The 105,488-nt window shown below is 44.4% G+C and overlaps 1 protein-coding gene across 4 annotated transcripts; it reads left to right on the top strand.

The window, feature by feature from the left end:
- The first annotated feature begins 566 nt into the window (after window positions 1–566).
- On the top strand, window positions 567–89,361 carry TASOR (transcription activation suppressor). Of its 4 annotated transcripts, XM_077278516.1 has the most exons (25): window positions 567–1,088; window positions 5,022–5,164; window positions 5,527–5,619; window positions 10,413–10,485; window positions 12,544–12,635; window positions 12,874–13,032; window positions 13,347–13,474; window positions 14,954–15,028; window positions 22,481–22,512; window positions 24,722–24,827; window positions 24,912–25,015; window positions 25,134–25,237; window positions 27,707–27,779; window positions 28,085–28,159; window positions 29,887–30,531; window positions 48,550–48,950; window positions 56,120–56,243; window positions 62,616–62,675; window positions 68,022–68,875; window positions 70,351–70,473; window positions 70,622–70,781; window positions 71,295–71,403; window positions 79,352–79,530; window positions 79,611–79,769; window positions 88,769–89,361. In XM_077278516.1, the coding sequence occupies exons 1-25, from the start codon at window positions 809–811 to the stop codon at window positions 89,242–89,244; spliced, it is 4,827 nt and encodes a 1,608-aa protein (XP_077134631.1). In that variant the 5' UTR covers window positions 567–808; the 3' UTR covers window positions 89,245–89,361. The 4 variants fall into 4 exon arrangements, with proteins under 4 accessions (XP_077134631.1, XP_077134634.1, XP_077134633.1 ...); XM_077278519.1 differs by lacking the exon at window positions 14,954–15,028; XM_077278518.1 differs by lacking the exon at window positions 62,616–62,675.
- The last annotated feature ends 16,127 nt before the right edge of the window (window positions 89,362–105,488 follow it).

Genomic DNA, 105,488 nt, shown 5'->3' with positions numbered 1-105,488 from the left:
AACAGAGACATCTCGATTCTTTGCGGTCTTGCTGCGTTTCGCCACCTCAAAACACATCCATAATAAATGTACCACAAACACCTTGGCAGGTTAGACATTTTTCTTTTTTGTTGCATTTTTTAACTTCAAACTTCCTTTATATTTTTATTAGGGTGCAACTAACAATAGTTGTTTTTATTTTAACATTTCCTATATTAACGGCGGTACGTTTTACAATAAAACACACCAAAGTTTTACCTATTAAGTACATAATAACGCATCAAAGAAAACCAAAGTTATCATCATGGAAACCCTGTACAAACAGAATATGCACTACTGAGAAAAGCAGATTATAATATATAACGTAAAAAAGACTTTCACAGACAAGGAAAAAGTACAACAAAAGGAAACCGCGCACCTCAGATCTGGAAGGAGACTCGTCTCAGAAAGAGGAAAAAAAAAAAAATAACAAGCTTATAAAATGGCGACCGGTCCTGACAGGAATCCTTCTTCTCGGCTCTCATTGGTCAGTGAAGTCCGATCTCGTTCGTCTATTGGTCAGCTCTCGTTCTCCCGCCTTTCGTGACGTTGCTGGGCAAAGTAGGGGAGGGAGGAGGAAAGGGTTGGTGAAATGCGGGAGCGCGGCACACGCGGGCACAGACGGCAGCGAGATGGCGTCCTGAGGGGAGGCTGAGGAGAATGCGGCGTCCTCTCACTAAGCTTTCCCCTCGCCATTAAGATTTGCGACGGAGCCTGGACGAAGAAAACTTGACGACGCTCCGTGTGTCTACTGTTCAACGGCGTCGGAGAGAAAGAAGCCGCTGAAGCGATGGAAGAAGAGAAGCTCGGTGCTGTTAACATGGACGTCAACGGGGGCGGTGGAAATAACAGACTCGCAGCAGCTGAAGACACAAGACTCTGCGGCTCACAAAATGGCGAAGCTGAAGAGGACGAGGCGGCTGCAGCTGCGGAAAGAACGGGCTGCAAGAGGAGAAACAGTGTTACCAGTGAAGCGGCCAACATGGAGGGCGTTAGAGGGGTTAGCACCCCCACAGAAGAGCCCCCCAGAAAGAGGTTTCAGATTCCTAAGAAGAGCAGAGAAAAGAAAGGTGGTCGTCATCTTCTCCCCCTGTGTAGCTAGCATTCCTTATGTGAATGGTGTCATGTTGCATGCCTATGAAGTATCCATCACCTCGGCGCGATCCCGGGGGCCACACTGTAGGGCCAAGGTAGAGAATGACGTTATTAGCACGGTAACGTCTCTCCACTAGAGGGCGCCCGCGGTCTGAGATCACAGCTCGTTGTAAAGGGGGCGTTGACAGTTGGACGGCCCCGCCCACGCGTTTCATGTGCCACGCCCATGCGTTGTCCAGGGAGCCAGAAATGACGTGATTTTTTTTTTTTTACCCCTCTTTTTTTGAAGAATCCTTTTGGTTAGTTAAGCATTGCTGCTAGTGTGTAATTTTGGGGTTTTACCATTTTTATAACGACTTTTTTTTCTTTTTTTTTTCTAAATGAATCCTATCTCCGGGATGGGATTTTCTTATTTTGAGTAACGAAAATGGGAATTACCTGTATACTTCCAGTATAGTAGGGATTCTGGCTCCTCCCCACTAACGTGTTAGTCTGTAATAGGTTCCGACTTTTCTCCAAGGTTTTTATTTATTTTCTAGTTGAGACCTGTGGTTTAGGGCCACTGATTAGCTTGTTTAGGGAGGAATTTGTTAGATGCAATTCTGGGTTTAGAGTAAATAGGGAGTTGTACTTATAGTTTGAGAATATGTACAATTTTAATTATAGTTAGGCTACGTTCACATTTGCGTTGCGTTGGGCGCAGGTTCGGCGATGCATGCGTCATGCGCCCCTATATTTAACATGGCGCATGGACATGCGTTGTCTTGCATTTTGTGACGCATGCGTCATTTTTGGCACAAGCGTCGGCGCACAGGACGTTGCATGTTGCATTTTTTTTGCGCCAAAAATCAAGCAAAAAAAGGACTCATGCGTCACAACAATGCGTTTTGCTTGCGTTGTGTCCTCGACGCAACGTCCAACAACGCAAATGTGAACGTAGCCTTAGAACTTTTTTTTTGTTGGATCGGTTAACTTTGACATCCTGATACAGTAAGACTGTTCTAGGTTGGGATTCCATAGCTTTTTGGTTTATTAAAATTTCTGGATTGACCGTGTATTAATTTCAAGGTGTAAGAAAATTAAACTCAATTTTTGTTTTCATTGAGGGAAAGCTTCAAACGTGTTAACTATGCTTTTTTTACACTTCCATATTTCAACTCTGTTCCGGATTTCATTTAAAAAAAACAAAAATTGGAAAAAATATGGCATGTACCTTTGTAATATTAATAGAAATCACTTTTCATTCACATCTGTCGCTGTTAGCCATTTGTAGGGTTGTGGTAATGTACACATGGTTATTTCCCAACGGGACCTTACTTTTGTACCTTTATGATCGTGTCTTATGTCATTAACGGTAAATAAAAGAAATCGCAGCTTAATAGTGTAACGTGATACATTTTTCAAGAACCTTTGGGAAACCCCACCTTCAATGGGAATACATTAATTGTATAGGATTGCCTTCTATCAGTTGGTTTAATTTACCCATTGTAATGTAACCTTAAAAAAAAAAAAAAAGCTATAGCCTATATGTTGATTAGAAAAATAAAAGAATTTGAGTTTTTGCCGTTTTCTCAGGGAAAGCTCAGAGTGGTTGATAGTTGGATAGTTCCACCCATGAGGTTCTGTTAAAGTCCATCCCCCAAAACAAATTCTCGTAGAAGCTTGTAAAATGGACACTTCATTGTGAGCATGTACTTTTTAAATAGTATAGATATATTGTTATTGGGATACATTTAATCTCTATCAATAAGTGGCCATAAAAATCAATCTTTTGTTTTTCCTAAAGTGAGAGGCCTGTAATTTACTTTAACCATTTGTAGCTTTCGGTGGGGGAAAAAAAGCATTATTATGACTAATCCTTTGTTCTCAGAGAAAATTAAGCGGTGCCAGAGGTTCCTGGCATTGGTTTAGTTTCCATCCCTCTCATTCAGCACATGTGCATGCTCCTTGGAACTGATAGTACTTGTGTATATGGAGATCAGAAGGAAAGTCTGACTGCAAAACGAGCATTTTGAAAAATATTTAGTCAATGTTTAACCTTTATACTAAATAATCTTTATATAGCGTCAACATATTCCGCAGTGCTTTACAGTTTAACAGTTTCAAACAAAGTCATAAGGAACGTTAACAAAACAATAAAGCAACATAACACGACCCTGCTTGTGAGAGCTTACAATCTACAATGGGGTGGGGGAGATACAAGGTGCAGGTGTATATTTACAATGATGGTCCAGCCATCTTAAGGGGATGGGGGATAGATGGAAGTAGTGAATGGGCTACACACAACATAAAATGACTGATTAGTGAACGTGATAGGCCGCTCTGAACAAATGTGTTTTGTGGGAGCGCCTAAAACTATGCAAATTGTGGATGGTCCTAATTTCTTGGGGTAGAGCATGCCAGAGGATTGGCGCAGCTCGGGAGTAGGAGGTACAGAATAGTGCAGAGGTTAGTCGAAAGTCGTTGGCAGGGCTCAGTGGTCGGTTAGGCCGATAGACTGAAATGAGGGAGGAGATGTAAGGGGTGGGGCGCACTGTGGGTGAGAACAAGTACTTTGAATTGGATCCTATAATGAATGGGCAGCCAGTGTAACGACTGGTGAGGAGCGGACACGTCTGAATACCGATTAGCTAGATTGACAACCCTGGCTATTGCATTAAGGATAGACTGGAGAGAGGAAAGTCGAGTAAGGGGGAGGCCAATTAAGTGTTACAGTAATCCAGGCGGGAGTGGATCAAGGCGACCGTGAGGGTTTTTGTTGTTTCCATGGTGAGAAGAGGGTGGATTCTAGAGATGTTCTTAAGGTGTAAGCGGCACGAGCGGGCAAGAGATTGTATATGGGATGTGAAGTAAAAATGACAGTAAAATGAAAAAAATAGTCCTGCCCTTAACATTTTAGTTGATTTAACTCAACTGTAAATGATGACAATTTATAATTATAACGGTGTACTATGACAATTAATAAAACATACCCTGGTATTTTTCACATCAGACCCAGGGCTGTGGCATTGGTAAGCTAAACTTCCGACGCCTCAATTTCCCCAACTCCTACTGCCTCATACATGCTTCACTACTTAGCATGTACGTAAAGTGTAGAACAGATTAATCTCTACAAGCCTAGCCTAGATCCTTAGATCAGAAATATAACAGACATTTCATAACTACCAAATTTTCATGAGATACATTTTGGGAATCTGTCCATTTGATAGACTCTACCAAAACGGACACCGACTGACTCCACAGCCCTGGTCACACCTATGGATTGCGAGTAGAACAGGGATTTAGACTAGACCAATTCTGTACTAATTAGATTAAAATAAGTGTCTTGTAAAATTTTCTTTACTAAACCTTTTCAATGCATAAATTGATTTGGTTCTTTAAAAAATAATTTGACTAGGTGTCTCTTCTGTTTAGAGCTGAGCATGGAAATTCGATTTCCTCTGTTCACTAATAATTTGCAGACCTGGGTAACCTAAAGCCATGCTTGACAATTGCTGATCTCAGATGGCCTTCTATTGCGTGAAAACGTTACAATTATAAGATTTTCAAGTTTACAATGAGTGTGGTCTCCTGAGGATGCATACCATTCACGTTGGAAGTCGATAAGTTGAAATAATTGTCTGATTGCACAAAACCATTGTCTCTATGCTAATTTTAATCAATTTTGTATAGTTTATATTTTTTGTTTAAAACAGTGTCTTAATTTTAAGTAAATTTGTAATCGTTCTTTTTACAGATTTTCGTGATGTCTCTTAATTCTAAGTAAAGCATAATAAAATTTTTGCACCATTGTTTTGTTTATGCGTTTTTGTTTTAACAAAATCACCATAATTGACCATTCAAAAAGTTGCACAATGTGTCTTGGAAGTAACTTTACAAAAATTTTTTTTTTTTTGTTCATCTTTTAGCTCTTCAGCCAATTAACTCTGGCTCACGGGATTTTGAGGAGGTACTGAGAATTCTACAGTCATCATACTTGGATTCAAATTCAAAGATGCATTTTACGTACCAGTCTGCTCGAATGGTTCACAACGAATTCTTGGAGAAAGAGGTCAGTGAGCATAAATTGGTCATCTGACTGATCACCTGTGCTTTTGTAGAACCTTTTTGTTCTGGCACATTACTCTTTAGTCACTATTCTTCTTTTGGACGATTGCGTTAAAAAAAACAAAACCCTCAAAGGCTTTGGATTTAACCCACTTTAATGAAACCAGTAAAGTACCTCATGGAAAATGAAATTTGTACCCCTTTTTACATCAGACAATGGCATTCTACTTGGCACATAGTAATTTTACTTCGTTTTGTGCGCCTAATTTACTACATAGGATGAGTACAGTCTCATATATATATATTTTTTTTTTTTTACCAGTCCTTTCCCAAATTCCATACATCTTTTGTTTTTTGTTTTTTTAGTTCACTGAAAAACGAAGACAATTGAAATTTGAGGGTCGATCAGATAAAGAACTTGTTGAATCTTACGCTTTTCTTTTGGTTGATGAAGATCAGGTAAGGAAATGCAATGCGGTTGATTGTTCGTGAAGTGCTTTGTTTTAGCAAAGCAGACGCTGAGGAAAAACCTTTTGCTGGTATAGAGGCTTGTCTATACGATTTTCACAGGCTAGTTATATAGTGTTTTTAGTGATTCTCTGATCTACCCCAGGGTTGAGATGCCTGGACAATGTTCCTGCCACTGACTGCTTGCATTTTATGTATTTTTTTTTTTTTTTTTTTTACTTTTTAATTTCTCACTTTCGTAGCATTTTCAGATCTCACGGCATATCATTTGCTACCGGCATTATATTCTTTTCTGGACACTATTTACTTAGTTTTAGTCAGCTTCTGTTTAGTGTTTCGATATGCATGGATGAAAATCTGGTGACACACGCTGAAATTTCTGTATTCACATAAAAGGATGAAGTCCATATCTTGTTTTTGAAGGATTTTAGTGGTTAGAGTAGTAAATATACAGTTTGGACATTCTCTCACCGACGCTAATGGATAGGAACAGTCTCCAAAACCACCAAGGATTCTAGTAAAATGAAGAAAAAAAATGTGGAAAGATGCGTACCTAGGACTCTCTTCGAGAAGTGAAAACGTACTGCAGCTTTTCTTGGAGTCTAGAAATCTGTGAGAAATTCTTTGGAAAGACATCATGCGTCTTTTGGTTTGAATTGTTTAAATTGGCATCAATCCTACAGGAAGTTGCAGCAAGTTAAAAGTACATGCAAGCTTTAAGCTGCTTGCTGACTTGTAAATGATCATTGCACCTCAGCTGAGAACTTTTTGTTCCAATCTGATCTAGTTTACATAGGAATGCAATTCACAGGATGTGGGTTGAACTTCCTTTAGGCTTTCATACTGTTAAGGCCCCGTCACACTTAGCGACGCTAAAGCGATCCCGACAACGATACGACCTGTCAGGGATCGTTGCTGCGTCGCTATGTGGTCGCTGGTGAGATGTCAAACAGTGAGATCTTCCCAACGACGCAGCATCGATGTGGCGACCTGTACAACGATGTCACATGGCAGCTATTATGACGATTCAGATCTCGATGAGGGACGTCCTGTGTGAACGAGGTCATTGGTAAGGTGTCAAACACAGCGATGTGTGCTACCCAGTGGGACCTCAACGATCAAAAAAAGGTCCAGGCCATTCCGACACGACCAGCGATCTCACAGCAGGGGCCTGGTCTCTGCTACGTGTCAAACATAGCGAGATCGCTACTGAGGTCGCTGTTGCGTCACAAAACTTTTGACTCAGCAGCGATCTCGCTAGCGACCTCGCTTAGTGTGACGGGGGCTTTAGAATTGTGTTGGCAAATCTCAGAGTGCTTTGTCCGAACATGTCTTGATAGGAAAAAACAAACTTCATCCCATACAAAATCTGTTACCTGGTCAAGTCTTAGCCATATAGTCAGACATTTGTTGAACAACTTATGGTCGATCTGTAAAAGTAATGATCGATTACAATGCCATAAATTTACTTCCTCTGGGCTTACATAAATGGATTAAAACTCGTTGTTCACCTTGGACAAAGTTCCTGCGACAGCACCTGATGCCTGTTTCACAAAAAAAGGCAAGAGTTTTTGATTCATAGCCAATTTTATTTTTACTAGAAACGTTATTTTGGATGTTGCAGGCGGCTTTTCATAGTGCAGTTTAATGAAACCTACAGATCTATGAACTTGCTTTAGCTGGCTAAGTGCTTAAAATAGCTGTCAGCTATTCCTCCTGCCCCCCCTCATGCACATGTATGCTCAGCTCAAGAGTGACTGCCGGACACCTCTGGTGAAATACATCATGCTTGACCCCTTTCTCAGAGTATCAGGCTAGCCTATGCATACCCGATGGTCTGTCTGTTTAGATGGAATCTGTGAGTTTGGACAAAGTTAATTTATTGGGTATGGCCACATTAAAAAAAAAAAAAAATGTTAAAGCTTTTTCTTTTCGGGACAAGAAATTAAATCAAGCAGTCATCACTAGGGAGTATGTTACTCAAATCATATATCCATACATTGTGCGATAAATGAATACATGAATGCCACTATTCCTACACGTAAAAAAAAAAAAAAAGTGAGGCTCTTGGTTAACTTATTTTATGCAAAAATGTATACGCCATCGACCAGCAAAACAAGGTGATGTCCAATGGATGGACCATGAACTCTTGTATACCCATCAAGACCTCAATATCATCTTAGGAAAGAGGTTAAATAGTTGAGGCAGAACTTGTCTGGGAATAATGAGTTGATAAAGGATGCGTGTGTTACTCAACAATCCAAAGCAATAGAACCAGACGCATACCATCTTTAAAGGGAATCTTTCACCAGTTTTGTGACATAGCTAAAAATATCGCCTTATTCAGCATCTGTTCTGCATTCCCTAAATCCTTGTATAACCCCCTGACTCCCCTTGTATACTCCCGAAAGCCTTTTTTTTTTTTTTTTTAATTTGTCCCCCGCTGTATGGGAATCTTCTCAATCTGGTGTGATGAGCGTGGTTTCGGGCCTCTCCATCCCTCACATCGGCTGTTGCTCACTGTCCCACTTCTTGGATGACTCCTTGTGTCATCCACATCACCGTGCGGCATCTTGCGCCTGCTAAGAAATATTGGGTTTCGCACCTGCGCAGTATGCTTTGCCCAACTAAAAACAGAAGTGTCATGCACCTGCAAACGTACTTCCGGCTCATGTACCGGAACTTTTTTTGCCAGGACATGCGCCCTTCTGTTTTTCAGCTTTGCATGCAGTTGGTGCAAAGCATACTGCACAGGTGCAAAACACGCTATTTCTGAGCAGGCGCGATATGTCGCATGGCGATGTGGATCGTTACCCATGTCAGGAGGACGGCGAGCAGAAACAGGGATGTAGAGGCCTGAAACCACACCCAACGGACCAGACTGAGAAAATTTCCATACATCGTGGGAGAAATTAAAGTTTTTAAGGAGAATAGAAGGGGAGTCATGGGGCTCAATAAGGATTTAAGGAATGCATAGCAGATGTTGAATAAGGTGATATTTTTAGATGCTATCTCACAAAACTTGTGACAGGTTCCCTTTAATCAAAGCATATATCTAAACAAACTGACACTTGAAATTATGTTAGAATAAACGATAGAAAATACAAGATTCTTTTTGGTCAGACTGTTGATCCAAATGCTGAATTTTTTGGAAGTCATATAAGCAACACAAATTTATTGTATACTTTTGAGTCACCTAGACCGCTGTTTCAAGTTGCACCACACACTCCTGAAGATGAACACTTGCTTTATAAAAGTGAAGAGAATACACTCAATAAAGATAAAAACTATATTTGATAGTCAACTGTGCTCTCATTCAACTGGCAACTCTATCCAGAAACAGCAAGTGTTCTTATGTTTTCAACAGGAAGAGGGCTGCTATCTTGCTGAAGAACAAGAGTGGGAGTTTCAAATTCACACTAGTTGAATATTCCTTCTTTTGCCCATTACCTGTTGGTTGAAGAGCTGGAAGGCTGCCACAAACATCATGTAGTCAAACTATTCCACCAAATTGGCTGGCATTATTATTATTATTTATTATAGCGCCATTCCATGTGAAAAGGGGTATACATAATAAAAAAAAAATAAAGTACAGTAATCTTAAACACAAGTCATGACCGGTACAGGAGGAGAGAAGACCCTGCCTGTGAGGGTTCACAATCTACAAGTCAACTTAAATTTGGGTCTTGGATTGGAACTTGTCCTTCAACAGTTTTTGCATTAATATTACAATTGACTGAACTTGTCATGTCTTCAGGGACATGTATATCTTTTTTTCCCATTACATGAGTTGCTTTTTCCCTGCCTCGTGACCACCTCCTTCACTCCAAAAAAGAAAAAAACAAAACAAAACTCAAAACTGCCCAAGGTGAGGTACTGCAAGGACAAGTAGATGTTGAGTTACACACCATGTGGAAATTTATGGGAAGTGAAAGGCAGAGAAAAAGATTGAAGGTTTTGGCAACCTTTTTAAGTGCTGGATTCATATCTGCACAGTTCTAGCTCGGGACTGCTACATAATTTTCTCCACGCTGCTGCTTTTGTCTATTAAGGAAAGAAAAAAAAAAAAATCCCTTGTGTGTCTTTAGTGTATGAGGGACTTCAGAGCAACCCATCTCCTCTTAACCGTTCAGTCATTTGCAGGGTAAAAGTGGTGAAAAAATGCAGTATACAAGTCTTATAGTGACCAGAAATAGGGCTAATCCTCCTGCACATGACTGCTTATTCTGAAAGCTATCTGAAAGTATAGTTCTTTAGGTTACAAATGAATGGAAGTAGTTTTCTGCGAAATTTGCTTCTTTATCCACTTATGACTTATTTTGCTCAGTTCTGCATCCTTACCGGGAAAAAAAAAAAAGAAAAAAAGCTAAAGACTGTCAGCTCTGGAAGGTGGCGCAGAGTGAAGGTAGGGACATACAGAGCTGCTGCTTTCTAGTGTTTTACATTACTCAAGTGTTTGGATTCACAGCTACGCTGCTCAGTATTGTCATAATATCCTCCTTGTTGCTGCCTCTTTTGAACATGTGCTACATAGACACGGGCAAGCAGGAGTCCCTCTGCTACTGTGCAGTATTTAGAAGCTAACGCAGGAATAACTGAATTAGAGCAAAAAAAAAAAGTAAAATTCAAGATGCAATGGGTGAAATGGGTGCTCTTGAAATGACCCATAAAAGTTGGCTGGAGGTCTAACAGCAGTCCGCTTTTGATCTGCGGTTCCCCTTTTCTTTGATTTCATCACTACTGCAATGCCATACTACTTCTGATGGGCATGCTTTTAATTCTAGGTGCAAACCATAAGCGAGAAAGGATTACTAGTGGGAAATTCCAAATTTACAACACTTGGCAAGTCCTCAATGGGTAAGTTTATGGAATTTTTAATGTGTAGTTTTGTTTTTTTTTAAAGGGAGACTTTAGTGAATTGTGAATGTTTCTTGTGTTTTAATTGGTCCCTTTTTATGAAATGTACAAAGTAATTTTTAAACCTTTTTGAATAAATCTTAAGTCAATTTAGGCTTATGCTTATTTGTAAAGTCTTTGTTCCAATTAGCTGTTAATATTTTAAGAAGCGTGTTTGGGGAAAAAACACATTTCATAGGGTCTAAATTTTTCTTTTATTTCTTGCTGAAGTTGTACACTGCTCAAAAAATAAAGGGAACACTAAAATCCCACATCCTGGATATCACTGAATGAAACATTCCAGTTGTAAATCTTTATTTATTACATAGTGGAATGTATTGAGAACAATAAAACCTAAAAATGATCAACGAAAATCACAAATAATATCCCACGGAGGTCTGGAGTTTGGAATGATGCTCAAAATCGAAGTGGAAAATCAAATTGCAGGCTGATCCATCTTCAGTGGAAATGCCTCAAGACAAGGAAAAGATGTTCAGTATTGTGTGTGGCCTCCACGTGCCTGTATGATCTCCCTACAACGCCTGGACATGCTCTTGATGAGGCGGCGGATGTTCTCCTGAGAGAGACGTTGGTGGATAGTGTGAGACATGATGTCCCAGATGTGTTCAATCGGATTCAGGTCTGGGGAACGGGTGGGCCAGTCCATAGCTTCAATGCCTTCAGGAGCTGCTGACACACTCCAGCCACATGAGGTCTGGCATTGTCCTGCATTAGGAGGAACCCAGGGCCAACCGCACCATATTATGGTCTCACAAGGGGTCTGAGGATCTCATCTCTGTACCTAATGGCAGTCAGGCTACCTCTGTCGAGCACATATAGGGCTGTGTGGCCCTCCAAAGAAATTCCACCCCACACCATTATGGACCCACTGCCAAGCCGGTTATCCTGAAGGATGTTGCAGGCAGCAGATCGCTCTCCACGGCATCTCCAGATTGTCACGTCTGTCACATGAGCTCAGTGTGAACCTGCTTTCATCTGTGAAGAGCACAGGGAGCCAGTGGCAAATTTGCCAATCCTGGTGTTCTGTGGCAAATGCCAAGCGTCCTGCACGGTGTTGGGCTGTGAGCACAACCCCCATCTGTGGACGTCGGGCACTCAGACCATCCTCATGGAGTCGGTTTCTAACAGTTTGTGCAGACACATGCACATTTGTGGCCTGCTGGAGGTCATTTTGCAGGGCTCTGGCAGTGCTCCTCCTGTTCCTCCTTGCACAAAGGCAGAGGTAGCGGTCCTGCTGCTGGGTTGTTGCCCTCCTACGGCCTCCTCCACGTCTCCTGGTGTACTGGCCTGTCCCCTGGTAGCGCCTCTGGACACTACGCTGACAGACACAGCAAACCACCTTGCCACAGCTCGCATTGATGTGCCATCCTGGATGAGCTGCACTACCTGAGCCACTTGTGTGGGTTGTGGAGTCCGTCTCATGCTACCACGAGTGTGAAAGCACAACCAACATTCAAGTGACCAAAACATCAGCCAGAAAGCATTGGTACTGAGATGTGGTCTGTGGTCCCCACCTGCAGAACCACTCCTTTATTGAGGGTGTCTTGATAATTGCCAATAATTTCCATCTGTTGTCTATTCCATTTGCACAACAGCATGTGAAGTTGATTGTCAATCAGTGTTGCTTCCTAAGTGGACAGTTTGATTTCACAGAAGTTTGATTTACTTGGAGTTAGATTCTGTTGTTTAAGTGTTCCCTTTATTTTTTTTTTGAGCAGTGTATTTTATAGCATATATGGTACTACGGAATAGATTATTAGTATTAGATTGGGGGTCCAACATCTCCCCACCGCAACCAATCAAACGATTTAAATTTTTTTTAGCGGTGTCCTCCTCTTGAAACAAAACAGTCAAGTAGAAGTGTGGTTTTCAGACTTTATTCAGTAACCTTTGTGGCCAAAGGTTTGCTATTCTTTAAAGCAAATATCTAGGTTTCGAGTAACAGTGGACCCAAATTTTGTGAAATGTTTGACTTTTTTTTTTTTTTTTGTTCCTTAGGTGTGTACCTCTCTAAGTGCGCTGATTTATTGCAGGTTAATCCCTTAGAAGTAGGAACAACAGGATCTATTGCCATATTTAAAGTAATAAAGGTAAAGTTTATTTAATGGCATTAACTTTGTTCCTTTTTATATGTTGTCATTAAAGAGTTAGAACAACCCGGATCTCCACATCACCCTTTAGAAAGAATGAATTGCAATGTTTTGAGAGCTATTTTCCATCTCTTAGCAGTTTTACGTGCAAATTACTCCATTTTTTATATTATAGCAAGGGCTCTTTATTGATGATTGAATCTGGTTACCTGCTTTTATGTTGCATTCTTTTTCATAGGGAAAAATGAAAGCAGTTTATGATAACTTTAGGAATAACCAGGAGTCTTTTTCTGGCGCTACCATTCTGGATCCAGCGCCTAAACATGAGTGTCATGTGTTAAAGAACATGAATGCGGTTACAACCCTGCTATCCTACAGGGCATTCGAGCGTTCCCAGGTAACATTTTGTATGTATTTGTACTTGCAGATTAAAATCCATCAGCCTTTAATACATTTCAATGCATTAGGCTGAGGTATCCTTATAAAGGAAAGATCTGCTTTGCTTTTGTATCTAGTCCATATTAAAGCACCTTTAAAAAAATAAATAAATAAAACTATATAACACATTGAACACAGGTCTTGTCCTGTTATGCTCCATAAATATCAGTCCTAGTCTAAAAAAAAAAAAAAAAAAAAAAAAATCTTTTGTGTATATGTAATGTAAAAATAAAGATGTAATAAGCTTCAATTTCCTAATTTCCCTGTCTTTAGTATTATTTCTATGAGTATGGATTTGATGAAATTCTCAAGAGACCTCGCCACGTGTGTCCATACGCTGTTGTGTCATTTTTATACAAGACCGTTCAGAAACCAAGACGGCCATCTTCACCTCTGCCAGGGTTAGTAGTTTATCTCCATTTTATGTTTTTAATCTACCCTACCATTTAGTAACTAACATGTTGTTCACCGTGAAGGTTGTGTAATGGACAATATGCATCCGGATGCAATGGATCTCGTTCTTTTGACGCAGTAAACCGCATGAAATTAGACCTCTCTTCTTCAGTGTCTTAAGGGGCAGGAAGCAGACCGTGGAATCTGAACACTTCATTTTAGCCATCATCACCTTAAGCGTATGATATGTGAATTCTAGATCACATATTACACCACGTAACCAATCAGGGCATGCATAACATTTGTAACAAAAATGGTTTTCCATAATAAAGGGTGAGAAAATAGGCAGGCTCGACTAGTCACTGCCTTGAGCCAAACCAGGACACTGATCGACTGTGAAGCGGATGTTTTCTATCCCTGAAGATTGTGGATTTAAGTTGCACCAAGCACTTTCACCCAACAAAAACACACTTTAATAAAGATTGTACATTTTACACTATCCCTTATCTCAGTCCACACCAGATCTTCTCCTATGACCGCTTGTTTATTAATACTAGGTACTTCCAGCCCTGCCTTTATTAGTAAATAAATAGATGTGCAATTCAATTTGTTCTGCTCTGGTCTGGCATTGTCTGGTCCTCTTTGGCAGCCGGTCTTCTTCCCCTGCCATGCTGGGTGCCTCTGGTTCTTACTAGGCCCCGCAACTTAATGATGTCCCTGTGCCTAGTTGGCGCCTAAGAAGTGAAGATTCAGCTGCCACAGAGGACCATATGAGATGCCGGACCAGGAAAGTGCAAGTGGAATTGCTCATCTCTAGTGAATACTATTTTCTTCCTTTGGCTCATTCATGTTCCATTTCTTCAACTATGTCCGTACTTACTCGCACGGTCTAGGGTCATGCCCCATTAAAAAGGATAATAATTCTAAGTTGTCAGTTTTATTTCATGTATTGTCTAAGAGGAATAATAGGAACTGTACAACATAGTCAAAAGGTAGATGCTCTATGGTGGCTCACAGAGCTGACTCTTTTCTAACGTTTAGCCTTTTCAGATTAGGTTTTTAGGGATTTTGGGTTACTGAAGTATAGGGGAGGATAAGGAATTCCCGATCACATTTCCCATGTGGTTCTGACGCCATGAATTTGCTACCAGATCCTACGTTAGTCATAAGCTACTTATGAAACGTTGAAAGCACTGCTGGGGACAAAATAGTTGGTTGGTTAGGTACGTCCTCTCCCGCTTAGCTAGACTGACAGGTTTCTCCCTATAAACGCATACGGAGACCTGATAATTTAGCTGGGCTAGAAGAAGCTGGCAAGGACCTGCCAAATGGATTCCCGGCCATGTCTTTACCTATTTTCTTGTACTGGAAAGCCGCACCCTCATTCTTTACATTCTTGCAGTTTTACTAAAAAAAAATAGTTTGTTTTGCTTTTAGAAAACATGTTAGCTTGTGTGATTCACACTATCATTTTTCATATTTGCAAGGGAAAAAAAGATTTTACATTCACGTAAGTTTGACGGATTTGAGGAGGAAGTTGTGTGCAGACGTAGTCATGTGTGGTATGTATGAATTCTGAACATTTTACATATTTACTTAGTGCTGCTAAGGGTTAATAGTAATAAGTATAGAGATACCAAAAAAAAAAAAAAGTTGCAAGCAAATTCAATGATTAATAACCTGATAATCATGTGTGGTGAGTGTGAATCGTTGTGTATCCCTAATCCTTGCCTGTTGTGTTTTTAAAGTGTGAATATTTTTAACAGTTTTTCAAGGAATGAGCACGAGGTCTTGTGAGTGTGATATACACTTATCTAGCATGTCTTGGCCTAATATCTTTACAATGTATTTAGTATGCTAGTTGTAGTCACATGTGACTCTTTTGTCATAAAATTGTATGAGCATGGATATGGTTGTAAATAGCTGCTGTACTTGTCCGGTTATCTGATTTTAATAAGTAGATATATAGGTACTGAAAGTCTACATTTGTTAACCTCTTGAGCATTATTTAAAGGGTTATTCCTATCTTCCAAGATGGATACATTTACGAAATCAACTTTGCAATTTACCATATATACTCGAGTACAAGCCGACCAGAGTATAAGCCGAGACCCCTAATTTTGCCACAAAAAACTGGGAAAACTTATTGACTTGAGTATAAGCCTAGGGTGAGAAATGCAGCAGCTACTGGTAAATTTCAAAAATAATGATGATCCCATAAGATGCTCCATAGATTATACCCCATATGCTGTTGCGATGAAGGAAAAAAAAAATTACATACTCACCTCTCGTCGCTCAGGCCCCTGGCACTTGCGATATTCACCTGTCCCCGTTCCACTGCCGTGCGCCGTCCGTCTTCCAGCTCTGACTGTTCAGGCAGAGGGCGGCACGCACTAACTACATCATCGTGCCCTCTGACCTGCATGTCACAGCCAGACGACGCGGAAGACGGAGCTTGGCGGGTGAACGGGAACAGGTGAATATCGCAGTGCTCACCCTCCCGGCTCATTCCCTGCTTCTCCGTCGTTCCGGGCCGGCAGCTTGTTCCTGTGTTCAGTGGTCACATGGTACCGCTCATTAAAGTAATGAATATGCGGCTCCACCCCTATGCGAGTGGGGTAGCGTCCATATTCATTACTTTAGTGAGCGGTACCACGTGACTGCTGAGTACAGGAAGAGCTGCGGGCGCCGGAGAAGCAGGGACATGCAGAGACGTGTCGGGAGCAGGGGAGTATGATGGACAGCTGCCGCTCCCCCTCCCCCGCCAACCCCCTGGGACAATGACTCGAGTATAAGCCGAGATGCGCACTTTCAGCCTTAAAAAATGGGCTGAAAATCTCGGCTTATAATCGAGTATATACGGTATGTAAAATTTGGCCCCTACTTTCCTTACTGAACTTTAATTTTTAGTTTTGTTTACTGCTTATTGCCAAGGGTCCAGCAGCCACTGGTGTAGTCTGGCAGCGGCTGCATGTGTGCAGTACTCCAAAGATCTTTCATAATGAGCTTCTAAGCACTTCCCTGACTCTAGCTAGGCTCAATGGAAGGCACTCCTCGTTCCTGATCGTGGCCAGCCTCACTGCCACAGCGTCAGTCGTGGCAAACCTTTATCACGACAGTCCATAGGATGGGGAACTGTGCACTCCTGGTTACAAAAAAAACCAAACCTTTAACCCCTTAATGCAATATCAGAAATGTACGTAATCAATAGGGCAAGAACTGAGCTCTCTCCACACACGGAAGAAACTGGTTCTATTAGGCTAGAACCATTCCTAGACTGCGCATGTCCAAGAAATGATGTCACCAACTCCATGCGCATAAATACGCATGCCAAAACGCATGCACACGCGTTTTTTTTTGCATCATGCGTAAGATGATGCGGAGGCGTAAACGTGTTTCGGCATGCAGATGATACGCTGCGCACAAACGCTAATGTGAACCCGGCCTTACATGGCTACATGTCACTAAGGCCACGTTCAGTATTTGTGCCAGTATTTTAGATATAGTATTTGTAAGGCATAACCAGGAATGGGGAAAAAATGTAAAAGTGGTGCACATGCTTTTATTATACTTTTCCTTTGATTGTTCCACTCCTAACTGACCAAATACTGAACATGTAAACGTGGCCTAACATTTGCAGTTGGTGCGAAGCTCTGCCTGCAGCTGATAATCACTTACATGCCCCTGTTAATCTCTGACAGTGGCATTTAAATGAAACATGTGCCAGTGCTAGCATTTGCTGGCTCCCTGTGTTTCCCTGTGACGTGATCGCGGCGGGGTGCTGATTGGTTACAGCTGGGGGCCTGTTAAAGGACCCCTTTGCCACCACCTTGGGCCTCCTCTACAGCTTAGCCTATATACTGGGCTTCAAAGGAGACCGGAATTTACACTACACTGCAATACTGTGGTATTGCAATATATAATATAAGCAAACATGTGGTTTCAAGTTCAAGCCTCCTAATGGAATTGAAAAGAAAAATAGTTTAAAAAAAAAAAAAAAAAACCTATAATTTCATATCATCCCTTTTTTCCTTCATTAAAAGTAAAGAAATCAAGAAAATAAACGTTTAGGATCTCCACATTCTATAAAGATGTATAATTAACTCCTTGGTGACTGGGTCAAATTTTTTAAATCTGACCAGTGTCACTTTATGTGGTAATAACTCTGGAACACTTCAACGTATCCCACTGATTTTAAGATTATTTTTTTTGTGTGACATATTGTACTTTATGATAATGTTAAATTTGTAAATATTTTCTGCATTTGTTTATAAAAAAAATCAGACATTTTACAAAAATTATAAAAATTTGTAATTTTTTTGAACTTTGATTAGCCGTTTATTAATCCAGATACTCATACCACACAAAAACATGAATCAATAACCTTTCCCTCATGTCTGACTTACATCAGCACCATTTGTAAAATGTTGTTTTTCTTCTCCCCTCTGTACCAGTCTGTCATTGTAAATTTGTTTACTGTAAGCGATATCTATAACTCTGCATGTAACCCCTTCTCATGTACAGCACCATGGAATTAATGGTGCTGTATAAATAATAATTTTATTGGAATTTTAGAAGGTTTAAGAATGTAGCAGTCATTTTTCCTTTTTTTTTTTTTTATCAAGGAAATTTACAAAACTTATTTTTTTAGGGACCTATTAAGTTTTGAAGTGACTTTGGGGGTCCTATATATTGTAAACCTCCAAAAGTTATACCATATTCAAAATGGCTTTCAGATAGTTTATTAACCCTTCAGGTGCTTTTCAGGAATTAATGCAAAGTGGCATAACAGGAATGAAGAAGTTAAAGGGAACCTACCACCCCGTTTTTTAAAAATTAGATAAAAATAGTGTGAAATAGGGGCAGAGCTGGGCTTTACATTAGGGCCTTTTCGGTGCCTTTACACCCCCGTTAGGCTGCCCAAATACCTTTGTGAAGTGGCCGTTTTCTGCTGTCACTCAAGTGGGTCAGGTCGGATGGGCGTGGTCACAGCGCTGTTTGTCCCCCAGGATCCTGCTCATCATTACGTTGGTGGCGTAGTGGTGTGCGCATGTCCAAAGAAGATCCACTGCCCAGGAGATGAATAACGGCGCGGTCTTCGCTATTCAGCCGTTTACCGGTGGGCGCGGCCATCTTTCCTGTGGCCGCGCCTGCGCAGATGGAGCGCTCTGCTGCCCGGGACTTCAGGAAAATGGCCGCGGGATTCCGCGCGTGCGCAGATGGAGATCGCGGCGGCCATTTTCCTGAAGTCCCGGGCAGCAGAGCGCTCCATCTGCGCAGGCGCGGCCACAGGAAAGATGGCCGCGCCCACCGGTAAACGGCTGAATAGCGAAGACCGCGCCGTTATTCATCTCCTGGGCAGTGGATCTTCTTTGGACATGCGCACACCACTACGCCACCAACGTAATGATGAGCAGGATCCTGGGGGACAAACAGCGCTGTGACCACGCCCATCCGACCTGACCCACTTGAGTGACAGCAGAAAACGGCCACTTCACAAAGGTATTTGGACAGCCTAACGGGGGTGTAAAGGCACCGAAAAGGCCCTAATGTAAAGCCCAGCTCTGCCCCTATTTCACACTATTTTTATCTAATTTTTAAAAAACGGAGTGGTAGGTTCCCTTTAATTTTTACCATCTAACTGTTGATAACGTCTGAACTAGCCACTGTAGCCAGCAGACTTTAAGGCCATTATTTGGCCATGAATTGCCATGGCCAACGTCAGGACTACAGGATCAAGATCTCAGGGTGCCAGGGGGGGTTAAAGAGGAAGCTTCCACACTGTTAACCATCTAGATGCTGTAGTCATTATTGACAGCAACATTTAAGGGGTTAAACAACTATTGGCTCATTGTAGCTGGTGCAGCAAGTTGTCAGCTAAAGAGTACAGCCGACAGGTGGATTGTCACCCATGGGGGGATGCTAGTCTGTTATATAGAAGGTCAGGTAAAAGACATATTGGTTGTCACTAAGGAGTTAACCTGACCAGTAAACACTGAGGGGAAAAAAATGAAAGTCAGAGCTGTATTTTTTTTTTTTTTTTTGGGTCACTATTCATCTCTTAATAAAAACAAAGAAAAGATTAAACTATACAAGTGTTTGGTATCACTGTAATCATACTGATCTAGAGAATGATTGTTCAAGAGTAATTTTTACTACTTACTACAGAATTGTATGCCGTGAAGACTTTGGAAACCATGAGGGAATTGCATTTTTTTTTCCACTATATGGATTTTTTTCCCCCTTTTTTACGAGCACAATGAATGTTAAAACGAACATTGATGTTTAAAACTCGTTAACTCCTGCAAAAATAAGAAGCTTTCATACAGTTGTCAAAGGGAAAAAAAAATTGGACTCTTGGAAGAGGGGAGAAAAAACCCTAAGGGTCCCGTCTCACAGTGGCACTTTGGTCGCTACGACGGCACGATCCGTGACGCTCCAGCATCGCTCCATTATCGCTCCAGCGTCGTACACTGCGGTCACACTTCACAATGCATGGCGCTGGAGCGATAATTTCATGACGTATTTGCGATGTAGAAGCCGTTGGTTACTATGCGCACATCGTATACAATATCGTGCACACCTTTGTTACACGATGCAATCATGCCGCCACAGCGGGACACTTGACGACGAAAGAAAGTTTCAAACGATCTGCTACGACGTACGATTCTCAGCGGGGTCCCTGATCGCAGTAGCGTGTCAGACACAGCGAGATCGTAAATATATCGCTGGAACGTCCGAATCGTGCCGTCGTAGCGATCAAAATGCCACTGTGTGACGGTACCCTAACAGTGCAACAATGAAAAATTTGGCTGTGTAGAGAAGGGCTAAAAGGAAACTGTCAGGTTCTCTAAGCTTTGGAAACTGCCATTATAGCTATAAATGTATGAAGCTTTTGACTTTACAATCAAACATTGCTCTGGTTTATAAAAACCTTTATTATGGTGTCTGTCAATATGTAAATGAACATTGGAGAATTAAGGGAAATCTTGGTGGATGTGAGTAACTTGCTGTTGGCCCTCTCATGAAGTGGATTGTATAAACGATCTTCTTCATCCCCCACGGCATGACAGGACTGCTGACACGTGGCACGCATTCATAGTCCTGGCTCATTAACATATGACAAATATGAAGCACAGAAACTTTTAAAGTGTAATTTCAGAAGCTTTATTATAATACTTTGTGTATATAATATATACGTTTCTTTGTATGTGTATAAATATATATAATTTCTATTCCATCTGCATCAACTGTAAACTATATAAAAAAAAAAAAAAACACAGGAAAAAGTTGCAATTTGCCGCCAAAATATTTTTTCTTAGTCGTAATATTATTGTTCAGCAGTAGTGATGTGAAAAATGTTCGTATTTATATTCCCAGTAATCCTTTAATGCTATTGCTTTTTTTCTCTTTACGCGTTATGCATGGTATACTCTGAATAGGGTCAACATTAAAATGCAACATTGAAGAAGCACTCCTCCCATCAGTTTTTATCTTGTTAATATATTGTAATAATCATATTCTATAGCACTGTGTACTTAACAATTGCTTATTTTGCCTTTCTATCCAGTACATTTTTTCTCATTTTCTCTTCATATACAAAGTCTCTTTTCCCAGGATTAATCATTCCGCTGTTCAGCTTCTGACCCTACTGCTCTCTCCCTTGCCCCCCTGCCCCTGGACATTTGCAATGACTCATGAGTCATTTCAGGAAAATTGACCTTCTGTTTCTACATAGAGCTTAGAAGGATTCAGCTAGTCTGTTTCTAATCACGTGATATTATAAACCTAATGGAAAAGAGAAGAATTAGCTGGGTAGAAAGGCAAAATGAGCAATTGTAAGTACAGTGCTGTATAATATGATAATGGCAATATATTCAGAGGATAAAAACTTTGATGGGAGTACTAATGAATATATCCTTCTGAAATCTTTATACATGTACGGCGCAAGTCTGGTGTAAGGATTGAGCTGAACTGAGCCTGCACTACTGTATATGCTAGTGTTATACAGGTGATATCCGCCTGGAACAACAGTAATTGAAATTCCAGAATGTTTGTTTTGGTCGGACTTCAGCACAAAAAATGTGAAAACAAAAAATGATCAAAATATCAAATTTACCTCCCAGATCCTATCAATGAAAACATCAGCTTGGCATACAAAAAAAACTCTTACATAGCTCCATCAATGTAAAAATTAGTATCAGACAGTTTCAGTAAAAACAAAACACTATATAGGTTTGGTTTCGCTGTATTTGTACTTGTATTGCCTGGCCTTTTTAACTGCACAGTAACGATAATCCCATTAAAACAAAATGCCAATATTGCATTTGTTCACAATTTTTTATTTTTTTTTCCCTCCCTTTTTTTCCATTGCGGAAAATGGTATCCTTCAAAGCTAAAACTCTTGGACAAGGGAAAAGAGAAAAACAAAAACTGGCGACTATGGGAAGGAATTAAAATAATTATAGGAGCCAGTGCCTGGCAGCAGGCACTAACCAATGTACGGAGCTGTGGCTTTCCTCTCCATTCAGTGTTTACATCGGTCTTCAGCTGATTGGGGTTGTCAAGTGTCAGAAGTCCTTCAATCTATATAGGATAATCAGTGTAAAAGTACTGGAAAAACCCATTACATGTTAAATATTGGCAGCTCCTTTAGTGTCCTTCCTCTCCGCAGCTGGTGAGATCTCACACTGCTCAGTGACAGCTGCAGCATTGTCAGGCTCGGTGGGTGGATATTAAATATACTGAGACTAATGAGCTCTCTCACTTCATAGGTGGACCTCTAAAATCATTATTTTAATATCATAACCTTCTGCTTTGGATTTTTCAACTACATCAACCTCAACCAGTCTACCAAATCTGTATAATAAAGGAGGTTTTTCTCTTCTGTCAGACAGGAGGTTTAAAACACAATTTTCTATCAAATCACATACAGTTGAATAATTTTCTAGTAAAAAATCGATAATGGTCCAATTCTTTCTTAACCTAATGTTTGTTTGCTTTGTTTCAAACAGGCCAGTAAACGTCAGTGTTGAACATTATAATGGTATGTATGTGAAATAAAGCCAATTCCATGTCATATTATGTCTACAATATGCATTATTAAATTTTGTTTCAAGACACACATCTTGAAAGCAGTGGCAGCGATGGGTGAAAGTAGGTTGGGTTGGTTTGTGTTCTCCCGATGGCTGCAGGTGTGTAGTGGCTTGTGCGGGCCTCTTTACAAGCTGTGGGTGACTGTGATGGGATATATGTTAGTTTTCTCATTGGGTCTCTTTAAAGGGCACCTGTCACCCCGTTTTTTCAGTATGAGATAAAAATACTGTTAAATAGGGCCTGAGCTGTGCATTACAACAGTGTATTTTGTGGACCCCGATTCCCCACCTATGCTGCCAAAATACGTTACCAAAGTAGTCGTTTTCGCCTGTCAATCAGGCTGGTCTGGTCAAAAGGGCGTGGTGTCTTCCCCCAGATCTTGCTTAGTTTTCCGTTGGTGGCGTAGTGGTGTGCGCATGTCCAAGGTCCCGAATCCACTGCAAAGGGGAGTTAAAAGAGCGCGATGTGCACTATTTCATTGGCGATCGGTGGGGGCGGCCATCTTCCTTTGGCCGCGCGTGCGCAGAAGCGGCGCTCTGCTGGCCGCGGCTTCAGGAAAATGGCCGCGGCTTCAGGAAAATGGCCGCGGGATGCCGCGCGTGCGCAGATGGAGATCGCGGCGGCCATTTTCCTGAAGCAGAGTTTGCATCTCGGCTTCAGGAAAATGGCCGCCGCGATCTCCATCTGCGCACGCGCGGCATCCCGCGGCCATTTTCCTGACGCCGCGGCCAGCAGAGCGCCGCTTCTGCGCACGCGCGGCCAAAGGAAGATGGCCGCCCCCACCGATCACCAATGAAATAGTGCACATCGCGCTCTTTTAACTCCCCTGTGCAGTGGATTCCGGACCTTGGACATGCGCACACCACTACGCCACCAACGGAAAACTAAGCAAGATCTGGGGGAAGACACCACGCCCATCTGACCAGACCAGCCTGATTGACAGGCGAAAACGACTACTTTGGTAACGTATTTTGGCAGCATAGGTGGGGAATCGGGGTCCACAAAATACACTGTTGTAATGCACAGCTCAGGCCCTATTTTAACAGTATTTTTATCTCATACTGAAAAAACGGGGTGACAGGTGCCCTTTAAGTGGATTGGCCAGACATGGTTTGGATTTCGGTGGGTGTATGGCTTTCTTGTGGGTGATTCCTTTATTTATCCTCTTTCTTTTGGCGAGCATGTCCCATTTAAGAGCGGAAAGAAACCTCTTTGGGTATGTTCCCATGGTCCGTATTAGGCAGCGCTTTGGACGCAGCACATGTCTGCTCTGTCCAAAGCGCTGCCGGCTTTTGAGCGCACCACATGTCTGTCTCCACAGGGAAGACTGAGGCGTCCGTGCACGCATAGTGGACATGGGATTTCTTGAAATCCCATCCACTATGATGTAACATCTGGCCGCTGCTGATGTACGCAGCGTTTACTAACCGTGGGAACATACACTTTCTGCTGTGGTTTATATTCTGACTTCCGGTCAAAAATCAAACTGCAGAAGTTTCCACAATCAGTGATGGTTTGGGGAGCCATGTCATCTGCTGGTGTAGGTCCACTGTGTTTCATCAAGACCAAAGTCAGCGCAGCCGTCTACCAGGAAATTTTAGAGCACTTCATGCTTCCCTCTGCCGACAAGCTTTTTGGAGATGGAAATTTCTCCAGCAGAACTTGGCACCTGTCCACACTGCCAAAAGTACCAATACCTGGTTTATAAGCAACAGTTTCGCTATGCTTGATTGGCAGCAAACTCGCTTGACCTTAACCCCATAGAGAATCTATGGAGTATTGGCAAGAGGAAGATGAGACACCAGACCCAACAATGCAGACGAGCTGAAGGCTCATATCAAAGCAACCTGGGCTTCCTGGGCTTTTTTCAAGCTGGTGTTATAAAGTATTCTAATTTACTGAGATAATGACTTTTGGGTTTTCATTGACTGTAAGCCATAATCATCAACATTGACAGAAATAAACACCTGGAGTCATTACCAACAAAGTAATGTACTTCATCTAATGAGTTTCACTTTTTGTATAGGAGAACTGAAATAAATTAACTTTTTGATGATATTCTAATTTTGTGAGATGCACCTGTATTTGCTAAACAATATGCTGTATAATATAATGGTATTTCTCCAATATTGAACATAATTATTTGGTTACTTTTGTAGACCGTAGCAGTTTTATTTTATGGCGAGGGCAGCTTTTGAGTAAAGGAAGACTTCTGTGCCTTGCTTCTCTGAAATCCACAAGCGGCCCTTTTTTTCCATATAAACTGTGAGTGCCCCAATTATTCTGTTTACTTGTTAGTTGTTCAGTTTTCCTTGCTATGGAATAAATGTAATATGTTTCATACCCCAGGCCTGATAAGCTTGATTTGGACATTGTCATGCGCCTGGAGCAAATTAAAAGAAGAATTCCACCATTGCTGTTCTTTAAGGAAACCCACAGCCGGTGTAAGGAAGGTAAGCATGGTGATGTTAGAATGTGGTACGGTAATTTAAAAAAAACAAAAAACTTCTGCTCTTTTTTTTTTTTATGGATTTTTTTACTTTTTTATTTTTTTTTTACTTTAATTTTTAGTTTTAAAAGGTGGAATTTATAGTCGTCTCTATGAAGTGTCTAACAAGACAAAGACAGGAAAAGAATTGCAGAGTTTATTACAAAAATTGGAGAAAGAAAAACTGGTAAGATTTTGTTTTTTATTTTACTTTTTTAATCAGATACATTTTTGTTGAATATGACAGAATAAAATAAGTATTACTTACTACATTACTTTTTACTGAGGTAACAATTTTTAAAGTAAAGTATCCCTCCCCCTCCCCTATCCCCCACCCCCACCCCCCCTATCTGCACCCTACGGTCTCTTCTGATTTATTCACACTGCGAGGCGGGATCTCGGGCCACGCATACACACAGGTGCGAGAATGAAGACATCATGTGATGTCAGTGGAAGGGCAGCGCTAACTGCGCATGCCCGAGGGAAAAAAATTAGAGCGCAGGCGCCGGGGACATAACTGAACGCTGAGGAGGCGGCGCCCAGGGGAAAGGAGGAAATGACTGATGGCTGTGAGGCGTTTGTGTCCGGGGAGGAAAGACATGCCCCCCTGACAAACTACAGGTATGGCGGGCAAATTATAAAAACGATTCAGTGTCCCTGTCCAGTGGACTTCCATACGACCACCCCCCTGAAGAGAAGACTCTCGTATAATGTCATGATCTGCCAGTGAACAGAAAAGAAAAATGCGGCCAAGGGGAGGGATGGGACAGACTCGCCACCAGACCAGAGACTGCCTGACGGCCGCTGGGAGGAGAACTGAACCAGAATACTAGAATACAGTTTTGTCCCAACAAGAGAAGAGGGCAGAAACCATCTTGTCCAGGACGCTTCTGCTGAAGTGGGGGGAAGTGGCAAGGAAACAAATACCTGTCTTAGCAGCAGATTTCCTGTCCTTTGGGAGAAACTCCCTTCAATGTCCACAGAGGACAGTCTCTTTATTACATGAACAATATCCAGTGATAAATATTCAACATCAGTTAGGTACAATGCCTTTATAACAAGGACATGATCATATTGATCACGGACACTCCCAAATACATATCTCCTACAAAAACTCACGGAGTACTGTCCAAACTTAGTAGATAATAAAAATACATTTTATTAGTCAATATATCAAAAAAGTCAATAATACAGACAAATGACACAACAATAACATTTTAAAAGAAACAGCTTATCGTAGACAGGGCACACGCAAAGGGGGGTCTTTATGCGTTAAGCCACAAGGATACAATCAAACACTGAAATTCTGTAAAGGCTAGCTCACAGGAAAAGATCTATCTGGTAATCACAAAAGTGCATAGTGCATCAAATAAAGTGCCAGTCTTAGGTTTAATTTAATAAACCAAATAGCATACCAAGATACACCCAGAGGACAGCTGGGCGGAGGATAAAGTATTCAAAAAGTCCATGCTATTCAAGACAAACCACCCGCTTGTCAGATCGCATGCCCCAAGGGCTGCAAGTCAAAGAAATGCCTAATCCTGCTTACCCATATAGCCTATCAGTGTGTTACCAGACAGTCCCGACGCGCGTTTCGCGTGGGCTTCCTCGGGGGACTGTGGTTGTACACAGTAGGTATTGCACTCAGTAGGTATTCTCTTCTAGACAGGGATTTTCTCTTCCCTGGCGGTACAATTTAAGTCTGGAGGGTATTGTTCAAGACATATCCTTGAGTAGGTTGATGAATATGAAAAGCCTGTATTTCACATGTCCCGGTCATAAAGCAACCACCCGGTCCGGGACATGTGAAATACAGGCTTTTCATATTCATCAACCTACAGACCACAGCATGTCTTTATCTTGCGAAGACCTGTACAATGTATGGGACGTGGCGATTCCGCACGGTTCAATGAACACATGCGGAGTCACCTGCATTCAAAAGTCGGCATGTGTTGCGTCCAAAGCGCTGCCGATAACTGACGGTGGGAACATCCCCTTACACTCCCTGCCGCTGCTGCCTTCCAGTCATAGGGAGCTGGTGCAGGGAGCAATTAGTCACAGTGAGTATGGCTGTAATCTCTCCCTTGCACTCTGGCAGCGCTGTATACATTCCCTTCAGGGTTTAAGCGCAAATATCCTGTATGTTCACCCTATATCTGCAGGTAAATAGCTTTTTTCAAAGTGAGAGCATAGTATGTGCTTCTGTGTTTTTTTTTTTTTTTTTAAGTTGGTGACGGAATAATGCCGCACATTACACAATTCTAGTGATGAAGACGACAATGAGACCTTATGCTAAAACAGAGTAGTTAACAGCTTCAAGTTCAGTATGGGCCAAATGGAGCCTTCCTTCAGGGGTCCAATGAAAATATTGGGTAAAATATTACATGTTGAGCTTTCAGATGAATTGAGCGGGTTGCCGGAGCAAGATACTGTATGTTCTTTTGAGCAACTCTGGCGTAATAAGGCAAACACTTTGGGTTAATTTATTTTTTCTTATAACTAAATAGTTTAATCATGTAGCGTAATGTCTGAGAACACTTAAGAATTCACTTCCTTTGTTTCCTAAAAACCTTATCATTCAAAAAAAAAAAGAGAAAAAAACATGCAGTTTTTAAATTCCTCTGAAATATTTATTTAGAATTTCCCCACTTTGTAGGCTCTAGTAAAGCCCTTGGCCGATGGAGGATTCTTGCTGTTCTTTTTCCCCACCCCTATGACGGCTTCCTATGGTAAGTGTTTTGTTATTATCAGAATATTATAAGGTTATTTTGTTTAAATGCATTTTTACCTGTGGCATAAATGTTTGACCGGTAGGGGTCCGACCTGTTGATAACTAGAATGGGGTCCCTAGTTTACACAGCCACGACTAGATGGATTTTGAATGAAGCCACGATTGAGCATGTCCCCTGCTGCTTCATTCAAAGTCTGTGGCACTGACCAACAGCTGGGTGGGTAGATGGTAAATGCTTTTATGGCCAGAATAACCATTTTGTAAAGTTTTCACTAAATCTAAAATGGTGTTGTAATATTTCAGGTGCTCAAAGTACAAAGTCGTACCCCCTCCATGCACTTTTTATTTATCCAGAGTCCAAAGAAACTCTACAGCCTGGTGAGTATAATTCTGATGAAAATGCTATGAATCTACAGTTTTGTATGTCAACGGTCTTGTAGAAACCTTGTCTAAAACAACAATTCTTAAAAATAAAACCCTTTCAATTACAACTCTAAATTACAAGTTTATTACTAAAGATAATATGCTCTTGTCCCAGACAGGATATTGATATAAGTAACCATTTTAATTTATTGTCCCAGCTTTTTAAAAACAAATCATCAACAATTTTGGTTGAATTCACCACAGGGCAATAAAAGGGGTTGTCTGGTATTGGTGACAGCAGTCTTGTAGTTTATGTAACTATAGACTTGAGTCTTTCCATCTCGCGCACTGCACCCTGCAGCGATTCTTCAGTGCAAGGGCGGTGGTTACATGACTGCCAGTATGTGATATGCATACTCCCAGCCACAGTTCGACTACACCGTTTGTCCTTTCTCAATACACTTGCATTGAGCGAGGCTGCACCCATCTAGTCGGAATGTGGCTGGGAGTATGCATATCTGAAAATCACCACAGAGCGCAGTGTGTACAATGTGAGGATTCGCAAGTCTGCAGTCTTGTATCTGCAGACTTGTATTTTAAGACTGGACAACCCCTTCTAAGGATATTTAAATTAAGATATATGCTTGTAAAATGGGCACATGTAAAGATCCAGGAGATTTTCAGCCATAGATCCTGTGACCAGAACAGCAGCTCAAGTTACAGCAGGATTTGATAAAGCAAAGTATTTAGGGTACTGTCACACAGTGGCACTTTGGTCGGTACGATCCGTGACGTTCCAGCGATATCCATTCGATATCGCTGTGTCTGACACGCAGCAGCGATCAGGGACCCCGCTGAGAATCGTACGTCATAGCAGATCGTTTGGAACTTTATTTCGTCGCTGGATCTCCCGCTGTCATCGCTGGATCGTTGTGTGTGACAGCGATCCAGCGATGCGTTCGCTTGTAACCAGGGTAAACATCGGGTTACTAAGCGCAGGGCCGCGCTTAGTAACCCGATGTTTACCCTGGTTACCAGCGTAAAAGTAAAAAAAAAAAAACGTACATACTCACATTTCGGTGTCCTTCAGGTCCCTTGCCGTCTGCTTCCCGCTCTGACTGACTGCCGGCCGGAAAGTAAGAGCAGAGCACAGCGGTGACGTCACCGCTGTGATCTGCTTTCACTTTACGGCGGCACTCAGTCAGAGCGGGAGGCAGACGGCAAGGGACCTGAAGGACACCGAAATGTGAGTATGTACGTTTTTTTTTGTTTTTTTTACTTTTACGCTGGTAACCAGGGTAAACATCGGGTTACTAAGCGCGGCCCTGCGCTTAGTAACCCGATGTTTACCCTGGTTACCCGGGACCTCGGCATCGTTGGTCGCTGGAGAGCGGTCTGTGTGACGGCTCTCCAGCGACCACACAACGACTTTCCAACGATCACGGCCAGGTCGTATCGCTGGTCGTGATCGTTGGAAAGTTGCAGAGTGTGACAGTACCCTTAGTGAAGTGCTTATCTATGGCAGTTCACATGAAAGGGACATGTAAAGTAGTGGCCAGCCCCTTTAACTTGATAGCCTCGTATGGGTCTCTAAAACAGCGGAAACAAAGTAACTGAATTAAATGTAGCATTTTTATAGTTTTGTTTCCCAGAAAGTTATTTTACTAACTGAAGTCATTCATATTTTTTTCTTCTTGTTGTAAACTAAATATAACAAAGTTTGTTTTGTGTTTTTTTTGCAGCATCACATTTTAAATCCCCATCTGGTCCCATTCCAGAGAGCCAAGAAATTATACCAGAACGACCAATCTTTGTCCCTGCGTTACACTATGCCATTTTGAAGAGTCAGACTGACACCTCTGATAACTTCAACATTGTTGTGGAGAAACATGTGCGCTTCTATCTAAGACAACGAGCAGAAGGGTCCCATAAGCACAAAGACTATGTTATAAGACCATATGATCAAAGGTTGGATTTGAAAAAAAACCTCTTTGTTGCACCTTATGACCGAACTCAGATATATCCTTCTTTAAATAGTTATATTCATGGGTCAGAAGCCTATATCATCCCTTTCGAAAGGGCAAAAGAGATTATTGCGGAAACTCGAAGGGTTCAGCAGTTCAGCCCAGTATCTGATTATGAACCCATGGAAGATGATCATGACCTCGAAAACACACACAAAGTTGCAGATGAAAGACTGTCCGAACATACAAGTTATGATCAGGACAGACTAAAAAACCTGATTAATCTAATTCAGATGAAGAAAAGTGCTTCCAATAATACGGAAAATAGCATTACTTCAACCAGTGGACTGACAACAAAAAACACCATAGAAAACAGCCCAGAAACAGAATGGAAACATACTCATGAAAACTTCCTTTGTGACAGTAAGTATTCGCTAATGTTTCCATCAAAGTAGTAGGTTTGTATACAGTGCAGTCTTTGCGGTGATATGATGAGGTTAACGCAATTGTTCTCCAGTGGCAATTTTTGTGAGCAAAAGATATTTCTTGTTAATAGCATTGGGAAACTCGGGACCATGGGGGGATACACCTTGGATTTAGGAGGCTGACATTAAGTGAGCAGTGTTGGCTCTGTCTGGTGGACAATACACTTTCCTCCGACATGAGGCAGCCCAGTTTTTAACCTAGTGTATTCTACAGTTTTTCTTTCTAGGTGATGTGAATATCCTCTACCTTTTTCTTCACTCCCATGTAGCACATACCATGCACATCACAGTAGTGTACCTTTGTGGATATTAAATCTCCTCTTCCAGTTGCTTACTGTTGTTGCATCAGTGGAATACTAATGGCCTCCAGATCGTGAGAGGTTATCAAAGGGATTGACCCCGCGGCCATTTAAGATGTTGGAAGGATATAGTCTCTACCACGCAATATAGGGTCTTTCTCTTTGGCTTTTTATTTACCTGATCACTGTTATGATGCTTTTTACGCCACTGTTTATTCAGTCGCCATGACAGCACAACGAGAGAGGGGATCCGCCCTTCAGGGACAGGAAACCTACAGACATAAAAGGGCGGTACCTCTCTCCCGCATCAGTTGGTTTCCTGTCCCTGACAGTGGAACCTCTTCAGGCAGGCCTAGCGAAGAAGGTCGAAGATATCCCACTCCTGACACGCCGATCCAGGTAGCGGGGGTCCCCTACCTCGGCCTGATCAGGGGGCAGGATGCGCCACACGGCAGGGGGACTGCCTGTGTAGGTGTCAGCAGGAGGAAGCAGCCTTAGATTATAGGCTGGCTTCTATGGTGGCCGCAGCTGTACCTGCTGTGTGGGGGCTTGGTGTTGCGTCTGCCGGGTCCTCCGGGTCTGCCCGTGCCCTGCGGTGGGGGCCCATATCGATCCGGGGGGTCTGCTGCCATCCTGGACCGCTTCTCTGCTTGCCGGCCGCTGCGGCGTGCGGAAGGGGCGTGTCCGGATGACGCGGCGGGCGGCGCGACTTGACGCGGCCGGGCATGCGCAGTAGCGCCGTTTTTCCGGCCGATGGCGGCGTCTGGGGCGGGCCTAGCCCCGGGGGGTCCGTCGGTCCAATCGGCGGGCAGCGGCGCCGCAGCACGGAGCAGCGGACCCTAACGATATTCCTATCGTCACCGGCACCTGGAGCTCCCTGCTGACCCCCATCCGGGGCGCGGTACCCTGGGGGCATGGAGGCTATTTAAGGCTGCGCACATGGGCTGCTGAGTGTTCCTGACTCGGTCCATAATGGAGTCGCCAGAAGGAACTCAGAGCAGCCAGCAGCAGCAGCAGCTTCAGTCTGAAAAGCCTCGGAGAAGCTCCCAGCGTCGGTCTAGTGGCAGTAGCCGCGCTGGTGGAGCTAAAGGGGCCCAGAAACCAAGGCCAGAGTCCTCAAGCCGTAAGGAATCATCAGCTACGAAGGACCCCCCGTCTACGGTACCACTCATTTCTGGCTGGGTAAGTGATCTCCGTGAAAGTTCACTTATTGATTGATTGTTCCCCTTATATTCCCTCTCTCCTTACTAGGGGAGGAAGTGTCTAACTAAGGCCAAACATAGGCAGTGTGCCGAGTGTGCAGAGCCGCTTCCGGATGGGCATTTAAAAAGATTATGCAAATCCTGTGTACAACAGTTACTACAGGAAGAGGCTCCTGATCTGACCTCTGCAATTAAGGAGATGGTTAGACAAGAAGTTAGAAGTTCTGTGAGATCCAGGTCTCGTATAACGGAAGTTAAAAAGTCATCCCCTGTATCAGAAGTGTTATCGGACTCGGGGGAGCTAAGCTCTGGGTCCCTTCCATCATCTGCCTCCTCTGAAGAATTGGACTCTAGTCGGGCCTGTCTGTCCCTTGATAGAGTTAACCATCTGGTTAAAATGGTCAACAGTACAATGGGGATAGAGGACACCCAGTCGGAGTGTTCCATTCAGGACGTTATGTTCAGAGGTATAGAGCGAAAATCTCGAAGGGCCTTTCCAGTCGTCGATAAGATTAAGACGCTGATTTCAAAGGAATGGAAGAAGCCCGAGAGGAAGGGGTCACTTCCGCCTGCATATAAAAGAAGATATCCCTTCGAGGAGGAGGCTTCATCCTCGTGGGATAAAGTCCCGAAACTAGATGCGGCAGTCGCCAAAGCGTGCAAAAAGACATCTTTCCCTTTTGATGACCTGGGGAGCCTAAAAGACCCATTAGACAGGAAGGCTGATGGCTTCCTTAAGGGAGCCTGGGAGACTTCGGCTGGATCCTTGAGACCAGCAATAGCAGCCACCTGTACAGCTCGATCCTTGATGGTGTGGTTAGGTCACCTTGAAGATCAGCTCAAGGATAAAGTCCCCAGAGCTGAAATATTAGCCTCTATGCCTATAATCCAAGATGCTGCAGCTTTCCTCTCGGACGCGTCGGCAGACTCGGTCAGATTGGCTGCCAGGTCCTCGGCGTTATCTAACGCAGCCAGAAGAGCGCTATGGATAAAATGCTGGCCAGGGGACTTTCAAGCCAGAACAAAATTGTGTAGCATTCCCTGCGAGGGAGCTCATTTATTCGGACCTGTCCTAGATGAACTGTTAGAAAAAGCGGGAGATAGTAAGAAACGCTTCCCTTTCCTAGGAAGACCCTTCTATAGACGGGACTCCAATAGAGGATGGTCTAACCGCAGAAGACCAAACAGGGATTCTAACAGGGATGCTAACAGATATGACAGTACCAGAAGAAGGGGTAAAGGATTTATGTTTAATCCTTCACGAGATTTTAAGAAACCACAATGATTGGCGGACCAGGTGGGGGGTAGGCTTTTGGCCTTCTACCCGGCCTGGGTACAGATCTCGAACAGTCCATGGATTCTAGGCATTGTGGAAAAGGGCTTAAAATTCGATTTCCACCATATTCCTCGTGACAAGTTTAAGTTGACACCTGTTCGTTCCTCCTCTACAGAGCAGTTGGCGCTGGAGTCAGAGGTCCGGAAACTCCAACAGAAGAAGGTTCTGATTAGAGTCCCTACAGAAGAGGAAGGGAGGGGGTTCTATTCCCCTCTATTCCTGATCAAAAAGCCTGACGGTTCATATCGTACGATTATTAACTTAAAAGGACTGAACAATTTTTTGTTGATTCCATCCTTCAAGATGGAATCAGTTAAAACAACAATAAAGTTACTTTTCAACCATTGTTTTATGGTCGTCTTAGACCTCAAAGATGCCTACTACCATGTTCCAATACATGTAGATCACCAAAAATTCCTTAGGGTGGCGGTTTCACTTGCCGGCACGGTAGAGCATTTCCAATATCAGGCACTTCCCTTCGGAGTCGCTGTTTCACCCCGGGTGTTCACAAAAATCATGGTGGAGGTTATGGCACACCTGCATGAACAAGACATATTAATAATCCCATACCTGGATGATTTGCTGATTGTAGGTCATTCAGAATCACATTGTAAGGACCAGCTAGAGAAGGTAATGGGAGCATTGCACAGGTTAGGCTGGATTATCAACCTTAAAAAATCACGTCTACAGCCCCTAACATCACAAGAGTTTCTGGGGCTTATTATAGACTCTAGTCGGCAGGAATGTCGCCTGCCGGATGCAAAAATAGCTAAGATTCAACGACTAGTCACCAGGGCAATCGGCAATCCCTTAGTGTCTTTGAGAAGTGCAATGTCTCTCTTGGGTTCCCTCACTTCTTGTATCCCGGCGGTTCTCTGGGCGCAGTTCCACACCAGGACACTACAGTGGGATGTCTTACACAATTCCTATCGTCTAGAAGCTCACCTCGACAGTAAATTTTCACTTTCTGCGGAAACTACACATTCACTTGTTTGGTGGACACATGCGTCGAATCTTTGTAGGGGGGTTCCTTGGACAAATCATATATCTAGAGTATTAACTACGGATGCTAGCCCTAAGGGTTGGGGGGCTCACTTAGGGGAGGATTGCGTTCAGGGGCTATGGTCTCAGTCGGAGCAGGACTCATCCTCCAATCTGAAAGAGCTATTGGCTGTACAAAACGCCTTAAAAAGGTTCCTTATACCCCTACAGGGTCGACACGTCAGGCTGTTATCGGACAACCGGGTAACCGTGGCCTACATTAATAGTCAAGGAGGTACGCGATCCAGTTCATTAATGAAGGTCGCAAATCATATTTTTCAGATGGCCGAAGAACATCATCTCTCTCTAACGGCTCTTCATATAAAGGGAAGTCTCAATACCAAAGCCGACTATCTAAGCCGCAACAAGCTCAAACGGAGAGTGGTCGCTGAATCCAGCTATCTTCAAGCAGATCATACAGATGTGGGGTTGTCCAGAAATAGACCTTTTTGCCAGCAGGGAGAACAAAAAATTACAACAATTCTGCTCCCTAGATCCAAGAGACAACTCATATGCAGTAGACGCTTTTCTGATATCATGGCACTTCAGTCTCGCTTATGCCTTCCCCCCTCTAAACCTAATCCCATTAGTTCTGAGGAAGATTCGGGGGGACAGAGCCCGGGTAATCCTAATAGCCCCATTTTGGCCCAAAAGAGCATGGTTCCCTTGGCTGAGAAAGATGTCTGTCTGCCAACCGTGGATTCTTCCAGAATTGCCAGATCTCCTCTCCCAAGGCCCAATCCTTCATCCGCGAGTAGCCAACTTACATCTAGCGGCGTGGAGTTTGAGAGGTTGTTACTAAGGGAGAAGGGATTCTCTCAGGATCTAATAAATACACTCCTTAAGTGTAGAAAACCCACTACGACAAACATCTATGTTAGAGTGTGGAGAAAATTTCTATCAAGTACAGGGGCTCAGATTAACCAAAAACCGTGTATAAATCAGATTCTTGAATTTTTACAGAAAGGTCTAGAGATGGGCCTGGCCACAAATACTCTCAGAGTTCAAGTATCGGCTCTGGGGGCGCTATACAATTTTAACTTAGCCAGCAATCACTGGATTTCTAGGTTTTTCAAAGCAGTGACTAGGTCCAGACCAATCATAAAACAAAAGTTAGTCCCATGGGACCTAAATCTGGTACTCTCAGCCTTAACGCAAGCTCCATTCGAGCCTATTGATACTATCCCTGTAAAAATCCTTTCTATCAAAACAGCCCTTTTGGTCGCACTCACATCTGCAAGAAGGGTTAGTGATCTGCAGGCACTTTCCAGACATCCACCATACATGCAGTTTAGGGAGGATAGAGTAATCATGAAGTCTGATCCCCTCTATCTTCCAAAAGTTGCTTCAAAATTCCATAGATTACAAGAGGTAGTCCTACCTTCGTTTTGCTCTAATCCTTCCAATGATAAGGAACGTAGATTTCATTCCTTAGATGTAAGAAGATGCCTCCTTAAATATATTTGTTTCGAATGATTGGAAAAAAGAGAACTCCTTATTTGTAGCTTCAGGGAGTGAGGAAGGGTCTTAGAGTATCTAAAAACACCTTAGCCAGATGGATCAGGGAGGCGATCTCTCTCGCTTATACGGCAGGTGGCAACAAAGTTCCAGACGGTATAAAGGCACACTCCACGAGGGCCGTAGCATCTTCATGGGCGGAGAGGTCAGAAGTATCGATAGAAGACATATGTAAGGCGGCCACATGGTCTTCTCCATCTACCTTTCTTAAACACTACAGATTAGATCTGGGTAGTTCCTCAGACCTCACGTTTGGGAGAAGGGTACTTGAGGCTGTTATCCCTCCCTAATGTTTCTTATTTCTCTGAAAGTCTCTCGTTGTGCTGTCATGGCGACTGAATAAATACGTACGCTACTTACCTGGTAGCAGTGTTTTTTCAGGAGCCCATGACAGCACCCTTATATTCCCTTCTCTATTCTTTTCTTGGATGATGTGACACTTTTCGTGTTTTTCCTCTTCCATGTTCACTCATATAATAAAATGTACATAATTGTATACTGCATCTGTGTTACTAACCAAGGTGGTCCTCTCATACTCTGGAACTAACTGATGCGGGAGAGAGGTACCGCCCTTTTATGTCTGTAGGTTTCCTGTCTCTGAAGGGCGGATCCCCTCTCTCGATGTGCTGTTATGGGCTCCTGAAAAAACACTGCTACCAGGTAAGTAGCGTACGTATTTTCCTGCTAATGGGGGATTTTCTTTGGCCTCCCATAGCCCTTTCTGTTGGTCTCTAATCTTCCATCCCTCTTGGCGCCTACTGCACTGACCTCTACTTCCATGACAGCGATAACTAATTGAGGCCACGGCTTTACTTGAGGCTAACCTTTACTCTGTCGCCTCATTGGGGGACACAGGACCATGGGTGTTATGCTGCTGTCCACTAGGAGGCGACACTATGCATAATCTGAAAAAGATTAACTGTGCTCCTCCTCTGCAGTATACACCCCTGGACGGCATCAGCCTTCTCCAGTTTTTGCTTAGTGTCGCATAGGAAGCAAACCTAAGATTTTTTTTCTTTTACTCCCGTTTTTTTTCCGATGGATTACAGATGAAGAAAAGAGGGTCTCCTGTGAGACTCCCGGCATGGCTCCTTCCTCGGCCCCCTTTTACGGGGTGCCCGGTTGAAGTAGAGATGGCTATTCCCCATGTTGCTCTTTCCCCAGATACCTCGGGTGCTGGGTCGAGACCCCCCCTCCTTCCCCAATTCCTTTTGGTTTCTGGGTTGAGGTCGAGGCGAGGATAAAGGCCCCTGAAGGTGACAACAGCACCCTCCCTAATCCCCCTCTGGGGGCATTAGGTTGAGATGCCTCAGGTAGGGCCTGTACAGGCAGCACTCTGCAGCTCCCAGCACTGGGCTAGCACACTGCGCCTGCATCCAGGGACCCCAGCTCAGCTGCGGGCTCCTGCTGGGGCCGGGGGGAGTGCAGGCAGGCATGGTACAGACACACAGGGCTCCCTGCACCCGTCTCTGCGGCAGCACCAGCTCTATACTGCCTCAGGGGGGCCCCTCACCGGGCCCCCCTTCCGATTACAGCCCCACCGCTATCTTGCCTTTAAATCCGGAGAGGTCCGGTTCAGATCCGACCCCCTCCCGGACTTTTGCGCCGGCCTGGAGCCCTTCTGGGCATCAGGCATCTAATTTAGGCCCCGGCTTCGGCCTAGCTGAAGCCACCGCCTCCTCTCCACCCCCCGGCCCGCCCCCCGGATGACAAATATGACACTCTACAGTGTCATAGAGGGAGCGGGTCGAGACAGGGTGCGTTTTTACACAGCTTTGCCTCCTTTTTCTCAGCTCTGCGCCCCCTTCTCCCCCTGCCTCTTCTCCTCGGCGGCCATTTCTAATGCAGCAAGGATTAACCCTGCATCTCCCGGTCAGCAGGACCAGGCCAGCCAGTCTCCGGGGGGCACAAGACTATGTGGATCTTCGGCGCTGGACCTAGGGGCATACTGGTGGGGTAAGATCACAGCTGGGTTGTTTTACTCGGCTGTGAATCCATATTACCTATAAGGCTCCCCTATAGGTTTCTCTACCCCTGTAAGATCCTTTGCATAGCAGCCCTTCTGCACTCTGTGCACTATGCCAGGCTCAAGGTCCAGGAGAACCAGGCAGGACTGCTATTATGCATTCTGTACAGCCTCTGGACCGCTCTCCCCAGTGGCAGCATGTAACGCGCTGCCAGGACTGCATCCAGACTACTGCGTCAGAGCCCCAAGAAGCCCCTGCCAATGCCTCGGCGTCTAATGCCACGCCGGAATGGGTCACTCAGAGGTCGCAAGCTATGACGCAGTCTATAGATAACCAAACCTCCACATTGCTTCAGGCTCTGCAGAGTCATGCCTCGGCTATGACTGCTACCCAGCAAAGGGAGAGCTTGACTCAGGAACAGAACGACATGGCACATCCACGTGTAGGTCAGGATGCAAGCGGACCCATATGTAAAGTCCATCTGCGTCATCCCATAGCACACAGTCATCCCCTTCTAGGGAGAGACACCGTAGTTCCAAGTCATCTAGACCGTCCCCTTCCAGGGGCAGACAATGCAGATCTCCGCAGTCCCCGACCAGAGAAGGCCTCCTCCCCAGCTCACCCAGCAGGGGACGCCTCAGTGATACACTGGATTCGGAAGGCATCTGTGACTCACAGGGAAACGGAGGGGTCCCTGATCCCAATCCCCCCCTAGCAATACAGCGCTAGTCGAGGACATAATCTCTACCATCCATCGGGTGCTGGACATTTCTAATCTTCCACCAGAGGATTTCCTTTGAAGGACCTCTGAAGCCGCCTAAGGTTTTCTCTAACCACCCAGAGTTTAAAGCGATCCTTATAGAGCAGCTCTCACAACCTGAGAAAAAATTCACTAATCGCAAATATCTGGAGGCAAGGTACCCTTTCCCACAGAAGGACACAAAGGAATGGACAGATCCACCCGAAGTGGACCCCCCAGTCTGTAGACTAGCAGCACAGACTCTCCTTTCACTGCCAGATAGCTCAACCCTCAAGGACGCAGCAGACCGGCAGTTAGAACGCATGGCTCGTTCAATTTTCGAGGCGGCAGGGGCCTCCTTGGCTCCCGTGTTCGCTTCAGGTTGGGCTGCCAAGGCCATACTGGCTTGGGCCAAAAATTTACAAGCTGGCTTCCAAGCATCTGCTCCTGAGCTGTCGGACCAAGCGGTTCAAATAGCAGTTGTAGCAGATTACATGCTTCATGCAGCTCTGTATTCAGCAAGGGGCGTAGCGGGGATAGCATCAAACGCCATCACGATTCGGCGTATCCTCTGGCTGTGGAATGGAAAGCGGACGCAGCCTCAAAGAAGTCCCTCACGCACCTCCCGTATCTCAGTGGGTGACCTTTCGGTGAAAAGTTGGACACAATGATATCCAACGCCCTACACCACAGGGCAAGTGGTCCCCTGTGGAAGCGACCATGCCCATCCACATCCTGGGAATTCGTGCCATCCTCCTGGCATTGAGGGCCTTCCATCACTTACTGGCAGCCTCTCACATCAGAATACAATCACTACAGGGTTCATACCCAGTCCTCAGCGGACGCGAGCCTGGGTAGATGTGTTCTGCAGGCGGCGGTGCCCTAAGTATAGGGGCCTATCTGCACAATATTCGTCCATTGCTTCCCACCCAGGGACTGCTTTAGGACGTCCCATGGTCCTGTGTCCCCAATGAGGCGACAGAGTAAAGGAGATTTTTGTGTACTCACCGTAAAATCTTTCTCTTAGCCTCTAATTGGGGGACACAGCTCCCACCCTGTTGCCCTTTCCAGGCCGTTGTAACTGTTGAGTTCTCATATTGTTTTCTTGAGCTTGTACATAGTTGCCTTCTTACAGGCATAATTATGTTATTCATGTTACGTTCCTCCTACTGTTTATGCACAAAATTGGAGAAGGCTGATGCCGTCCAGGGGTGTATACTGCAGAGGAGGAGCGACAGTTAATCTTTTTCAGATTATGCATAGTGTCGCCTCCTAGTGGACAGCAGCATAACACCCATTGTCCTGTGTCCCCCAATTAGAGGCTAAGAGAAAGAGATTTTACGGTGAGTACACAAAAATCTCCTTTTTCCTGAACTCCCCTCCTTATTCTGGGAACGGTGGGGTAATGAGATCTTTCATGCCAATCAGCGTTTTGTATATTGTGGGAGCGTTCCTTTTTTCCCAGCCACTGCTCCTCACTTCGATCCCTGGGCTTATTTCTCCCAGCGACTTCTCCGCTACAAAGACCCCCAGTCTACCTCTTCAGCAGTTCATCTGACACTAGCATAACTTGGGTACATGTCCCAGATATGTTCAGTCGGATTCAGGTCTTGGGAACAGGCGGGCCAGTCCATAGCTTCAATGCCTTCATCTTGCAGGAATTGCTGACACTCCAGCCACATGAGGTCTGGCATTGTTCTGCATTAGGAGGAGCCCAGGGCCAACCGCACCAGCATATGATCTCACAAGGGGTCTGAGGATCTCATCTCAGTTCCTAATGGCTATCAGGCTACCTCTGGCGAGCACATGGAGGGCTGTGCGGCCCTCCAAAGAAATGCCACCCCACACAATTACTGACCCACTGCCAAACTGGTCATGCTGAAGGATGTTGCAGGCAGCAGATCACTCTCTACGGCATCTCCAGACTGTCACGTCTGTCACATGTGCTCAGTGTGAACCTGCTTTTATCTGAAGAACACAGGGCGCCAGTGGAGAATTTGCCTATCCTGGTGTTCTGTAGCAAATGCCAAGCGTCCTGCATGGTGTTGGGCTGTGAGCACAAACCCCATCTGTGGACGTTGGGCACTCGGACCATCCTCATGGAGTCTGTTTCTAACAGTTTGTGCAGACACATGCACATTTGTGGCCTGCTGGAAGTTATTTTGAAGGGCTCTGGAAGTGCTCCTCCTGTGTCTCCTTGCACAAAGGCTGAGGTAGCGGCACTGCTGCTGGGTTGTTGCCCTCCTACGGCCCCCTCCACGTCTCTTGGTGTACTGGCCTGTCTCCTGGTAGCGCCTCCAGCCTCTGGACACTATGCTGACAGACACAGCAAACCACCTTGCCACAGCTCGCATTGATGTGCCATCCTGGATGAGCTGCACTACCTGAGCCACTTGTGTGGGTTGTAGAGTCCGTTTCATGCTACTACGAGTGTGAAAGCACAACCAACATTCAAAAGTGACCAAAACATCAGCCAGAAAGCATTGGTACTGAGATGTGTCCCCACCTTCAGAACCACTCCTTTATTGAGGGTGTCTTGATAATTGCCAATAATTTCCATCTGTCGTCTATTCCAGTTGCACAACAGCATGTGAAATTGATTGTCAAACAGTGTGGCTTCCTAAGTGGACAGTTTGATTTTATAGAAGATTGATGCGACTCTGCTTCAGGAAAATGGCCGCCACGATCTCCATCTGCGCATGCGCGGCATCCCGCGGCCATTTTCCTGAAGCCCCGGGCAGCAGAGCACTGCATCTGCGCACACGCGGCCTCAGGAAGATGGCCGCCGCCACGGAAAAGCCGGTGAATAGCGCAGATCGCGCTCTGTCTGCCGCTGCGCAGTGCATTCGGCAGTTGCGCATGCGCAAAACACTACGCCAACGCTGGGAAGATAAGCAAGAGGTGGGGAGAAACAGCCATTTCACCACGCCCTTTTGACCAGACCAGCGTGATTGACAGGCGAAAACGGCGACTTTGGTAAGGTATTTCGGCAGCATAGGTGGGGAATCAGGGGACAGAAAATACACTATTGTAAAGCACAGCTCAGGCCCTATTTAACGGTATTTTTATCTCATACTGAAAAAACGGGGTGACAGGTTCCCTTTAAGTATTCAGACCATTTGCTCAGATACTCATTTAAGTCACATGCTGTCCATTTCCTTGTGATCCTTAGGAATCTTGTGGGTGTCATACCTTTTTAATGGCTAGCAAAGTATAGTGAATGATGTTACAAAGCAAGCTTTCGAGATGGCTTGAGTCTCTTAATCAGGCTGGTATAACAAAGAGAGTGAGAGACCTTTTTCCTTCCGGGCATGCTCAGAGGGGAAAAACTGGATCCGTCGCTACACGTTTTCCCGACGCAGACAAAAGGCGTTACATAGAACGTTTTTTCCTGACGACGGTCTGCCAAAACACGACGGATCCGTCACACGACGGATGCGACGTGTGGCCATCCGTCGTGATCCGTCGCTAAGGCTACTTTCACATTAGCGTCGTTGCGGCACACCGATGCTAGCTGTGAAAGCGCTGCACAACGGGGGCAGCGGATGCAGTTTTCCAACGCATCCGCTGCCCCATTGTGAGGTGCGGGGGGGGCGGAGTTCCGGCCGCGCATGCGCGGACGGAAATGCTGCAGACGACGCACCAAAAAACTTTACAAACAACGTTTTTTGGTGGAGACGGTCCAACGCACCCTTCGCACGACGGTTGCGACGTGTGGCAATGCGTCGCACTGCGTCGCTAATAAAAGTCTATGGAGAAAAAACGCATCCTGCAAGCACTTTTCCAGGATGCGTTTTTTTCTGCAAAACGACGCATAGCGACGTGCAGTGCACGACGCTAGTGTGAAAGTAGCCTTATACAAGTCTATGGGAAAATGCAGGATCCTGCATTCTCAAAAATCGACGGATTGTGATGGGAGCTGAAAGACGGAAGTGTGAAAGTAGCCTCATCGTGCATGTCAGACCAGAGATGCAGTCTCTGTACTTCCCTTTTGTCAGCACAACTTAACAGCCAATTTGGTATCTGTTCAGTGCTCCATTTGGCTCAGATCCTGGTCCACTGACCAAGTGTCCGAAAAGGCCATTATTGCTCTCCCTTCACAGGTTATATGGAAAGGGCTTGGATGAGATAATTAAAGATGCTACAGGGGATCAAGAGTACTCTGCTTCCCCAGAATTGTAGACACTCTAAGGGTATGTGCACACGTCAGGATTTCTTGCAGAAATTTCCTGAAGAAAACCATAAATTTTCTGCAAGAAATCCGCATGCTTTTTGCGTTTTTTTCCCGTTTTTTCCAGGTTTTTTTTTTTTTTTTTTTTTAGCATTTTGCAAGCGTAATTAGCTTGCAGAATGCTAAAGTTTTCCAAGCGATCTGTAGCATCGCTTGGAAAACTGATTGACAGGTTGGTCACACTTGTCAAACATAGTGCGTGACAAGTGTGACCAACTTTTTACTACAGATGCAGCCTATGCAGCATCAATAGTAAAAAGATATAATGTTAAAAATAATAAAAAAATTAAAAAAAAGGTTATACTCACCCTCTGATGGCCCCCGATCTCCTCAGCTGTTGCTTTGTTTGTAGGACCTGCGATGACGTCACGGTCACATGACCGCGACGTCATCGCAGGTCCTTCACACAGAGCATCTATAGGAACGGAAGAGAGAGCATGCACCGATGAGAGGCGGGAAGACTCCCCGGGGCCATCAGAATGTGATTATATCACTATTTTTTATTTTAATTCTTTTTTTTTTTTTTACCAATTATATGGTGCCCAGTCCGTGGAGGAAAGTCTCCTCTCCTCCACCCTGGGTACCAACCGCACATGATCTGCTTACTTCCCGCATGGTGGGCATAGCCCCATGCAGGAAGTAAGCAGATCAATGCATTCCTATGTGTGCGGAATCTTCGCAATTCTGCAAATTAATGAACATGTTGCTTTTTTTTCTGCAATGAGATTTTTTTCGCGGAAAAAAATGCAACATTTGCACAAGATATATGGAATACACTGAAAATAATGGGAGGCATATGTAAGCGTTTTTTTTCGTGTTTTTATAGCGGAAAAAAACGCAAAAAAATCCTGAATATGTGCACCTACCCTTAAAGATTTCACAAGTCCTCTTGTTGCGGCAACAATGTCTTTCCAACCCTCCTAGCAGTCCTTCTTCAAATCTAAACCCTCCAGGCACTGCTGTCCCTAGTCGACAAAACCCTTTACTTCTGGGCCTATTGTATGAAGGTCTTGCCTCCCACTTTGAATCGCTTTCACGGGTGGGTAGACTTGTTCTCTTCAGTGAGATTTGTATGGCTCGTGTGGATGACACCAGGGTCATGGACGTAGTATCTCTGGTTTCAAAATCTTCTTTTTGCTCTGTTTTTTTCCCTTTGTACCCTCCGAAAGCTTGACCTCTCATGTTTGCCATTTATGACCTTTCAGCTCCAAGGGGTTCCAGAAGCAGAATGTTTCCAGGGTACTACAACGCCAACTTGTTTAGTTTCCAAGAACTGTTTGGTCACACCTTTTCTGGGCTTGAAAAGGCTTAGCAAATTTGTACATGTTTAAAGATTTTGAATGATCCATCGTTTCGTCCCTGTAACTAGGAGAATTCGACTTTTCGTAAACTTACACAACTTACATCTTCATAACACATCCCACCAGCAATTGTATTGCTTCTGCCAGTTTTCTTTCCAGTTTGTCACACTCCTTTGGACTATCTACAGCTCTGGGGTTCTTCACCAAGATGCTTGTGCTCTCATTGTGCTCTTTTATGCCAGAGAGGTGGCAGTCATCTCTTATTTTGACAATTTATCTCCATATCACCTTAGACTATTTGGAGCTCATTGGTTGGATTCTCAATCGATAGTGTCTGACTTCAACTCGGCACCTAGAGTTTCTGACCTTTGGCAAAAGGGTGGGTTGGGTTTACTTCCCGCCATAAAGATGCCTCCTTTTTGAGCTCTCTGACAGAACGGTTTTAGTTGTTGAGGCGGTGACAATTGCCCAATTATACACTGGCCCACTATTACATTCCATGCTGTCTCTCTGGAACAAGTCAGTTGACTCCTTGGATCATCATATGTCTTCCTGTTTGAGTCTGCAGACCTCTTCTTTGGTGCCTGACAGCCCCCTGCTCTGCTCTCTGTCAGATACTTCCTTCTCCTTCAATGACAGGTGATGATGACCAATGCCAGTCTCTTGGGAAGTAATGTTTAACAGGGTCTCTGGAGAAATCTCACTTCTAGATTTTGTTTTTTTAATATAACTGTTGGCCCTTTTTTGCTGGCTTTTTTTTCTTCATTTGTCATTCCTTCTCAGAGAGCATCTGCCTTAAGTGCAGACTGGCATCTCAAAAAACGGTGGCCTACCTCACCCACCCAGGAGGAAGGAGGGAGGCCTCTAGGATTCTTCACTGGATGAAGTGTCACATTCTTGCGCAATCTTAGCCAGTTAAGACATTCCTTCAGGGGAGTGGTACATTGCACCTTGGTTCCTTGGTCCTCAACCTTATCTCGTTTGAATTCCAGGTGTCTGTTTGAGCCTCTATGCAGTTCATGGGAGGTAGCATTTTTGGTGGCTTTAGCCTTCGTCCGTAGGGTGTCTTAGTTTGCTGCCAGGCTCTGTTCATTGTTTCACATCAGGACAAAGTGATCATACGCCCAATACCTTCCTTTCTTCCAAAGATGGTCTTGTCTTCTAGATCAATGAGGACATTGTCTTTATCTCTTTTTGCACACCTCCAGTTCATCTTTTAGAGTATTATTTCACTGTCAAGCCCTAATGATCCCACTATTTTTGGCACTAAACTGAGCCATTTAGTGTTTGAGGCAAGGGTGTACCCCACCCGTCTGAGCCAACACTTTTTTTTTTTTCCACTTAATGTCCATTTTCTAGTGGATGGTTCTGTGTACCCCCCACCCCCCATTATATTCAGCTACAAAGGGATTTTATGGTAAGTACAAAAATCCAATTGTGATAATCTTCATTGTCTTGAGTCGTATATTGGTATTTCACCAATGTTTGAACCTATACTTTGGCCAGTGGAAGGGGCAAATTGATGATAAAAGCTCAGTTTAAAGACTTGCTATTAATTGTTCAGACTAGTTCATTTTGTTTTATTTTAAAGCTTGATGGTTTAACTACTATACTGTTTAAAAACTTGAAAAAGGACATGTCCAGTGTCGTAATAATAATAAATTGCTACATGTATATTTAAATATTTAACCCCTTCATGACCTTGGGATTTTCCGTTTTTCCGTGCTTGTTTTTCGCTCCTCTCCTTCCCAGAGCCATAACTTTTTTATTTTTCCGTCAATATGGCCATGTGAGGGCTTATTTTTTGCGGGACAGGTTGTACTTTTGAACGGCATCATTGGTTTTACCATGACGTGTACTAGAAAATGGGGAAAAAATTCCAAGTGCGGTGAAATTGCAAAAAAAAGTGCAATCCCACACTTGTTTTTTGTTTGGCTTTTTTGCTAGGTTCACTAAATGCTAAAACTGACCTGCGATTAAAACATGCCTAGGTTATTTTTTATCTAAGTGGTGAAAAAAAATTCCAAACTTTGCTAAAAAATAAAAAAATTATTTGCACCATTTTCTGATACCCATAGCGTCTCCATTTTTCGTGATCTGGGGTCGGGTGAGGGCTTATTTTTTGCGCGACGAGCTGACTTTTTTAGTGATACCAGATATGTTCTTTTGATCGCCCGTTTTTGCTTTTTAATGCAATGTCGCGGCGACCAAAAAACCGTAATTTTGACGTTTCAAATTTTTTTCTCGCTACGCCGTTTAGCGATCAGGTTAATCCTTTTTATTGATTGGGCGATTCTGAACGCAGCGATACCAAATATGTGTTTGATTTTTATTTTATTTTGAATGGGGCAAAAGGGGGTGATTTAACTTTTATATATTTTTTTTTTTCATATTTTTTTAAACTTTTGCCATGCTTCAATAGCCTCCATGGAGGGCTAGAAGCTGGCATAGCCTGATCGGCTCTGCTATATAGCAGCGATCATCAGATCGCTCCTATGTAGCTTAATTACAGGCTTGCTATGAGCGCCGACCACAGGGTGGTGCTCACAGCAAGCCGGCATCAGCAACCATAGATCCCGTCCGAGGTCAGAAAGAGGTTAATATTGCATCTTTAGTATTAAACATGATTAGGATGAGACTGTACATAGAAAATTAAAGTTAAAAATATGATCCCAAGGAGAGCCCAACTTGAATCATTGTACAAATGTAGCCAAGAACTCAACACGTGCCTTTTTTGAAAATTTTATACATAATGTTTTTTCAAAATTGTGCTTCAAAATTTTGAATTTAACTCCTCAAAAACAGAATTTCAACTAACAATGCTTCTCCCATCTTTCTTATTTCTAACCCGAGATGCTAAAAAAAGTAACCTCGTACAAGGCCAAAATTCAGACTTTTTAAAAAAATCTGTCAAAAATTAATGAAGATAAAAATGCTAAACTTTTTTTTGTAATTCACTAAAGTAAAACCTAATAAAGATCCTAACACATCAGGTAAAAATTATTCAGATTTGGATCACTTGACATGGAATGACTCTATGGTAATTGAATGGTGTCATTCAAAAGTGCATCTCGTCCTGCAAAAAACAAGCCCTAATACGGCTATGTTGGCAGAAAAATAAAAAAGGTATAGTTCTTGAAAGAAGGGGAGGAAAAAGCTAAAAAAAAAAAAAAAAAAAAATGGAATATGGCCTGTGGGTGATGGAGTAAAAGTTGTACCTTACCTAATTCTCAAATCCTAGTGGTCCATCTTCATTAAGTTCTTATTTGCATGTCGGATATATGGGAGTTGCATTTTACCATGATAATCCAGTAGTCCGTGCCATGTTATTCAAGTCCAGTAAGACTAAAGGTACCTTCACACTAAGCGACTTTGCAGCGAGAACGACAACGATCCGTGACGTTGCAGCGTCCTGGATAGTGATCTCGTTGTGTTTGACACGCAGCAGCGATCTGGATCCCGCTGTGATATCGCTGGTTGGAGCTAGAAGTCCAGAACTTTATTTCGTCGCTTGATCACCCGCTGTCATCGCTGTATCGGCGTGTGTGACGCCGATACAGCGATGTGTTCACTTGTAACCAGGGTAAATTATCGGGTTACTAAGTGCAGGGCCGCGCTTTGTAACCCGATATTTACCCTGGTTACCATTGTAAAAAAAAAAAACACTACATACTCACCTGATGTCTGTCACATCCCCCGGCGTCCACAGGGTTACGCGCTGCTGCCAAGAACTTCCTGCACTGAATGTGTCAGCGCCGGCAGTAAAGCAGAGCACAGCGGTGACGTCACAGCTGTGCTCTACTTCACTGCCGGCGCTCAGTCAGTGCAGGAAGCTCTGAGCAGCATCGCGTAACCCTGTGGACGCCGGGGGACGTGACAGACATCAGAAGGTGAGTATGTACTTTTTTTTTTTTTTTTTTTTACTTTTACAATGGTAACCAGGGTAAATATCGGGTTACTAAGCGCGGCCCTGCGCTTAGTAACCCGATATTTACCCTGGTTACCCGGGTGCTGCAGGGGGACTTCGGCATAGTTGAAGACAATTTCAACGATGCCGAAGTCGTTCCCCTGATCGTTGGTCTTTGGAGAGAGCTGTCTGTGTGACAGCTCCCCAGCGACCTAAACAGCGACGCTGCAGCGATCGGCTCCTTGTGTATATCGCTGCAGCATCGCTGAGTGTGACGGTACCTTAAACCAACACCACCTCACTTTCAATCACCCCCCTCCTCGCCCCCACTCCTGCTTCTGCATTGTGATGTAATGACATGCACCAATAACATTGATCTGAAATATACTGAAAGGAAATATTTTGTTTTATAAAGGAGATGACGCAGTGGATTCGGCACATTGTGTTTCCACTTTGATATCTGAGCTTGGTGGACAAGATACAGATCTAAGAGAGGAGAACTCTGAAATGGAGGCTGAACCGACACTACTTGAAAACTACAATGAACTGCTTGAAGAGACTTTAAAATCCAATTTATTAGAATCTATTAGCAAATTGTTTTCGGTTTCTGGTCAAATACAAGCTACACATGAAGAGATCGATAAAATTGAGTTTTCATTGCCATCAAACTCTATTAATACTGAACTTTACGAGCAAAGTACTTATGTACAGGAACAAAATATAGTTCTAACACCTGTGATAGCTCTTCCTGAAGATGACTATGACGAGAAAGACGTGGTGAATGATGACTTATCGGCAAATGAGGAAATTATCCAGGTAATAACACTACTAATATAATTGTATTTGTTACCTGCTTTTACATAAGGCTTCTTTCACACACCAGGTTTTGGCTGTCAGGCTAAATCCGGCCAATGTTGAAAAAAACGGATCCGTCGCAAATTGTGAAAAACTGATGCGATGGATCCGTTTTTCCGCTGGATCCAAGTTTGTTGATCTGCCGGCTATTTTGGGTGAGAGAGAGCGATGTGGATCTGCCGGCTATTTTGGACGAGAGAGATTTGGATCTGCCGGCTATTTTCGATGAGAGAAATTTGGATCTGCCAGCTATTTTGGATGAGAGAGATTTGGATCTTCCGGCTATTTTGGGTGAGAGAGAATTTGGATCTGCCGGCTATTTTGGCTGAGAGAGAGCAAGAGAGATTTGAATCTGCCGGCTATTTTGGATGAGAGAGAGATTTGATTTAAAAAAAAAAAAAAAAAAAAAAAAACGAATCACGTGATTTCATAATTTGACCTCACGTTTCACTCGTTTTTGCTGGATCCATCACTGTCCATTTTTTCGACGGACAAAAAAATGTTCCTATGTCTGTTTTCTCCGGTGGCTGTAAAACGGATTTTCGACGGATCCAGCGAAAAACGAATGAAACGTGTGAGGCCGTCCGTCGCAATCCGGTGCTAATACAAGTCTATGAGAAAAAAATGGATCCGGCGGCAACTTTTGCTGGATCTGTTTTTTTCAAAATTCGCCGGATTGTGCCTGACGACAAAACCCTGATGTGTGAAAGTAGCCTAAGAAAAGATTGCATTTATGTTGGCTATAAACTTTTCTCCTTTAAAAGGGGGTGGTCTGGAATACAAATTAATTTTCACCTTAAATGCTTATCTTTTTGGTACCATAATATAATCTATTTCTAATGTACTTTAATTCAAAATTCCCTATCCTTCCCTATCTACACAAAACTGTTTTGTTTTGTGTTTTTTTTTATAAACTTACTTCTTGATGACTCTTCGTTTGAAAATCCCAGTCTGCATGCTAGGTTAGTCAAACGACACGTCCTCAGGGACAGAGGCTGCAATCACTGTTGCAGCTCCTGCTCCCTCCCTGAAACGAAGCATCATCGGGGACTTTTGCTTAAAGGGCTGGGCTAATCCTTGCTATGTCACTGTGTCATGTGCACAATGACAGTTCACTCTCTCGCGGTCTCAGATCAGTAGTAACGAGCTGGCAACAGAGCAGAGGGTCCGTGCGCGTTGTCAGATGAATACCCAGTTTGCAGAGATCAGCGCCACCCCCGCAGACCCTGCAGTGTCCGCTCTGGACAGGTTGTCTCTTCCTGTCTCTGCAGTCTCTAGTGGATCACAGAACTCACTGACAGTACCTACCAACATGGGCCGTAAGAGATGCAGGCAGGAGCGTCGTTCTAGGTCCTCTTTCGGCTCCATCTCTCCCGACGGTCTGCCTCTACCCGATCCTCTTCTCCTGAGTCAGGCAAGGATGTTTCAGACACCCCACCAGAGGATAACTCAGACCAGGCCTCTAATATGAGAGATGGTCCAGAGCATCGTTGTGGTAGTCTACCAGACCTTTAACATTAAAGATACCTCTACGGAACCTGCAGAACAGGCGGTTTCGTTTAGACGGTCAAAACCAGCTCCAAAGGCCTTTGCCCCACATAGAGATTGAGGAGGTACTCGCCAGGGAAAGGGAGAACCCGACCAGACGCTTCCAAAGAGGGAAGCGCCCCGGAGCTCACCACGAACTGGACCGCTTCTCCACTGTGGACCCTCCAGTTTCCAGACTGTCCACTAAAGGTACCTTCACACATAACGATTTCGTTAACGATATCGTTGCAACGTCACGTTTTTTGTGACGTAGCAACGATCCCGCTAACGATCTCGTTATAGTGTGACAGCGACCAACGATCAGGCCCCTGCTGGGAGATCGTTGGTCGTAGGGAATGATCAGGACCTTTATTTGGTCGCTGATCACCTGCTGTCATCGCTGGATCGGCGTGTGTGACGCTGATCCAGCGATGTGTTCACTTGTAACCAGGGTAAATATCGGGTTACTAAGTGCAGGGCCGCGCTTAGTAACCCGATATTTACCCTGGTTACCATTGTAAAAGTTAAAAAAAAAAAAAAACACTACATACATTCCGATGTCTGTCACGTCCCCCGCCGTCAGCTTCCCGCACTGACTGTCAGCACCGGCCGTAAAGCAGAGCACAGCGGTGACGTCACCGCTGTGCTCTGCTTTACGGCCGGCGCTGACAGTCAGTGCGGGAAGCTGACGGCGGGGGACGTGACAGACATCGGAATGTGAGTATATAGTGTTTTGTTTTTTTTAAGTTTTACAATGGTAACCAGGGTAAATATCGGGTTATTAAGCGCGGCCCTGCACTTAGTAACCCGATGTTTACCCTTGTTACCCGGGGACTTCGGCATCGTTGAAGACAGTTTCAACGATGCCGAAGTCGTTCCCCTGATCGTTGGTTGCTGGAGAGAGCTGTCTGTGTGACAGCTCCCCAGCGACCACACAACGACTTACCAACGATCACGGCCAGGTCGTATCGCTGGTCGTGATCGTTGGTAAGTCGTTTAGTGTAACGGTACCTTAACACTGTCATCCCGCTTACAAATGGAGCATCCCTAAAGGACTCCAGTGATATTATCATAGAACCTTTTGCAAAGTCTGCCTTTGAAATGGCCGCTTCTACATTGTGCCCAGCCTTTGCCACTACTTGGGTGTTAAAGTCCATAGCTGCATGGGCTAAACAACTCTGTCAGGGCATTCTTGCTGGAGCTCGACAAGAGGAATTGGCCAAACTCGTGGACCAGATTTCTCATGCAGGGAAGTATATGGTATCTGCCTCCCTGGATGCCGCTTCATGCACGGCTCAGGCGTCCAGCAATATTGTGGCCATCCGATGGACTATTTGGCTTAAAGGGAACCTGTCACCCCCAAAATTGATGGTGAGGTAAGCTCACCGCCATCAGGGGCTTATCTACAGCATTCTGTAATGCTGTAGATAAGCCGCCGATGTTACATGAAAGAGAAGAAAAAGAGGTTATAATATACTCACCTGGGCGGTCCCGCTGCTGGTCCGCAGTCAAATGGGCGTCTCAGGTCCGCTCCGGCACCTCCTATCTTCATTCCATGACGGCCTCTTCTGGTCTCCGCGCCGCGGCTTCGGAGCAGGCGTACTTTGTCTGCCCTGTTGAGGGCAGAGCAAAGTACTGCAGTGCGCAGACGCCGGGCCTCTCTGACCTTACCGGTGCCTGCGCACTGCAGTGCTTTGCTCTGCCCTCAACAGGGCAGACAAAGTACGCCTGCGCCGGAGCAGCGGCGCGAAGACCAGAAGAGGACGTCATGGAATGAAGATGGGAGGTGCTATACCGGACCTGAGACGCCCATCGGAGCGGGACCGCCCCTGGGTGAGTAACGTCTTTTTCTTCTCTTTCAGGTAACATCGGCGGCTTATCTACAGCATTACAGAATGCTGTAGATAAGCCCCTGATGCTGGTGGGCTTAGCTCATCTTCAGTTTTGGGGGTGACAGGTTCGCTTTAAGGCTTGGCATGCGGACTTATCTTCAAAAAAGTCCCTTACCAACTGCCTTTCCAGGGTTCCTGTCTGGCTTCAAGTTGGACCCAATTATTAAGGAGGCCACTAGAGGGACAAGCTCTCTTCTCCCTCAGTCCAAACCATCAGTTTTGGTCCTTTTGGCCCTTTCGCCGTTTCTCTAAAATGAAGGATTTTTCCCGCCAACAGAGGCCACAGGCTCGCCAGGATGGAAAAGGGGCTTTTTTTTTAAACCAGAGGTCTCAAGCTGCATTCCTCAAGGGCCGCAAACAGGTGATGTTTTCAGGATTTCCTTGTATTGCACAGGTGATAATTTAATCACCTGCACAGATAATGATTCTAGCACCTAGTGCAATGCTTAGGAAATCTTGGAAACACTCACGGTTTTTGGCCCTCAAGGAATGCGGTTTGAGACCCCTGCTTTAAACCCACCCCCTCCTGGCGTCCCCTTAAAATGCGCAGTGTAGATCAGCCAGGCCTAGACCTGGCAGATCTTCTGCATGACTCATCTCAAGATCTCCTCGGTGGAGGACGCATGGATCAAGGAGGTGGTAGCCTCCAGATACAAAATAGATTTCAAGAGATGCTTCTCTGGTTCCAGGTTTCTTTGCGTCCATTGCCTCTCTTCTCAGTTCAGAGGTCAATGATCCCATCCCAGACCGGGAACATTTCACAGGTTTTATTCGAGCATATTTGTGGTTCCGAAAAAGGCACCACAAAAAAAGGCAGCACGGTTCGACCCATCCTGGATCTAAAGTTACCGAACAAGAGGAAAAGGATCTGACTGCGACATTTTAGGATGGAGTCCCTTCATTCAGTAATTGCTTCCATGGAGGCGCAGGAGTTCCTGTGCTTCATAAACATCCAGGACGCCTATCTTCATGTCCCCCTATCTTCTCAAGGCATCAGAGATTCCCGAGTTTTGTGATGCAGCAGGACCATTTTCAGTTTGTCGCCCTGCAGTTTGGGCTCGCAACCGTTCCCAGGGTTTTCACAAAAGTCATGGCAGCGTTAATGGCCATTCTGCGGATCAGAGGCCTAGTGCTCATCCCGTACCTTGACAACATCCTCATCAAGGCTCTGTCCTTTTCTCAGGCCCAGAAAAAGGTTGTCCATCGTTCTCGACACCCTGTCCCGTTTCGGATGGCTAGTCAACAGGGCAGAGTCTTGACTTGTTCCGACTCAGCGCCTCATTTTTCTCTGCATGCTGTTCAACACTCGCCAGTCAAGGATTTTACTTCCCAAAGAGAAAAGAGCAATCCTCCAGCAGGGGGTTCCTTCTCTGCAGGGCCCTCGGCTTCCAACTTTCCAGCCATGACGGTCCTGGTAAGGATGGTGGCAGCGTCTGAAGCAATACCTTTTGCGTGATTCCATTCAAGACCACTTCAGAAGGCCATCCTCTCAGTGGAATAAGTCTGTTCTCTCTGGATCGCCCAATTCCGCTCTCTTCCCGAGTCAAACTCTCTCAATGGGTGGCTGTATTCCCCTCTCATCTGCCACGGTCGGTCCTTTCTTCCGGGCAGGTGGTGATGACAAATGCCAGCCTTCTCGGCTGGGGAGCGTACTTTCCCTACCTTACTGTCCAGGGACGGTGGTCAGCAGAGGAATCCTCTTGTCGATCAACATCCTCAAGATAAGGGCCAATCTTCAGTCCCTCCATCACATCCCGCCTGTCTTTCTCTCCCTTCCACTTTGGCTTTTCTCCAGGCGGATCTTGACGCTGGTCTTGTGCTTAGTTCGCTAAAGAGCCAGGTGTGAGCTCTTTCGATTCTTTTCCAGAAAAATTTGTCCTCCTGTTCTCAGGCCAGAACTTTTCTTCAAGGGGTAGCGCATACAGCTCTCCTGTACTGGACACCCGTGGACCCCGGGGACCTCAATCTAGTCCTGGAGGCCCTTAGTTCTCCCTTTGAACCTCTCTGAGAGGTCTCTGTCCTTTCTGTCTTGGAAGGTGGCGTTTCCTGTGGTCATCACCTCCATTAGGTGTGTTTTGGAATTGGCGGCTCTTTCCTTTCGCCCTCCTTTCTTGGTTCTTCACCAGGACAAGGTGGTTTTGCGGCCTCTTCCTTTCTTCCTTCCTAAGGTGGTGTCCGCTTTTCACCTAAATGAGGATATTGTTCTCCCTTCCTTTTGTCCTGCTTCGACTCATCCTCTGGAGCGTTCACTGAACAGGTTAGACCTGGTCAGGGCGGTGCGGGTCTATCTGGCTAGGTCCGCCCCCTTTAGCAGGGAGGACACCCTCCAAGTTAAAGGGAATCTGTCACCCCCAAAATCGGGAGTGAGGTAAGCCCACCCGCATCAGGGGCTTATCTACAGCATTCTGTAATGCTGTAGATAAGCCCCCGATGTATCCTAAAAGATGAGAAAAAGACGTTAGATTATACTCACCCAGGGGCTGTCCCGCTGCAGGTCCGGGTCCAGCGCCTCCCATCTTCATCAGATGATGTCATCTTCTGTTCTTCACGCTGCGGCTCCTGCGCATGCGTACTTTGGCTGGCTCACAAGGATGATTCCTGTGTCAAGGAGGTAGTATCTGATGGTTACAAGATAGCATTCATGCCCTTGCCTCCATCTTCGAGAATGTACTCTTTGCCAGTTTCAGATTCCACTAAAGCATTACATTGTTTCCTTAGAACAAGCCAGTGGATCATCACATCAGTCTCCTTATTTGAGTCCGCAGAGACCTCCTTTAGTGGTTGACATCCCCTGTTCAGCTCTATGGCAGGTTTTTTCAGTGGAAGGTAATAATGACTGATGCCAGTATATCTGGCTGGAGAGCAGTGTTCAACCATGACACCACTCTCCCACTTGTCCTTCCTTTTTAGTGACCTCCCTCTTGGAGATTAGACAAGTGACTCAAAGACAATGGCCTACTTGACCCCTCAGGGTGACACCAGGAGCCTGTTAGCCATGAGGTAAACCACCACGTTTCTTCTTCTGGCAGAGCTTCACATCTTACTGCTTTCTGTTGTCCACATTCCTGCTATGGAAACTAGAATCTTGGTTTTTCTTGGTTAAGAATCCTGGATCCAGATGCCTCTCCCAGAGGTCTTTAGGGAACTCTGTATTTATTGGGGCACCTCCAATGTGAACCTCTTCTTTTTGTCCTGTCTCAATCACCAAGACTGTCCTAACCTTGGTACTGAGACCCGAGGGCCATTGCAAGGGGCACTCTGGTCGCTTTTTGGGCAGTCTTCTCCCTTACCCTTCTATCCCATGTATTCAAGCTGGTGAAGTCATTTTTTTGCAATCCTGTCTGGCCTCACTAGACTTGGCACTCTGACCTCCGGTTGTTCAGATGCTCCATTGCCCCTTCTTTACCATCCTAATTTTCTTTCACATTGTCCTTTTTCAGAACCTAGGAGGGGGGTGGGAGAGTTGCTCTCCTATTGCTGAGCACTAAACTGAAACTGAGCTGCTTAATGCCTAAGGACAGGGAATAGCCCACGTGGCAGAGCTAACATGTTTTTTTCCCGTTTAGTATCTAATCTTCCAGTGGCTTGTACTTGCGGTCTTTTGACCCGTCATGTATTAATCGAGAAAAGAACTTTAAGTACAGAAATCCTATTTTTCCTAATATACTGTAATACGTTTTTTCATTTATTTTGTTTTCAATTTATTTTTAGGGGCCATACTCGGGATATGCCAGTCCTTGTCCGAGCACACCAACAGAAGAACTTTACTCGCAACAGAATTCTGCTTCAGGCAATATAGATTCTGAAATGCACTGGAAACTGATTCCAATCACAGGTAGTTTATCTGCTTATTTTGAACTTTGGGTTTGCGTGTGTTTGGCGAATGGCTTTCTAGAGCATTCCCAGTAGGCTACATATATAACAAATTAAATCAAAGTTTGTTTCTTTTTTCTTTTCTTATAACTTACACAAACATTAAGGGCTCGTTCACACTTTGCGGATTCTTCTGCGGATTTTTCCGCTGCGGAATTGGAAAATCCGCAGTGCAAAACCGCTGCGGTTTTCACTGCGGATTTTCCTGCGGTTTCTTCTGCGGATTCCTCTGCGGGTTTTCAACAGCACTTTCGTATTGGTGCATGTGGAAAACCGCTGCGGAATCCGCAGAAAGAAGTGACATGCTCCTTCTTTTTTTCCGCAGCAATTCCACGCGTTTTTTACCGGGATTTTCCGCAATGTGGGCACAGCGGTTTTTGTTTTCCATAGGGTAACATTGTACTGTACCCTGCATGGAAAACTGCTGCGGATCCGCAGCGTCAAATCCGCTGCGGATCCGCAGCAAAAACCGCAAAGTGTGAACATAGCCTAAAGGGGATATCCAGGACTTTGTGAGAAACAAAAAATGTGCCTAAGCACTAACAGGCAGGTTACTGCTACCTATCTGCCTATTGTGCCGTTTGTCACTGGAGCAAAACATTCACCGACTATTCAGCTGCCCCTGCTAACGTCACGTCAATAGAGTGGCGGCTTTCCCTCCCTGCTCTGTCGACGGAGCGTGACGTCTAAGTTCATTCTGATTCACAGTCTGCTCCCCCAGTCAGGCAGCGGGCAATATGACCTACTGTTAAAATTCAGTTTTTACTTTTTTATTTTTTTTTTGTCTAAACTTTCCATGTCTTTATCTTTAGCCTTTTCCCACCTCATGATGTACTATGACATGAAGGTGCGGGAGTATGGGCAGCTGTATTATTTAGCCAGCATCTGACTAGCTGCTGTTAACCCTTTAAATACTGCTGTCAATCATTGGCACAAGCATGGTGGGAAGTCTGTTTTGGCACCCACCGTCTCCTATTGGAAGAGGAGGGGAAAAAAATGACAAAAGAAACGAAATGGTGTTATTTAAAAATATCTTCTAGTTTTTACTCTTTTTTTTGCAGGGCCCTATATTAGGCTGACACTTGCTCATCTGTAAAGATCACTACACGTGTCAGCAGTCATCTCATTATTATTATCCCAGACATCTGGAGGCAAATTACACAGAATCACGCTGCTGACAAAACATGATGCTGACTGCTCATATTCTCCTCTACACAGTGACGTCCGCTCGGACACAGGACATTCTTAAAACAATCTTCCCATTAGTCAATGAGCCATCTTCATGCTTCAGCTTTCTTTTCCTGTGGCTGCTGCAAGTCTCTAAATTGCCATTAAGGGCAGAGCAGCAGCTAAGGCAAGATGGCACCCTGAAGGTTGTACCTGTAGTAATGGGTTTAGTTACCTTTTCAGTTAGCCGCATTCTGGAAGCTTGCAATGTATGGGCTCTTAGACTTGAAGTTGTCCGCTACTTGGACAACTTGTCATTCCCCCCGCTTGGCCCCGTAAAAAAATAAAGTTTATACGCGTCTCCCGTGCTGGCACCATTCCCACGGTGTCGGCACTTATCTCTTGTACTGTTGTGACACGTGACTTCAGTGCACAAATATCGCCCGTGTCACTGTCCCCGTGTCCTGACGAATTGAGCATGAAGAGGAAGTGCAAGATCAGCTGCAGCCCGGACTTCCCCTTCATGTTCGATTTGTCTGAAGGCGGGGACAGTAATGCCAGCGTTGATTGGTCACCGGCGTCACGTGTCCCAACAGCGTCATGGGAGCGCAAGTGCCTGCACCGTGGGAACGGCCCCGGCACGGAAAGTGAGTATGATCTGATTTTATGGCTGCCAAACATTTTGATAAAGAAGAGGTTGTCCTAGTAGTGGACAACCCCTTTTAAGAAATTGCTTTTCTGATTGTATGTGAATAGGATTTGACAGCATGCATCTTGTTGCTATTGTAAAAGTATGGCTGAAAGATATAATATTTCAAATGTAAAATAATTTTTTCCATTCAATTGATATGTTATGGTAGTTTTCAAGGAACACACGTGAAACTATACTAACAAATTGCTCGTGTCTACTTATAAATTTGTAGACTTTTCTGTTCACAGTACCTTATTGTGGTATTCTCAATACAACTACTGTTGTACACCACAAATTGTTTAATAATGGTTCAAAATCTGTGACTGTAAAGTAGAAAGCTACAGATGTACAATGTAATTGCCATGTTTACGCTCTATACAACTCAATGGGTTGCACAGAACTGTAACAGCGATGTTCTTGATATCTAAAACCTTACACTATTTTCTATGCCCACGGTCCCCAACCTATAATTTTTGTGAACCACATTCAACTTGTTAAAGGGATTTCCTCATCTTGCTCTTCAGGAGCACACCCTGCCTCCCAGTTTCCTGCTTTCCAGGACACAGATTGTCACAAAACCTGTTAGATTTCCTAGTGCCAGCAAAGTGAATGAGAATCCTGAAGTCTCGTGCAAAAATTTGATTCTTTTTTTCCCTGCAGATTTGCAGCAGATTTAAATCCGCAGCATGTCAATTATTTCAGCACTAGATGGTGGCCCGATTCTAACGCATCGGGTATTCTAGAATATGTTTGTATGTATATAGCAGCCACATAGTAGATAGCACAGGCCATGTAGTATATAGGAGGCATGTAGTATATAGCAGACAAATACTATGTGGCCTGTGCTATATACTATGTGGCTGCTATATACATGCATACATACTCTAGAATACCCGATGCGTTAATACAGGCCACGCAGTACATAACACAGCCCACATACTATATAACAGCCCACGCAGTATATAGCAGCCACGCAGTATATAACACAGGGCATGTAGTATATAGCACAGCCCACGCAGTATAAAACACAGCCCACGCAGTATAAAACACAGCCACGCAGTATATAACACAGGGCATGTAGTATATAGCACAGCCCACGCAGTATAAAACACAGCCCACGCAGTATAAAACACAGCCCACGCAGTATAAAACACTGCCCACGCAGTATAAAACACTGCCCACGCAGTATAAAACACAGCCCATGTTTTATATAGCACAGCCCCCGCAGTATATCACACAGCCCACGTAGTATATAACACTGCCCATGTAGTATATAGCACAGCCCCCGCAGTATATCTCACTGCCCATGTAGTATATAGCTCACTCCCTGAGGAAGCAACGTGAAACGCGGCGTTGGAGTGCGGGATAGCGGCAATACCACGTGGGAAATGAATCCTGGTTAGTTTATAGAGATTGCAATATGCACTAGTCACTTTTCCATTGGGATTTATTATATATGACTTAGCGATGTGCACTTGAAAGATATATCTCCCCTTATTTATTGTAAACGAATTATATTACTTGGACTTATATGTGGAGTTATGAGCACTTTATTTATATTTATATTTATGGAAATGAAATTTGATATTTTTAGATTGGTTTCCCCATTATCGTAGATATATTTAATTGTATACTGTTATTATGAAAAATTCAGGTTACGGGTGGTATTCTGCTCCCTCTGGTTTTTAGAATTGTCATATATGTTTTTTAATTGTATTTCTTGTGTGTTGGTCTGGATTGGTGTTCCTAATGAAATTAAAATAAAATTGTTTATATTTTGAACATTTTTGAGTTTTGGATTATTTATTTTATTTTTTATATTTATGGAAATTTTTCAAGTGGTTCCCTTTTTTATCAATTTCAGTGTCTGCTTGAGATATGTATATATATATTCTTTATGAATAGTGATAGGTTCTATTTTGTGCTCCTATTCTTTCTTTTGGTTTAAAGTATATAGCACAGCCCCTGCAGTATATCACACAGCCCACGTAGTATATAGCACAGCCCCTGCAGTATATCACACAGCCCACGCAGTATATCACACTGCCCATTTAGTATATAGCACAGCCCACGCAGTATATCACACTGCCCATGTAGTATATAGCACAGCCCACGCAGTATATCACACTGCCCATGTAGTATATAGCACAGCCCACGCAGTATATCACTGCCCATGTAGTATATCGCACAGCCCCCGCAGTATATCGCACAGCCCCCGCAGTATATCGCACAGCCCCCGCAGTATATCGCACAGCCCCCGCAGTATATCGCACAGCCCCCGCAGTATATCGCACAGCCCCCGCAGTATTTAGCAGTGTGGGCACCATATCCCTGTTTAAAAAAAAAAATAAATAAATAAAATAAAAAGTAGTGATATACTCACCCACCGGGATCCACCGACGCTCTGGCGATGGCGCGCGGCTGCTGCCACCTTCCGTTCCCAGGATGCATTGCAAAATTACCCAGAAGACTTAGCGGTCTCGCGAGACCGCTAAGTTTTCTGGGTAATTTCGCAATACATCTCTGGGAACGGAAGTTGGCGGCATCCGCATGCGGCTCGGCGGACTACGGAGGGTGAGAATAGCAGGTTTTTTGTTTTTATTATTTTTAACATTACATTTTTTTACTATTGATGCTGCATAGGCAACATCAATAGTAAAAAGTTCGGGACACACAGGGTTAATAGCAGCAATAACTGAGTGTGTTACCCGCGGCATAACTCGGTCTGTTACCGCTGCCATTAACCCTGTGTGAGCACTGACTGGAGAGGACTCGGGAGTATGGAGCGGGCGCCGGGCACTGACTGTGGGGAGTAAGGAGCGGCCATTTTGCCACCAGACTGTGCCCGTTGCTGATAGGTCGCGGCAAAACGGCCACGACCAATCAACGACTTGGATTTCTATGACAGAGGCCGCGACCAATGAATATCTGTGACAGACAGACAGACACACGGAAGTGACCCTTAGATAATTATATAGTAGATTCTTTCTGCTGATTTCACCCATACTGAGTGGGGAAAAATCTGCAATAAAAACGCATGTAAAAAAGTCTTTACGCAGAGGTTTTCCTGCAAAAGATGCAGAAATTGTGCAAAAAAAAAATCTGCAAATACTTAACATGTGCACATACCCTTATAAGTGTTATTCTCTAAATGTCTGAGATGTGTATACCCCCTTACTGTGAACACTGTTGTCCAATAGCAAGCCACACATCGAGAGGTGTGGGAGGAGATCAAAAAGCTAAAAGAATTTTTTTTCCTTGATATATGTCACAATATGACACGTTGGCCCAGAAAACTCAATTCCAAACTATTAATTGTTTTTTTATGAAAGTTTTTTTCCAGGAGATATGTATTCATATGGAGCCATGACTTCTAGAGAATGAGTTTGCCTGGAATATTAGGATATATACAGCTCTAGCAAAAATTAAGAAGGCCACTGCAAAATGTTCAGTTTGTCTGATTTTTCTCTTCATAGGTATATTTTTGAGTAAAATGTAAATTGTTATTTTATTCTATAAACTACTGACATGTCTCCAAATTTCCAAGCAATAAATTTAGGTTTTTTTTCTGACAAAGAAAAATGGTCAAGTTTAAAAAATAAATAAATAAATTAAAAAAAAATAACCAGTGCTTTCAGACGTCAAATAATGCAAAGAAAAAAAGTGCATAATCATTTAGAAACAACAATACTAATGTTTTAACTCAGGAAGAGCTCAGAAATCAATACTTTGTGGAATAACCATGATTTTGAATCACAGCTTTCATGCGTCTTGGCATGCTTTCCACCAGTCTTCCACACTGCTCCTTGCGCAAAAATGTAAGCAGTTCTTCTTTGTTTGATGACTTGTGACTATCCATCATCCTCTTGATTACATTCCAGAGGTGTTCAATGGGGTTCAGGTCTGGAGATTGGGCTGCCCATAACAGGGTTTTGATGTGATGGTCTCTTAATTTTTGCCAGAGCTTTATGATGTAACTTCTTTGTGGTTTGTGTTTTTCTTGTGCGGTCACTTTTTAGCTGCATGTATATGTTAATAATATCCAACACTTCTAGTAATTTGGACATTTCCTTTCCCTATCTTCTCACTACTTTGTTTATACAAGTCTGAGTTCTGAATCTGGGCTTCTAATACTTGGACCCAAAAAATATTTTTTGGGGGAGTTTGAATTTTCTATGCAGATCTGCTTGTTTTCTGATTGCTCCTTCAGGGAAAAACCAGTTCAAGTAAATCAAATCTTAGCACTTTGCTATTTCTGCTATTGTAGAAAATATTAGGAGGTTGCTGTTGTATAATACATCAAAGTTTTTGTGTGTACCTGTATTATTTAGCATCGCCATCAACCATTCTACCACCCCATCAACCGATTATAAATTGTCGTAGTTGGGTTGCCAAACTCCTGTTTATAACCTATTGGATTCTATAGACTAGACCCTAGATAAGAATCCATGATTTCTAACTACTGGTTTCCCCCAGGAGAGGAAGGAAGAATACCTGAGGATCATATTGGAAATCTTAGAGATGAAAAACAACAAGGTGAGGAGAGGAATGTGTGTGCCGTTCAAATTAAAGTTATGTATTAAGCCTTGTTGTAAATGTAGCTTATGTGGAAGCCCTTTTTGTACTTGGCTCTTCCATACTACTTGAGGTACAGCTGTCTGGTATTGCAGAATTTGTACTAAAGAAACAAAATATTTTAATTATGTAACCATTTCGGAGGTTGCTCTAGTATTAACATACCGCTGTGTGGTTGAATAATTGTTGCTCGTTAGCTTTTGAGGTCAGGGGGTTACAGTACAGAGAAAGCATTGATGCATTTTAGATTTCAGGATGTTCGAATAAAATGGGTGGGGTGGAAATTAGGTCGGTATGTAAGAGTTGATTAAGTGATGACTTTAAACATATGTTTGAGTATTGACAGGAGAGCATGGGCTTTGATTGCTAAGACTGCTTTGTAGGAGACCATCTTGCTGTCTCATGGCTGCATGTATGAAAGGAGTGGCCACACTTGCAGTCGTTTCTAAATCTTTTGGTCAGACGGTCACCATCCTCACTGAAAAAGAAAAAAAAAACCTTAATCTTTATCACTAAAAATCATTTCATCTGCATGAACATTACACATTTTTATTTTTGTGTGTGTAACTTTACTCATTACTTACAGCGAAGGTAAAATGGTTTACTTTTAATTAAAGTAAAAATGTCAGCATCTACTGCAGGGCATACATTGGAGATACAGAATTTGAGCTGCTGTACCCCCCAACAGGTGATGTTTCAGGATGTCTTATTACATTGACAGGAATTGTCACACTGTTGTACAAATTTTCAAAAGTTGTCATGAGCCATTTCTTAATGATCTTGACCTCCTGAATTCAAATCTGACAATGAAAACTTTTAGTTGGCTCTTGTTTGTGATGTCAAATAATGGATTTTTACTTCTACTTCTTCATATAATTAATGCATAAAAGCTTCAGTACTTTGAAGCATTAATATTTTTGCAAATATAAAGATAGTGAATATTTTAAGCCTTTTTTTTATATTTATTTAGAAGAAACTTAGGAAAAATTCAAATAACTAAAACATGTCTAAAGAGTATTGCATATTATAAACCGTTACAGAAATTGCACTCGTCTCTTGTACTCCTGCATCGGAACAGCTCTTAAATTTGTGCAGCAGTAATCTGCAAGCATCGTTGGATTCCATTTTCCTTGATATCTTTTCTCCATAGCCACAATATCTTGGTGAAATCTCTCACCATGCTCGTCGCTCACTGCTCCACAGTTTAATGGGAAAAAAGTCTAGGTGTGTATGTAAGAAATGAATCCGTCAAGACCATTATGTTTTGATGAGATTTTTTCACCAACTCTTCATAGTTATCTGCTCTTGAGTTTACCAAAAAATAGGTTACCACTTATGCAAATGCTACCCATGCAGCTTTTTCCTTGCCCTGCAACAAACTCACTCCTCAACTTGAAGAAGCTTACGGATCTGAGGCCCAATAAAGACTCCTTCCCTTTTATATTTGCTTCACTCAAGAGTGAAACTTTATCAATAAGATAATTGAATGCGTTTGCCCAACTTGATAGGCAATGGTGATAACAAAAATTTTTATATAGTTAAACAAGTGCTGCATGCAGGGCATTTTTACTCCCTGGTTGAAGTGAATGTCGGAGAGGCCAGTCTTTTATTGTAGTGATATTCTCTTGAATGACTATCCCACTCACACAGAAAGCAGCAGTAGTTTGTGTATCCACCCTGGAGACCAAGAAAGAGTTCAACCACAGAGGGGCCACAAATGTTGGTCATGGATCACGTACCTCAACAGCGGTTTTACGTGGTCATAGGCTTCTTTCATGTGGACTGCATAACCCACTGGAATTGAAGGTCGTGCATTGCCATTATACAGCAAGATGGCTTTTAGGCTTCTTTTGGACAAATCCGTGAAGAGTTTGCATGCTACAAGATTGCCTTCCATGAAGAAGCATTGGACAAGATCTTTCACCACTGCTTAACAAAGAAACCTGAACATTGCCCACAAGGAGATTCCACTGCTGTAGCCTGGAACCTAAGAGCTCAGACTTGCTCTTGGGCAGATCCATATATCTAACGAGATCGTTCAGTCCACTTTGTGTTAGAAGGTGTGATTCAGCTGAGGTTGCTGACAAAGTCTGGGTCTTTAGAGGAAGATGCTTCATGACACCTAGCGCCCTCTTGTTCCTCATTTGAATCGACTGAAAATGTTTCTGGTGCTTTTGGAACAGCAGTTCTTCTGTATGTGGTACTGGGTGTATTGCAGATGGAATGTTTTGATACTATAAAGTCAACTTCTTCCTTAAGACTCGTTTCCTACTTGGGGGCACCACACAGAAATAGCAATTGGTAGTGTGGTCGGTTGGCTCTCTCCAGATCATTGGGACTGGAAAAGACATAGATTGCCTCTTCCCATGGAATCACTGGGTAAGATGTGATGCACGTCTATTGCAGCATATGTGTGGAGCCCAACTCAAGTACTGATCTCCTATTCTGCAGCCAAAATACAGGTTGTAGGCTTTCCTTATCGTGGTAGTAAAGTTTCGCCTTTGTGACTCAAGTAACTTCTCCACATATGGTCCAAAAAACAGTTTCCCATGTTAATACAAGAATGAGGCATATCTGAAAAAAAACATAGAAACATGTCAATATGCTAAAAAACTAAGCTTAGAAATCCTAAAACTGAAACCTTTTATACAGAGAGCATTTATAAAATTAGGTGATGCAACTGTATTTAGGATTATATCTGACTGAGTTGGCGTGTTGATTGGTCACCCTAAGATAGAATACTTAAGGCACAATAGACTAATTAAATTAAGTTATAGACTAGCTGTTAACAATGCACTAATGATGAAATAGCTGCAATTTTTCTATAAGCCTACATAAAAGGTATTGTAAGTAATTACAGCCTCCTCTGAATCTTTAAAATTAGAGTTCGTGGGTGCCTTCCTGTGCCCTTTTTTTTTTTTTTTACCAGAAGTTGGTTGCCAAGTGGTCCGCTCCTGTCAATTTTCAGGTCTCACTGTTCCCCAGAACCACCACGTTGCTTCTACCCCGATGCCTTGTCCATTAATGAACCTCCAAATAACATTTGACCCCCCCTCTTCAAAGTGACCTTTCTAGCTGCATTTTCCACTCTGCATTTGCTGCTTCTTAAGTCTACGAGATCTGTATGGTGTGCTATAGAAAATTACATGAGATCCAATCTTCTGGAGCCACTCGGAAGAAAGTTCTGGACTTCTCATGTCTCACAGCTTGCAGACAGGGCAGCAGCTAATTATGTTGCACACTCGTTGCTCCATTTAGCTTGGTTCACGGGTGGCCAATCCAGCATAAAGAATTAACTTAACTGGCCTTCCCATCATAGGAGGTAGGCTTTTCTGCATCTGGATGAAATAGAAGCAATGGGATGAAACTGGGAGGAGCCACAGACTAGATATTAGAAAAAATTTTTTGACAGGGTGATCAATGAGTGGAACAGGCTGCCACGAGAGGTGGTGAGTTCTCCTTCCATGGATGTTTTCAAACAGAGGCTGGACAGACATCTGTCTGGGATGATTTAGTGAATCCTGCTTTGACAGCGCTCTTCTCCAGCTACCTCGGTCGCTTACCATTCTGCGCTGGCACACACTGGACATTCCTGAGCATCCAGGCAACCTAAAAACCATTGGATCTGCAAACGGCAGGACATTGATAAATTACGACTATAGCTGTAAAATTGTTCTGATGAAGGTCCGGATGTGGACCGAAAACGTTCAACCTTTTTGCTTTATGGATGCACAATAAACAATGTCTTTTCAAGCCACAATACCATTTGAGTGCCAAGTTCTTTTCTATTTTTGGACTTTCGGGCTGGACGCCCTGCTTGAGCACCTCCCATCCTATTTTGCATGAGTGGCATGTTTTCACTACCCCACCTATAAACTGAGTTATCTTGTCCTCATTTAAATATTTGCAATGGAGTTCACTATTGGTCACTTGGTATATCCACTCCAATTGGTCTATTCATATATATAACTATGATAACATGTTTTCTGTGCATTATTCTATGGCTAAAGGGCTGTTGTCAGAAACGCGTCAGATTTTAACATGTCACCTGAATTGGTTCGTGTTTTTATGGATTTCTAATAAAGACTAGACCATTTTAGTTAACCCCGTTTGGATGTGCCGCATTTCTACTTTTCTAAACCAAGTATTAAAAACAATTCTCATGGAGAGGTAAATAATTTTGAGACTGCAGTAGTTGAGAAGTAGCATTTTGTCATGGATTTGGATAAATTACTAGTTAGATTACCTGTGTTGAGCTATTTAAATTGTTCTTGCTTGATTAATTTATTGAAAAAAGTTTGTACATTTTGCTAATAAACCTTACAGGGGTTTTCCAGATCTGTGATGAAAGTCTGTAGTCACTCAGTGTGACTGCAGATCTCTGAATCCTTACTTCGTGTGCACTGTTTGAGGTAAGGATTCTCCAGTGCTGACGGTGAGATTGGTGGTTACATAGCTGCAAATAAGCAGTTTGCATACGTGTGCTTGGTCTCTCTCAATTCACTTGTATTAAGTGAGGCCGCGTACCTTTAGTTGGAATGTGGCTGAAAGTATACAAATCACATACTTGTGCTCACATGACCGACTGCTCTCGCCCCCGACACTGGAGAATCCTGTCGTGCCATGATTGAGCTGTGAGGATTCACAAGTCTGCAGTCACACAGTGACTACAGACTTTAAGAGTTGTCCAGGCTTGGGGTACAAGACTGTGACTGCAAATTTGTGTTCCTCACAGCGCACACTTGACGTGCTGTCAGGATTCTTCCGTTTTGGCATTGGGAGCAGGCGGGCGCATGATGGCAAATATGCGATTTGCACACATGCGGCTGCATGCATACTAGACGTACACCGCCTCACTCAATACAAATATTGAGTGAGGCCAGTCTAGTCAGAATTTGGCCAGAAGTATGCAAATCATATACTTGCAGTCAAATGACTGTCTGCTCCTGGTGCTGGAGAATCCTGACTTTGTGCGCTGTGAGGATTCATAAGTCAAACACTTGTACCCCAAGCCTGGACAACCCCATTAATTTGCAATACGGATTGAATACCCTTGATTTCCACTGTATATTAAAGAATTCCCACAATTTGAATGATCAGTTTGTATGAATTGTGGAAATGGTGAGTAAAGGGAAAGTTCAGTGTTGAATTTGTTTCCACTTTGGCACTAGAAAATGATTTTCACCTTTTGTACTTGGGTGGATATAATAATTGTAGGTTTATCTTGCTGATAAAAGGTTATGATCATGCTTTTTGTGTATTTATAGATCATGTAATTGTATCCTCCCATCATTTCTCCATTTTTAGGGTTAAGGCTCATTGAAGATCAGTCTGTGTATTCTTCACCACAAGGAGATGCTCCTCCAAATGATCCGAGAATTAACCACACAAGACGATGCAAAGGCTCTGGATATTCCCCACTTGAAGTGTATAGGAAAGGAAGAAGGCATTCTTCCAGAAGCGATAAAGGGCCTTACCGAGATTTCAGAAAGAAAGGACATTTTAAGAGCAAACACTGTCATGATGGATTGATTGAACAAACTGTGGTGGAGGTGTACAGCAAGTTTTCAGAACAGCTTCAGGAGGTTTTAAGAGCAAAAGATATTTCGTTTAATGCAATCTCAACTCCTTTACTGTCTTCAGAGGACAGAGTGGTCAAACTTTCAGAATGGATTTCAGCCCAAGCCTCTGATATATCTGTGCAGCAGTATGTTGAGGACCTACGTGTGAAGCTGGATATTATTGTAAATTCACGTGCAAGACCTACAGATGAATTTTATGAAAGTAAAGAAAATATAGGTGCTTTAGAGCGTGAACCGGAAGGATGCGGTACAGCTGAGTATACACCTAAAATGGACATTTCTCTGACATTAAAGCCTGGGTTGGATCATAATGGTTGCACAGAGGAGGCTTCTTCCGACAAGGAGCTGGATACTCCACCACTTGCAAGTCCTGCTCCTCATATAGATACAGCACCTTCTACTTCACAGGATGGCACACTTAAAAATGTGGAGATTAATGATTTTTTAAAAATTCAATTAAATAGGGAAGTATTCATGAATTTAACGAAGATTTTCGCTCCTGAAAACAAAATCTTAAACATGGTAAAATTTTACATTCATGCAGAACTGGAAGAAAACACATTATGTGCTGAAATCAAGGTAAGATGTTTCTGAAATAGACCTGTTACATTTACAATTCTCCAAACGACATGAGATGTCCATATGCATATTAATACTTGTATACATGTGGACTTTTTTTTTTTTCTAACTGAAATTTTAATGTTTTGGGATCAGCGTTCACATGGCAAATCGAGTTCTGATATCTGACCTGAACTTTTATTCCAAAGTTCGGTACAGGTACCAGAACGGGGACCCGAATGTTTGAGCTGGAAAATTCTTGTGTTCGACGTTTAACACCGAGTATGAACTGTCCTGTACAAACTCTGATCTTTTAAGTTTGTGTTCGCTCATCTCTATTATTGTTTTTAAAGTCACTGATCAATGATTGTTCATTATCGCATGTTAAATCACATCTCTTGCTAGACAAAAATCATTTTAGGGTATTTAGAAGATGACATGTTAAAGAATGGGCTGGCACTGCACAGACTAATTTTCTGGCAACTTTCTATGACCAGGTTAATGCAATGATTAATACAATAAAACCTACTTTTTCATAGTTATTACATGTTAAATAGTGATGAGTGAATATACTCTTTACTCGAGATTTCCCGAGCTCGGAGATTTCGTTTTCTTCGCCTCGTCTGAATGATTTACAGCTATTAGTCAGGCTAAGTACATGTGGGGGTTGCCTGGTTGCTAGAGAATCCCCACATGTAATCAAGCTGGCTAGTAGCTGTAAATCATCCAGCTGTGGAGAAAAAAAACTAAATCTCCGAGCACTAAAAAATACTCAGAGGACACCCGAGCATGCTCGGGAAATCTCGAGTAACGAGTATATTCGCTCATAATGTTAAAGAATGGTACAAATTAACCCTGTTAGGATGACCATACTGCCGCTCAGCTTCTTCCTTGAGGTGGGACCGAACAAGTCCGAGCTTACTTTTTCTTCTGCACCTCAAATATTTCCGTCCCCCAAGACCATGTGTGCACACGGAGCTGACATTTGTGCTTAGGGCGCAGTCAGATCGCTGTATAACACTGATAGCCATGGCATCGCACTGCTCGGACTGGCCCATCGGCTCTCATACCTGGATGTGACCACTGCATAGAAATACATGCTGTCACACTCTGGTCAGAAGAGCCACCGCCAATCCGAGCATCGCGATGCAATAATCCTGTGTTCTACGGCTGTGTGACTGTGTCCTTATACATCTAATTCAACATCTTGTCTCTGCCGCACGTTAATGTTGGGACAACAGCGACTGCAAGGGACTTGTCTGTTCAGCCTTTGTGCTCTCAGAATCTACGAACAGAAATGGAAGGCCGCCTTCAGTCATGTGGTGCTGTGTCGAAACAGAACAGCAAGAAACTAGAGAAATTCCTCTGCCAGTGGATCATTGACAGGCGTTTTTATGCTACTTTATTTATACCCTCAGAGAGGTTTTGGATTGTTCTTTTGAGTCTGGTCTTTTCGCAATAAGTAACATTGTCTCATTTTATCTTTTTATATTAAGGATTACCTGACAAAACTTGGTAATATACACTGTCACCCAGACCAGTATGTGCACGAAAGCTCAGCGTTTAATAAACTCTTAATCATTATCCACAATGAAGATATTGAGAAAAATATTCATACGGTGAGTTATAGTCATCATCTTTGCTCATGTTGACAATCTGTTACGTTTTTAACCCCTATGGTTTTCCAGATTTTACCTTTTTATCTTTATATGTTAATTTCAGTGGTGAATTAATTCCTAGTTTTCTTTTGATTCCTCACTTTAATAGATACCGTCCTTGACAGAATTGAAGAAGAGATCATGCGTCAGTTTTGCCGGTGTTGACAGTTTAGATGATTTGAAGAACCGCACATATAATGAACTTTTTGTGTCTGGAGGATTTATTGTTCCTGATGACTCTGCGCTAAATCCAGATTCTGTCCCAGCTGGTAAGATCTCTTGCTCAATGGTCTCTTGTAGGCAGCGGGTTCTTCTCTTGGGTCACAGTTTTCTTCATTTTGGACTTGTCAAATGTGCCGATTTCTCTTAACCCTAATTATTTTAACCCTGATTAAATTTAACAGTGCATATCTTATTTCTGTATCCAAAACCTCAGACTGGTAATGGAGCTTTTGAGATTACGTGTTGTGATAAACAAACTTTCATGTTCTGACAGTAAGGGGTGATGGATTTTGTTGACTTAATTCCATTAATACTAGTGGAGGGGTTGTACAGTATTGATATCATATCCACGGGATAAGTTTGTCACAAATCAATTATTTGCACCGGTTTATGCTGATAGGCCATCAATACCTTCTATTCAGACAAAATCTTTAAATAGGTTACTGTAATGTGATAATTACAGGACATGCCATCTGTGGGTTTAATTTTCTTGTTAACCATCACTGTCTTATAGTTGCACTCCTTTAATTTGTATACTGATGCTTTGTATTGTTTTGTAGGTGCACTAGAAAAATTCCTCCTCTTTCTTGAACAAATAAACAGTCCCGAACAAAAATGGCAACTGAAAATCCATTGCAAATTTCAGAAAAAACTGAAGGAGCTTGGAAGGTGAGGGATTGTGTTGCTGCAAGCTTGGGTCACCCTCATCGTGTCACAGATGGTATCCTAGGCAAGAGTGGAAAGTTGCATTTATTATACTGAGAACAAAGACAACACTTTCTTTTGTTAGATATTCTACAATAATTTTTTAGAGTTTATGTTCGTTATATAAATAGGTCTGTGTGACAGGTCAATGGGTCACTGAGTAAAGAGGTTGCCCCAACTAGAAAACACAGTGCACCATTATCAACCCTGACTTTGGCTACATAAAGACTAGGTGATCAGCTGATGGCTATGGAAAATGGTCTGCAGACTTTGGTTGGGTGAATGTAATAGATAGTTCTTCCATGTATGGTTCGTGTCTTTATGCCATAATGGGGCACCCAGAACAAATATTATTATTATTTATTATTATAGCGCCATTTATTCCATGGCGCTTTATATGTGAGGAGGGGTATACATAATAAAAACAGGTACAATAATCTTGAACAATACAAGTCACAACTGGTACAGGAGGAGAGAGGACCCTGCCGCCAGGGGTTACAATCTACAAGGGATGGGAGAGAATACAGTAGGTGAGGGCAGAGCTGGTCGTGCTGTGGTTTGGTAGATCAGTGGTTACTGCAGTTTGTAGGCTTGCCGGAAGAGGTGGGTCTTCAGGTTCTTTTTGAAGGTTTTGATGGTAGGTGAGAGTCTGATATGTTGTGGTAGAGTTCCAGAGTAGGGGTGATACGCGAGAGAAATCTTGTATGCGATTGTGGGAAGAGGAGATAAGAGGGGAGTAGAGAAGGAGATCTTGTGAGGATCGGAGGTTGCGTGCAGGAAAGTACCTGGGGGGACAAGGTCACAGATGTATGGAGGAGACAGGTTGTGGATGGCTTTGTATGTCATGGTTAGGTTATTGTACTGGAGTCTCTGGGTAATGTTGAGTCAGTGAAGGGATTGACAGGGGAGAGGCCAGGGAATAGCGGGGGGACAGGTGGATTAGTCGGGCAGCTGAGTTTAGAAAAGATTGGAGGGGTGCGAGAGTGTTAGAGGGGAGGCCACAGAGCAGGAGGTTACAGTAGTCGAGGCAGGAGATGATGAGGGCATGGACTAGGGGTTTTGCAGATTCTTGGTTTAGGAATGTACGGATCCATGAAATATTTTTGAGTTGAAGGCGGCAGGAAGTGTTAAGGGCTTGGATATGTGGTTTGAAGGAGAGATCAGTGTCAAGGATTACCCCGAGACAGCGAGCTTGTGGGACTGGGGAGTGTGGGCAGCCGTTTACTGTAATGGGTAGGTTCGTTGGGGGGGTCGCGTGAGATGGGGGAAAGACAATGAATTTTGTTTTGTCCATGTTAAGTTTTAGAAATCTAGCGGAGAAGAAGGATGATATAGCGGATAGACGTTGAGGGATTCTGGTTAGTAGGGAGGTGATATCTGGTCCAGAGATGTAGATCTGTGTGTCATCAGCATAGAGATGATACTGAAAACCGTGAGATTCTATGAGCTGTCCCAGGCCAAAGGTGTAAATGGAGAAGAGCAGGGGCCCAAGGACTGAACCTTGCGGGACTCTGACAGATAGGGGGCAAGATGAGGAGGTGGTGTGTGAGTGGGAGACGCTGAATGTCCGGTCTGTTAGGTATGACGAGAACCAGGATAGGGCCAAGTCTGTGATGCCAAGGGATGAGAGGGTCTGTAGTAATAGGGAATGGTCCACTGTGTCAAAGGCAGAGGACAGGTCCAGGAGGAGGAGGAGGATAGAGTAGTGTCGCTTGCTCTTGGTGGTTAATAGGTCATTGGTGACCTTAGTTAGGGCAGTTTCAGTGGAATGGTGTGACCGGAAGCCTGATTATAAGCGGTCGAAAAGGGAGCAAGAAGAGAGATGGGAGGACAGTTCAAGATGGACGTATTGTTCCAGTAGTTTTGAGGCATAGGGGAGGAGTGATATAGGGCGATAGCTAGATACGGAGGATGGGTCAAGAGAGGGCTTTTTGAGGATAGGTGTGATTGAGGCATGTTTAAAGCTTAAGGGGAAAAACCAGTTGTTAGTGATAGATTGAAGAGATGGGTTAGAGTTGGGATGATATAATCCGTTCCCCACTCTTTATGATAATCCTTCCCGTGTATGGAAGTACCAAGACAGGGTGATGGAAAACTGAGAATCTGGTAATCCCTTATCCATAAAAACTATCCGGTTTTATTCAAATTACATTAAAATTCACATGGTGCCCATGTGTATAATCTAGCTGAAATTTCTTTGACTTTCTCAGTAAGTACTTACACTGTCAAAAACATGTTGGCTACATTATATACTCAGGCTCCTCCATGTTTCAAACTGCATCTTCTTTACTGAGTAAGACATCAGTAAGGACTGATGCACTCTGAAACATGTTGGCGAGAGTATATACACACAGCTCCGTTTTTGGATTTTAATATGGTTTTTAATAAAGCTTGAGGTTTTATGAAGTGCTCCCTGCTTGTTGGACTATCTTTTTCTATGATGAAGTACCTGGTCTATTGCTATGTTATAACTTCTTTTTCTACTAGAGAAGAAATAACAGTGTTGAAGTGTACAGATTTTCATCTAGCTGTATGTTTGCTTGTGATCATTAGAGATTGGTGCCTTGCATTAGTCACCTCCTTAGTTTGAGAAGAGTATAACTGTAATAACAAGTTTTTGCGGATTTTATTTTGAAACCGTTATGATACTTGTAGTTAATTAATGAAGAGAAAACCTTCTGAGTAAGGTGGTAGCTAGTGATGAGCGAGTATACTCGCTCGGGTTTTCCCGAGTACGCTCGGGTGGTGTCCGAGTATTTGACTGCTCAGAGATTTAGTTTTCCTTGCTGCAGCTAAATGATTTACGGCTATAAGCCAGGCTGAGTATATGTAGGGGTTGCTTGGGAATCCCAACATGTAATCAAGCAGGCTACTAGCTGCAAATCATGCAGCTGCGGCAAGGAAAACTAAATCTTCGAGCAGTCACAAATACTCAGACAACTCGAGCGTGCTCTGGAAAACCCGAGCAACGAGTACACTCGCTCATCACTAGTGGTAACTTTGCTGTCTGCATGACAGATATTCTGGATCACAGGGAAGGAATCATGGAGATGTGAATGAGAAGAGTGGTTTAAAGTAGTCAGCACAAAATGACTGTTTAACCCAGGTGCATCACCTTGTAGGGGCCAAAGGCCTTATACAAGTAAAAACCCTTTTGTATCCAAATTCATTGCTGGGTGTACTGAAAATTGTGCTTCCTCATTTATAGCAGTGGAGGCACACAGGACCATTGTTTTATACGCTCATGAGGTGCGCGTGGTTCATGGACTCGCTGTACCACAGACTGGGACTACCCTGGAGGGGCATGGCTAAGCAGATACCTTGGTGTTCTCTGGAGCCTCTAGTGGTTAGTTCAGGCTTGTGCGGCAGGTAGCTGCCAAGTGCCACTCCAGGGCAACGTCTGGCTCTATCAGCTGACCAAGGGTCTAAGCCGTTAATCCAGAATCCTGGGCAGGACAGAACACCCACTAAAACAATTTCACTGTGTGCAGGCAGGACGCTTGCTCGATCTTTTTCACAGCTTACGGACACGGCCCCCATTGAAAATCAAAAACAACGGAAGCTTGTTTTTGCGGTGCACCGTGACTTCAGGTTTTGCGGAACACCTTTTTTTTTCCAATACTTCTTCCATAGTTTGGTGTCTATGAACTCGTAATGACCTGGAGAATCATAATGGCAGGTCAGTTTTAGCATTGTGAACCTAGTAAAAAAGCCAAACAAAAAAACAAATGTGGGATTGAATTTATTTTTTTGCAATTTCAATGCACTTGGAATTTTTTCCCCGTTTTCTAGTACACGACATGGTAAAATCCATGGTGTCGTTTAAAAGTACAACTCGTACCACAAAAAAACAAGCCCTCATACGGCCATGTTGACGAAAAAATTAGCTCTGGGAAGAAGGGGAGCAAAAAACGAAAGCGCGAAACCGAAAAAAGCTTTGGGGGTTAAGGGGTTAAAGGAAACCCTTCAGCAGGATTGTGCACATTAACCTACACACAGTGTCAGGTTGGTGCCATTATACTGATTAAAGGGATTGATGAAATCCATTTTGTGGTTGTTGTTTAATCTTTATTTTCAGTTTTTAGCTAGATATGCTCGTGCTGCAGGGCGGGCCTGAGTCTTCATGTGGTGCTCTGATTCGGTATTCATAATGCAGACTGCTGACAGGTTGCTGATCCCTCACTGACCTGCTCCCTAGTTTGCATAATATCTGTACATACTTAAAGAAAAAACCTTCTGCAGGCAGGTACCAGCCGTGACACCTGCTCTGCTAGAAAAAAAAGTCAATTCGTAAATGGCGCCCGCCGCGCCTGTGCTGTAGCAGCTATTGGTGTATATAGCTGCTACTGCGCATGCGCCGGCGGTGCCATCTTACTGGAGAAGAAAGAAAAAAATCCTCCATGATGGCACAGCCTGCGCAGTAGCGGCTATCAGTGTTTGTTACACCCTTGGTGTGGCCAAGAAATCCAGTGTATTTTGCCAACTACTTGATTTCCATCTATCGCCACCCTTCTCTGTGTATTGATTGACAGCTTTGTGTACATGAGAGGATGGGCAGTGATAGATGGAAAAGTAGTAGGTGGAAAGGTGCAATGCTTGACCATTCTAGCAAACAATTACAATTTGTGCAGCTGTATTTAGCTTAACCCCTTTACCCCCAAGGGTGGTTTGCACGTTTATGACCGGGCCAATTTTTACAATTCTGACCAGTGTCCCTTTATGAGGTCATAACTCTGGAACGGTTCAACGGATCCTGGTGATTCTGACACTGTTTTCTCGTGACATATTGTACTTCATGATAGTGGTAAAATTTCTTTGATATTACCTGCGTTTATTTGTGAAAAAAACGGAAATTTGGCGAAAATTTATTTTCCAACTTTGAATTTTTATGCAATTAAATCACAGTGATATGTCACACAAAATACTTAATAAGTAACATTTCCCACATGTCTACTTTACATCAGCACAATTTTGGAACCAAAATTTTTTTTTGTTAGGGAGTTAAGGGTTAAAAGTTGACCAGCAATTTCTCATTTTTCCAACACCGTTTTTTTTAGGGACCACATCTCATTTGAAGTCATTTTGAGGGGTCTATATGATAGAAAAGTGTGACACCATTCTAAAAACTGCACCCCTCAAGGTGCTCAAAACCACATTCAAGAAGTTTATTAACCCTTCAGGTGTTTCACAGGAATTTTTGGAATGTTTAAATAAAAATGAACATTTAACTTTTTTTCACACAAAATTTACTTCAGCTCCAATTTGTTTTATTTTACCAAGGGTAACAGGAGAAAATGGACCCCAAAAGATGTTGTACAATTTGTCCTGAGTACGCCGATACCCCATATGTGGGGGTAAACCACTGTTTGGGCGCATGGCAGAGCTCAGAAGCGAAGGAGCACCATTTGACTTTTCAATGCAAAATTGACTGGAATTCAGATGGGACGCCATGTTGCGTTTGGAGAGCCCCTGATGTGCCTAAACATTGAAACCCCCCACAAGTGACACCATTTTGGAAAGTAGACCCCCTAAGGAACTTACCTAGATGTGTTGTGAGCACTTTGACCCACCAAGTGCTTCACAGAAGTTTATAATGCAAAACCGTAAAAATAAAACAAATTTTTTCCCACAAAAATTATTTTTTAGCCCCCGGTTTTGTATTTTCCTGAGGGTAACAGGAGAAATTGGACCCCAAAAGTTGTTGTCCAATTTGTCCTGAGTACGCTGATACCCCATATGTGGGGGGGAACCACTGTTTGGGCGCATGGGAGGGCTCGGAAGGGATGGAGCGCCATTTTGAATGCAGACTTAGATGGAATGGTCTGCAGGCGTCACATTGCGTTTGCAGAGCCCCTAATGTACCTAAACAGTAAAAAAAAAAAAACACAAGTGACACCATTTTGGAAAATAGACCCCCTAAGGAACTCATCTAGATGTGTTGTGAGAGCTTTGAACCCCCAATTGTTTCACTACAGTTTATAACGCAGAGCCGTGCAAATAAAAAAATTTTTTTTTTTCACAAAAAATAATTTTTAGCCCCCAGTTTTGTATTTTCCCAATGGTAACAGGAGAAATTGGACCCCAAAAGTTGTTCTCCAATGTGTTCCGAGTACGCTGATACCCCATATGTTGGGGTAAACCAAACCCCTGTTTGGGTGTACGAGAGAGCTCGGAAGGGAAGGAGCACTGTTTTACTTTTTCAACGCAGAATTGGCTGAAATTGAGATCGGATGCCATGTCGCGTTTGGAGAGCCCCTGATGTGCCTAAACAGTGGAAACCCCCCAATTATACCCGAAACTCTAATCCAAACACACCCCTAACCCTAATCCCAACGGTAACCCTAACCACACCTCTAACCCAGACACACCCCTAACCCTAATCCCAACCCTACTCCCAACCGTAAATGTAATCCAAACCCTAACTTTAGCCCCAACCCTAACCCTAACTTTAGCCCCAACCCTAACTGTAGCCTTAACCCTAGCCCCAACCCTAGCCCAAACCCCAACCCTAGCCCCAACCCTAACCCTAACCCTAACGGTAAAATGGAAATAAATTAAAAAAATTTTTATTTTTCCCTAACTAAGGGGGTGATAAAGGGGGGTTTGATTTACTTTTATAGTGGGTTTTTTAGCGGATTTTTATGATTGGCAGCCGTCACACACTGAAAGAAGCTTTTTATTGCAAAAAATATTTTTTGCTTTACCATATTTTGAGAGCTATAATTTTTCCATATTTGAGTCCACAGAGTCATGTGAGGTCTTGTTTTTTGCGGGACGAGTTGACGTTTTTATTGGTAACATGCTCGGGCACGGGAGATTTTTTGATCGCTTTTTATTCCAATTTTTGTGAGGCAGAATGACCAAAAACCAGCTATTCATGAATTTCTTTTGGGGGAGGCGTTTATACCGTTCCACGTTTGGTAAAATTGTTAAAGCAGTTTTATTCTTCGGGTCAGTACGATTACAGCGATACCTCATTTAGATCATTTTTTTAATGTTTTGGCGCTTTTATACCATAAAACTATTTTATAGAAAAAATAATTATTTTGGCATCGCTTTATTCTGAGGACTATAACTTTTTTATTTTTTCGCTGATGATGCTATATGGCGGCTCGTTTTTTGCGGGACAAGATGACGTTTGCAGCGGTACCATGGTTATTTATATCCGTCTTTTTGATCGCGTGTTATTCCACATTTTGTTTGGCGGCATGAGAATAAAGCGTTGTTTTTTGCCTCGGTTTTTTTTTTTTTTTTTTTTTTTTACGGTGTTCACTGAAGGGGTTAACTAGTGATATAGTTTTATAGGTGGGGTCGTTACGGACGCGGCGATACTAAATATGTGTACTTTTATTGTGTGATTTTTTTTATTTAATAAGCAGTGACAGAATACTGTTATATCCACTTTTCAGTTAAGAGCTGCACGCTGACTCAGTGGTTAGCACTGGGGTCCTGGGTTCAAATCTCACAAAGGACCTCTTCAAGGAGTTTGTATATTCCTCACACCAGACATACTGATGGAGATTTAGATTGTGAGCCCCAATGTGGACAGTGATGATAATGTATGTGAAGTGCTGTGGAATATAATGGTGCAAAGCATAACTGGTTATGCTCTCTTATTTATCATTTGTTTTTGTTTTCATGCTCTGATGAGCAAGAGTGTTCTTTGAGGGCAAATGGATATCTTGAAAGTTGTGAGGCACTATAAAACAGTGTATTACAAATTTGTCAAGCTTTCCATTTACATTGTGACAATTTTATTTGCATAAAACTAGAAAACCCATTTAACAGTGGACCAGAGTAATGTCCTTGGATGGTTATTTTACATTTGTCTTTCCACTGCTTCCTTCATTACAGTTAATAAAACGTCAGTGTGATATTTTTACTTTAATTTCGTCCTCTGATCCCGTTTTAGGACAAAACCAAATGCGCTGAATATGTTGGCCCTCTTCAATACATATCAGAAGAAGCATCTAGTAGAAATTCTTTCTTATCATTACTGTGATTCTCAGAGCAGACAAGCTCCAGAACTTGAGTGCTTAATCAAACTTCAGGTCCAAAACATACAGCAGCGACACCTTATATTTCTGACAGGTAACAACTGTACATTTCTATTATGTGCCATACTGTTTGCCCTCTGACAGAATAAACACAAAATGAATATCTTATTCCAGAGAAAAAGGAATCACTGTTTCTTCATTATTCTGACAATGGGATTGTGGTGACAAGAATGGATGAGTTCATGAAGAATTTTACCAAGCTTGTTGGCCTTCCTAGTTCCAGCAGTGAAGGAACATTCTTGCCCAATCTGGCCACTGAAGAAAAGGAGACAGGTACTTATTTGATATTGGGTTCTCTGTCTAGATAAGGTGCCCATTAGTTCACAACTGAACAATTATTTAAATTATAATTTTTTTTTTTAAACGGCGTGGGGTCCCCCATTTTTTGACAACCAGCCAAGCTAAAGCAGACAGCTCAGGGCCCTGTAGCGGTGGAAAGTGGGGTTCATATTTGTGGGTTTGATGTCACCTTTGTATTGTCAGGTGACATCAAACCCACAGATTACTAATGGAGAGGTGTCTATAAGACGCCTATCCATTACTAATCCTATAGTTATGACAGACAGAATAAAGTGTTTTATTTGAAATAAAAACACTTTTTTACTTTATTATTTAAAAATAACAGTTAAACTGCCTAACACCCATTCCATTGAATCCTTTGTCACCCATAATAAAAAAAATACATAAAAAAACAATAATATCCCTCCCCTGTCCATCGTTCTGCCCCACACCATAATCCGTGTCTAGGGATTACTAGATTTCAACCTGGACGGTGCCAAGATGCGACCGTCTAGGCGGGGAACCACTGGTGAATTAGCTGCTGCGAGCGCAGCATCAGTGAGCAGCGTTGACCTCATCGAAATGTCAGCCCATACCCTCCACAAGTTTATATTCCACTTGTCCCAGAAATCTAAATTTATCAAATCAACCCAACTATAATCACACCCTACAAAAAACACCCCTTCCCCGGTAACACAGACTAACCCCTAACTGTAAGGGCTGGGGCATAGGAATACTCCAAGCCAACCATTCTTTTTCCCTCGCAGTGTGACCAGTGAAATAATACACTCAATGAATTTCGCATGGCAATTATTGAGCCCCACTTTATATAACAATCCATCCTCTCCCAAGAATAACTCTAGAGCTAGCCGGGAGCCCAGCCAGGCAGCTCTGCAACATTAGAAAACCAGAGGTGTAAGGCTATGTGCACACGTCCGGAATTTCCGTGGAAATTCCGCAACAGTGCCGCGGGTAAAACGCATGCGGAATCTGTAGCATCGCTTGGAAAACTGACAGGTTGGTCACACTTGTCAAACACTGTTTGACAAGTATGACCAACTTTTTACTATTGATGCTACCTATGCAGCATCAATAGTAAAAGATATAATGTTAAAAATAATAATAATAAAAAATTTTAAAAAAAATCGTGATATTCTCACCTTCCGGCATCCCTTCCTGCTCCTCGCGATGCTCCTAGCAGCTTCCGTTCCCAGTAATGCCTCGCGGCAATGACTCCAGATGACGTAGTGGTCTCATGAGACCGCTATGTCATCACAGGTCATTGCCACAAAGGATTACTGGGAACAGAAGCATCGCGAGGAGCGGGACGGCTGCCGGGGACGCCGGAAGATGAGAATATCACGATTTTTTTATTTTAATTCTTTTTTTTTTTTTTTTTTTTTCCTTTTAACAATTATATGGTTCCCAGGGTCTGGAGGAGAGTCTCCTCTCCTCCACACTGGGTACCAACCACACAAGATAGGCTTACTTACCGCATGATGGGCATAGCCACATGCGGAAAGTAAGCGGATCAATGCATTCCTATGTGTGCGGAATCCCCGCGATTCTGCACAAAGAATGAACATGCTGCGTTTTTTTTTCCAGATTGCGATTCCGCCGCGGAAAAAAAAGTAACGTGGACAAAAATTACTGATTGCATTATAATAGGATGCTTAATGTATGTGTTTTTTTTGCGGTTATTGCGTTTTTATAGCAAAAAAACGGAAAAAAATCCTGAACGTGTGCACACAGCCTAATACTTATTACACACGTAAGTGCAAATCAACAACTGACACTTGATAAAACAAACCTCATAAAGTTATGATCCTCCACCTCCTCTCTCCTGCCAGATCTGACGCTCATGTGTGCCCAGCCATCTCAAAGCATCTCTCAGGTTTTCAAAAAATGTAGTAGAACCCAGCGCAACAACTCTCAACTTGGCATGATATATCATGGAGTATTGCAGACCCAGTGCATGCGTTCTTCTTTTAATGTCAAGGAGCATGGATCTCTTGCACTGTACGTTGTCTGAAAAATCTTGAAAAAACTAGACCTTTTTGGCCTCCAAGAGTAAAATCTGGCAGCTCACGTGCCTTGTGTCCCCATCCTTGAGTGAAGAATTTTAATCAGGATAGGTCTATGAGGCCGTTCCACTGGGCCTGGTCTCGTAATGACACTGTGAGCTCCCTCCACTGCAAACAACGTGAGAGTTTTTTTTTATTTTTGTTGTTCTCTCCTAAAATCTCTAACAGCCACTTTTCGATAAGCCCGTCGGTATCCCCTCTCCACTTTCTCCTGGACGCTGACCAGTTGGACATTGTTGCGCCTTTGGCGGTTTTCCAGGTCATCTACCTTGGCTAGGAGAGCTGCCACCGCCTGGGAATTGTTTTGAATGTCGCCACAGATGAGGAGGGAAAGCATCCTGCAGCAGCCACTTCTTCCCTTGATTGCCGTAGTACATTGCCCCAGTTGTTGGACGTCAGGCCGGTTAATGGTGATAGTTTCTTGAACGTGGCCTACCTGGCCCGACAGTGAGACCAGATAGGTGTTATTTTTGGCTGCGACATTAAATTCTTACAATTGATTTTGATATTGATTTTTTTTTTTTATTTCTTTCTATATTTTACCTTGGTCACTAATACATTTTTGATTTGTGCACTTTAATTACCTCCTGCCTTCATGTGAGGCTCACATTTGATTATACTTTTGGAATTTTACTGGTGCCTTTTTTGAAAAAGAAAAAAAAAAAATTGGGGGATTTTTTTTATTTTTACCTTAAAACTGCTGTTTGTAAAATTGGTTTTTATATATACGTAAGAATTTTTATTCTTTAATTAAATGTCAAAACATATATGTATTTTGGTACGTGCACATTTTACATTGTCATTTTTTTATTTGAATTTTTTATTTTATTGAATAAAGATATATCCTTTTATCATATATTCTCTGTCTGGATGCTTTTTGGTTTTGCCATGTTTTAGATTTTTAAATAGTTTTCTCCTTTGAGTGGTTTCCACTCTTTTCTCCTACGCCTCATTGGGGGACACAGGACCATGGGTGTATGCTTGCTGCCACTAGGAGGACACTAAGTAGACAGAAAGATTAACTCCTCTGCAGTATACACCCCTTCACTGGATACAATTTCAACCAGTTCTTGCTTAGTGTCTTAGGAGGCACTTGGGTCTTTTTTCCCAGACCCCAATTTTATTTAAATTTTTGATTTTTTAATTTTATGTAAATTTTTAATTTTTTATTTAACGGAGTGAAGGGGGCGACGGGTCCTTTTTTTCATAAGGTCCGCTCTCCCCCGAACCAACAACAGGCGAGCACGGCGAGTATACCTCCCTGTTCCTCTCCTGCGACGTATGGCGCACGAAAAGTTTGCGCCAGGGCAACGGTTCCTCTCGGTTCCGATTTCCCCCAACCCCCTCCAGGACCCTGCATTACAGCAATGTAATTCTGGAGAAGAATGCAGTCCGGAGGGGATGTTGTGCCGCAGCCCCCATCTGCTGCAGCAGCGTGATACATTCAGGGGCCTCTCCATCCCCATCCAGGGTGCATGGATCGAGTTCACTTCCTCACAGAAGCAACAGACCTGTGAGAACCGAGACATGGCGGCTGTAAGTACCTTCAGGGGACTCCCCCCTGCTCCCCCTTAGCGGCAGCGATGCGGTCCGGGTCCCCAGGGAGAGGCACCGCCGACCGGGGGTCGGTGGTGCTCGGCGGCGCTCCGTCGCGGCCGCCGCCGCTCATCGTCGGCAGGGCCCAGAAATTTAGTCCCCGGCTTCTTCAGCCGGAGTAGGCCGCAGTGGAAGAATCTCCTCCCCTGGCCGTAGCTCCGCCCCCCTACATCAGCGCTTCTCGTCTGGGACGAGAGGCGCCCTCCAAATCTCGGGGGCCATATTTCCTCTCTCCCTGCACGGAGCCCACGCTATCTACAGACGCTCTGAGGAGAAAAGAACGCCTTATCTCTCTGGGGACACAGATAGGACCGTGGGTAAGCTGCTTCAAGAAAGCTTAACCCTTTCTCTGCATATACTGCCCGCTCTGGCCCTAAGGCACTATGTCTCAATCCAAGGAGACAAAAAAGGGTAACAAGAAGCACACAGTATTTTTTACTGTATGTGCCACTTGCAATGCGGCCCTGCCCCAAGCCCACACTAGCCCTTTGTGTGCAGATTGCGTTTCGCCCTCTGTGCAGCCGCCCCTTGCCGACGCCGGTACCGTCGCCGATGCCGCAGTCGTCGACCCGGTAGAGCCTAGCCCCCCTGGGTGGGCAGCCTCTCTGTCACGATCTGTGGCTTCCCTAGCCAGGGCAATTGACTCCCTCCGGGGCCCCCCTCCAGGTCGGACCATGGAGGATTCAGATGACGATATGGATTCGTCTACCAGCAGGGGGCGTACCCGGTCACTTTCCACCCGGGGCTCTAGAAAACGTGTTCACGTTTCATCCCCTGACCATCAGCTAGCGGGCCCTTCAGTACCCGCAAGCTCTGCTTCCCGGTCCCCTTCTCCTAAATCGGATGGCTCTGAATATGAGTCCGACATTTCCTACGTTCAGGACCCCCCCTCCTCCCAGGAGTCTCTCGACTCTCTCATTGAGGCGGTAAACCAGACCCTGAAGGTGACTGAGGACTCCGCATCGGAACCCGAACACGCGGTGTCTTTCAAAAAAACTAAACGGGTTAAAAAGGTTTTTGTCACTCACCCCCACTTCAAGGAGGTTGTACAAAAACATAGGGATCGCCCAGATAAACGCTTCATAGGACAAAAATTCATAGAGGCCAAATACCCCTTTTCTCGGGAATTAGTCAAAGACTGGCTACAGTCTCCCTCGGTGGACCCGGCTGTGTCACACCTCGCGTCCAAGACCATCCTGTCTCTTTCGGACGGTTCCTCCGTTAAGAATCCCTCCGATCGTCAGATTATCTGGCTCGTTCCGCCTTCGAGGCCACAGGAGCGTCTCTCTTCCCATCCTTCGCCGCCTCCTGGGTGGCTAAGGCTATGGTCTCTTGGACTGAGACTCTTTCCTCTAACATCCAAGCCAGTGATTTACCTCCAGAAGCCAGCATCCTGGTTAACCAGATAGTGCAGGCCGGAGACTTCATAGTCAACGCCTCTATGGACGCAGCTAATTGCGCTGCACAGGCAGCCGCCAATGCAATCTCCTCAGGATTGGCGAGCAGATTCGGCTTCTAAACGTTCTCTAACTGCCCTGCCTTACCAGGCTGGTCGGTTATTTGGAGAAAAATTGGACCAAATGATCTCGGATGCTACCGGAGGGAAAAGTAAATTTCTCCCCCAGCAAAAGCCTACCCGGCCCTTTCGGTACCAGCAGCAACCTCCATTTCGGCCTTTTCGGCCCAATACCAACTGGTCTTCCTCATCTTCTACCCCCGCATCAGGACGAGGTTCGCGCGGTGGCCGAGGCACCCAGGTCTCTTACAGACCTAATCGTAACTGGAGACCCAGGCCTAAACCTCCCGGATCTAAGGGATCCGCATCCCAGGGATCCTCCGCCCAATGACTCCTTGCATCATCCGGTGGACTCCGACAAAGTAGGCGGACGTCTACTCTTGTTCCATCAAACCTGGCTCTCAGTCGTTTCCGACAAGTGGGTCAGAGAACTGGTGTCCACCGGATACAAAATAGAATTTTCCTCCCCCCCCCCCCCCTACACGCTTCTTCCAATCTTGCCCTCAAAGGTCAAAGGCCACAGCGTTTCTCCAGGCAATACGGGCACTACAAAGGGACGGAGTCATCATTCCGGTCCCCCTAGAACAAAGATTCAAGGGTTTCTATTCGAATCTGTTCGTGGTCCCAAAGAAGGACGGATCTCTTCGTCCGATCCTAGACCTGCACATACCGATTTTCCCTCCGCATCAGCAGTTCCTTCGCTTCGCCTTTTGCGGGGAACATTTCCAATTTGTGGCCTTGCCCTTCGGTCTCGCCACCGCTCCCAGAGTTTTCACGAAGGTCATGGCGGCTGCCATGGCCATTCTTCATTCCAGGGGAGTGGTGGTAATTCCGTACTTGGACGACCTACTGATAAAGGGTCCTTCCTACCCAGCGTGCGAAGAGTCCGTCGTTCTCACGGTGGATACTCTTTCTCGTCTGGGATGGAAGATAAACTTCGAAAAATCTTCTCCAATTCCGGCTCAACAGATTTCCTTCCTGGGGATGATACTGGACACTTCCGCGGTCTGGTCATACTCCCTCAAGACAAGGTTTTGGCCTTGCAGCAGGGAGCCCAGCGTCTTTCTCGCCCAGTATCCCACCAGCATGCGAGTTCTCGGGCAGATGGTAGCGGCCATGGAAGCGGTCCCATTTGCGCAGTTTCACCTCCGTCCCCTGCAGCATGCACTATTGTCGGCTTGGGACGGCAATCCGTCCTCCCTCGACCGCCGATTCATCCTGTCCCCTCGGGTCAGGAAGACCCTCAAGTGGTGGACGCTGAAGTCCTCCCTAACTCAGGGAAGGTCCTTTCTCCCAGTACGGTGGCTGGTGGTGACCACCGATGCCAGTCTCATGGGCTGGGGAGCGGTCTTCAACCATCACACAGCCCAGGGGCGGTGGTCCGCTCAAGAGTCTCGCCTTGCCATCAATATCCTCGAGATTCGAGCTATCAGGCTAGCATTGTACCAGTTTCACCGACTTCTGGCAGGTCATCCAGTCAGAATCCAGTCCGACAACGCCACGGCCGTGGCATATATCAACCGTCAGGGCGGAACCCGCAGCAGAACGGCCATGCTCGAGGTGTCTCACATCCTCCATTGGGCGGAGTCGAACCATTCGCCCATTTCGGCGATCCACATTCCAGGTGTGGAAAATTGGGCGGCGGACTTCCTCAGCCGCCAGGGCATCGCCTCCGGAGAGTGGTCCCTCCACCCGGAGGTCTTCCAGCAGATTTGCCATCGCTGGGGGACCCCGGATGTGGATCTCATGGCTTCCAGGATGAACAACAAGGTTCCTCAGTTCCTTGCTCGGTCCCTCGACCCACGGGCCCTCTGAGTAGACGCCCTGGTCCTGCCTTGGCGTACCAATTCCAATTGCCAATTCCGCCTCCCGTACATTTTTCCTCCTCTTCCCCTACTACCGAGGGTCATCAAAAAGATCAGGGCAGAGGGGGTACCAGTGATTCTCGTCGCGCCAGACTGGCCGCGTCGGGCATGGTACGCCGAAATGGTTCAGCTGGTAACCGACGTCCCCTGGCGTCTCCCGGATCGCGCGGATCTTCTTTCACAGGGCCCAATTTACCACCAGAACTCAAGGGCCCTGTCTTTGACGGCTTGGCTGTTGAGTCCTGGATTCTAGGCCAAGGGGGTTTCTCTCCCAGGGTGTCCTACACCATGATCAGAGCTAGGAAACCTGTTTCCATGCGTAGTTACCACCGTACCTGGCGAATTTTTTTCTCATGGTGCGAGGCACAGGGACGGTCTCCTCTAGTATTTTCTATTCCTTCCATACTGGAGTTTCTTCAGTCCGGACTAGAGTCGGGACTTGCCCTTAGCTCCCTAAAGGGTCAGGTTTCGGCATTGTCAGTTCTTTTCCAGCGGAAGATTGCCAATAGGTTGCCAGTGAAAACTTTTTTCCAGGGAGTCTCCCGTGTGGCGCCTCCCTACAAGTCACCCTTGGATCCGTGGGATCTCAACTTAGTTCTCGGAGCTCTTCAGGAGGCTCCCTTCGAACCGCTGCAGGACGTTTCCTTAACCTTCCTTTCTTGGAAGGTAGTCTTCCTGGTAGCCGTCACGTCCATCAGACGGGTCTCGGAGTTGGCTGCGCTCTCCTGCCGCCCTCCCTTTCTAATTTTTCATCCGGACAAGGCGGTATTGAGGACCTCTCCCACCTTTTTGCCCAAGGTCGTCTCCTCTTTCCACCTCAATGAGGAGATTGTTCTACCTTCCTTCTGCCCGACACCTGTCCATCGCATCGAAAAGGCTCTACACACTCTTGATGTGGTGAGGGCTCTTCGTCGGTACGTCTCGAGGACGGCTTCCTTTCGCACGTCAGACGTCCTGTTCGTACTTCCAGAGGGGCCCAGGAGGGGTTCTCCTGCTTCAAAAGCCACTCTGGCAAAATGGATTCGGTCAGCCATTCAAGAATCCTATCGTGTCAAAGGTGTGCCTATCCCACCTGGGATCAAGGCTCATTCCACTCGGTCGGTGGGCGCCTCGTGGGCCATTCGGCATCAGGCGTCGGCACAGCAGGTCTGCAAGGCTGCGACGTGGTCCAGTTTGCACACTTTTACCAAGCATTACCACATTCATTCTATCTCTTCTGCAGACGCCGCCCTTGGCAGGCGCATTCTGCAAGAGGCAGTTCCTTAAGCCGTAAGCCAGTGGTACATGGGGTATTAGCATATTGCTCCCCACCCAGGGACTGCTTTTGTACGTCCCATGGTCCTGTGTCCCCCAATGAGGCGTAGGAGAAAAGTAGATTTTTGTTTACTTACCGTAAAATCTTTTTCTCCGAGCCACTCATTGGGGGACACAGCACCCACCCTGTTAGCCTGTTTTGGCTTGTTGTTACTTCTTTGGTTTTGACATGGTTGTCTTTGTTCATGCTCCTACTGCTTTACTACCGAACTGGTTGAAATTGTATCCAGTGAAGGGGTGTATACTGCAGAGGAGGAGTTAATCTTTCTGTCTACTTAGTGTCCTCCTAGTGGCAGCAAGCATACACCCATGGTCCTGTGTCCCCCAATGAGTGGCTCGGAGAAAAAGATTTTACGGTAAGTAAACAAAAATCTCCTTTTTTTTTTTTTTTTTTTCAGTACACCACTGTGATTTTATGGTAATCGATTGTATGTATAGAGTTGAATCATTTATAAGTATATAATTCCGTATGGCTACTGTTGTGTTTTTCCTAATTGAACTTGAAGGTAAATTGCTTCCTTGCCTATGACAGACGCTGAAATGCCAGAAAGTTCTGACTTTATATTGCTTAAATAAGTAATGTCTCATTTAAGGTGGCCAATTCTCTTTGTAAAACAGCTCCCGGGACAGCTGATGTTAAGGAAGAGGACGACATGTCTCTGGATTCTGTCGACGGATCGCTAGAAATTGAATTATGCGCCAACTCTGCAAACCCTAAATCAGAGAGAGGTGGAGCTGCAAGCCTATCAGAAGCTGAAGATGCTAAGAACGAGGGCGTAAATCCCAGGTCTCCCACCATTGATGCCGATTACATGCAGCCGGTGACGCCCATCTCCACAGCCGGTTCCACGACCGGTGACAATAGCAGTGTGACAGGAGATGACCTCTCTTTCCGGGACTACAGCAGCAAGCAGTTAGGTATTTCCCCTTTCAACCTTCTCACACATCAGACTTTTCTTGGATCCGGTGTATACCCTCCTATGTTGGGTAACCAAACATCAGGGGAAAACCATTTCACAAATTCATTCAGTCAGCCAACGGATCAGGAGACGGCACCGCATTCTGAGTGGGATCATAAGTGGAATGTAAAATAGATCCTTTTTTTTTTTTTTTTTTCTATGTTCTTGCAATATAAACAAAATATTTATATATAAATGACTTTGTAAGATTTTTTTTGTTTGTTTCTTACCTAAAGATCACATTTTATTATGTACTGAGGGAAAACCCCTCTCTTCTCTGCCTCTTTTTGGATTCTCTGTCATGTACATTACACATCAAGTAAATAAACTTTTTTACATAAACCAAAACTATTGCACTTTAAATTTAAAGTGTTTTTTTTTTTTCATCCTCTAATTGCTTTCATCCTTTTTTTTTTTTTTTCACTGTAGCACTAAAACACATTTTCCTGAATTTATTTATTCATTGATGTAAGTATTATCAATAGTCTCATAGAAGACAATGAAAATGGTGAAAACTAATACATTTCATCAAAACTGCACATATATGGGATGATATTTTGGTGCTTAGTATACCAGACTTTTTTACGCCACCTCATGTATGCCAGTATTTTTAGCTGAAAAATAGCAGGATGTAATGAATTTGGATACTTTTTTCAATAATCCATTTTCATGACACATTTCCTAGACCTTTTTCAAGACGCCTATCTCAATAACTTGCGTTTACATGTCCCTCAATTTTTTTTTGTTTAATACTAGTGATGAGCGAGTATACTTGTTGCTCGGGTGGTCTCCAAGTATTTGTTAGTGCTCTGAGATTTAGTTTTTGTTGACACAGCTGGCATGATTTACGGCTGCTAGACAGCTTGAATACATGTGGGGATTCCCTAGCAATCAGGCAACCCCCACATGTACTCAGGCTGGCTAGCAGCCGTAAATCATGCAGCTGAGTCGACAAACTAAAACTCCGAGCACTAACAAATACTCGGAGACCACCCGAGCGTGCTCTGGAAAACCCGAGCAACATGTATACTAGCTCATCACTATTTAATTTTTTTTTTCTTTTTGGTTATACAAACAAAATTCTTAAAGTTGGGAGTCTGTGTAAAATGTAAAGAAAACAAGAAGGCAATAATTCGGAAATCTTATAGCTATATATTACTGACAACGAAAATAGATCACATGTTACAAGTAGGGATGAGCGAATAGCTTCGGATAAGTGCTTATCCGAATAGCTGCATCGGTATCCCGGCTACCTGGAGCGCTCCAATAATCAGGTGTCTGGCGCCGCAGCTGCATGTGTCGCTTCTGTGTGACAGTCACAACACATGCATGGAGGGCCCAACAAACAGGCTCTCCATGCATGTGATGTGACTGTCACACAGCCGTGACACATGCAGCTGCGGCACCTTACAGCTGATGATCAGGAGCACTCCAGGTAGCCGGGTTACCGATGCGGCTATTTGGGAAGTGCTATAGCTATCCAGATAAGCACTTATCCGAAGGTATTCAATGCTCATCCCTAGTTACAAGTTAAAAGACATTTTTCCTTTTCTTTTCTAAAAATAAACTCATTTGGAAATTGGTGCAGCAACACGTATCAGAGTTGGGAAAGGGTTAACTAGATGCCGGAAAAGTGGTACTAATAAAAAAAAAAAACAGTTACATGACAGTAAGAAAAGCACATGTTGGAGAGGAAAGATGATCAGAGATTCACCAATCTGTAAACTGTCTGAAAAATGTGGAACAGTTTAAGAAAAGTTCCTCATTTTTAAATTGCAATGACTTTCAATATCTCATCTACAGTACATAATATAAAATATTAAATATTTGTAGATTCTTGAGAAATCCATGTGCAGAAGGAACCAGAGACGGGGTCAATATTGGATGCTCAGGCGGCAATGTGTTTCATCTCCTCAGCAGCATGATTTACACCTAGTAGCCAGCCTGAGTACATGTGGGGGTTGCCTAGTTCCTAGGGAATCCCCACATGTAATCAAGCTGGCTAGTAGCTGTAAATCATTCAGCTGCTGCGATGAAAACTTAATCTCCAAACACTAACAAATACTCGGAGACCACCCGAGCGTGCTCGGGAAAACCCGAGCAACGAGTACACTCGCTCATCACTAGTTGTGAACAGTGTCCACTTTGCAATCCACAAATTTATCAGCAGTGCACAGTTCAAATGCCTACATCGCTGTCATTATGGGGCTGTAATAGAGCTTTTGGCATGAGTCGTTAACACATGAATGGCACAATCAATGCTGAGCATTATATAGCCATTTTCTCTAGTCACCTTCCACCACAGCCACTTTGGAGGTTGTCTTACCCGCCCTAATAGGGGAAAGGAACACAAAGAGGTTAAATACCCCTCCCCTTCCTGCACCGCCAGTGTTTTCCTGTCCCCTATGGGGCATGAAGAGATCTGAAGGGGCTGCCGTGGCCGGTGATCGGAGCTCCACATACCTAATAAGCCGGGCAGCTGGAGGTCGGGCGCTCCCTCCTCAAGACACTGCTCCCGTCTCCTTTCTTCGGCGGGACTCTGGACCTTCCCGCCCCTCCTGCGCCCCCCTTGCGGGGTAATGCGGGGCGGTGACGTGCGTACCGGGGGCCTCCTGTAGCCCCTCGGTTTCCTCCTCCCTGCTGTAGCGCTGGAGGTGGCGTGCGTCTGAGTCTGTGGCTCCGGCCGATAGGCGGGGTCACTCCCGGGTGAACGCGCGTCACTTCCGGGTCACTCAGGTGTGTTCCACAATGGAGCGCACGCCGGCCGGCGTGCTCAATGGTGGCGATACAGGCAGCATTACGGGGGCGTTCCGATGGGACCCTTCCCCAATTGGGCAACATGGGGAGGAGGAGCACCATGACGCTGGGCCATCGATCCTATTTAAGAGATCCGGGTAGCAAGGTAAGCTGTCTGACAGTTACTCTACGTGACGGACATGGACGGTGACAGACCCCCTTGCTCTGCGTCTGCAGATGCCAGCGTTCCCCCTCCTACCGTAAGTAGCAGGTGTCGGGCCCAGCTATCCTGTGTATACATATATGCGTGCATGTATATATGTATGTGTAGATATATACCCCTAAGTGGCTTAGCAAACCCTTTTTCTCTCTCTTATAGGGAGAAAAGGTTTCTGATCCTAAGAGGTCAAGCCGCAAATGTAAAGTGTGTACGGCCAGACTCTCATCAACATATGGGAAAAAGCTCTGCCAGTCCTGTACGGATGAGGTCCTACGCGCTGAACAACCCTCTCTGCTAGATAGCATTAGATCCCTCATTAAAGATGAGGTCCATTCTTCTATGGCTACTTTCTCACAGATGTCGGTGCCTCAGCCACCCCCTCCAAAAAAGAGGAAAAAAGCCCCAGTAGAATCCGACCCAGACTCTGGAGAAATCCAGTCCTCGGGTTCGGAGGATGATGGAGAAAATGAAGGCTCCACTTCTACCCCCACCTTTAAACCAGAAAACAAAAAATACTATTTTAATTCTGAGGACATTAGTGACCTAATCAGTGTAGTAAGAGGCACCATGGGGGTGGAGGATGAAGAAGTTACGCTCACAGTACAGGATGAGATGTTTGAGGGTCTAAAACCTAAAGATCAAAAAGGGTTTCCAGTACATAAGAATATACGAGCTCTAATTCTACATGAATGGGACCTCCCTGAAAAAGGTCTGACTGTTCCATCAGAACTAAAGAACCGGTGTCTATTGGACGGGGATAACTCCTTATGGGAGACCCCGAAAGTGGATGTACAGGTGTCCAGGGTGACTAAGAAAACAGCCCTTCCCTTTGAGGACTCTTCTCAACTCAAGGATCCGATGGATCATAAGATAGTTTATTAAAGAAGTCCTGGGACACCTCCACAAATTTACTGAAGTCCAATATAGCCTCCACTTGCGTGGCCAGATCTCTGTTTGGTTACGCAAGCTTGAGGATCATTTGACACAGGGCACCCCAAGAGAGGAAATTTTAAGACTCCCTCCCCCTGCTACAGAAAGCAACGGGGTTCCTAGCCGATGCTTCTGAATCGGTCCGAGTAGCCGTGAAAGCTGCCGTCCTTTCCAACTCATCAAGAAGAGCAGTTTGGATAAAGTCCTGGGAAGGCGATTTTGTCTCCAAGTCCAAATTATGTAGCATACCCTTCCAGGGTCATAATGTATTTGGACCCGTTCTGGGTGATATTTTGGATAAGGCAGCAGATAAGAAATCTCTCCCTGAGCAGAAAATTCCTAAAAAAACGCTTTTTTCACCCCTCCTGTGACCAGTCTTCGCAGAGGGGAAAAGGCAAAATGGGAAGATGGAGTTATTCCAAGGGAGGCAGGGGCAAAAATATCCTGGCCCTGAGGCCCAGCAAACCCCAGAATAAGCAATGACAGTGCTCCGGTCGGGGGTTGATTCTCACTCTTTTTCACCAAGTGGCAGACCATCTCCACAAATCAGTGGGTCCTTCGTACCGTAGAAGAGGGACTAAAAATAGAATTCGTGAGACCACCCCCACAATGCTTAAGGATAACCTCCCTTCAAACCCCAGACCTCCAAAACTCCTTGTTAAAGGATCTGCAAAAACTACTGCAATCAAATGTGATCTCGCAGGTACCGAAACTGAAAGAAGGACGTGGTCATTATTCGCGTCTTTCTGATAACCAAGCCATCGGGGAAGAACGGGATTATTATAAATTTGAAACCCTTAAACGAATCAGTCCGGTACAGGAGATTCAAAATGGAGACAATCAAATCAGTAATCCCCCTCATCGGTCAAAATTGGATGATGGCAACTGTGGATCTGAGGGATGCGTATTACCATGTGCCAATCCACCCAGAACACAGGAAATTCCTCAGATTCGCAGTCTCCAACGAGCATCAGATCGAACATTTCCAGTTCAATGTCCTCCGCTTCGGCATCTCATCGGACCCACGAGTTTTCACAAAAATTATGGCGGAAGCAATAATCTTCATCCGTCAACAAGGAATATGCATCGTCCCGTATTTGGACGACTTCCTTATTATGGCTCCATCTGCCCCCCGTCTGGAAACAGACGTATCAAAGACCCTGGAAATATTACAAACCCTGGGTTGGATCCCAAATCTGGAAAAATCAGAAATCCATCCCTCCAGGAAATTTCTAGGGGTGCTACTAGACTCGGGGGGGGGGGGGGGGGGGAACATAGTTTCTGCCCAGAGATCATCAGATCAACCTTGTCCGCAAGGTAGCCAAATTCAGAGGCCAACGTGCACCGACCCTCAGGGAGTTAATGTCTGTACTAGGATCCCTGACTGCATGTATCCACGCGGTTTCCTGGGCTCAGGCTCACACACGAGCACTCCAGACGTACGTGCTTCTACATTCCAGGAGACGACAGACTCCATTGAATCAAAGGATTCTTCTGCCTGGCCATATAAAATCAGCTCTAAAATGGTGGCTAGATTACCAGGATCTCCAGAGAGGAGTCAGCTGGGATCACCTTCCCCTAAAAACACTCTGCTCAGATGCCAGCAAAAGAGGCTGGGGTGCAGTGGTAGAGGGGTTCCACTTTCAGGGACAATGGGCATCGAATATTAGCAGCAGCTCCTCTAATCTAAGAGAACTAAAAGCTGTGGAAGAAACCCTAAAGGCGTCATCTACACTGATCAAAAATCACCACGTTCGTATTTACTTGGACAATATAACCACAGTAGCCTATCTACGACACCAGGGGGGAACAAAGTATGCCTCTCTGAAAGAGGTAGCTGCAAGAATATTCTGGGCAGAGAAAAACCTTCTGTCGATCACAGCGGTACATCTGAGGGGGTTGGACAACACTCAGGCGGATTTCCTCAGCAGGAAAGACGTTCATCCAGGAGAGTGGTCCCTAGACCAAACAGTGTTTCAGTCCCTAACCTCAAAATGGGGTACTCCAGAGGTGGATCTATTCGCCAACAGGCAAAATGCGAAGGTAGAAACATTTTTCTCCCTTCATCACAGAGACAAGGCGCAGGGAATAGATGCCTTCTCACAACAGTGGAGGTTCAACCTTGCATATGCCTTTCCACCCATGCTGGCGAAAACCCTACAAAAGATCAGAACAGACAGTTACCACAATCTTGATTGCCCCATTGTGGCCCGGGAGGAGTTGGTACGGTGCCCTATTAGACATGGCCCTGGAAGGTCCCTACCTTCTACCTCAAAAACAAACTCGATCTCCTACACCAGGGTTCCCTACTACATCCGGACCTAAACAGATTGAACTTGGCAGCATGGCTACTGAAGCCACAATTTTAAAAGCCAAGGGACTCTCGGATGAGGTAATCCAGACCCTCCAAAAAAGCAGAAAGGCGGTAACCAATGCCATCTGTACTAAGGTCTGGAAAAAATTTACATCCTGGTGCTCCCCGGAAATTCCAGACCCCTTCAGTCCTAATGTAGCGAGAATCTTAGAATTTTTACAGAAGGGCTTAGAAATAGGCCTTACCCCTAGCACACTCAAAGTGCAAGTATCGGCCCTTAGTAGCTTTTTTGACTTAAATTTAGCCAACCACCGCTGGATCAAGCGATTTATGACAGCAGCATCCAGAATTCATCCTACGCTCTGTAGTAAGGTGCCTTCCTGGGACCTTAATACAGTGCTTAACGGTCTAACCCAGGATCCATTTGAACCCCTGGATGCTATAACCATAAATAACTTAACTCTTAAAACAGTCTTTCTAGTCGCAATCACTACGGCTAGACGTATTGGAGAATTACAGGCCCTGTCAATACAGGAACCTTATCTAATATTCACTACGGATAGCATTATACTAAAATTAGACCGATCCTTTTTACCTAAGGTGGTCTCAAATTTCCACAGAGATCAGGACATTGTACTACCTTCATTCTGCCCGAACCACTCCAACCCTAAAGAACAGACCTTCCACACCTTGGATGTTCGCAGGGTGGTCCTATGTTACTTACAACAGACTGAAGCCTGGCGAATTGATCAAAATTTATTCATCCAGTTCTCAGGACGAAACAAAGGAAAGAAGGCGGCAAAAAACACTATCGCAAACTGGATCGAACAGTCTGTTTGGCATATTCATCACAGGGACTGGATCCACCTGCCTCTCTGAAAGCACACTCTACCCGAGCGATGGCAACATCATGGGCAGAGAGGGAGAATGCTTAATCAGAGCAGATATGCAGAGCCGCCACCTGGTCGTCCATCCATACGTTCACCAGACATTACCGGCTAAATTTCAATAGGGATTTAACATTTGTCAGACGTGTTCTGCAGGCCGTGATCCCTCCCCAGAGAAATTAGCTGTTGGTACTACTCTGAAGTGGCTGTCGTGGAAGGTGACTAGAGAAAATAGAATTAGGATTACCGGTAATTCGGTTTCTAGGAACCTTCCACTACAGCACTAATTTCCCTCCCTATCTGATATTTTATTGGATGATTCCTGCACTTTTGTGGTAATTATACATGCTACTGTGTCCAGGAAAACACTGGCGTTCAGGAAGGGGAAGGGGTATTTAACCTCTTTGTGTTCCTGTCCCCTATTAGGGCAGGGAAGACAACCTCCGAATTGGCTGTTGTGGAAGGTTCCTAGAAACCGAATTACCGGTAATCCTAATTCTGTTTTAGATCAACATATGCTCTCATCGAAACAACGTCTATTTCAGGGAAAGCCTTGCCTATTTCAGCAAGACAATGCTAAACCGCATACTGCAACCCTTCACCTCCGCATAGCTTTGCAAAAGAAGAGTTCAGATTATGACCCAACCACCTGCAGTCCACAGACCTTTTCATAAAAAAACCCCCAAACATGTGTCACATTATTAAATAAAAAGTCCAGCAAAGACCCCAGTCAGTGGAACAGGGAGAATCATGCATCAGTCAAGAATGGGGACAACATTTCTCTCCAAAACTTCAGCGATCTCCCTCTTCACTTCGCAGGCGTTTACAGACTGTTATAACAAGAGGAGATGCTCCACAATAGTAGACATGGCTGGGCTAAACTTTTGAGAAAAAGAATTTAGATTTGAGAGTCCTCAGTGGTTGATACCTTTTAATGGCTAAGTGAAAAGATGGTAACAAATTGCAAGCTTTGTAGTATTCTATGCCTGATGAAGAGACCTGAGTAGTCTCGAAATCTTGCAATTTACCATCTTTTCAGTTAGCTATCAAATGGTATTAACCACTGAGGACTCTCAAATCTACAGTAAATATTTTTCTATCTACTGGCTAACATGGTACAAAGATATAGAGCTTTCCTATATCAAAAGGTGAAAATTAGACATTTTTCTTTAGATTCTGTAATCAAATATGACTATTAGAGATTTCCAAATAGTTGCTTTCTTGTTTTTTTTACATTTTAGAGTATCACAACTTTTTTTTTTTTAATTGGGGTTGTACATAATTAGGGTGCAGTGTAGACAACATTTTATTCACTTTTTTTTACTTTAGCACTTCATAGCACTGTTAAGCATTTTTTTTTAAATCTTGATTGCAGATGTCCCCACCTTATGTTCACCATCCTAGAAAAGTCACGCTGTACACGCCACAGTAGTGCACTTCCCTACAGATGCTATTTTTGCTCCCATCGCCATAACTGCTGCCACAGTGAACTGCCGATTCCTTCACGATCCATACAAAGTAGTAGTGACCTGTAGGGCATCTGAAGATATCAGATATGTGATTATAATCCCTCCAAAATTTCCCTTCCACTCCTCCCAATTTTACAGGGGCTCACAGAGCTCCCTGGGGGTTTCTCCTCATCTTCCTTTTCGTGTATAATACCATTTTGGTAACTTTGAGCAGGACAGAGTCTATAAAAAGAAAAGTGGATTTTACTTTGGCTGCTGTGACTTGTCATTACCGTGTTGCTGTATCATATAATCCTGATGCTGAATGCTAATGCTATACTTACTCCATTTTGATTAGCTTTTCATACCTTTTGGAGCGCCTCACCATTCTGAAGTCTGTAGATAAATAATAATAATCTTTATTTTTATATAGCGCTAACCTATTCCGCAGCGCTTTACGGACATTATCATCGCTGTCCCCAATGGGGCTCACAATCTAATTTCCCTTTCAGTTTGTCTTTGGAATGTGGGAGGAAACGGGAGAACCCGGAGGAAACCCACGCAAACACGGAGAGAACATACCAACTCTTTGCAGATGTCCTTGGATAAAGAGAATTTGTTCTTCGTTCACTTTATTGGAGGACACTGGAATGATAGGTGTTGGTTGCTGAAATGAAGATCAAGTCTGTGAATCAAAAATAGGAATTCAGCAATTCAAAATGAAGTCCTATTTATTCAAATATTGTCACAAACCTTTACATCAAATATCATGTGCCTGCTTTTGATGCAGGCTTCTACTCAGAGCCCACATTTTTCGTGGTACATGACAGCTGATTTAATCAGCCATCATGTGCCTTTAACAGCTACGGGTGGAGTGGTGCTCTACCTGCAGCTGTTAGCCTGTTAAATCAGGCTGTCAATCTGCGGGATTTAACACATGCCTACAGGGGTGTGTCATTCCATTCTCCCATCGGTGCGCCTGTGACGTGATTGTGGGGTGCTGACTGGTTGTCATGACAGCTGGGAGTCTGCTGATTGCGACTGTCATTACGATCCTCCTGTGAATGCCAGCCTGTGGCCGGCATTCATAGAATCTAAGCACCATTTCAGCCCATTTATTTCACAGCTGGAGTGGTGCTTAAAATCCAACTCCCCTTTTCATCTGTTTTCGCCACCGCTCAGGTCCGTCTCCTGCAGTCTGTAACTTGCTGACTGCTCCCGTGTTTCATTGGGCGAGTTGGAAGTTATTAATCAATGCAAGTCTGAGAGCTTCGTTCTGGCACTCAGGCTTGCATTGAAAGCCTGTAAAGTAGCTTCTGAGTTCCTGACAGTCAGAAACTGCACTCAAAAGATGGCGAGGCGGGTCCGTAGCGGCGCCAAAAAACAGTGAAGACGCCGAAGAGTGAGTATAAGAATGAAGGCAGGGGACTTCATGCAAACCTGTCATCTGGATTTTGCTAAGTAAACAGGCTGCGTCAGGTTGGCGCTTTTACATTGATTAAAATGATACCTGGGTTGAAGAAATCAGTCTTGTGGTTATTTGGTTCTTATCTAATCAGTGTGAGAAGTTAAAGGGAACCTGTCAGCAGGATTATGCATGGTATTATGCACAATGTCAGATCAGCACCGTCAGATCAGCACCGTTTTACTGTTTAAAATGATACCTTGGATGATGAAATCTGTCTTGTGGTTGTTGTTTAATCTTTATTTTCAGTTTTGAGTTAATGATATGCTTGCACTCCTGGGGGGGGGCCTTCATATGGTGGCCTGCTTACATATTCATCTGTATGGCTTCGGACAGGTCACTGATCCCTCAGTGACCTGCCCCCTAGTTTACATAATGAAAATTATATATACATACTAAAAAAACACCTTCAGGCAGGCGCTAGTTGTGTCACCTGCACTGAAGCATAATCGCATGTGTACTGTGTTTATAATTATTATGGTTGAGGTTATCCTATTTGAAAAAAATCAATTTGAAAATGGCGCCTTTGCAGTAGCAGCTATTGGTATATATAGAGGTGGCTCGGCTGCACAATCTTGGAGGAGGAAATTTTTTTTCTTCTCCAGCAAGATGGCACCGCCGACGCACACGCAGTAGCAGCTATTGGATCCCCTCTATATACACCGATAGCTGCTACTGCGCAGGCACAGCAACCTGTCAGAAGCCATACACATGAAGACCCCCACCACAGGCCCGCCCTAGAGCACGAGCATATAATTAACTCAAAACTGAAAATAAATAAACATTAAACAACAACCACAAGACGGATTTCATCAACCAAGGTATCATTTTAAGCAGTATAACGGTGCCAAACTGACACTGTCCAAACTGACACTGTCTGTAGGATGCTGTGCAAAATTTTGTTTAGTGGTCGCCACGCTAGAAATGTAATAAAAATAGATGACTCTGAAGATAGCAGAAAGCAAGCAACGTTTCGACCCAAACCTGAACCTGAGTCAAGCTTTGCTATCGTGGTAGGCAACCAGGGGTAAGTGCTGGGAAATTCCTTCAATTCTTTTGGATAGTGCGGCTCTTTGCCAGGAGGCTGGATAAAGGTTCCCTATACTGTTGTCTTCAGAATCATCTATTTTTGTTACATTTCTAGTGTGGTGACCACTGTAAATAAAATTTTGCGTTCACCTATGAGTGCTGCTGTTTCTCCCACTATTTAGTTGGACTTAGTCCTGTTAAGCCAGCACCAACCTACCTTACTGAGTGCGCACCTTCTCTAATTCCCTGTAGGTTACTGTGCACAATCCTGCTGACAGATTCCCTTTAATGAGATGCTCGTGCTCTACGGCTGGACTATGGGCGGCTCTTTTTTCTTCCTCTGACCTCATCATCATCATCATTATGGGCTTAAGCTTCAGTGACCGGCCTCCTATTTTAAATACTGCACTTGTGCAGTTAAGGCTACTTTCACACTAGCGTCGTACGACGCACGACGAATTGCGTCGTTGCGACGTACCGACGCAAGCCGTGAAAGTGCCGCATAACGGGGGCAGCGGATGCTGTTTTTCAACGCATCCGCTGCCCCATTGTGATGTGCGGGGAGGCGGGGGCGGAGTTCCGGAAAAGACGGTCACGACGCACCAAAAAACATTACATGCAACGTTTTTTGGCGGCGACGGACCGACGCAACCGTCGCACGACGGTTGCGACGTGTGGCAATGCGTCGCTAATGCAAGTCTATGGAGAAAAGACGCATCCTGCAAGCACTTTTGCAGGATGCGTTTTTTCTACAAAACGACTCATAGCGACGTGCAGTGCACGACGCTAGTGTGAAAGTAGCCTAATACTGTGGTCTTTTTTTTTAAAGAAAAAAAAGAGTAACTAGCGCCGGCGCATGTGCAGTAGCATCTATCACTTGCTGATAAATGCTACTGCCCATGCGCCGCTGCCATTTTGCTGTAGCCAATTTCTTTTTTTTTTTTTTTTTTTGCGCCAACAAAAATGGTGACATGGATGGGGCTTGTGCAGATTAAGAGCATTGCTTGCAGCTACATACTACTGCACATCTGTCATCAAGTGATGGATGCTACTGTGTATGTGCCGGCGCCATTTTACATGAAAAAAGAGCCGCCCCGAAGCACGACAAAATCATTAATCTTTGTTTGCAGTTTTCAGTTAACCACCACAAGACGGATTTCTTCAACCCATGAATCATTTTAATCAGTGTAACAGTGCCAATCTGACACTGTAGTTTATTTAGCACCTGCATGTCTCGCGGTTGTTTGACAGCTGCAACACATGCAGGGATTACCTAACAAACCGGCAATCCCTACATGTGTTGTGGCTGTCAAACAACCAAGAGACATGAACCCACGGTGACTTGACTATAGTATTAGAGCACGCTGAAGATACTTTATTAGCACTCGAACATGCTCGGATAACACCTTATCTGAGTGCGTTCGCTCATCACTATTTATAATGTATCCCAGCTTAGATTGTAAAAGGTCATCCAACCAACATGAAACACGTTCATTAAGAGAACCTATTCCTGCAACAATAGGATGAAAAGGAAGAGGAAAGACTCCTTTGTGTTTTTGGCAAGGCATGGAAAATGGCAGATAAAGAAATAACAGCTGACCCACGCACTAGGCAGTTGGAGGCAAGAGATCCATAGGACAAGATGCAATCACATGTGGAGGAAAGGAGGGGTTGATCCAGCTTCCAGAATATTTTTTGCTAAAAAATTTTTCTTTCTCGCCTCATTAGGGGACACAGGTAACCATAGGTGTATGCTGCTGTCACTAGGAGGCTGACACTATGCAAATAAAGAAGAAGTAACTCCTCCCCGGCAGTACACACCCTCCGACAGGCACCAGGCAACTCAGTTTTTGCTTAGTGTCTGTAGGAGGCGGACCTGAATCTAACACCCAGATCCGTATTTCTTTTACAGGGATTTGTTGTGTTTTATTAACCTTTTTCCCTCTCTTTTTCAGATACTTTTCAGGGTAACAGGGTGCTCTTTTTTTCTCACCCTGTTTTCCCCACTTTAAGCGACCGAGAGAGCAGTGTGGTATCACCCTTTCGGACCCGCTGGGCAGGACTTTGTCCCTGTTACCAAATCGGGTGTTCAGGGTGATTTTTCCTCGGTGGCCAGTTCTGCCCGTTTCCCCTCCTCATCCCTCTCCTCGGAGAGGGCTGAGAGAAAGACTGCTTTCACTTCCAGTGACCCTCTCCCCGTTTAGGGGTCGACACCGTCTTCTGCGCCGGAGTTCGTGGCGCGGGAAGGAGGACTTCTTCCAGGACCCTCTACTCCACAAGGGATCCTGATGTGTTCCTCAACTCCAGGTAGGGAATCTTCAAGCAACAGTACAGGACGATACCCCTCCCGCCCTGCAAGCGATCTCAGGGTGTCAGAGCTTACCAGGGCCTCTGTTTAATAGGGGAGTGGACTGCGACACTTCTTTTTCTGGCGTCGGGATGCGCTATCGCCGCACTCTGGCATTTCTTTTTTCCCTCCTCTTATTCAAGCCTGCGGGCGCGCGCCCGCCATTTTTTTTCTCCCGGCTATTTCTCATTTGGCGCCCAGCTTACACGCCCCCTTGCAGCGCCCTGCATTACGCGGCCGGGAGTTGAGCGCTCTTGGGGGCGTTTCTTCTGCTTCCCCCTTCGGCGCTTGTGCACGCCTACAGCGTCGCGCTGTTCCCGCGCTCTTTCAGCCGACTTCCTGCTCCCTGTCAGCGTCTCCTCACCGCGTGGGACACGAGGATCTCGGGGGAACACAGGCACAGACTCTGCGGCTACCGCTGTCGCTGTTCTGTCAGCAGGCTCAGCACTACTGCTCTCTCGGGCTCTACACCTCCCGGCAGTACTTTTCCGCTCCTGGACAAGGTAATATCTCTACCTATGTCCGACCCCACTCCGACCTTTGCCACTATGGCCATCCATTACGCCTGCGCTCTCTGTAAGAAAAAGTGGGCCTCAGGTCAGTCTTCTCCTTTCTGCCCGTCCTGCGTTCCTCCCATCATGTCAGCCCCTCAGGAAGCTCCTAGGTCTCGGGATGAGTGCACCCCCCCCTCCCCCGGAGTGGGCTGTTGCAATGTCTCAGTGTCTGACCTGATTAAGGTGTCTCAGTCCCTGGTCCAGGCACTTGAACGAATCCCGCTTCTGTCTAATGCCACCAGTGCCACGAACGCCTCACACGGCGATTCGCTCGCACCTGTCCAAGACGCACAGAGGCAGACCGGACAAAAGAGACAGAAAAAGGACCTTATCTAGATCCTCTTCCAGTTCCCTGGACCACACCGGGATTCCCCTATCTGCCCGTTCCCCCTCCTCGCAGGCGGACGTCGGGTCTGATCTATCCTCTCAGTCGGAATCTGACTCTGATGCAGATCAGACTTCCGGAACACAGGAGATGGTCGATAGCCTTATTTCAGCTATCATTCAGACTCTTGAACTTAGAGGATGAGGCAAGCTCTCAGGATGTCTCCGTTGTGTTTAAACGGATTAAACGTCCCTCTAGGGTTTTTCCTAATCACAGGGAGTTCGACAACACTACCTCTACACACTGGGAAAACCCTGGTAAGCGTTTCCCGGGCAGGAAACGACTAGACGTGTTATACCCTTTTCACTCCGACCTTGTCTCCAAATGGTCCGAGTCTCCTAAGGTCGACCCGCCTGTGTCCAGGCTATCCTCTCAGACTGTTCTGTCTATCCCGGACGTGGCTTCCCTTAAGGACCCCACGGACAGACAAATAGAGGCATTAGCAAAATTGGCATTTGAGGCTTCCGGAGCCTCCCTCTGCCCTAGTTTTGCCTCCTCCTGGGTAGCCAAGGCGGTGTCAGCCTGGGCCAAAACCCTGCGCAGGGGCATTTTGGCCTCTGCTCCTGCTGAGGAACTGTTTGATTTGGCGGATCAGATTTCTCTTGCGGGTAAATACCTCATGAATGCCTCCCTTGATGCGGCGGCCTGCTCCACCTGGGCTAACAGCAACATTGTGGCCATTCAACGGATTCTTTGGCTAAAAGCGTGGAACGCTGACCCCGCTTCTAAAAAAAATCCCTCACTGGTCTGCCCTTCCAGGGTTCTAGACTCTTCGGCATGCAGCTTGTTATGATCCGGTGACCTTGGAGCCGCATGAGAGACTTTCTCAGGAGTAAGTGGTATCTGTACTGACCGCAAACCCTAAACTGACACCGCAACTAGAAGTAGCCGTGGGGTGTGCCTAACACGTCCTAGACACCTCGACACAGCCGGAGGACTAAATACCCCTATAGGTGGAAATGGGAATTCTATCTTGCCTCAGAACAGAACCCCAAAGGATAGGCAGCCCCCCCACAAATATTGACTGTGAGTATAAGAGGAAAGACACATGCAGGCAGAAAAACAGAATTTAGCAAAAGAGGCACTTCTAGCTAAATAGAAAAGGATAGGACAGAATTCTAAGCGGTCAGTATTAAAATCCTAAAAATATCCACCCTCAGAAAATACAAATATTCTACATCTAACTAAAGACATAGCAAGTATATCTGCAACTCCTGAGAATCCAGCATGACTGAAAAATCCAAACAAAGTCTAAGCTGGACAAAAACACAATGAATTGCACTGAATTGCAAAGCACACTGCATGTGTGCACAGAGACAAAAAAACAGACACTTATCTTAGCTGAATTGGCAGCAGAGCATGAGGAACCAGAGAGAGATGCAATCCCTCCAAGAACAATGGACAACTGGCCAGGAGTAATGGATCCTGCACACCTAAATACCTAGTAGAGCTGCAATCAGCAGAAACACCTGCCCTGGATTACAACCCCAAGACAACTGCACTACCATTAACAACCACCGGAGGGAGCCCAGGAGCAGAATTCACAACAGCAGCTGGATCAAATGATCTTGGACGCTACGGGTGGTAAGAGTACCTCCTTACCCCAGTCCAAGCCTAAAAGTTCCTTCAACAGGAGGGGCCCCCAGTCCTTTCGTCCCTTTCGGTCCTTCGCCTCCTCAGGAAACCCCAACCAGGACCGTTTTTCCTCACAAGGGGACCGAAGGAAACCTCCTTTCAGGCCTCCACCGCGTTGGAGAGCCAAGAGCCACCCCGCAAAACCATCTGTTTCTCGGGGCCACAGGTTTTCTAATAAATGACGGGTCGCCCCCACCTGGAAATCCCTCCAGGGTGGGAGGCCGGCTTCTTCTGTTCTCAGAGGTTTGGCTATCGGTAGTAGACAACGCCTGGGTCAGGGAGATCGTCACGTCAGGCTACAAAATAGAATTTTCTTCGCCCTCAGGAAGTCATTTCCAACTCTTTCGTCCTCCCAAACAGCCCTCTCATCTCCCAGGGCTTCTCCAGGCCGTCAATTCGCTATTCGCCTCAGGAGTCGTAGTTCTGGTG

This window comes from Ranitomeya variabilis, chromosome 8, assembly GCF_051348905.1.
Source record: "Ranitomeya variabilis isolate aRanVar5 chromosome 8, aRanVar5.hap1, whole genome shotgun sequence".
NCBI classification, from domain to species: domain Eukaryota; kingdom Metazoa; phylum Chordata; class Amphibia; order Anura; family Dendrobatidae; genus Ranitomeya; species Ranitomeya variabilis.
The sequence above is the reverse complement of the archived record's forward strand: the minus strand, read 5'-3'. Positions and strand labels throughout refer to the sequence as shown.

Excerpts from the sequence above, each read along its gene's own strand:
- TASOR (XM_077278516.1), top strand. The coding sequence starts at position 809 with ATGGAAGAAGAGAAGCTCGGTGCTGTTAACATGGACGTCAACGGGGGC. Across the intron at positions 5,620-10,412 it reads TTTTGGTTGATGAAGATCAG|GTGCAAACCATAAGCGAGAA; the intron begins GTAAGGAAATGC and ends TTTTAATTCTAG. Across the intron at positions 25,238-27,706 it reads AATTGGAGAAAGAAAAACTG|GCTCTAGTAAAGCCCTTGGC; the intron begins GTAAGATTTTGT and ends CCCACTTTGTAG.